Genomic DNA, 135,153 nt, shown 5'->3' on the forward strand with positions numbered 1-135,153 from the left:
GAGTAGAAATACAAGATCCAAGTCCAGCCAAATAGTAGTATGGAATTAAACCATCGGGGCTAGTAGCTCTAAGTCGTCGATACTACAGTCAGGTCCTACAAAAGGAGTCCGGGTCTTCCCTTTAGGTAATCGCTCTCTTTCAGGAGACAATAGTCAATATTCTCCAGAAAGGTCCAATCAAAAATTACGTTGAAACCACTGGCTGGATTGTTACCAGGATGCCTAGAAAGTATACCCGAGGAGGTTTCATTAATTGTATTTAAGGAAAACTTACATAGGCCTCGTTTGTAACAATGTGTGGTCTCAGTTAAGATCCTTTTGAAAATTCATCCAGGAATTTGTATATGTTGTTAGAAGCAGTTAAGTCTTTACCCACTGAACTGCCCAGCAATAAAATTCTTTGCGCACTTTGGTGTAATTTTTTTTTTTTAATTTTGTTTTATTACACGACGGGGAATGCATTACGCACGAACTGGGACGCACAAGGCACTCCAGGACAGTGTGGGGCTCGGTGAAGCCACTACCCACTAAACCCCTCCGTAGGCGCCGATATGTACCCATCTTAACTCCTAAAAGCCAAACTAGTTTTATACACATATGGTTATTTGAGTGGTGCAATTCCTATAAATATAGGCGATCATCTTAGAACATTGAAAGGCCTTTCAATGTTCTAAGGCGATCATGCGTCTTAAAATTTTTGCGGTCCAGCCCGCAAGCGATTTTGGGCAAAGCCAGGTTTTTCAGATTACCCAAAATGCATAATCGCCGCATATTTATAAGAGCCCTCCATATGTGTACATATTTTGGTTTTTGGAAAAATCGCGCTTTACTAATTAGGTGGAATATATAGTTTTGGAAGTTATAGTCGTTTATATTTTTCTACATCTAACACTTCAATAATTTTTTACCAAAAAACTTTCGTTTGTAGAGATTTGCAACCATGTAAAATCGATTTAAGTGTTTATTGCTAATTGCGTAAAAAAGTTTCATTCGAATCCTTTGGGAGTTTTGGGAGTTATAGTCGTTTATATTTTTCTACATCTAACACTTCAATAATTTTTTACCAAAAAACTATCGTTTGTAGAGATTTGCAACCATCCGAAAATGGTTTAGATATTTATTAGTAATTACATAAAAAAGTTTTATTCGAATCCTTTGGGAATTTTGGGAGTTAGAGCCTTTTTCATTTTTTTACCGTTTGACTTTTTAATTAATTTCACAACAAAACCTTAATTTGTAGAGGCTTGAGACCATCGTTAGTCGATTTAGGTATTCATTGTTAATATCTGGACAAAAAATTATTAAAATCCCTTGGGAATTTCAGGAGATACGGGCATTATATTGATTAAACAACAGGGAGCGCGGACTATAAATTGGTCGCTGGCAACCGGCATATGCTGCGTTCTCGATTTTGGTTGCTGGATATCGATTGGATGCTAGCTTCACACACATCTTAATGTGTCAGTTGTCATTGTCAATTATATTTAAAAAAAATAATAATAAACATTATTGAGCGGCTTTGTTTATTTACCTTCGTCCTACTATAAAATTCTTATTATTAGTATTTCACGGTATTAAAAGATCACGGCATCCAGTGAGTGAAAGAATGATATTTTTTAGGAAATTGGTATTGGAGCCATCATTGAAACTAACACGATTTATTAGATAAAACCAGTAAATCCACTTAGGTATTTCTAATCTTGATAAGTGATTAAATCATCCACATGCCTAATTATTTATCTGAGCAGTGAGTCATAGAAAAACAAAAAATGTCCACTGATATTGTAACCTCCAGTAATTTAAAAAATGAGCTAAGCAAGCCAGATTTTTACATAGGATTAGCTCTAGCAATTAGTTCCTCAATATTCATTGGCTCCAGTTTTATAATCAAGAAAATATCACTGAAAAGACTTGGTAAAGGGGGCCTCCGTGCTGGAGCAGGTGGATATGGTTACCTAAAAGACTGGACATGGTGGATTGGTTTTTTAACTAGTAAGTTTTTTTATAGTACAAAATTCTGTGAATGAAATATATTTTTTTTTAGTGGGTATTGGAGAACTAGCCAACTTTGGAGCTTATGCTTTTGCTCCTGCATCCCTTGTAACTCCTCTCGGAGCATTATCAGTTTTAGTTTCAGCCTTATTGGCTTCCAGGTTTCTAAATGAAACCTTAACTACTCATGGAAAGGTAAGTTTTTTCACAAAAACTTGATCTATAATGGATTCTTAAACCCATTCAGGAACCATGTCAAAATCAATAGTTACTTCCTCTGGCCAGGTGCGGGAATGAATCAGAATTCTTTTTAAGAATTGGTCATTTTAAGGGCGAGGATTGTAATATTGGTCATTGTTTTTATATATGCTTCAAAAATTTTCATATAAACAAAAAAGACTGCAAACTGGAAAATGATAAGAGTTCCTGTACAGTACACATCCTGAATGGGTTAAAAGACACAGGCATGTGGGGCAGTGGCGGCTCCTTCTTAGGGTCAATTGGTCAATGACCCCCCTTAAATAATCTCATAAAAATACCAATTTTATTATAAATATCTTTTATCTAAAACTTCATTGTGAATTATAAAATTCTCTAAGCAGTCTGCATTGGCAAAACAAATATATTATTAACGTCGCGCCTCGCGCGCATCACAACCCCGTGGCTGGGCCGTATTTTAAATTGTCCCTATACAGTTCTTACGGCCTGTGAAGAAATGCATGTAAAATAGAACAAAGAAGGCAAATTAGCATTTCGTGAGCGGGAGTGAGAGTCACCTTTCAGTCCTATATCGCCAACGTAGTCGACGGCCCGACTGGATGAATGTTTTCAGTTTTGTTTTAGATAGTTACTGTTTGCCCCCCGCACGAAATAATTGCCTTAAAATCTGCTGGTTATGATGTTCCAGCAGATTTTAATTTAAATAATTATGACGGCTTGAGAAAAAGGAAAGTGGTTGACCAAAACCAAATATGAATTTAAAACAAACAACAAAGGATAGGGGTAAAGATATTCAAAAATATTTTAAAGAATCAATGTACAATTTGTGTGATTGGATTTGTGGCTGCAGTGTGAGAAATGCTACTAATTTTTTTGCTACCCGTGTTTACTGTCTTCGAATGATGCTGTATGGGCGAAAAATGGAGTAATTGACATTAAGCATTTAAAAGTGAAAATTACAAAGCTTGCTTCTTCCACTACTCATATAAATTCATCAATGAGTTACGCAAGTTTAGGACGTGTTAACACAGTCTAACAGTTGAAAACTATATACTTTGGTGTTAACATATGACAGAAACTTGATAGTGTATATCGTAAATCTGTGCATGACTTTAATGAATCGGTTTCTAAAAATAGGTATATTTTAAACAAACTAATCGGCTGTGTAAAATTTTGCGGAGTTTTCGAAATTGCATTGCGCGGTCATGACGAAAGTATCAGCTCCAATAATCCTGGAATTTTTCTGGGCCTTATCGATTTTGTTTCTGAACTGGATTTAATGTTTAAAGAACATATTGAAAAAAGTACAGTATTTAAAGGCACATCAAAAACAATTCAAATCGATATTTTAGAATCAATGTTAGCCATTGTACATACTCATATAATTAAGGAGATTGGCCAGACAAATTTTGTGGCAATTCAAGTAGATGAGATCACAGACAGCTTCAATAAAACGCAGATGATTGTCATATTGCGATATGTATTAACTTATATTGTACATGAAAGATTTTGGAAATTTGTTAACCCTTCAGGTACCACAGCACAACATTTAACTAATGTAATATTGGAAGAACTTCAATTATTAAAAATTAATCAAGCACCTGAAAAATTAATTGCCCAAAGTTACGATGGTGCATCAGTCATGAGCGGTAAACTGGGAGGAGTACAAACAAAAATTAAAGAAATATACCCAAATGCACACTTTATTCACTGCTATGCCCATCAACTTAATCTTATCCTGCAAAAAGCGGCGAGTCAACATAAACCGATAAAAATATTTTTTGTAAATTTATACGCATTTTCGGCCGATCTCCAAAACGTACGATGGTTCTGGGTAGAGTGGTTTCGATAACCTGTTTATACCCTTTTTCTTATATTTTTATTTAAAATATTTACTCTAATAAAAAGGCAAAGTTAATTTTCAGAAAACGATTTAAGCATTTAAAGTTATTTTTACCCGCTTAATAGGGTAAATATCTCGGTAAATATTATTGAGTTTTATCTAAGTCTGTATTTTTTATCTAAAATATAAATGCTAAAAGATCTTTCAAATACTTTGAAAAATCAATAGTTTAATTTGTTTTTTTTCTATTAGAGTAAACTATACGTTTTCAAACCAAAATGACCCCCCTGAAGATTGACCCACGAGCCGCCACTGATGTGGGGTAAACTAAACATTTTATTAGAATTGAAGAAGTATTCCATACTTGCAGTGGAGTTAATATGTCAAAGGGTAACTAAAATTGTTAATCAATCAACGTCCAATTGTTTATTTGTTAATTAATTATGCCTTTTTATCATTATTGCAGATGCCGTTTTTATTTATTCAAATCAAATCATTTATTTCCATAGACAATTGTCAATAAAAAACTACAATGCTAATAAAAATAGTATAAAATTACAAAGATATGAAAGGAAACAAATTTAACTTAATTTAGTCAATAAATCTACAGGTAAAGAACTCTGTCAAAGAATAAAAAGGACAGGCAGCTAACATGGTCCTAAGAGCCCTCTTAAAAGTTGGAAAAGTCTTAGCTCTCCAGACCTCATGTAGTTTGAAAGATTTTTATGCACTTGACATGCACACTCCAAGAAATAGATGTTAATTATAGTTAGAATTTTTTCTTTGTTAAAAGTACCACGGCAGGTTTCTATGAAGGAAAGTCTAAACATCGTATGTACAATGCGCTTTTAATTTATTAGCACTCTCCCAATACCGGAGGAATTACCCCAAGCTAATACAACAAAACTGTTGAAAGGCACATTCATTCCCATAGGTGCCTGAAAATTATCTGGTCTTTTGCACTGATTGTACAAAAAAATTATTATATGTATTAGCAATATTGAGGTTGCCAGTAACTTTCTTTCCATTATCAGTAACCAAATTAGGAACACACTTTGTTCCGCGATTTGAGGAGTTCATGATTGAGTTAATAATTTCCCATGAGGCTCAAGTTATATTGTTAGAAGTAAGCAACTTTGTTGAATTATAGGCTTTTTTAGCATTTACGATATTTTCTCTATGTACCTTCAATCTCCTTCTATAGGATGTCAGTAAATCATGGTCATGAATGGTCTTTAGTTGAGTATGAAGTACGGAATTGCGGAAGTGGTGTTCAAGAATTCTATCTTGCTCTTTAATAAAATAATTCAACACCGGACGATTTGGAGATTGTGGAGCACCAATTAGAAGCAAATTAGTATGCTGGGATGCCCCAATGAGTTTTGTGATGGCGGGAGTATCAATTGGAGTTCCTCTTAAGGCATTTTCTTGTCCCACAAATAGAACTACACAGTCCTTTTTGTAGAGTTTGCTGCTATATTCCATAAATTCAGAAACCAAGTCCTTAAATGGTAGCCTATTACGCCATTGGCAGTTAACGCCGTACTTTTTTTTCATGGAACTTTTAAAAGTAAAATTCGTACCCCTTATAATATTATTACCAAGAAACCAATAGTTGAGGTTTGACGTTCAGTTTTTGTTTTAATTGAAGATTTTCAGAATCGTTTTTTAAAAGATTGCCGTCATTAATACATTTACATTTCTCCTTGTGTTTATCGGCTAGCTCTAGCTCCAATTTGTCAATAGTTTATTATATTATTTTCATTTCATTGAGATACATGTCGTTTGTCTTCTATTTGTTTATTTTTAACTTTTATTGTTGGTAATTTTAACCTTTGGCCTTGCCAGAAGCATTATAGCTTTTTATATGTTGTGACAAAAACCCTCATTGTTTGTAAGTTATTTTTAATACCTTTTTATTTCAACACTTTTAATCTTTAGCTTATAAGTTTTCTTGGATATATAGATCCCTGATGATGGACATCTTATATGTCTGAAACATGTAGGATAGATGATTTTTCAAATAAATTTAGTGGAGGATGACCGAAACAATTTTAGTTACCCTTTGATTTTATTAGAAGTTAGGGCATCAAATCATATTCTTTATTTATTTATTTTATTTATCGGTGGTCAGTGCAAATTACAAAATAAGTAAACCTAAAAATTAATGGAGAACCAACAAGGGTTTGTCACTGGCCAATCCATAGTCACAAATCTTGTTGCATATGAGACAGTTATGTTAAGTGCTTTTGAGGCTGGTCAACAACTTGATGCTATTTATACCAATTTCTTCAAGGCATTCAATAGGGTTGACTCTCTGAAACCTGTAAACATGGTTGTAACATATTCTGACTGGTAGGGTTAAAATTCAACAATTTTGTTGAAAAAATATAGAGGTATAGTCTGGAGTATCTTAGGGGGGTCATCAATGACCTTTTTATTAATAATGTAAGCAAAACTTTACTCTCTTGTAGTAGCATATTTATTTATTTGGAGAGATCAGTAAACCCTGACACCCTTTTTATAACTACAGTAGGCTCGCGTTAATGTGAACTCAAAAAATTTTGACTTAGTTTGCATTACTGAAATTTTTTTTTGAAACAATTTATTTAACCACAATAATACAATGTATAACGAGTTTTAACAATTTCTCCAATCAGTGTTTGAAAACACTGGCCCCGAGAATACCAAAACAGTAATTAATTATCTATAGTAAACAAATGTTGCAATGTTGCTTATAATTTTTTATACATAAATTAATTAACATTTTTTAAATCTTTTAATTTTTTAACAAAAAATCTATAGTTATTTATATCTTTTATACAATGAGGTAAACTATTAAATGTTTTAATTGCATCTGTAATTGGATTTCTTAAACCTATGTTAGTTCTTATAGAAACTTGATAAACATTATTTAGTGATCTTGTTTGATGATTATGTACATTATGGTAAAACATAATATTTATGTTACTTTTTTGTCTGTTGTTTATAATTTTATATACAAGTTTACATTGTTCTATCTCCAATATCACTTTTAATTTGTTTAAACTTAAATTTGAATAAATTGTATTAGAACTTGTAAGCCAATCAAAATTAAACAAAATTTTCAAAATTTTATTTTGCAAAATTTGAGCCTTATTAAAATTAACTTCACCGCACATACCCCATACTGGCAAGAGGTACCTAAAATGTGTGAGAAAGAAGGCATTGTAAATTTGAAATTTACTTTTTTCAGACAAATAATCTCTACTCCTATATAAGGCAGATAGCATTGGAACTGTTTTATCAAAAATTTTGTTTAAGTGTAGTGACCAATTTAAATTTTCATCTATTTGCAAACCTAAATATTTAATATTCGACACTTTTTCTAATATTACAGTATTAATATTAATATTTAGATTATTGCTGACTGACTTATTTTTTTGTTTGAATATCATGTATTTGGTTTTCTCAATGTTAATTTTTAATTTATTTGAAAACAGCCATTTAAGATAACATTTTAGGTTATTATTAATAAGTTGTGTTAAAGAAGTTTCATCTGTTCCAGCATATACCAGTACAGTGTCATCTGCAAAGGTAAAATATCTTGCTTTTAGCTTGGCTAACTTGAGATTCAGTACATAAAGAATATATAAGAGAGGTCCAAGAACGGATCCCTGTGGTACCCCGTAGGTGTTAGATAACCATTCACTAATAATATTGTCAAGCTTTACGTACTGTTTTCTGTCATACAAATATGTTTTAATTAAGCTGTACAATACATTTTTAAATCCCATTTTTAATTATTTGTCTAAAAGAATGTCTATGCTTACTACATCAAAGGCTTTTTTTAGGTCTATGAAGACAGCTATAACTATTTGTTGTTTATCTAATGCCATTGAAATACAGTCTACAAAATCCACAACCGCACCAAGTGTACTACTGTTCTTTATAAAGCCATATTGATATTTATCATTCAATAGATTGCAAGAGTTAATGAAAGATAACATTCTATTTTTTATTATTTTTTCAAGAATCTTGGAGAATACACTAACGACTAAAATGGGCCTGTAATTATTCATATATCTTTTATTACCTGACTTAAAAAGAGGTGTAATTTTACTTATTTTTAACTCTGATGGGAAAATCCCTTTTTGTATAGTTTTATTAATTAACGGTACCAAAACAGGTATTATGTATTCTCCAAGATTATGTATGTCCCTAACCGTAATATCGTCATATCCAGGTGCTGAGTTTATTTTTAGTTCTTTTAACATTTCTGATATTTCCTCTTTATTAGTTAATGTTATAGAAATAGAACTATCATTGTAGACTTCATCAATAGAAAAAATCTCGTTTGATAGTTGAATCTCCGTTTCCAAATCTTTAACTATTGATTCACCGACCTGAGAAAAATATGTATTTAAATTATTTGCAATGTTAAGCTGAGAATTAATAATGTTATTTTCAATTATTAATTCATTAATTATTACTTTAGATTTTTTATTTTTTATTAAGCTGTTGATAAATGCCCATTGCTTTTTAACATTATCTCCAGCTAAATTCCATTGGGTTTGAAAATACCTATTTTTAAAAGCACGTATTTTATTATTAATTTTATTTTTTATGTTTTTAAATTCAGAGATAATAGTTAGGTTTTCGGGTTGGTTAATTTTCTTTTTTTATATTTTATCTCTTTTTTGATAAGCTCAAGAAGTTCAATATTTATCCAGGTGTTATTTTTTCGTATTCTTAATTTTTTTGTATATTGAGATTTATTTTTACATTCATTAATTAAATTAATTAATTCTTGAAAAGTTGTTACGTTAATGCTTAATATTTTTTGTATAAATAAGTTTACAAATTTTTTATAATCTACAGATTTGACTTCATAATCTACTTTTGGTTTATAAAATTGCACAGGTGTTTTAATATCAAGCAATATAAGTTTGTGATCTGAAATTGCATTTTCTTTAACATTAACTTTACAACTTAAATTACTACTATAATCGCTAAGAACATGGTCTATAAGAGATTTTGATAAACTGGTAACTCTAGTAGCGCATTCCTCATTTATCGAGTTATTAATTTTAAAATTGTTTAATGCTATTAAATCTTTGTACTCTTTGGTTACTTGCGAAACATCAAGCAAATTAATATTCATATCTCCAACAACTAAATGATTTTTAGGGTGAGTACGCATAATAGATTCTAAATATGGGAAAAAATTACCACTATTAACAGTGGGTGGTTTATATATAACACTTATTTTTAAGTTTTGTTCCCCTAAGCTAATACATATCCAGTTTATTAACTCACCCTTCCTTGATTTCTCAATTTCACGAAACTTAATAGATTTTTTCACATAAATTGACACACCACCCCCCCTACCAGTTCTGCAGGCATGAACAGCATTAAAACCATCCAACTCAAACAGAAATGTTTCATTTTCTTCTAACCATGTTTCAGCTGCCAATAGTACATCCCAATTTTCACTCACAACCAAACACTGCACCAGATCCAGTTTATTTCTTATACTTTGTAAGTTCATGTAAGCAATTTTTAGTTGTTCACGAGGCCTCGCTAGTTTTCCAGCTGACTTTTATTATTGATAAGGAGAACTTTTGAACTTTCGTCTTTCCTCAAAAAGATATTACCATCGCCAATCCATAGGAACTTAAAATTTTGATCTTTCTTAAAAGCCTTAGCTGCCATGTATAAATCAAGATTAGTTTTTGTAAGTTTATGATTGAGAAAGATTTTATTATCCGTAGTATATCCCAAATCTGAACTTTTTAGGCCAAATTTCTTTTTTGATTTTAAAATTTTTGTTTTAGTTGATTCATCTTCAAAGATGACTTTAACAGGGTTATTTTTATTTTTATCCCTGCCCAATCTATAAACAGTAAATTTGTTTACGTTTGGGACATCAAGATAATTGGCAATTTTATTTACAATTTCAGGTAAGTTCTCGTTCTCTTTGTATGGGATTCCTTGCACCAACAAATTGTTTTTAAGTTCCTTTTGTTCATTTTTATTTAACTGTTGCTTAATTTGACCAAGTTCATCCTGTAATTCCTTATTTATTTTAAGTTGATCATCATATTTAGTTAATAAAGATCTGTACTCATTTTCCATCTTTTCCAATTTTGCCATAATATCGGCCAGAGTGTAATCCCTCTTTCCACGTAAAGCAGAACTAGGTCCATCTTTGGTGTTACATTTGCCACAGAGCCACTCGTCCTTGGATTTGCTTAATTTGACATAAGTTTTATTTGACATAGACAAGCATTCTCTATGCTTCCATATGTTGCATCTGTCACATAGTAGTGCTTTTATCATCATCAAGAACGTCCTTAAGACATATGTCGCAAATTTCAGTCTTGGTTTTTGGCATTTTAATACTGCTAAGATAATCCGTAAATCACGGCAACTCCGCTCGAGATTCCAAATACTATGTACCCGATATCGATGTGATCGACGTTTAAAAGCGCACGGGTCGAAGTTCACTTGGCAATAAACACCGTTTAAATTTTGGTGATTTGAAGGTAAAAAAGAAGTTCTTAGGCACTACAAAATCAGAGTTATTGTTCTATATACGCTAATGATCAGATCTATCGATAGTACAGTATTTAAATGATACTATTTGACACTAAATTTGAAAAATCTTTGTAGAACGATTTACATATAAACAGAACTTAACCGTTTATGGGCATTGTTCACATTATGGAGATTATATTAAAAATAGCTAAAATTAAAATAAAAGGTAACTACATTGTACTTTATTTATGTTTGTATTTATTTATAAATTTATTTATTACAGTTTTAAGCATTATACAAAAGTTTCATTTAAAAAAAGATGTAATTTTTGTTTGCACTTTTTTTTGCGACAGGTTTAAGGCTACAGCCTTTTCTTCTAAACCTTAAAGTGTAATAATGTCCTTTATGTCAACATAGTTTTGATTGGCCCATTGTGTGACAATTTTCAAGGCTGCAAGAGCCTCCAAATGAGTATCTTTTTTTTCTTTAAAAGTTAATATCTCGCAGTCACTATCTTCTGAATCATTGCTATCGAGATTTTCCTCCACTGCGTCTGTATTCCATTCCTCAATGTCTTTGGGATTATAATCAATCTAAAAACAATCATATCTCAATTAAATTCTAAAACTATTACGGACTTTCTTCTTTTAATTTCCAAAATTCGAAAATTAAAAGGAGTACCTAGCACTAAATAATACCTGTTCAATTGTTTGAAGCAATGTAATGGTTTCATTAACTGCAGCTGCTCTAACATCATTTTCCCACATCTCTTTTAGTCGAGCTAAAGGTAGGTCATCCTCCTCCAAATTTTTTCCCAAAATATTATTCCAACATTTTGAAATTATTGAAGGCTCTATTTTTTGCCAGGCCATATGCAATTGCATAATAGCATCTCTTAAAGTTATAACTTTTAGGGTCTCACCTACTCCTTGACCCTTTGATACAATTGAACTTAATAGGCTTTTTCTGTAAAATAGTTTGGTTATTCGCAAAACATTTTGGTCTAATGGTTGAATTAATGGTGTAACATTTGGGGGCATGTAGACAACAAAAATGTGTCCATCAGAAGTTTTTAATTCTTCTGCCGGTGGATGCGAAGGGGCATTGTCTAACAGGAGAACAGCTTCTAAAGGAAGGTTTTTGCTTTGTAAAAATGATTTAACCTAAAAACTCAATTTAGTCTTAAAAAAATTAAAAAGCAAACAAAACTTTCACTTACCTCTGGAACAAAATGCTTAAAAAACCAAGTTTAAAAAATTTCCTGCGTCATCCAGGCATTTTTAGTGCTTTTATAGATGACTGGATTATCAAATCCTTTAAAACATCTGGGTGATTTGCTTTGCGTAGTACTAACGGCATTAGTTTGTGTGATCCTGTAGCATTTGTGCACCCCAAAAGAGTTATTCTTTGTTTAGCTATTTTTAGACCAGGCGCCGTTTTTTTCAAAAATTGCAACATAGGTTTTATCTGGCAATAACTTCCAATATAAACCCGTCTCATCTGCATTATAAATTTGACCTTCACTAAGATTAAGCTGCTTCTTCTTTTTTCTTAAGCCATCAATAAAGGGATTTACAAGGTGAGGCTGCGAGGACAACTTTTCCTTATTAGGTCTTAAACAACTTTTAGAATTTTTTCTTCTTTATTTTTAATTGCACAAATAGTTGATTTTGCTATTTGATATTTCTTTGCTAGTGCAGTAACACTCATACCATTTTTGAGCTCTTTCAAAATTTTTGATTTCTCATAAAGAGTTAAACACTTCTTATTAATTTTAACCATTTTAAAAGGCCACTGCGCAAGATGCGACACTCTCTCTTATCTAATAAACATCAACTAAATGACCAAACAACGTTTCAAATGCGTAAACCCAATATCCACTAACAAGCCTAGACAAGGCTACACAAGATTACTAAAGATTTCTAAAAATTCACATTATCGAAATATGGGTTTGTTCACACTATAGAATTAACATAGAAAAATATTGGTGTTCACATTAATGAGTTGTTCATAAAATCGTAAGTTCACGTTACCGCGAGTATACTGTAATTTACTAGAAGCTGTGAATTTTTTGCCTGATCACTATTACAAATTCAAGTTGTTGTAATGCCTAGGTGTGAATTATACATCTGTGTGTGTTAGTTATCACTTATGATTCTTATTTGAAAGAAACAAATAAATTTAAAAACCTTAAATACTACAATACCTAATCTATTAACACTTAACAATCTATGAAAAAGGACTATATTATAATACCTACTTAAATTCCTAGAAAAATGAGGAGAAAATATTATATTTGTTGTGCACATACTTTGTACATTCTTTGCTAATTTTTGTTTGTTTTTTAGTCGCTTTGACTCAACTTTTGAACATTATACATTGGCGCAAGATAAACTAAAGATTTTAGGCAATACTTTTGAAATTATTTGGTATGATTAAGTTACCTCTAGCTGTTATCTAGCTATTATCCTTTATAAATCCTTAACTGACTGACTGAGTTAAGAATTTATAAAGGATAACAAGTTCTTTTGAATTTAAAAATGTTCTGATAATATAAACTTTGTAAATTAACTTTTTAAGTCTATTTGCCAGATATTCAGTATGTATATGCCATTTAAGATTTTGATCAATGAATATTCCAAAGTCTGTGAAACTTCCTTTTTTTCATAACTATTTTCAATTGAAAAACATGAATAATTCGGTTGGTTTACCCCAGTGAGAGAAAAAGCAATGTAATTTGTTTTGCTACATTTAGGCTCAATTTATAAGTTTTCAACCAGTTTTTTATTTTATTCAGGCCTTCTATAGCATACTGTTTTATTTGATCCCAGCTCAACCCGTTAAAAAGTAAGACAGTATCATCTGCATATGAAACAATGGTTCCATTTGTTAGTTTAATATCCAAGAAGAGAATTTAGGTAAATTATAAACAAAATGGACCAATTATAGTACCTTGTAGCACTCATATTTTTATAATTTCACTATTGGTTAATATATTATTGACCTTAACAAATTGTCATCTATTTTGTAAATAATTTTTCATTCCGGTATGTAGTCCCGTATCAAATCCATTTGCCAGATCAATAAAAACACCCAGACATTTTCTGTTACTGTTCAAATGGCTAGTGATATCAGAAGTAAGTTCGCGTAAAGCATTTGTAGTACTACGACCTGGTTAAAACCAAAGTCAAAAGCCAAAGTCAAAATATACTTTATTTGCTAAGTTTACAAACTTATGCTAAAAGCTTCCTAATCCTAAAATTTATAATACTAGTCATTATTTGGTTATACAGGATACAGGATAAAAACAGGATACAGAATCGATTTTGTTTGTACATAGAAGCATATTTTATATTATCAAAGAAAAAACTAAAAAAGGAGAAAAGAAAAGGCAAGAACCAACATAAAACAAGAATAATAAAAAAATCTGATCAACAGTTAATTTTAAATATTAAAATGAGTCGATAAAATACTCTTCAATGCTGTAGTAAGCTTTTGGTAAGATTAATTTCTTTAGTTCTCTCCTAAACTTTTTAAGGTCTGTAACAGTCCTAATCGAAACGGACTTAAAAAAAACGAAACTAACGGACTTATGTATGAGTGTTGCAGTCTCCAATATAAAGAGTGAGAAAACTGTTAAAATTCTTTCAGCTACAAAAATTCCCAACCCATATTGTTTATCTGATATAATTTCGATCTTTTAAACTCTTCTCAAAAATTTTAGCAAAACATGTAATTTGGCTAATTGGACGTTAATTACCTATAACATTTTTAGGTCCTGATTTGTGAATAGGGGTAACAACTGATATTTTGAAACTAGATGGTCTATTCCCTGTTTCATAAATTTTGTTTATTATTATTTGTAGTAGGGGTTTATTTCCTGGACAAGTTCTGTTTTTGAGATTTTGAATATGTTTGATTAGTTCGTTTTTAGTAACCGGAGATACAAACACAGACCGACTGCTGAAAGTTTTTTGAAGGCATAGGATATTGTTGAGTTTTGGAATTTTCTTTTCCATTTCAATACCAACATTTGTAAACTATTGGTTACAGAAGTTAGCCATTTGAAAGTCATTTTCAAAAGCTTTCCCGAAGTGCTCATCAACTTTAATATGACACTTATCCAAAGTTTTTTCATTAGTAGCATCTTTTATAATTTTATAAATTTTTTTTCATTTGTTTATTTTCATTATTTGTTTCATTTTCATCATTTGTTATCCAATTTTTATTTTTTTTGTGCTTGAACACATTATTTCCGGAACAGTTTATATGTTTAGTAAAAACTTCTGAGAAAGTTATCATTGCTGTTCCAAGGTTCTTAATGCTTTTAATCATTGTCCAATCTTGCTCTGCTAATAGTTTTTTTTGGTTTTTGATAATTAACAGATATTTTAATTATAATATTTTCTTCAGTATTACATTGTATGTGTGCGTTATTTCTGTGACTGCATTTTAAGCTAATATTTAACAGTGCCAGAAAATGATCTGTGACACAGCTGTCCAAAACAAATGGTTTTAGTTCCAAGTTATGATTATTTCTATATTTTTAAAATATGTGATCTGTATTGGTATATTGGTAAGTATCTGGTCTGGTAACTGCATTAATATAAGATAAATAGCCCATTTGAGAGATGATAGTAGAATACTTAATAACATCAACATCCAACAAGTCTATGTTAACATCTTCAATAAATATTTCTATTTGCTGATTAATTGTACCTAGAAAGCCAGGAATTTTAGAAAGCTATTCCTTTAAGTCCTGAATAAAAATGTCCTTTGAAATTGGAGGTGGCTTATACACTGCAGTTATACTGAAATGAATATCCCTTACCTGGCATAAAATTCTAGTTAAAGTTATCTGTGAATTTGGAAGTATTGTTGTTGAAAAGGTGGGTTCTAATTCTGATTTTACAAAAACAATAATACCATAATTTTTATTGTACTTGGCCTCATTGTAAAAAGTTACATAACCTTTGATGTTAAAATTGTCCATAGACAATAATTGAAAACATTTGCTTAATACTATAATATCAGTAAATTTCAAATTGAAATTTTCTAATAAAAGAATTACATTGTCGAAATTTTTCTTAGCACTTCTAATGTTCAGGTGTATTAAGTTAAAATATTATTTTTTACATTTATATTTTTATGTAATGTATTACAGTTCATGGTCTTAGTTACTATGTAATCTTTTTCCATATTGTTTAGAATATTATCATGATCAATATTAACTATTATTCACCGTAATTTATTTTTTCCTTAACAGTTTTAAAGAAATATTTGGCTGACGGACAGTTGGTATCTACGGCTGTATGCTCGACGTTATATTTTAAATTATATTTTTGATTCGCACGACTACAATTATAGCACTTTTTATGAACACTCTTACAAGTTTTAACAAATAGTTTTATTAATACAGGTGTTACTTTTGTGATTAAAACCCTGGCACTTATAACATTGAGAAAAGGGATATACTCATATACGGCGCAGCGGTTTCACCCTACACATATAATTCCAGAATTCTTCAGTTTCGAATATGTTTCGGGACTACACTCCAGAGAAATTGTCGAGTATTTTTTTTTTTTGAAGTTTTTTTAAGTAAGTCACTTAAAGTTCGTCTTGTTCTTCTCTTCTTCTCTTCTCGATTTTTGTTTCTATACTTTTCATCATCCCCTCTCCTATATATCCCACTACTTTTATGCGAGGCTTCTTCTTTTTTGGTATGTCAGCAAATAGAATAATTAGAATTTCCTAATGCGGTCTCTACCGCTTTTTGTAGTGTACTAATTTCCTTTTTTGAGGCACTTTTAATAATAACGTTTCCATTTTTTGTATTATTTATATTTTTAATTTCAATTTGTAAATCATTAGGGTTAATTTTTTGTTCCAATAATTGCAAGGTGTTCTTTGAATTTAAGCAATTTTTTTATTTCAATTTAAGCGTTGGTAGTTGAGAAGGTTTATTTTCTTTATTTTTGTCCTTTTTAACAATGTTACAATATGTAGCTTGTGTTCATTTACTTCAATTTTAAGTTTTGATACTTCTAACTAACAAGTAAAACTAACAAATACAAATCAGCTTTAACAGAAATACAATATAAACCTAAAGAACACAATACTCCTAAAAAGCCACAGTAAAGTGAAGAAATTCCTCAAATGAGTAAAAAGGGTCGGTAATTCTGAAATCTTTAACTTTATTTTTGAATATACAAAGTGGCAGAACCCTTACACATTTTACTCCGTAGTGTGAAATTCCACTTTTTGATCTGGAGAGTCAATGGAAAGGTGGAATTAAGGGAGTAATTATTTCTGGTAAAGTGGGTATCAGCATATGTTGCATAGTCAGTCACATTTTCCATAACATATAATAGGCACACTAGAATAAATGCACAGGGTAGAGTGAGAATTATCAATTTTCTGAAGTGGGATTTACAACACTCTCTGTAGCCCAAACCAGCAATCACCCTCAAACATCTCCTTTGCAATGCAAATATCTTAAACATGTGCACCGAGTGCACCCCGCTGATAAGACAGTATGTCATTATAGAATGAATATACTTTTTGCAGACCTAAGACTTTTGAAAATATAAAAATCAGATGTTACATCTTTATAGTCAAATCTTTTTAGAGTAGGCATACAATAACCATTTATCTCTGAATGTTAACAAATGTAACTTTATAAGCTTTTATATAGGGATTGAGCGTGTTGAATCTAGCTATTGTATAGACAGCATCCAGTTGTAATTTGACAGTTGTGAGGGATCTTGGGGTTTTTTGGGGACCTTTGACCAAAAACTTTCCTAAGACCAGTACTCAGTTATAACTTCCAAAGCTCTGCAGATGTTTGGTTTTATATTTAGATCATGTAAAGCTTTTTCCCCTAATTCAGTGATTCTGCTTTAGTATTCTATTTAATTATTACTAATTATTACTAATTATTGCTTTAGTATCCCCACTTGGAATATGCCTCAATGGTTTGGTGGGCATTTTGATGATGAAAAGTTGGCAGCTGTTCAAAATAGATTTGTGAAATATTTAACCAAGAGATTTGCTATTCATGTGAACTTACAACCATTTTACTTGAGGTATAATAGATTTTTTTAGTAGAACACTATACAAAAATAAAATTAAAACTATTAAAAATATACTTAACAAAAATTAATTCTTTAAATAAAAGACTTAAACAGATCTCCTTTAGCTAAATAATAAATTAAACGTATCATAAAAGTTTGTACTTACTGTTTGTAACCAATAGAGTTTCTGGTGAAGTGGAATTGGCACATTCAACAATTTATTCTTACAACTTGTTTAAAGTTAACCCTTTTAAATTCAAAACACAAAATAAAATCTATTGAGAGAGCCTTAAATCTTCATATAATTCAAACATATACAAACACATATTAATATAAATTATGGGTATTGATGGGTACAGAATGGAACAATTTATTAGTAACAACAGTAGAACAGGGGGAGTGATGGCATTGGTAAGATCTGATGTACGTTATAAAATTAAAAAAGTTTTGTTTGTTAATAGTTTTATCTGGTTAATGTCTTTGGAGTTTTCTGTGTGTGACGTAAAATATTTGTGTTCTGTGCTATATCATCCACCTAAAAAAGTAGAAACCAATTTTTTAGATTTTTTCTCTGATATTTGGATGAAGTTAGTAATTTTGGTGGAATTAATGTCATTGTTGGGGATTTTAACTTTGATCTTCTTAAAAATACGTTTTATAGCAACAAAATAAAAAATATAATTTACACAAATGGTTTTACACAAATTGTGGAAACACCTACCAGAATAGCTCCTACAAGCCAGACACTAATCGATTTTATAGTCACCAATGACAAACATCTGGCGCACAGGGTACATCTAACACCTAAAATTAGTGACCACTCAATTTTGTCTATATCTCTTAATCAGGAAAATAAGCCAACTATCAGGACCGTTAAACATCAGATCGTTTAGAAACTACGACTCGCATCTACTACAAGAAAAACTTCTTGCTATTGATTGGAACAAGAATAGCTCCGACATAAATCTACTAGCTGACTCACTGATCACTGATATTAAGATTATTGTATACCAAATGTGCCCCAAGGTTCAGATTATCCAGAATCAAAAATATGTGGATAAAAATGGATAATGTCTGACATTAAACAAATGATGCGAGAAAGTATCTCTTTCAAAGAGCCTGGGAAGAGTATAAAACTAAAAGAAATATTATTGAAAACAAAATTAGAGTAGAGAGGGAAAATTTTTATGCAGAATGCATAGACAAAAACAAAAACAATCCTAAAGAATTATGGAAAAATCTTAAAGCTCTACTACCAGGTAAAAAGCATGTTTTGACCAAACAAATCAATTTCAACGGGAAATTAGTCAGCGATGAAGCAAACATTGCACAAGAATTTAATAAATATTTTATAGAAAGTATACACATTATTGTCACCAACATTCCACAGTCACCAAATGTAATAAATAATGGTACCAGAGCCTCTGAACCTAGTAAACTATTTTCCAAGTTTGGTCAAGTATGAATGAAAAAAATTAAAGAAATTCTTAAATATTTAAAAAATGTTGGAGGTGGAGAAAATGGCATATCTAAGCAGTAGTCTTGTGTGATCTTATGCTGTCGGTGATCGTGTCTTGGATGTTATTAACACTTCTTGAAAAAATGGTCAAGAAAAAGTCTTCCCGGAATCATGGAAACTGTCTACTGTTGTTGCTGTTCCCAAAGTACCATACCATCAACAATGTTATATATATCATTACTCTTGGGATTAAGACCCATGTGTTTAAGTTATAGTTAGTAGGTATATTGCAGTTAATTTAATTTTGTTGAATATATGATTATCTTGTTAAACTTTTATAATTGGGTTTTTATATCATATTAATAGTTATTTGTTTTTACTTTTTTTCTTTTCTTTTCATTCTTTTAGGTTTGTTTTGTGTTTTTTTTCTTTAAACTATATTTTTCATTATTTTGCAACTGTTTCCTGTTATTGGAGTGCAAGTTGCCTGTTGGAAATAAAGGCTTATTATTATTGTTATTATTATATAAATTAAACTAATTAGGAATTAGAGGTGATGTCTTGAACTGGTTTGAATCTTATTTGCGTAATAGAGTCCAACGTGTGAAGTATGGGAATAGTCTCTCTCAGGTTCTTAATGTTGTATTTGGTATTTCCCAGGGAACAGTTTTGTTATTATATATAAATGATATGGTAAAAGTTATACAAAAATGTAAAACTCTGTTATTTGCAGATGACACAATGATTTATATAATAGAAAACGATATTGATCAGATGGTAACTGATATAAATAGTGACTTAATCAACATTTTCAGCTGGCTTTGTATCAATAAATTATGTTTAAATACAAGTAAACCTAAATTTTGCCTTTTTACAAAAAAATTCAAAAATAATCTAATAAATATTGACAATGTAAACATCAGTGTAGGTGGGGAGAGTATTTTTTATGAAAAAGAAATAAAGTATTTGGGTACAATTTTGGATGCAAATTTTAATTTTATCGCACATGCAGATTACGCCATGAGAATTTTTTTTAAGTTGGGTTTATTAATAGAGTTGGAAAAAAACTTATCAATGCATACAAAACTCCTGCTATATATTGCTGTTCCCCACTTGCAGTTTTGCTCCACATTATTGTTCAATCTACCTAAATACAACGTGAAACAGTTTAAAGTAATTCAAAATAGAGCAATGAGACTAATCCTAAAATGCAATCAATACATTCCTGTTATTATTATGTTAAGTGTGCTAGGTATGATGTCTGTCAGGCAAATGATTATCTTTAGTGTGTATGTATTTATTTTTAAATTAAAACAACGTCTACTACCCACATATATCTGTGATAAAATAAGAGTGTTCGGAGACGTACACAATAACTGCACTAGAAATAATACAGACTTTGTCCTTGATAGATGCAATACTAGTCAGATGTTAAATTCTGTACTCAGCAAGGGACTTATTGAATTTAATAAGTTGCCAACTGAAATCAAAATCTGTGATAATTTAAACCAGTTTAGGAGGCTATTGAGAAAATTTATCAGTGTGTGAATATCTTATTTTATTTTTATTTTTATACATGTTAACATTTTATTCTTAGTTTTCATTGTTTCATAGATTTCATTTCATTTTTAGATATTTTTAAACAGTAATTTTTAGTTATTTTTACGTTTTATTTATACATACTTTGTTTTATCATTCGTTTTACCTTCATAATTTATTTGCTTTAATATAATTATTTATTTTTTTATTTTTATTGATTTAAATTTTTAAGTTTTTTTTTTTAAATATGTATTATATTATCTATATTATGTATTACATTTTGTAGCTCAAGCTAAATAAATACATTATTCTTATTCTACATGTTTTTAGATGGGTTGTATTCTCTGCATTCTGGGATCGATTGTTATAGTGATCCATGCTCCACATAGTGAAGAATTTGAGTCGATCGATGAATTGTTTAAGAAGCTGATTGAAGCAGATTTTCTCTATTATGTATTTATAGTTGCTGTGATCATCATTTCAATAGTGTTCTACATAGGACCGAGATATGGAACAAGATATGTAGCTGTATATGTAGCGTTGTGCTCAGCTACAGGAAGTTTGACGGTCATGTCCTGTAAAGCTATGGGTTTGGCAATTAGGAGTGCTGTATCAGGTAAGAGAGATCGCTTTTTATACGGATTTGTAGGATTTGTAGTACAAAAGTAGCAATTTTTTATTTAAAAACAGATACAGACTATATCATCAAAAGAAATAAATTCCGTAATAAATAATGGGGAACGTGTTCGAAAAGTGATCGATAAATATTTTTGTATAAGAATTTTTTCTTATCAGAAACTTATACAGAGTATTTATGTCAGAATTGCCAATCTTAAGTTTCGGTATTTTTATTTGAAGGTTAAATCCAGGACCCTACATATTGTTCAATTTTTTAGTCAGAACTTTCTAAACATATCCTTCTTCTTATACTTATTTTCAACTTTTTTTGGAAAGTGAGGTAAGCTATATTTATTACAAAGAAGGAAGATACTTTCTTAGAAGGAAGTCTTCTCCACAATTTTATATGTATAAAATTAAATTTTAAAAAAGAAAAAGGGTATAGAATCCAGTCTAACTGCTTTACCATCTTTTATGTCCCTTAATGCAATTAATATATCATCCATCTTAACCTGATTAATTACCATTTCATGAGCATTAAAAATGTATGGGATATTGGCGTTGGATTGACGTTGCCAACCCAACGTCATTTGAGTAAAAACTATCAAAGTAACTGGCAAAAGCATGACAAATTTTATTTCTATTATTAAATACTTCATTAGAAAGATACTTGAGTTGGGGATATGAACCGAGCTTTTCTTTGAATTAAAAAAGGTTCAAAAAGATTTGGAATCAACACTTATGTTACGTTGAATTTAAATTTTGTACGCATTTTTAATTTACTTTTTACGTTTTCAATTTGTAAGTATATAGGGTGGGCCATCGAAAACGTACCTCAAGCCATTAAAGGGCGGGAAAAAACCTTTCGGCAAAATCCGAAAATACGTCAAGTATGTTTGTCAGGGGGACAACTTTTGACATAAAAACCATTTCAAAAAACTCAACCCTCTAAGCGGGGGTCACATCCTCTAATTTTTTTCAGATGGGACGGGGGGTCAAGTGGTACCTCTTTAAAAGAGCCTTGTCATTCCCTATAGAACGCTGCTTAGTTTTTAAAAATCGAGTCACTCGTTCAAGAAATATGGGCCCTTGAAAATTAAACAATGATGTGTGATGAAAAATGCAAAAAGCGATCTACGCTTACCATGTTAATCAAGTAAATAATAATAATAATAATAAACGACTTTTTATTAAACTCGGCGAAGGGCAGCCAAAGCTGTTTGCTTAACCGAGCATACAGAAATCAGCAATACATAATATTATAAATTACATGGTATAAACAGTCCTAATTAGTTACAATAATTATGATAATGAGAAATTTACAAAATTCAATCCAAATATATTTAAAAGTTCACAACCCTGGTATAGAACTATATTTACTCAGCATAAACCCTTTTACGTCCTTCTTAAAACTTGACAAACTACAATTTTGAAGTTTATTATGCAACAAATTGTTATATAATTTTGAAGCAAGAAACGAAAAGCTACGTCGAAACATAGCTGTGCGATGCTTTGGTATATTTAAAAGGGTATTTTGACGTGTGATACGATCATGAGTGGAGAATCTAAAAGTTAAACGATCTCTAAGATACTCAGGCGCTCCACTAGAGATGATTCTATGAAGAAAGCATGCGAAGTGTACCGTCTCTCGATCCTGCATATTTAACCACTTGAGTGCAGGTAACTTGTATCTGACGTGATCACGGGCCTTTAAATTGTAAATAAAACGTATACATGAATTCTGCAAGCGTTGTAATCTTTTTTTTGATGTTACATCTAGGGCTGGGCCATACACAAAATCACAATAAGCAGTATGAGAGAGAACCAATGTTTCGCATAAAACCTTTCTCAATGGCAGTTCGAGTATATCTTTACTTTTGTACGGATTCCGCAATGACATATACGACCTTTGAAGGACCCTTGCCAATTGGCTGCGAAATCGTAACTTAGAATCAATTATGATGCCGAGATTCTTACATTCTCTCACGATCGGGATTGGAGTTTGGGATACATGAATAGCCAAATTATTCGTTGCCCACTCATGATCAGGACCAATGTATATTACGACTGACTTCAACGGATTCAGTCGCAACCCAATATTTTTAGAATATTCAGCTACTGACTCTAAACACTCATTCAATCGAAGAACAGCTTCGTCCGCATTTGCCTTAGAAAAACTGGTATATATTTGGGTGTCATCCGCGTATCGTTGAATTATACAATTGTTGACAATAGAATCCACGTCACACGTATAAATAATAAACAGCAAGGGTCCCAAAATCGATCCCTGTGGCACGCCTTTAGTCAAAGGCCTCAAAGATGATTTCCCATCCTCAAAACGCACTGACTGAGTTCTACCTAATAGGTAGCTTTCAAAAAAACGAATGGACGAAAGAGAAAATCCCAAGGAACTCAACTTAGCGCACAGAAGCTTGTGATCTATCGTGTCAAAAGCCTTGCTGTAATCAAGCAGAACCAGTGCTGTAGTATTACCCTTATCAGCTGCTTCATATATGTCGTCTAGGACGCGCAATAAAATAGATGTTGTACTATAGCCTTTACGAAAGCCTGATTGATTACGGCTAAGGAGAGAATAGTGCTTTAGATAAGTAGTCACTTGGGCGTAAATTAGTTTTTCCAGGATCTTAGAGCACACACAAACTTATAGGTCGTAAGTCAGAAAACGTTACTAGTTTATTATTTTTGGGCAAAGGAAGAACCACAGATGATTTCCACAGATCAGGGAATTGGCCACACAGAAGGCATTCATTAACAAGATGTGTAAGAAAAGGGACTATAACCAGGCAGCAAAGTTTAATTATTTGGATCGTTATACTATCCGACACACAGGCATTTGATTTAATAGTAAAAATTGCATTCAATACATCAATTTCTAAACACGGTGTAAACTGAAAACTGCTTGTTGGATGTATCTGTTTATATTTATTTATAAAAACGTCAGTGATATCTATCGCTAAAGCATCAACTGATTCTATAAAAAAATTGTTTATATCTTCGGGATTCCTTACATGATTTGGTATTGTTATATTGTGTTTTTGTTTCCCAAGATTATCTAGAGCTTTCCATGTATCTTTACTACTATTATGTCGCGCTACAAATTGTAAATAGGCCTTTTTCTCTTTTCGAACAGCATTTGTAAAATAGTTCCTGATCTCTTTATAAGCTTGCCAATCCTCTAGTTTTTTTGTTGGCTTATATTTAGATAGTGTTTTATTTCGCTCCCTTTTCATAATTTTTAATACATCCTAAAATACTCTAAGTGCTGTCCGCTAACGTTTATACAGTGATACAAATTATCTTCAAACCGTTGCCGAACGTTTAGAATCATTTGCGGTGTCACTTCGCGACATACGTTATTAATTCTTCTTCGCAACTCCGTGTAAACTACGGATTTTATGTGTTTACCCACAAGAAAAAATCAAAAGGACTTAAGTCGGGTGACTGAGAACATCCGACGGCAGTATTAACGTCTTTACATATATCTAAAAAGCTTCAATAGGTTTGCCTAAAAATTTCATATAACAAGATATTTTCTGACAAAAGATGACATTAATGTATATTTTAGAGTTAAATAATAACTTTTCACACACTTTTTAACACTCTATAAATTGCCTGAAAATGCAATTAAAGTTCTTGGAGATGTTATAGATCTCTCTTTTGCATCAGGTGAGTTACCTAGTTATTTTAAGATTGCAAATATCCCCCTGAATAAGGGTTTAGCCAAAGTCAACTAGCGATTCTATATTTGATTTTTTCGAGAAACTCTACCTGGCACTTAACGATCGGCAGGCTGTGAAACTACCCGACAGCGGCGGTGTTCTGTGACCTAACAAAACCCGTCGACTGTGTGAATCACAGAATATTTCTGCATAAGCTTAGAATTTATGGTATTAGGGGGAGAGCACTATGCTGATTTGAATCTTATTTGCGTGTTATGGAATTCCCGAAAATTGCGTACCACAAAACCCAATGCGAGTTTAGAGACAGATTCCACCTGATCCACAAAAATTAAGTTAGGGTCAAAACTTCAAATCAAATCGTTTATTTCCATCGACATCATAACAATGTATTGTCAATAAAAAATTACAATGCTAATAAAAATAGTATAAAATTACAAAATATGAAAGGAAATAAATTTAAGTAAATTTAGTCAATAAATCTACAGTTAAAGAACTCTGTCAACGAGTAAAAAGGACAGTTATCTAACATGGACCTAAGAGCTTTCTTAAGAGATGATTAAAAATGTTGAGTGATGTAATTTCCGGATCATCCTGTACCTGCGACAACCGGGTAAAACGGATGTATAATTATTAATCTGCATTTCGAGTTTTATAAAAATTAAGATCTCCAGATCTCATGTGGTTACAAAGATTTTTATGTACTTGACATGCGGACTCCAAGATATATATGTTAATTATAGTTAGGATTTTTTTCTTTTTTAAAAGTACCACGGCAAGTTTCTCTGAAGGAAAGTCTAAACATCGTACGTAAAATGCGCTTTTGATTTATTAGCCCTGTCCCAATACTGGAGGAATTACCCCAAGCTAATAAGGTATAGGATAGAGTGGAATGCACTACGGCATAATAAAAGCTTTTAAGTGTATATGCATGCACATAGTCTCGAAGCTGCAAGATGGCATAATTGCTGCGGGACAATCTACTGCACACAGATTCCACCTGGGATCCCACCACAGATGTCTATCAGTTAAAATTTTCAGATTACTTTATGTGGCTCCACTCTGGTATCCAAACTATACTGTTCACATTGTTAGACTTGAATCTGTTCGGCGTAAATTTCTGAAACATATCGCGTTTAAAACTGATAAAATCTATCCCGAACAAGGATACAATCAGCCCTTCTTACTCATCAGATTCAATATGCTTTCCCTTCATCAGGAAACCATTTGTGCAGGTTTGCTTTTTCTGTTCAAATTATGTAATGGTCGTATTAAGTGCCCGGAATTGCTAGCAGCTCTACACTTTGTTGTGTCTTACATTAATACTAGAAAATAAAACATTTTTTACTTACAAACACATAGCACAAATTTAGCAAAGAAAGAGGCTTTATACAGAGCATGCTCTTGGTTTAACTTGGTCCATTTGAGTCTGGATGTCGATCTCTTTAATATGTCTTCTCGTCATTTAAAAAAATTATTGTTAAATAATATCGTAAACCTATTTAGTTAATATGCCTCTTATATATATTTTTTGTTCTTGAACATATTTTATGATTACCTATTAGTTATATTTTTATATATGATTATTATTATTTTTCATGATATATGAATTGTTATTACTTTTATTTTGATATATTGTCTTAGTGATTAAGATTAGATTCCTGTTAGACAATAAATATATTTGAATTTGAACTTGGCGGAGTGTTGTTGGATGATGCTACTTGATGACTCCTCTCTAAGAATTAAGCTCCGGTCCTGAATAGCTCGAATCGGAGTGAAAACAGTGAAATTGGTTTTTAAACTATTCAAACATAGACCATTTTTCTGGCACCACCCGGCAATATCAGCTATACACTTGATGGCTTTTGAGTGGATTGACTGATAGTCAGTACCTGAGACGACTGCTAATGTATCGTCGGAAAAAAGTGTTATGTAGCTGTCATTTAGCAGGGGAGGCAAGTCATTAATAAAAAGTAAAAACAAAATGGGCCCAAAAACACTAACCTGTGGAACCCCAGTGACGACAGTTGCCCAATCAGATATGGTCAGTGACCATATCTGATTGGGCAAATTGGCCATATTGACTGACCATATCTGATTGAACAGCCTGGGTTCTACCTGTCAAATATGGTTCATGCCATTTATAAGCCGGACCTCTTATACCATAATTGAAAGATCATTTAATATTAAAGCATGATTAATGGTATCAAATGCTTTAGTAAGATCAAAAAAGATACCAGCAGATTTTAACTTTAATTCAAAGTTATTCAATATATCTCTACAGGGTGAGTTTTTTAAAGTGTTACAATGCGATATGTCAAAAACGGCTGCAAATTTTTTTTTGACATTTTGGTGACATTTTAAGTATACCGGAGGGCACTTTTTGTGATATTTTTGACATTTGTCCCTTCACCCCCCTAAGAGGGGGGGAGGGTCACTTCCTTATTTTAAATGGAATGACTTGTTTTTTATTCTTAAATACGAATATACACAAAAAAATGAAGGATGTTTACAAAAAATTTTTAAAATTGCTCTGCTGGTTACGGAATTATGATCAAAAATGTTTTGATTAAATTTAAAAATAATTCGAATATTTTACCATAATAACAGCCGATTGCCATGGAAATCCTACTGTTTATTTTACTAGTATGGATGGAAATGAAAATCCTAGTAACAGTAGGATTTCCATGGCAACATAACAAGCAGTGTCACATAAAAATTTTGACGTGTTATTAACAAGTAAATTGTGTTTAAAAAGAAAAAAATGGAAGCGAATTTCAGTGTAGAAGTAGATATGTTGTTAATTTTGGGGGAGTGCAGAAAAAATTATAGGGAGGCTGCAGTAGTGTGGGCCGAGAGGTTTCCGGATATTCCAAAATCTCATATGGCCTTTAAGAGACTGGAGACCAGAAGTCGTATGACTGGTAGTCTAAAAAGTAAACGACGAAATCAGATTAAAACGCAAACAGATGAAAATAAGGCAGTTGCTGTATTAGGAGCAGTAGCTATTGATCCTCAAATCAGTACCAGGCGGCTTGCTTTAGATGCTGGAATTAGTCAATCATCAATTATAACAATTCTGCACCGGTACAAGTTTCATCCTTACCACATTACACTTCATCAAGAGCTTTACGGACATGATTTTGAGAATCGCATTAATTTTTGCAGTTGGATTTCAACAAAAATGCGTGAAAATAACCATTTTTTGAGAAACGTTATTTTTTCTGATGAGGCTTCTTTTAATAATTGCGGGCAGGTAAGATTTAACTTATTTAAATTAGAACATATTCAAGTTTTGGTTGTTTGTTTTTCTAAAAGGTAAACAGGCACAACATGCATTACTGGGCAGCAAATAATCCTCACTGGATAAGAACTGTACCAAATCAACATCCCTGGTCTGTGAACGTATGGTGTGGTATTTTCGAGGATAGAGTTATTGGTCCGCATTTTTTCCAAGGTCATTTAAATGGACAGGTCTACACAGATTTTTTAAGAAATCAGTTACCTCGTCTACTAAACCAAAATTTAAATCCTAACGTATGGTTTCAGCAGGACGGAGCTCCACCCCATTGTGCCATACAGGCCCGTACTTATTTAAATGAGATTTTTGAAAACAGGTGGATTGGTCGAGGTGGTCCTGTCAACTGGCCTGCTTGTTCGCCAGATTTGACCCCCCTTGACCTTTTTTTATGGGGATTTATAAAAGACAAAGTAATGGCTAGTGCACCTACAACTCCAGAGGACATGAAGAACAGGATTCGTTTTGCTTGTTCATTAGTGACACCAGCAATGTTACAGCGGGTACGAAACTCATGTCAAGAAAGGATAAGAAAGTGTTTGGAAGTCAAAGGCGGTCACTTCGAACAGCTCCTTAGGCATAATACATAGACGATAAATAGTTAAAAAGTAGGAAATAATTTGTTTTTATTGTAGTAGAATATTGGAATTATTTTTAAATTTAATCAAAACAGTTTTGATCATAATTCCGTAACCAGCAGAGCAATTTTAAAAATTTTTTGTAAACAGACTTCATATTTTATGTAGATTCGTATTTAAGAATAAAAAACACGTCATTCCATTTAAAATAAGAAAGTGACCGTCCCCCCCTCTTAGGGGGGTGAAGGAATAAATGTCAAAAATATCACAAAAAGTGCCCCCCGGTATACTTGAAATGTCACCAAAATGTAAAAAAAAAATTTGCAGCAGTTTTTGACATATCGCATTGTAACACTTTAAAAAAACTCACCCTGTATAAAGAGAGATTATAAATAAATAATAAATAAATAAATAAATATGCCTTTATATTACCGAAATAAAAAATTACAATAACAATTATAAATACGGTGAGATCTAGCCTATGGCTATTCTATCTAACCGCACACTTAAAAATAGTACTTCAAAATAATATATATGTAAGTTCAAACTATAAATTAGTAACTATAATTAAGCTTATAAAACAAAACGATCCTACACAGACATAATCATATCATACGTTTAATCATGTAATATAGTTAACTAAAAAGTGAAAAAAAGAAAAAACATGATTTTCGTAAAATACTAAACTATAAACTACTATTAAAATGGAGTTTGGCAGATTTTTTGAAGGAAGCGAGTAAGTGCTTACACTTCAGATCATGAGGCAACGCACTATAGATTTTAACACCGCATAATGACGCAAATCACATCCATGAATGCTACTGCAGTTTACCAGCTTCTCACACAAGTACCTGGGGACTCTACTGTGGACAGTTTTATAAATGAGACTAGCCATATAAACTTTGAATCGTTCTTCCAGCCTTAGCCATTGAGATTCGATAAATAATGGTGTTACATGGTCGTATTTTTGCTTACAATAACTAAATTTTAGGCAATCCTTACGTAATTTTTGCAAGCTATATTTATCTCTTTGAGCAAGGGCTGGCCAGAATAAAACGCTTCCATAGCTGATCACTGAGAGGACTAATGATTGAGTTAACTTTAACTTAATGTTAGTTGATAAAATATCTTTATACAAGTACTAGACTTTTAGTTTATAGTAAGCTTTTTGTAAAATATTAGAAACATGATATTCAAAATTAAGTTTAAAATCGATAAATATACCTACGTTTTTTTCGCAGCTAGTCGGCTATAGATTAACTCCTTGGATGGAGACATTCACGCCCAAATCATTCCACACAGGAATCTCAAAAACCAATAGTTTTGACTTAGCAACATTAAGAACCAGCTTATGGAAACTAGACACCTGCACAATAGCATCAAGATCAGAATTTATATTCCCTATGGCGGTATTAATTTGATTAATTGAAAATGAGTGATAAAGTTGAACATCATCCGCGTATTGATGCGACTTGCATGTTTTAAGAAACTCAAGAAAATCAGACGTGTAAATTTAAAACAAAAGTGGTCCCAAAATAATACCCTGCGGAACTCCCTGACCAATAACTACATATTGCGAAAATGCTGAGCCGAGACGTACTCTTTGCACTCTATTAGCCAAATAATCACAAAGAAGATACAAAGCTGAGTCGTGTAGGCCAAAATATTTTAATTTGGCAAGCAAAATAGAATGATCAAGAATATCAAATGCTTTACTATAGTCTTAGAGCACCATTGCAGTAGCTTTTTTATTATCCATAGCGCGAAGAATATCATTGCATACATGCAATAGTGCCGTTTCCGTACCATGCCGGGATCTGAACCCAGACTGGGTATCAGAAATAATTTTATTATTTATAAAAAACGTTTTTTTGCTGGTGCATGGCTTTTTCCAGTATTTTCGAAAGGGTAGGTAGGATGCTTATAGGACGGTAATGTGAGAGTTCAGCAGGGCTATTTACTTTGGGAATGGTAATAATTCCGCCTTTTTTTATTCGCTGGGAAATCTGGATAACGAAAGAGCCTTATTGATGATGTGTTATGTAAGGAGTAAGGTAAGGGACTAAAAAAGAAATCATCTTGATGCCAATAGCATCAGACCCATGGAGACAGACTTTATATTAGATATTATATTCTTAATATCACTCTCACTCATCTCCCTAAACTTAAACTTGTTCTCAACATTAGGGTGTACTTTATTAATATATTTAGTATTTATTTCATTATTAAGAGGTAATGAATTAGTTTTCGGAATACTATTAATAAAAAAAGAATTAAATTGTTCAGCATCGATAACAGTATTGGAGTGAGCTGGTAACTTTGAATTTTTAGGTGTTATATTAAGACACTTTAAAGTTTTTCAAAATGAGGCCGGATCCTCTCTAAATTTATAATTTAGAATTTTTTTTTTCATTTCGAACTGCGCTTGTTACCATATTTCTAATTTGCTTATATTCATTAAAAGAGTCTTCAGTTTTTAATTTTTTGTACTTTGTAAGCGCTTTTTGTCCCAATTTTATCATGAAACGTATATTATCAGTCATCCAAGGGGCTCTGGCCTTGGTGAATCTCGAAATTAAAGGGTGCATGAATATTAAACACATTAGTCAAATTTTGCTGAAAAAAGGATACCATTTCATCCACATCAGACAGATTAAATATATCTTGCCAATTTACACTAAAAATGTCATAAAGAAAGTCCACAAAAACGAAATTGGAATAATCTCGATAGGTATGAAAGGATGCGGGAGGCCGTGTTTTTTTCAACTTTAATCCGGTGGAAACCAAACAGTGATCAGAAATGTCGTCCATGTTGATTACTTGGACATCAGCCGACAGACCTGGATCTGAGGTAACAATAACATCAATCAATTTACGTGCAGTGGCAGAAAAACGAGTAGGAATTCGAACAAGTTGTGCTAAATTATATTTTTTGAAAAGTTTACTGAGAGCAGTACATCCAGGACTGTCGACTTGCAAAATATCCACATTCAAATCCCTACCAAATACCAAAAGATCAACCTCAGGCAAAAAACTAACAATAGCATTCTCCAAATCATCAACACACGAATTAAGGTTTAGGTTAGGTGGCCGGTACAGTGATCGTAGTACAAAACCAGTACGAAATAGTACAAAACCATAGCTGTTCCAATGCGCTACTCTGGGGAGGCGTGTTTAGAATTTGAAATGTTAATGAACTATTAATATAAAAAGCGACTCCGCCCCCATGACCATCTCTATCTTTACGTATAATATTATAATTAAAAATATCTATGTTGTTATTTTGTATTGAGTTACTTAACCAGGTTTTTGATAGCCCAATTACATCGTACTTTTCAACCCTTAAAAATTCGCTGCCAAATTGTGAAAAAAGTGATCGGACATGAGAAAAGCAAAAATTATTTTTGCTACTTGCAGCAGCTATAAGCTAATATGAAATAACAATACACACACAAAACGCTGTACGCCAATTGAGAAACAACTAAAAATCGAATAAGTCATAGCCAATAGCCAATATACCTTGTAAGCATCTATGCAAAAAGGAAAAAAAATCTTATATATTTCAACCTAAGAAGCGATTCAATAGTGAACCCAACGCAATACACATTTTTAAATTTAACAAAATAATATACATTCCCTAAAAAAAAATTTTTAAAATAACCGAAAAAATGTACCGAGCAATACATACATATGCGAAATCGTTATTTGGATCTTATAGCATTTGATGTAGAGAGTCCAAACTTGAATTCAAACTGATGACATGACAGTATAGCAAAAGAATCTAAAAACGCAATAAGTCTTCTTTTAAAAGATATTTCGAAGACCTGTGAGAATACAGACAGGAGAGCAATAGGCCTATAGTTACTCACTTCTGCTGCCTCCCCCTTTTTATATAGAGGTATGACAATAGCTGTTTTTGGGTCTTTAGGAAAATATCCAAACTGAAATGATAAATTCAGAAGATAGGTAAGTGGAGAGATAATATAATACAGCACATGCTAACAATAAGTAACCAGGTACCTCGTCTACACCGGATGACTTTTTCCTGGAGGAAGATTTTATAATCTCAAGTGTTTCACCCTCAGTGAGAGGGAATAGAAAAAGAGATTGGGATAAACTGTTAAAAGGCACATTCATAGGTGCCTGAAAATTATCTGTGATCTTTCGCACTGACTCTTCAAAAAAATTATTAAAGGTATTAGCAATATTAAGGTTGCCTGTAACTTTCTTTCCAATGTCAGTAACCAAATTAGGAACACACTTTGTTTTGCGACTTGAGAAGTTCGTGATTGAGTTAATAATTTCCCATGAGACTCGAGTTATATTGTTAGAAGTAAGCAACTTTGTTGAATTATAGGCTTTTTTAGCATTTACGATATTTTCTCTATGTACCTTCAATCTCCTTCTATAGGATGTCAGTAACTCATGATCGTGAACAGCCTTTAGTTGAGTATGAAGTAGTCTCAACTGTTTGCCCTCATTAATTATCAATGGGTGTTATCCACTGATAAGACTTTCTGTGAGATGGTTTCGATTTGTTTACATAAGGAAAGCTCATATTAAATAAACTGGAGAACGTGTCAAAGAAGTAAGAAAATTTGCTTAAATCGTGACTGATTGGATTTTCTAAGTCAAAACTCAGTATCTGAGCACAATGATCAGAAAACGCCACTTCATAGGTTTCAGTTGAAAACAGGTTCCCAGAGCATTGGCATTTTCCAAGGATATCTGAGAGTTTTGGAGTTGCGAAACTTTGTCATGAAGATATTTTAAAGTTAGTGAGTCGCAAACACTGCAGATAAAATCTAATGTTATGGTATTTTTGTTGTTGTATCACCTTTGTCGTTGCCTTATTCAATCCAGTGCAGGTCATACAAAAATTTCGACGGGATTCCCCACTGCAAGGAAGCTTATATTTGTCCTTTTCTGAAACAGTTTTTTTGGCAGGAATCGCATCTAAACTCAGCCATTATAAGGTAGACGGATGTTGGTATACGGGAACTGTTTATTAACTGAGAATTACATGCACAGCAAATAATGTTTAATACTAAAAGTTCAATAGAGTGCAGAGAAAAACACGCGGGTAACTTAAAATTTATAAACACAACAAAACAAATCAAAACAAATATTTAATACTAGCAGAGCCAACGAACGAAAAACACGACCGTCTCGTACGACTGCTAATTTAGGAATCAATATTCTTCTTGAATATCTTCAATATTATTATCTATTCTCTATATCTTTATAAGTACTGAAATCAGATCTGACAAATATTGCCACACCACCACCACCACATGAGTCCTTACAGTAGTATGACGCGACCTCATAGACAATTCAGTTTAAAACATGTGATCTCTATATCCTACAACTAAGTTTCTGCGATGCAGACAATCTCAGGATAGACATTTTAGTGTAAGAACAATTTCAAGTTAGCAAATTTAAGTCGAATGCTTCTTGCGTTTATATTAACTTATAACCATATCCAAAATAGGTTGACCGATTCACACTTTTTGAGAGAGTGTATTGAAATTTAATAGGATTTTTTGCAAAAGCAAACATCTTGCATTTCGAGATATTGAGATTTAATTTATTATCAGTGCACAAACCAACACATTCCAGATCACTCTGTAAAGAATGACAATGACTTATTTTTACGTTAGTAGCATAAATATTTAGATCATCAACAATTTTTTTTCGGATAAGGATAGTAATTAAGTTATTTATAAATAGCATAAAGAAGCAAGACTCTAGGTTAGAGCCCTGTGGTACCCCTGAAGAGGCAATAATGCGAAAAAAAGCTCTTGTAAAACACATACACTTCTGCCCTGCAGGTAGCTGCTAAACAAAGAGATAAGAGATATTTTCCTGATATTGTACTTCTGACTGAGCACTGGTTGAGGCCTAGTGAATGTTTTTTAATATCTGATTATGTTCCTATATCAAATTTTTGTCGTCAACAATCTATACATGGAGGAACCATGATCTTGGCTAGGCAAACAATTGAAACGATTTTTTGTAATATTGATAAGTATGATAATCTTCTGTTAGAGAATGTTTTTGAATTCTCTCTTTCTTTTTGTAAGCGTTTTAATTTATATATTCTTTGTGTTTATAGGCCACCTACAGGAGATATTGCTATGTTTTTGGACAAACTTGATTCTCTTTTATCCCAGCTGTCCCTACACTCTAATCTCTTGGCTGGTGACTTTAATATCAACTACACGGATGAAACCTTGCCACGTACTTCTCTTTTAAGTATTTTAAATTCTTACGACTTGAAAATACACGTTCTATCTCTCACACGAATAACTTCTTCATCTGCAACTACAATTGACTATTTCTGTACATATTTTGATGACGTTTTATGCACAGTACTCCCATCTGGTATTTCCGACCATGGAGCTATTCTTGCTAAAATGCCATATAATACTGTATTATCTTCATCTCATTATATGGGAAGAATTTTCAGCAGGAGAAATTTTAATGCTTTTTCTGCTGCTACAGCTTCGGTAAATTGGAATGCACTTGAAACAGCTTCTGACCCACTTACTTTATTTTTTCAAGTTCTGTGTGATAAGATCAATCAGTGCTTTCCTAAAATGAGGCTTAAAACTAATAAACGAAGACCGTGGTTTACAAGAGACCTTAGAATTTCAGCTAAAAACCTCCGTTTTTTGACTAAATTGTGCAAATATACCACAAATGAAAATATCCTTGTATATCATCAGAAATACCGTAGTCTGTACAGAAAGACAATTAAAGCAGCAAAATCTAATTATTATAGGGATCGCTTAAATATGTCATCAAATAGGCAAAGAGAGTGTTGGTCGATTATTAATGATTTTAGACATTGCCATAGAAAAGTATCTGAACCGGAGTTAAGACCTGACATTTTAAACGACTATTATTGTAATATACCTAATATTTTGCTTAAGGGCATTCGTAGTAACATTGATCCCTTACACTATTTTCAACAAATGTCGGTTGAGCATTCAGTTTTCGTTCATCCTGTCGATCTTACCGAAGTAAAAAAAGGAAATCAAACACCTAAAAAACCATAAATCATCTGGAGCTGATGGGATATCTTCGAGGTTGTTTCTCTTTTTGCCTGATTCAGCCTTAAATGCTTTAGTTTCTGCCACAAACAATTTTTTACATATTGGCATTTCTCTTTTATGTTTAAAAGAGGCAGTGGTTATCCCTCTTCATAAGGGTGGAGATTTGGATCAGCCTTGTAATTTCCGTCCTATTTCTATTTTGTCTACCCTCTTTAAGATAGTTGAAAAACTTGCAAAAAGCAGAATTTTGTCCTTTTTACATCATAATGGCATTTTGTCTGCAAATCAGTTTGGATTTCAAGCCGGTAAAGGGACTCATGATGCTATTTTTAGCTTTTTGGAGACCGTCTATGTGTCCTTGAATTCTGGAGAGTCATCGGCGGCAGTGTTTTGTGATCTATCCAAAGCATTTGACTGTGTGGATCATGGAATACTGTTATCTAAGCTCGATAAATATGGTTTTAGGGGCGTAGCGTTGCGATGGCTTGAGTCCTATCTATCAAATCGTACTCAGAAGGTTACAGTGTCAGAGCGTTTGTCTGCTTCTAGATTCCTAAAATGCGGCGTTCCCCAGAGTTCAGTGTTGGGACCACTGTTATTTTTACTGTATGTGGATGACTTGAGTTCATTGAAACTGCAGGGCAAGGTGGTTCAGTTTGCTGATGATACCACCATACTATCGAGCCATAAAAATTCTGATTATATTAAGACTTGTATCCTTGAAGACCTTCAGATTTTATCAGGGTGGTATGCTTCCAACAGGCTCGTGTTTAATGTAAGAAAGACGTCTATTATGGGGTTTAAGTACGATATTCAGGGTCTGATGTTTGACGAAAATTCCCTCTTGCAGAATAAAGAGTGCTGCAAGTTCCTAGGAATTACCATTGATGGTCGCCTTCGGGTTGAAGATCATATTTTACATTTAGCTAGGAAATTATCTTCTGGATGTTTTGCAGTAAGAATGGCAAAACAAGAGCTGGGAGGGGTGGTTGCACGTTCAGTGTACTTTTCACTTATTGAATCTCATATTCGGTATGGCTTGCCTTTTTGGGGTTTAACCAATAAGGGGTTACTTAACATTGTCTTTGTTATTCAAAAAAAAAACAGTTAGATACCTGTGCTCTGCTAAGTTAAGAGATTCTTGCAAGCCCCTCTTCATTTCTGAAAAAATCCTAACTCTTTTTTTACTCTTTATCTTAGAAACAGTTGCTCTTATTTACAAAATTCCCAAACTATCCTCTGACACTGGCCATTTGACTCGTCGTGTAAATGATGTTCCCCTTCCTATTCCTACGTCTTCCCTTACCAAAAACTCATTAATTTACATAAGTAAAAAAATTTACAATCATGTTCCTCTATGTGTTAGACATATATCGGATGTTAAGAAATTTAAAAGAGAATTAAAGACGCTTTTATTGGCTAAGGCATATTATAACCTGGATGACTTTTTTAATGATAGGTTTTAACCTTGGACATGTTGGAAAGTTTTTTTTTCTCTAGTTTTGTCAACAAGTTTACCTTTATTTAGTAATTGATTGTTTTATTTAGTTATCTTTAATTCAAGTATGTTCAGAAAGTTTTGTCTTCTTGTGTTTAATTTTGTTCATTGTTTTGTCAATTTTTGAAATTGTATTTTTGTTTTGTTTTTTTAGCTTGTAGGATGCTTGTACACAAGATTATTCTTACGTAATATAGCACATTTTCTTTCTTTCTTTCTTTCTTTCTTTCTTCTAAGATAGAACAGATATTTTAACAAAAATAAACTTTAACATTCAATGATATTGAGATAGCTATCTTCTAGTGATGTGATTTGAATATGAATGCTTTCAATAATGGAATTGTAAGTTTAATTATGACTCACATTCATAATAGTCCATAATTATGAATATGAGGGTGTATTTGTAACATCGAAAGCCATCGGAATTCTGGTCCTTCTTAACTCTTCGTAATTATAAATTATGCCTTTGAACATGCCATACAAAATTATTCAGGAAACATATTTTTTATATTACTGACGCGATTAGATATTACTTATTACAATCGACATTTATTTATTATTTTCTCTAAAACATTCACTATTTTGTAATGCTTAATATTATGCAATAGGAGATAATAAAAGGCATTATTAGAATAAAGTGATTTATTAACCGAACCGCATTAAAAGATTATGAAAAAATTAATATTATAATAAGCGATTTTAGGCGAATAACCAAAGCGTTTTGGTTTTTACCAATTCCTGATTGGTATTTACCAAAACGTTTAGGTGCTGTTGCTTTTTAAAAACTGACGTCATCAATCTACTGTCAAAGTTGTTACCAACATTACCGGTAAATACTCAACTGCCTAGTAGTTTTTCATTTTTGGTTAAATGGTTATTTGAAATGCCAAGACATCCTTAAAAAAATAATAAAAATAAAGTCTGAATTTATATACGTTGTACTCTATTAGCCGAAGTTCTGTTGAAGGCACTTTATTAGAAGGGATATATTTCTCCTTCAAAGCAATTATTTCTTGCGTTTCGGAATAAAGTGACTGCCGTAAATATTTTAAAACCAACACGAAGTTTTCATTGAAAAAATCAACAGCCAGTAAGCACATACGTCTTATTCTTGGATTAGGAATATCAGCATTACAAATAGTAATGTAACAAAAAATACTTCCAAAACAACAAAACATAGATCTCAAATAATATCCTGTAAGAAACACTTGGGTCCATAATTATTTATTTAATATAGCGGCCTTGTCGACCGAACCGAGATCTAGGAACCCAATATATTTGTTTTTGTTGCGATATCGTTTTTATTGATGTTTCAGTTTTTCAGTTTTTGGTTGTTGTGTTTAAAAAGAGTGGATTAGAGTCTTACGAATAAGCCATACGTTTAGCCATACGAATAAGTACCTTATATAACTTGATAATTATTGTATGCCATTAAATTAGTTTGTTTTGAGAAGTATCGCGTTTTATTTTGCTTACAAGTCAGAAGTGGGATAAGAATTTAAGCTAGTAATTAACCGACCTCCTGACAAAATGGGAAAAACTCATAAAAAGGGCGAAAAATCGAGACGTAGTCGCGACCGTGGGTCTCGCAGAAAACGTACCGGTGATTCGTCGTCGTCCAGTATTACGGACAGTGATACGTTAAAAAAATAATTGAAAGTGCTTAAAAAACAAATTATTGACGAACTTAAAAATACGTGCTCAAGGAGTGAAATCTGGTAAGGAAAAAGTAAAAGCAGTTCTGGATATGCTATTATTGTAGCACCACTTACAAGTTTGACAAGAAAACATGCCAGATGGATATGGCAAGTCCTCATAAGAATGCTTTTGAACAAATCAAAAGGGCACTAGCAAACGAGCCAATCCTTACTATATTTGATTAAAAGTTAAAGACCTAGTTACACACTGACGCATGTGCGATAGGTGTAGGAGCGATATTACTGCAGACTCGGAAGGAAAACAACACGTAATATCGTATTTCAGCAAGCAGACAACAAATGACAAAGACAATACCATGCATATGAACTGGAAACTATGTTAGTGGTAATTGGCCTTACGGTATTTTCGAGTATATCTATTGGGAATAGATTTCAAGGTCGCTTTCAAAGAAGGACCTTTTACCTAGAATTGGACGTTGGTGGCTAGAAATACAAGAATATTCATTCAGTATAGAATATCGCCCAGGCTCACGAATGACGCACGTTGATGCATTAAGCAGGAATCTAGTTTATGATTATGAAGTATTTACGATAGACATTACTGAAGATGAATGGATTATTGGAGCTCATCTTGTAACTGATGAACAGTTAAAAATAATTAGAAAGATACTTGTATCAGGGAATATTACATACGAGAGTAAGTAATATTTCAAGGAATACGAACTTAAAAATGATAAAGTATATCGCAAATTAGATAATGGTAATACAGCTTGGGTGGTTTCCAAGGTGGCCAAAATGTAAATATGTCGTCTTTGTGTCGTCATCTTGACATCTAAGTGCTCAAAAGACGTTACAACGAATCCAAAAAAATTATTGGTTTCCTAAGATGCGAAGGTTTCTTACGAAGTACGTAGGTGCTTGTTTAAATTGTGCTTATTATAAAAACAATACATTAAGTAGAAAACAGTACAAATTGAATCCCATCGAAAAGCAACCAATTCCTTTCCACACGATGAGAAACACTTGGGTTCATTATTATTTACTTAATATAGAGGCCTTGCCGACCGAGCCGAGATCCAGGAACCCATTATATTTGTTTATGTTACGTTATCGTTTTTATTAATGTTTCAATTTTAAGATTTGGGCATTTGGTTGTTGTGTTTAAAAAGAGTGTGTTTCGTTCTCTCTTCTTTTGTTACTTTTTGCTAATTTTACTTATTTTTAGTTAACATAAGTTTTCTTTAAAGTTTAATATATTTAACAATTAGTTCGGTAATACTTTGTTTATTTTGATTTATTTACATTGATTTTGCATATAAAAGTTCACCCGGTATAACACACGCGTTTCTTGGTAAATTGTTAATATTTAAACACGACCTATCTTACATTTCCTTACTCTCTTACTCCAATGTTCCTTCCATAAAGCCTTGCTCTTTTATCCTACTTTACCTTATGGATCCCTCGGGGCGAGAGGAGTAAGCTATTTGACCGAGGTCATACGCCAAAAACTTAAAATACGGAACAGGTGTGCGATACCGGAAAGCAGTAGTACTACGGCAATTATTGAATCGGTACCTAAATCTCATGCGAGATAATACCGAAGTGCATCACGTCTTTGTCGATTTAATGAAAGCTGATTGGGGTTCCTTATATCAACATCCTTTACTTCATTTATTACTAGGGTAAGTCGAGTCATTCTTTTTTCCTTTTACGTTAAATTGTGTTTTTTCTTATTTTGTTTCTATTTTATTTCGCTCATTACATAGTCACTAAGGGTGTGCGTCGAAAACAGAGAGATCACCTTATTTCAGTGTGACTGGAGCAGCGTCCCTATTTTTTTACAGTCTGGCCTTGATAACTTGATAAATAATTAAGATCGAAATAACCTTGATTTAAGTATTTAAACATATGTTATAAACAGGCCCGAAACAGAGTGGTTTAGAGTCTTACGAGTTTAGCCATACGAATAAGTACCTTATATAATTTGATAATTATTTTATGTCATTATATTAGTTTGTTTTGAGAAGTATCGCGTTTTATTTTGCTTACAATCCAAATGAACGAAATTAGAAATTATAGGAACTACAAACACAAGAAATAAATACAAGAGATTAGGAAATATGATTATTTATAAAGGAATATTATGTAAGAATGCAGTACACAAAATAAAGTTATTTTTGTTTATTATTTACTATTTATAATCAATAAACACTGGTTAAACCAAAACGTTTACACGAAAACAAGTTGTGATGTCAATGTAGTTGTTTAGCGTGTAAAAACCAAGGATAACCGCCTTAAGTACTAATAAATTGTGGTTATTCGCCTAAAATGGGTTAATGTGTACTCTACGTTATAAACTTAACAACTAAGAACCACAGAATCACACACACATAAAAACGCTTACACTTCACTTTAGGTAAAAGTCCCTTGAACCCATAACTGATATTTTTTATGTTTATTCTTTTGGACACCGCATAAAGATCCTTTAAGCAAGTAAAAAATTATTATTGTCGATTATTATATTCCAACATTGTATATATTAAATATTTGTTTCAGGTCAGCTACCAACCCAGGATCTCTGGATCGTCTTTCTTCTCCTTCTTGCAGTGATTGCCTTTATTTGCATGCAAATGAACTACTTAAATAAAGCTTTGGATATTTTTGACACTACTATAGTCACACCCATTTATTACGTCATGTTCACGACAATGGTGATAGTGGTGTCAGCAATTTTATTCAAAGAATGGTCAAGGATGAATGTACAGAGCATTTTCGGAGCCCTTTGTGGATTCGGAATCACCGTAGTGGCGATAGTGCTGCTTGGCAGTGGTCAGAAGGAGAAACACTCTTTTACTAGGGGTACTAGTGTTAGGGAATATGGAAGTCATCACGTTTATGTGTCTTAATTAGACATGCCTCATATTTCTTTCAATGTGATTTTACGAGACAAGTATTTAAAAATAATTAATTAAGGAAAAAATTAAAGGAGTTTTACCGAATTTGTTTTATTATTCAAATATTCGACAGGACTCCAAGTTGGCATAGGTTCTAAAGGTCAGTAAATTAAGTTAAGGAAACCCTTTTCAGGAATAATTAAAAATATAGACTGTAGTACTGTATATCGATTGACTATTATGCCCTCTGAATGTCGAGGAGCAGTATGGATCGGAAGCGAAAATGGGTTTGTGACGTCATAAAAGCGGGAAATTTAAAATTTGATTATGGCGCCAAATTTGAATTTCGCTGTACTATACCGTGCGGTCAAAATTAGTCCTCGATTTGTGACATTTTCTATTTGCGTACTATAATTTCTGAAAGACCTATTGCCTACTAGATCCATAGGTCTGGGTTTCAAAAATTAAATAAGAAATATTCACAAAATGTATTACTATAATTATAAGAAGAGATTATAGCAAAAAAATTCACAAGTTATACAATCAAAAATTAAAAGTATTAAAATTCTAAATTCCATAATGTATAAACTAAATTTAATTAAGAACTTTGTTGTATGAGGAACAAACTTATACACTGTGTTAGGGGCTCGATTTCCGATACTTTAACCACGTGTTGTTCGTCCAACTTCATCGACAAAAAACCATATACAGGGTGTCTAAAAGATCTGTACAAAATCCTAGGACATATTCCTGAAGTCAAAATAAGCCGATTTAAAGCAACTTACCTTAGTCCAAAGTTGCTTCGTCCTTAGTTGCAATTACTTGCAAGTGTGGTTTTTATTTTTTGTAAAGGAAACAATTTCCCTAACGCTTTTGAGTAAAAAAGGTACTCTTGTTACAACCCGCTAAAATTAACCGTTAGCAAGATATTTCGTGTTTTACTTTTTTGAAGCTGCACCGGAATAATAAACAATTGAATCGTTTATTGTTGAAATGAATTTTAAATTGACATCATACTTAAAGTGATGAAAGAGTGAAACTGAAAAATGTTGTTTTTCGTTTGGTGGTATGCCTCTTTTGCTTGTCTCTAGAGAAACAACGTTCTTTTTATAAAATTTGATCCCACCAGTTCTTAAAATCCAAAATGTCATTGCTATCTATTTCCGTTACAATGAATTTCCTACTCGCACTTGACATCAATTGAGTAAACTTGTGTACAAAAAAAATTCTGTCGAAGCACTTCAAAAGTTTTTTTACAGTGCCAAAATCTCTATCGCACGGCAAAAACGAGTGCCCTCTAATCGGATAGATCTATTCTACTTTTTTAAATCTTCCTTCTACCAATGTCATACACATTCTGATGACTGTATTGTTATTTTGCCCAGAGCAATTGTCACAAAATAAAAGCAGTTCCTCCACACTATCTGGAACATAGTTTTTTATGTAATGTAGCAAAAAAGAACATACCTCGTTCGGACCTTTACTTCCTTTGAAACTTTCACCGGTTTTAAAGTTGTGAATATTAAACACGTTAACAGTCAATTGTGTAAGGTAAAACAGATCTTGTACGGGAATTTCGGGAAGATGGAGGTTTTGCATATAATTAAACGATAAGACTAACACACTTTCATTAGTTTTGCTACGAGTTTCAGCTTCCTTGTGATATGTGTAAAATTTTTTGGCCCTTCGTTTGTGGACAATTAGCTCAACAGCAGCAGTCCGTTTGGCCGCATCACCAAGTAAAGGACTTTTAATCTTAACTCCCAAGTTCCTCACACTTGCAACATGTATCTACCTGAGGTCGACCAAAACGGTAGTTAAAGTGTTCCTTAAAATATTTCAAGTAATATCCATTATAGAGGAATCTGGGTGTTTTTTTTCTTTAAAAAGTTGATACATAAGCTTGACGTTTAATCTTGCATCAAGATATGAAATAGGTTTACCAGAATAATGTGTCTGTTTAAGAGGGAATGATTCAACATGTCTTATTAAAATATTGCTTTCTTCGGGAATTGCATGAACCTTTACAAGGTGTCCCCTTTTTTCACGTGGTGTTTGATTGTTTGACAACAACATTTTTATGCGTTCTATTTTCTTTTTAGAAAAACCGTTCAAGCTAAGAAATGCTTTTTGACAAACACGTACCCTAGTGTTACCAACAAGAACAAAATGGAAATAGGTACATGATTTTTTTCATTACTTCATTTTCAGTAATATTTTTTCGTCTTCTACTAACGCTGCGTTTTTGTATAAGCCCTAGTAGATATATATCCTGAATATCTTTTATTTTTAATCTATAAAATTTGTGGAATATTTCATCTCTGTCGTCCTCATTTATTTTAGTAAAACATTTTAAGAGACATCTAGAAAAACACAACGATGCAAATAGGAAGTTAAACTAATATAAAAAAATTAACTTACTTGCATCCTAATCCAATTTTCTTTTCCGGGACTCTTTTTCTTCTGTAACTAACATATGAAATACCTTTTATTCTGCTCTGCCTTATCATTTCGGGTATATTCGTCGTCATGTCTCACACCTCTCTTTCTTTTTTTAACTTCGGTTTGTTCACTATTCGAATGCTCTACCATTTTTAAGTCTTAAAAACAGCAACAGGTCTTATCAGGACAAAGTAAACAATGCAAATAGCAGCCTCAATTACGAAGCAAAAATCGTTAAGCCACGTGACGTTTACTTAGTAAGTTGTTGAAAGGGGGCAAGCGACGCCACTTACCTTCTTTCTACACTAAATGCAATTTCGAAGCATAAAGTATATACATGCAATGCATCAGCGCTTGTCTCATTTCAACACCAAATGACGCGAATATAGAAAGAGAGAAGGATTTTCACAATAACTCAAAACAGTAGAAAATGGCTCTTAACCCCTTTCAACAATAAAGGATTCAATTGGAATGAAATTTTTTGTGTTGTTACACTTAACGTAGTTTGCAGAAAGACTTTTTTTATTCAATGAGAAATAATAATTTATTTAAAGTAATTTTAATTATTATAGACTTATAACAATTTTTTCTAAACGACCTCCCTCAACATGAATACACATTTCAACACGGCGTAAAAAGTTAAAAAGTACTCTTTGCATCAACTCGGTGACTGCATTTTAAATCCTTGCTCATAACTCTTCTTTTGTATTAATTGCTCTAGAATACCCCATCGCTTTTAAAGATCCCCACAAAAATAATCTAATGGAGTACAGTCCGGTGAGCGTGGTGGCCAGTTTACAGGCGCGTCATCTCTTACAATCCATCTGTTTGGATATTATTGATGCAAATAATTTCGAACATTTAAAGTGAAATGTGGTGGAGCACCATCATTCATGAACCACATATCTTGCCGAAGTTGTAATGGCAATTCTTCTAATAAATCTGGCAGCGTATTTTGTAAATGTTCTGAATAGTTCACACCAGTTAGCCTTGGTGGTAAAATTACAGGATCGATTATAAAATTGTCAATGATTCCCATCCACACATTGACCTTAAACTCATGTTGAAAATGAGTTACTTTAGTGGCATTGGGATTCAGCGTAAACACGTTCACTATAAAAAATAGTTACACCACTTCTCGTAAAACATGCTTCATCTGTAAACAAAATTTGCTTAGCAAAATTTAAATTTTGTAGTCTGTTTTCATTAACAAATTGATAGAAGCCCAAACGTTGTTCAAAATCCGTAGGCAAAAGGTCTTGTACCTTTTGGATGTGGTATTGATAAAGCTGTTGTTCTTCCACATCCTTAGATGCTTGTACTTCTAAACCTCAGCGTCTGGTGGTTAATGTAGGATCTTCATGGATTCTTTCCAAAATTTGTTCTTTCATCTGCGGAGTCCTTATTATACGGTGCATAATTGACAGTTATAGGAGTAACACTAATGGTTACGCGAAGGCGTCTCTCAATAGCGGCAAATGTTTGATGATTTGGTATACGCCGATTTGGAAAGCTTTGCCCCCTAGCACTTTTGCGGCCATTTTTTTCACAATACCCAAAAACTAATAAAATATCCATTATTTCATACCTTTGTTTATATTATTTAATTTATCCGAGCACTCAGGTCAAGAATTATAGACCAATAAGTATCCTTGTCAAAGTTCTATGTCAAAACTTTTGAGAAGATTGTTTATGGTTTTTTTAATTTTTGACAGACAACGTATACGGACTTCAGTAAAGCTTTTGACCGCGTCAATTATGCAATTTTGAATCAAATGAAGTACAGACTCCATCTGGTGTTCCCCAAGGATCCCACTTGGGGCGTTGCTTTTTAACACCTTTATCAATGATATTGAAAATTGTTTCATGAATAGTTCTATCTGAAATTTGCGGATGACCTTAAGGTTTACCGTAGAGTCTCAAATTTGGATGTGTTACATGCAGATTTTGCCCTAAGCATGTAACATGGGATTTCATATACATTCGGGCAAAAGTTTATGGGTTTTGGTATCGGCTTGAAAGGGTTGTGTGATTTACAGTTTTATAAATGGAATTTGGGGTTTGATAGTAATGCAATTTATTTTTTTTAAGGCTTTTGGAGTTTGATTATTTTTAAGAATGTATTTACCTACTCTATCCTGTCAGCACACCTCTGTGGAGTTAGTCGTATTATGTTTCCTTAGTCCCTATTCATGTACCTGGTGTTGGGAACTTTTTGACCTTTGGTTTGTTTGGCAAGAGTTTCTATGAGGCCGGTATATGTCTGGGGTATGGAGGGACTCCTAGAGGGTGCTGTTGTGCCACAGATTGCGCTATGAGTGGAGTAAATAAGACCTATTAGATGGTGATCCGTTAGTGTAGGAAAACTTACAAATACTTTCTTCTATAGCGGAATCATGTTGGGCAAGGTATCCTAATTGATTTGAAATTGGCCTCCCCAGTTTTGCTTGCTATATTTCCCTTCAATTCTTCAAGTTAAGTTTTAGTAAATAAACGTGCCCTGACATCTGGTTTCTAGCCCTACTAGCCGATTGACAGTAATGACTATTGACACACTTGTTGTTGTGGAGGTTTGGCAGCGTTGCTGTTTCCCATTAAAGTTTGGTTTCCATTTGGCGGATGACGGAGCGTCATAAATCAGGCAGAGCGACGTAAGAGGAAAATTGGAATTTCGTAGCCCCGTTGGGAAAATTTTTTTAGTTTTCCATGTTTTAGTATCCGAGCAGTATCATTTTGCTGTGGTATTGCGGAATTTCTATTTTGATAGAGTGAGGCTCCGCGTAGTTTGCACCAAGAGGCAGGGTCAGATCGTGTCGAAGAGAGAGAGTGACAAGTTCACTGCTAGTGTCACCTGTCACTGTCTGGAGTTGTCAGTTCCTTGTCCAGTCGGTAGCCATCCCGTTATCAGAAAGAACAGTCGACATTTTGTGGTTTTAAGGAAAATTTGAGTTCATCTTGCCGGTAATTCGGTTGAATGGAAAAATATTCCTCCCAAGTTTTGGGGTTTAATTTGATGAACGTCTAGTGGGAAGTTCTAGCCGAGAGGATTTCGGATTGACCTGATATTTTTGGATTTAGTCGGCTGCTCCCACATCATTTATGGGATTTTGAAATTTTCTAACCACAAAACGAGACTCTAGGCCTCGCTCACCACCTTAGGTATGTAGCAACATGTTGGTAATTGCCATAGAATTGATTGTGTGCTTATTTTACTGATTTTTTTTGTCCTCTATTTTAGAGGCCTCTCCTTTTTCTCATTCTCTCCTCTATTCTCTGGTCTCTTCCTATTCTCTGGTTTCTTCTGGTCATCCCAACACTGTTGGCAACCGGCTTAAGGGAGCCTCAACACAGCCTGGACTGAGCATTGTACTGTGGCTCTGCGATTTTGGATTGGAACTTGCCCGAAATCGATTTGCCCATGTGGTCGCTACCCTGGTTGTAGCTGACTCGTTTCAGAGCTGGAGAGTTAAGCTACCTTAGCCAAAATGCACAAGAGATTAGAGGACACGCAAGTTTTTGCACATTTTATTTTATTTTTCTCTTATTGAACGGTTGAATTTTTTGGGTTTATTTTCTTTCATGTAAAACAAAAACGTTAAGGAGTCCTTGTCTATTCTATTAACATTAACCTGAGGGTTTCCATTTGCGTCAAGCATCGACATAATTGATTTTGACATTGAGCCTGGATCACCTTGTAAGGGATCGGCTATTTGCTACAAATTTCATATTTAGTCATAGTGTTGGTTGTTGGTTAATAGGTTTTATTGCACCAACATACCATTAGTAGGCTTTCAAATTCGAACCTTACTATTTAAAAGTTTTATTTAGATTAAAGTGACTTGACTAGAGTTTGTAAAAGGTATTTAGGGCCAGTAAGGTATTGTGAATTAGGCTCCAAACATATACTTCTTATAAACAACACGTGATTACGTTTTGGATTTTCCCCTTGAACAGTAGTTCAGTGCGGATTTGTTTTTTTTTCCTTACTAATTCCTCGCCTTAAGCATACCTCAAGTAACTCTTAATTCTTTTATCAATTTTTTTTATTTACTTAAAATTACTACAGTATTACATTTTGACTAATTATCTAAATTTAAATATCTCAGTGGAATTTAATTTTTTATATAAATGGAAGTGACTATGTAAATTCTTTGATGATTATATCAATCTGGTGGACCTATGGATTGTTATTAGAGTTTTTCCCAAATTATTTTCAGCTTTTAGGATCTAGGTACAAGCATAAATATTATAGGTCATCATTTTCTTAATTAAGGGGGGCTTATATTACCATCATAATATATCAGGGTTTGGTGTAAAATATTTAAATCAAGTGGCGCTCTTATTAAAATTTCTCGCACTACCTTCTCCACTGTCTAAAAGCTGGCGGCCACCAAATCTCTGAATCTTTTAAAACAAAATTTGCTTGTCTGGACTTAAGGAAGGTAATTTTTTTGTGGTTGGATAGTAGGTATGACTCACATGGGTTGGAAATAAATTGGTTTGAACCGAGTTACGCGCTACATTTTGGCGCCCAACGTGGGACCAATAAAATTAAAACGTCACTTTCTTTTTGGAAATCTTGGAAAAATTTTTGGCAACTTTTTTTTTAATTTTAGGAGAATTTTTCTAGCAATTGGTACGGTTCATGGTGTTTTTTTATACAATTGCTGGTAATTTGTGGTATTTTCAGTGTAATTAGGTTGCCAACCCCAACTTAACTTTTGTGTTTTTTTCTTTTCCTCATTTTTTTTTCTGAGGTTTATTAAAGGTTCATTATGCCTCGAAAAGTACATGTTAATAGATTGAACAAGGACGAGGTTATTTATGAGCTCGCCATTAGGGGCATTGCTGAGGGAAGCGTTGAGGAGATGCGTCCTAGGCTGCCTGTTGCTTTTCAGCTAGAAAGGAATGGTGATAGTGTAAGGTTGCCTGAGTATCCTTTTTCCTTCGAAGAGGATGCACTGGCTGTTTATAAGAAGACCAAAGAGGTGAGCCTGTTGGTTGGCAAATTCTCTAATGGTAGGAAGAGTGGAGAATTTATGAAACTGCAGACCAAACTAAGCCATATTTTGAACCGGTTAGATCATATGGATGCGGGAGATGACAAGGACAAGGGAAAATCTAAGTCAGAACTTGTAGGGATGGTGTTGACCTTGCTGGCTAAATTAGAGGATACTGCGACTAAGCATGAGAGGGAAGAAACCATTCCCCCTGGTCTGAATCTGCTTGAATCTCAGGCTGGAGGTTCTAGTACAAGCCATATCACTGTTGAGGGCTCGGATGATGATGAACAAGTTTTCAATGCGAACCTTGGTGGAGTTACAAACTCTTCGCCCATCCCTCGATCATCTTCTACCTCCTTTTCTCGCGTTGTGCTTCCAAGCAAATGGAATTTGCAGTTCTCCGGTGACAAGAAGGGTCTATCTCTTAGTGCATTCCTCGAGAAGGTTGAAGAACTGAGAATTGCTCGGCAGGTTCCTAAGGAAATTTTATTGGAGTCTGGGATTGACCTATTTACTGGAAAAGCATATCGATTCTATTTGGCATATAGGCGTGATGTGCCTACTTGGGATGAATTCATTTTTTTACTTCGTGAAGAATTTCAACCCTGTAACTACAATGAAAAGTTATTCGATGAAATCTGTAAGAGGACACAAGGGCAGGATGAAAGTATAGGTATATATTTAGCAGTCATGGCTGGGTATTTTAAGAGACTCACCTGTCCCATATCTGAAGAGGCTAAATTGAAGATTCTCCTTCGTAATCTAGCACCCTTTAATCAAAGTCAGATGGCTCTGATTGATGTAACATCGATTAGTCGGTTGCGTACTCTATGTCGACGCTTGGAGGAAAGAAGAGAAGCAGTGGAGAGTTATTCACAACCCTCTAGGCGTGGCAATCTTCTTGAACCTGATTTGGCTTATATTTATGAAGTCACTGAAATAGAGGCAGGCATTTCTACATTGAATGTTAATAATAACCCAATTCGGTCTGAAGGTTTAGAGAATCCCTGCAGTGAAATCATTTGCTTTAGGTGCAAGAAGCCAGGTCATCGTGCCATAGGATGTACTCTCCCAAGGCCTAAGTTCTGTTTCCGGTGTAAAAAGGATGGCGTCACAGTAAAAACTTTGTCCCAATTGTAGGTCGGGAAACGCCACAGGGCGCTCCTAAGTCGAGACCAAGACTTGGTGAGTGCCGGTGAAAATATTGATCCTATTCTTAGTTATGTCCTCGATAATGCCCAGAACGATGAGAGGCCTTATTTGCGTGTAAATATTTTAGATAAGGAAGTTTTAGGTCTTCTCGATTCCGGTGCATCACGTACTGTTATTGGTTGGAAGTTGATTAACGAATTGAGATTTAGATTAGATAAGAACCAAGCCCCATCATGCACTATTGCCAATGGACAAAGATGCCAGAGTATTGGAACCTGTGAAATACCTATGACGGTGAGAGATCGGACACGTCTCATCAGTGCGATTGTCATTCCAGATCTTCCACATGTGTTGATTTTGGGCACAGATTTTTGGAGAGCCATGGGTGTTGTACCAGACCTTCGATCTGGACAGTGGTGCTTTTCTGGTGGGCCTGAGATTGCTTCTTTGAAAGTAGCTAATGCAACTATTTTGACGGAGGTTGAGGAGCTTAGGTTAAAGGCGCTATTGGATAGAAATTTTAGTCTGATGGGTGATAAATTGGGCTGTACGGACCAGGTTGAGCATGTCATAGTCGCTAAGGCCAAACCGATTAAACAGCGTTGGTATCGGGTTTCTCCCATAATGCAACAACACATAGACAGAGAGCTGGACGAGATGCTAAAACTTGGGGTGGTGGAGCCTTCGAAGAGTCCTTGGGCGTCCCCTGTCGTCATGGTTAAGAAAAAGGACGGTTCATTCCGCTTGTGTGTCGATTATCGAAAGGTTAATGCCGTCTGTGAACCAGATAGTTATCCTCTCCCTCAAGTGACTGACACTCGATAAGTTAGCCCAGGCTAAATATTTTTCTTCTTTGGACATTAAGTCAGCTTATTGGCAGATCCCTATAGCCAATACATCTCGACCATACACAGCTTTTACGGTTCCTAACCGCGGATTTTTCCAGTTTAAATGGCTTCCATTTGGTTTGCATAATGCCCCTGCCACATGGCAAAGACTTATTGATAGTGTCCTTGGCCCTGATCTTGAGCCGTTTGTATATATCTATTTAGAAGATATTGCAGTTATAACGCCCGATTTTGATAAACATTTGGAAATTTTGGAGGAGGTATTCCGTAGATTGCGCGAGGCCAACTTAACTGTGGATCGAGAAAAGTGTCAGTTTTGTAAACCCAGTCTAAAGTACCTGGGATATGTTGTTGACAGGCAAGGCTTACATGTTGACCCCGATAAGGTAAAGGCCATGTTGGATGTTCCCGTTCCTAAAAGTGTGACAGAGGTCAGGAGGATTGTTGGCACGTTTTCGTGGTATAAGCCTTTTATTAAAGATTTTTCCTCTGTCATAACTCCCATTACAGGCCTGTTGCGTAAAGATCGCAAGTTCGAGTGGACACCAGCATGTGATGCGGCCTTCAGGAAAATCAAAGAATGTCTGATTAGTGCCCCGATCTTAGCTGCGCCCGATTATTCCCTTGATTTTGTAGTCCAGTGTGACAGTTCTGGATACGGTATTGGTGCTGTTTTGGTCCAGCCATATCCTGATGATACCGAGAGAGTAATTAGTTATATAAGTAGGAGTCTGACTAGGCAGGAGCGAAACTTTTCTACAACTGAGAGGGAGTGTCTCGCAGTTGTGTGGTCTTTACAAAAGTTTCGCCCTTAGTTGGATCACTGATCATTACTCTTTGGTGTGGCTACAAAATATGCAACAACCTACTGGTCGCTTGGCTAGGTGGCAGGTTTAACTTCAACAATATGACTTCACCTTGATTCACAGAAAAGGCAAGGAACACATCGTCCCAGATATGCTTTCTAGAGCTCTGCCAAAGTTGGATATCCTCGGGACGGAAACTGTATCTCCGGTGGGTGATAAGTGACATCTTGGTATGGTTGAAAAGGTTAAATCTCACCCTCCTAAGTTTTCTGGTTGGAGAGAAAATGGTGGTCAGTTGTGGAAATATGTCAAAGGTCCATATCCAGAGTTGAACCCAGAGAGCAAAAACTGGAAATTGGTTGTCCCAAAAGGAGAGAGAAGCAGAATTATTGCAAGTGTTCATGAGCCTGCTACCTGTGGTCATATGGGAGTATATAAGATATTTCAGAGAGCCGCTGAGAAATTCTATTGGCCTAAAATGCGTAGTGACATAGCTAAGTTTGTTAGACATTGTAGAGTCTGCCTGCAGCATAAATCTGACGTTGGTCTACCAAAGGCAAAAATGGTTAGTCATTTGAAACCTAAGAGACCGTGGGAAGTAGTGTCTACTGATTTAATTGGTCCTTTGCCTAGGTCCAAACATGGGAATACGTTTCTACTTGTTGTAACGGATTATTTGAGAAAGTTTGTGCTTCTTCACCCGCTTCGTAAGGCTACTTCGGAGGCTGTTGCTCGTTTCATGGAAAATAGTGTATTTTTAGTGTTTGGAGTGCCTTCAGCAATTCTGTGTGACAACGGTCCGCAATATCGTGGTTCTCCTTTTAAAAAGTTAGCCGACGGTTATAAAGTCCAACTGAAGTATAATGCCAAATACCACATATGTATATTTCTGACAATCATCGTGAATGGGACGTTAATCTGGCTAAGGTCGGTTGTGCAATCCGCACTTCCACCCATGACACTACCAAACTCAATCCCTATTTTGTAAACTTTGGTCGACGTATGGTCCTTCGTGGTGACGATTATAACAAGGATCTTCCTCAGGTGGATCCGGATTCAGTATGTAGTGTCCAGCGGCGTACGGAGCTTATGAATAAAATATTCGTCGATATAAGGCGTCGTTTGGAAGAAGCTGTAAAGAAGAGTGTCCACCGCTACAATCTTCGCTGTCGGCATGTGGAGTACTTACCCAATCAACTGGTCTATCGCAAGAACTACTCCTTGTCCGATGCTAGTAAGTTTTACTCTCGGAAATTGGCTCCTGAGTATCTTGGTCCCTTTAGTATCCACAAGCGAGTGTCCCCTTAGACTTAAACATAAAATCGGTTTATTTTGTTGCGTTAAATTAAAAATGATTTTTTCATATCACTTAAAAATAAATAAATAAATAAATAAATAAATAATGGCTTTATTTGTACTTTTCAATAGTGTACATAGGCGAAGTCTAGCCAAAGGCTAATCTACTTAACCTATTTAAAAAAAGTAAGCAAAATTATTTTAGATAGCACAACAGAAAGAAAAAAATTAACATTTGTAATGGTAACACTAATATTAATATAAAAATAAACAGATATACCATACCAGGACCATTGGTCGATAAAAATCAAAAAATTATAAAATAAGAAATACCTACTGACAACTGTTTTGTTAAAAAATGCAGCTTCAGTTTTTTCTTGAAACCCGCTACTGACATTTCTTTTATAGGATTCGGAACAAGGTCATTGTAAATTGCCACAGCATTATACAGAAAACTACGACGAAAGAAGGCTGTTTGATATCTAGGAATTGACAACTTATTTATAAATCTTAGATTTGCTTTATGTAAATTTTTCCGAAAAGTAAGTTTTTTGCGGAGTGTGTTTACTATCTCTGATGTTCTGATGAAATTGCAGATAATTTCTTTTTTCTCGCCTAATCATTCCCACCACAAGATTACGGACTAATTAAATCAATCATTTGCTTACCTTAGAAAAACTGCCAACATTTAGTATTATGTTTCGTCAAAGGAATGCGCATAAGATCGAATAGTTCATTAAATTTTTCTGAGGACATTCGATAGTACTTATAGGACTTCTGTTCATCTTGCTGGAGACGCCCGAAAAGTGTATGGAATTCCCTTCAATCAATTCAATCTTGCACGAAAATTCTGTGCTGCGCTGCACTGTGTATATACTGTCTCGTGCTGCTTAGGTGGAAATTGATGCAAGAAAACGTGCTGCGCTGCTCTGCTCTGCGCCGCGCTGCTTGATGCTGCTTAGATCGGAATCTTATTCTTTTCTGAGGTATGCGATATTGTACCTGGCCACACTTTATGAAACACCCTGTATTAATATAATGTTTTTCTTACAATAAATTAAATGTTTTTTTAAAAGCTAAAAAAATAATCCCTTTTATTTAAACTTTCTCGATCAAACTTTTCAGGTATTTTAAAGGCGCAGTTGCTTAACAATCTGAATTTAAAACGTGACCGTACCAGATTGCGAGACATGAATCATTCGGAGCTCTCAAAAACCTGCAGCCAATAAATGACAGTCAAATTAAATTAAAATCGATCGGAGACCTTACGAATTTGTCCAAAACTTATCACATATTAAATCAACATACACACTTGACAAAGTTATCCACGTGTTTGTTACCACGTGTACTCACTTTAAACCGCAAGCGTGTTCTAATAAACAATTTCAGGGATCTATTGGTGGAATTTAGGTACAATAAATCATATTGTTTTTTAGGCGGGCAAGCGTTGGCAACTGTTTCTTGCGATAGATATTAGGTTTTATAATTTGCTTATTTTTAAATAGGAAACTCGTTACAGGCATATTCTACAGGTTATTCAATAAGCTGAAGGCAAAAATTACGGAAAAATGCCTATATTTGCAGAAAAAAACGTTTGCTTCATCTAGATCATGCACCGTCTCATCCTTCTGATGTTATTATGGTAAAATTCGTCTAATTAGGATTTATCCTGCTTGATCATCATTCTTCTTCCAAGACACGTCCTTCCTTCTTTGGTCTAAAAATTAGGATCGAAAGATTTTCTTCAAATGAGAAGCCTTCAGCTGTGTAAATATATATTTGCTAGAGAAAAATGCATAATACGATTTGGACGGATTAAAGAGATGATAGCACCGTTTGGGGTAATCTATGTAAAAAAATAAAAATAATTTTAATGAAGAACTGTGTTGTATCTTTGTTGAGCTGGAATATGTATAACGAAAAATTGGAAAACACAATTAAAAACAAAAACTATACTAATTTATACGGGGGTCCCGGTAAATGTGGAAAATCTCTCGGGTAGAAAGTAAAAACATAATACGGAAATTTCCTATAAAAAAAATTTCTATAGGCCCTCCCTATAAAGATACCCCACCTTAAAGACGTCGCTGGAAATCGGTTTTTTCTTGAATAACTTTTGAAGAATATAATTATACTTGTAATAATTTAATAAATGTTTAACTTGATCAACACTACTATTCCTCATTCCTCTTAAAACGGAGTTCTTAAAACACATTTACCTTGTTTATTTTACCAGGAGCGGCTAGGTTGCACATTATAATGCTTAAATTTTTACATTCCTGTAGGATAAAAAGTCTGAAATAATAAATATGAATAGGATTAGCCTTAAACTAACGAAAAGGCACTCTTGTTCGTTATCGATAAAATGAACCATTTTGGGAAAAAAATAATTAAGGAATCTGCACTGTTTTATTTTAATTAAAATGAACTATGATATGTTCTTTTTGTCGGTAATTCGACAGCTATTTAAACAACAGAGAAGTTCCATTTTAAGTTGTGTAATCGATAAAATTACGGGAGAACTTCCCTACTTATCATTTGATTTCACAGATTTATAACTACCAGAAAACGTAATTTTAGCCGATCCACTATATCACATTCCCAGTGATATTGACGCTCTCGTAAGAGCAGACATCTTATATGAACTTTTATGCAATTATCAAATTCATTTAGGTAAAGATCAACCAATTTTATGTGAGACAAAATTGGGCTGCCTTATCGGGATCACTAAATAACATTTTTAATCATTCTAAAAATTCATTCTGTAATTTCACTTGTCTTAAGAAATTTGATGTAGTTCAATTAGAACGTTTTTGGCAGATGTAGGAATGTCGGAATGTAGGAATCGCCATCTAACATTTATTCTGAAGAAGAACAAAAGGTCTTGGCACTGTTGTTTTGTCCGGGCTAGCTACATGGCTCTTGCTGGTCTTCTGACTTTTTATTTGTCGAGACTTAGGCGCCTATCTTTTATTTATTTGGTCGCATCAGAGTGCTTTGATTTATAAGGCTCGGAACATGGGAATCGTCTGTCGGGACTCGGGAGGTGAAAAGGTGGATTATATTTATAAGATAGGATTGCTCTGGGATTGGTCGCTCGCCTGAGCGGAGGCCACGCCCCCCAAAGCGAAAGCTGATGATCCGTTACCTTGAAATAAGCAGCGGAGAAAACATAGCATTTAGCCGGTGTCGTCTATATTTGGACCGTCAAATGGCATTTTGGGTTTAAATTTGGGATTATTGAATGAGGTCGAGTCACAGATGTAAATAGCTCCGCACTGCTAGTTACAGAGCTATTTACATCTGTGGGTCGAGTATGCAAGAGCCTGAGAGAAGACAATTTGTGCTTGTTTGGGTATTGTTTTTGAGTGTTGTTTAAGAGAAAACGCTTCTCCATGGTCGATTTTCCCGCCATTTTAATATAGCGGAGTAAAAAAGACAATAAAAGTAGCTCCCTTCTTAAAAAAAATAAAATCGGCTTAGAACCAGATAAAACCTTTACCAAATCATTAATTAGGTTATTGTACATACGAAATGGGCATTTACGACTTTTTTTAGTGGTACCGAGTTTTATAAAATGGAGAATATTGCAAAAAGGCAGGAATTAAAAAAAAGTGCTTTTTAACCTTAACCTTTTAATACCTCTGGAACTTTTTAACATATTCAAAAGATCTTTTTTTTTGTTTTAATGAGAATACATAAGCGCTGCAAACTGCGATAAAATAAATCCAAAAAACGTTTCTTTTTATTAATATAACATTTAAAAATCATTAAAATTATATTTTCTGCAATGAATTTTTGAGCAAGCGAGAAACTTTTTTATTTGAAAACATTTTTCCATACAATCTGCGAATAAAAGGTAGACAAAACTGTTACGAAGTTTTTAAAAGTAACTGCAATCGGATATATTAGCTAGATTGCGAGAAATCCACCTGCAAAGTTGTGCCAGATTAACGAGTCAAACAACAGTCGCCGACGTTCGCGGGAGACGCGTGACTCATCATATCAGAGACAATCAAATTTGTTTTTCTCTGGTTGTCTCTTTAAAACTTCTTTTCTTTTAAAACGTCTTTATTTCTTTTTTGTCTCAAATCTTTAAATTTGGTTATCTCTGATCATATCATAACCACTAAAAAGCTGTGTCGTAACGCTCTTGATTTTTGTGCGTTAAAACACGTTTTTATTGCGTTGGTGTGTGTTTATGTTTTATGAGAGTTTTGTTGATGTGTTTGTTTCTGTTTCATATGAACAATAGCAACAATGAAGTGCCTCTTATGTGAACAATTATTGAACAATGATGATTGTATTGTAAAAAAACCAACACAAAAAGGTCTACGTATGATAATAAACTTTGCTCAGAAAAGAAATGACCCTATTAGCCGTAATATTTTGGAGAAAAAGGAGCAAATGTTAAACGGCACTTTGACAGTTGTGTACCATGTATCTTGCAGAAAATAATTTACAAGTAAACAATTTGACCAAACCGACGACACACAGCCAAGTACAAGCACGGCCACTCGCAGGGGTAGTACGTTTGATATACGAAGAATGTGTTTAAATTGTGGCAAATCAGGCACTAAAAATAAAGAAAAATTAACATCCGTACAAACAGGTTAGTATAAAATTTTAATTATACCTACGAAAAGTTTTTTATATTAAAAAGTTGAGAAAAATATACATAAAAGTAATTTTTTAAATTAACTCTTAGTGGGTGCAAAAGGTTAAAATTGGATAAATTTATAAATATTTTCCGCCGTACGCAACATCTTTTAACTAATAGCAGTGACAAGTTTGGTTTTTATTACATTGATTAAACGAATTTAAATTAACTTTTAACTGAATGTGGTGGGCGATGTAATACGACCACTAAAGTTTTCTGTAACTCTATCCATGGTATATCAATTAATTATCACATGGGATGTGACAAGTTTCACCATTTAGAGTTAGCTAGTGCAGTTTTTAAAATACTTCATACATTTATTAAAATCCTCCTTTTAGATGAGTTTTAGTAAATTACACGTGTAACTTTTTATTCTAGGAACAGGAAAAGGTACGCACGAAAAAAATATTAATGCAGCACAAAAACGGGAAGATATTTCTATGATTTCAAAGCTATGTGGATACGAGGATTTGTTTGCTTATGATGCCATATATCATAAACGATGCTATGGTCACTATATATCAAAAAAGAATATTTAGGCATTTAGAAACAAACAATTAAAATTAGGAAATAAAACTCTGTTATCACCAAAAAAATAATCCCCAACGAAACAAGATAATTCCGCGGAGACGTCAGATTCAACGAGTGAATCTGAATTAAATTATTTAGATCATGAGCCATATTTTCAAGAAAATGAAGTTCATATCTTACACAGAGCGGGTCGAATATTAAAGAATCAAATGCGCGAATTTCAATCCAAGCGGAAAGAATTTCCCATTCCTGAGGACATAAATGAGTATATGGACACATTACAATTTATTTCTTATTTTATGTGCATATATCAACTAAAAATTTGGTATAACAGTCACATACCATATATGAATTTTGAAGACCCAAGAAAATATTGTTGGACAAATGAGAGAGAGTCTAATATATGGACTCCAATATTTGCGACACAGGATCCCGTCCCAAAGGAACTACGGAAAATTTTAGTTCTTTGATGTTTCGATGGAAACTGCAACACTAGAAAGTGTATATGTGTATCCCAGGGCTTGGAGTGTTATAACGAATGTAACTGTATCTTAAGTTATTATTATTCACCAACTTCATTTATAAATTATTCGTAGATGGTTAATAAATGGCGGCAGTTGGAAGTACGTTCGGTCGGCAACGGTATAGAGCGCGGCAATTTCCGCCTACGCGTTACTTTAAAAATTCATATTTCAAAAACTATTTCGGATAGAAACCTGTGGCTTTTTTTAAAAACTTTCTTATGGTTTTTTCTACATTTCATTCGTAGCATGTATGGCAAAATTCATCATAATAAAAAAGTTTATAGCTTGCTGAAAAATTCAATACCAACAATATAAATTTTATAATTTTCATGTTTTTTATTAACAAGAATATAAGTTTTCTGCAATTAATTTACTGCAGTTGTTAGCGCTTATATATGCCCTTTAAGCAAAAAAAAAAGAAAATTTAGCTATATGAATTAGTTTCGGAGATATTGGCAGTTTAATGTATAATGGTAACATTTTTGAATTAAACCATTTTTTTTTAAATTCTGATTTTAAAAAACTCGGTACCATTAAAAAAAGTCGTAATTACCCATTTCGTATGTGCAATAACGAAACTAATGATTTGGTAAAGGTTTCATCTGGTTCTAAGCCGGAAAAAAAAATTGAAATATTTTAACCCGTTATTTACTCCGCTAATAAGAATTTTTTTAATTCCTCATTCTCGAGGCACCTTACACGTTCTTCAAATTTTATGTGTTTCATTTTTATAAATTCCTCTATGGTCTCGATGCGGCAGTCCTCTCTTATATCAATATATCTTGCGTATATAGGAGAGTTGGTGATTATTCTTAAAGTTTTGTTTTGGAAACGTTCTAGTTTAATGAGATTTGTTTTCGTAATAATGGTTAGCATGCATGAGCCATAGAGGAGTTTAATAATTTGTTTGTGCACAAGGAGTTTATTCTCAACAGACATCTTGCTTTTTCGGCCCAGAAAGGAGTAAAGTTTCTGGATCAGGCCATTGCACTGGTTAAGTTGACTTTTTATGTGATAGCTGAAGTTGTTTTAATATCAAAGAAAACCCCTAGGTAGCGGATCTCGCTCTTCCAGGGGACTTCCGTGCCCAATACCACCAAATTTGGAATATTGCGATCTTGCTTTTTTGTGATTAATATTGCTTTCGTCTTGTCTTCATTGATCTTTATCTTCCATTTTTTCGCCCATAAGCAAAGTTTTTCTATGTGGCTTTGTATGTAAGCATTTAACTGGTCCAAGTATTTGCAGCTAGCGAAAACGCAGGTGTCATCAGCGAATAACGCCAATTGTAAATAGTGTTCATTCTTCGGTATATCCGCCTGGTAAATGTTGAAAAGGGTTGGAGAGAGCGGGGAGCCCTGAGGCACTCCCGCTTTTACTTCCCTATATGGTAGAGTTTTGTTTTCAATTTTGGCCATAAACCTTCTTCCTCTTAAAAAATTCTGAATGAACTTTACCATGCCGGCGGATACACCGAATTTTACTATTTTATGTATCAATCCGCCATGCCACACCCGATCGAAAGCTTTTTCGATGTCGAGTATCTTGCGTTAAATGAATCGACCAAGCTTTGTTAAATTCTCGCCAGCTGCATTTCTGTTGAGTGACCCAGCACAAAACTATGTTGTTCTTTGGGGATTATCTTTAAATCTTCTGTTTCCTCTCTCAGCCTGTTGAGTACCGTTTTTTCAAAAATTTTCCCAATTGATCGTAGCAGGCTGATGGGTCGTTAGCTCTCCGGTTTTGCTAAGTTTTTCCCCTGTTTTGGTATCATTACCATTATTGCCCTTTTTCAAGCTTCAGGAAAATGGCACAGGTTAAGACATTGATTATATATTATTATTAGATCCATTAGTTTAATTATTTTAGGGCTTCTTATAGTTTATGGTAGTGTTTTCTCCATTATTTTATTTATTTATTTATACACGGGATCAACCCCATTACAAAAAATATATATATTCTTGAAAAAGAAATAAAAGCTATACTACCTAACCACTAATTACTAATTAACAATAATTATCAGACTTAATCTTAATACCAAGGATAATTAAACCGTTTTACAAGTAGTAACAATATTCTCTCAAAATCAGAACAATTAACAATGCAAAATTAGCTAAGAAAAAACAAAATATATTATTATCAATGACAATGATCAAATGTATTTCAAATCATTAATCATGGAGCAAAATTAATTCAAAAAACAAAATCCTACAAACTCTTAATAAGACTCCTAAAATGCAATAAGGAAATTCCTAAAACTTCAATTCCAGTAGAGTTTACCAGCCTCAAGGTCCTTTCGACAGGCGAGTGCATAGCATAGTTGGTACGATGATAAGGCAAAGAAAACAATCGATTTGCCCTCAGATTACGGTATGGAATATTAAATGAAATCCTATTAAGTAGTTCGGGACAAATCACAAGGCCATTCAAAAGTTTATAAATAAACACCAAATCATTCTCAGTGCGTCTCTTAAGTAAACTCCGCATATTCAGCAAGTTCATTGCTTCATCATAACAATGGTCATTAGGAACTGGAATGCGAAGTTTATAAAGGCAGAATCGTAGAAATTTATTTTGAACCCTCTCCAGTGCCATACAATTATTTATGTACAGAGGAGACCAAATTATTGATCCATACTCCAACAAAGAGACAACAAGTGATATGTACAACCTTTTGCAAGTTTCAACCGACAGATCCTTACAATTGCGCAGGACAAAATCAAGGACCTTAGATGCTTTAGTTATAATAGTATTTACATGGGTATTAAAATTCAATTGTTCATCAAAAAAGATACCAAGGTCCTTTACTACTTCAGTGTACCTAAGATTAACATTATCAATAGTATAGGAGGAAGTTACCCGTTTGTTTCTTTTGTAGAAACTAATGTAACTGCATTTATCCACATTCAGAGCCAAACTTTTACCAACACACCATTCACACAATCTATTCAGATCATGTTGCAAGAGAACCATGTCTTGTTCTGAACTGATCACCTTATAAAACTTTAAATCATCGGCAAATAACAAAAAATTACTATTTTTAAAGCAAACCAAAATATCATTAATGAAAATATTGAACAACAGGGGAGAACAATGACCACCCTGTGGAACCCCAGAGGTCACGCTGATAAGATGCGACCTAGCATCCCCAATTTGTACCTGCTGAAATCTGTCAGAAAGAAAACTCGCAAACCAGGCCACCAAACAATCTGAAAAACCAAAAAGTCTCAATTTTTCTAATAATAATTGAATAATAATAATAATCGCATTTTATATGTATTATTGATTTCTTCTTCTAGTATTGGATTTTCAGGTCCTTCGTTAATGTTGAATTGTTTTTCTAGTGATTTGTTGAATGCCTCGACTTTTTCTAAGTCCGAGTACACTAGGCTTCCATCTTCTATTTGTATGGGCGGAAAATCTGTTTTTCAAAAAAAGAACAAAAGGTAGCAAAAAAATCATTTTGTCAAAAATACTAGGTAGTAAAGGTCGATTTTTCGTAAAATTACCCGTGCTTGATAACCTTGTAGATCTGGGAAATTCTTAGAATATAGCAATAAAATGGTTCTATTCGCTAGAACGCAGGCTGAATAGGGTTTCGGAGTTAAAAAGCCTTTATTCTGAGTTAATGTCAAAGTACTTATATGAGTCACAAGTCATTAGCCCCAGCCTCAGAAATAAACATAAAGGAAATATCTTGATATTTGCCACACCACAGGGTATTAAAGCAAGCAAGCTCAACTACAAAATTACGCACAGCTTTTGGACGCTTGTGCAAAAAGTAGTTCCGGGCTATCTTTATTAAACGGTGTTTTTAGAGGTAGGGCCCATGATACAAGATGATCTATTTTCCATTTTGACACGTTTCAGGAAATATAAGTGGTATCAGCAGATATTGCAAAAATGTTTACGTGCGTATTAGTTGATAAAAGTCAAATATTTACAGCGTATTATTTGGCGCTCTGATCAGTGGCATCGCTACCTTTAATAGCACTTTTTTGCCAAAAATATTTTTTTTTATGTTTTTAGGTGTTGTGTAAAAAAAAGAAAAGAATATGAAGTTATCCATTTGTTATACAACAAGAACTTATTAAAGGATACAATAATTTTTATTCAGGATAATATATATATTTACATTAAAAGAGCCAGTATTACAAACAAAAAAAATAAACTGAACACTTTTATGCTAGAAAAATCTTCAATAACAGTATTAAAATTAATAGATTTGGCCAAGTCATTTTCAATACTAAGAATAGCTAGACTTGTCTGACTCATGGTTGAGCGCAGATAATTTTTTATAAGCTTCAGTTTAGAAAAAAATCTTTCGCATGATGCAATTGATACACAAATTGTCAAAAAGAATCTAAATGCTAATAAAAACTTTGGCAACGAATCGCAAAATTCATATTGTACAATAAATTGTAACAACTTCAAGGAAGGCCATTTTTGTGAAACCTTTGTAGGAATTTTAGTGGCTAATAAATATATTTTTGTTCGACCTATCTCAATTATAATTTGGTCTTTGGAAATTTCATCAAAAACTTCTACCAATTTTAAGGAAAGTTTGCAAATGTCCTCATTTGGAGCATGAAGTATGTTATTTGGTTGGATTACATCAAAAATATTTAATATTTTCAACTGCCATTGTACAAGTTTTAATTTCTTGATTAAATCTGTCAATACATTCCATGATGTTTCTTTGAGTTTCCTTAAGTAACGAAAGGCCGGCGTCTTTGCTGGTTTCTTCTGGAATTATTTTTCTACGTCTTATTCTGCCTTCCATGGAAATATGCAGTTCTTCACATAGATTTTTTGAATAGTCGATAGCTTTCTCGATTATTTCGTCTTTATTCTGATTTAAATTATATTTAAATCTCAGTATTTCATTGCACATTTTTATAAACTTAACCCCGCTGTTTGTAAATATTTTTGGGTATGCTGAAGTTCCTCTAAAAGTACTACCCGACTCTTTTCTCCAAAAGACTAAATGGCTGGGAGTAGCAACTGTGCAGATCTAGTGTCAACATTTTCCTGTGGACTACAAAGAGTTTTAATAGCTTCAAATATTTTTGAAAACGATTCAAAAACAGATTTGACAGCAGTATAATGAGCACTTTATATTCTTTCAGAAAGTTTTTTTACCGACTTTCTTACTTTTTGTACCAAAATGTTCCAAAGGTGAGTTGAAGCTGAAAAAAAGAATTTATAAATGTTCTCCATTGTCCCAAAAAAAGTAGTACAGGTAGCATTGACTGAAAATGAATGTACGCCACAAAGGTTTAAAGAGTGGTTTGAACAGGGAACGAATAAAGCTTTTCCATTTACTGCCTTAATTTTAGCTTGAACCCCAGCATGAACTCCTGATATTACCGATGCATTACCGTATCCCGGGCTTCTACACAAATTAATATCAAGCCCGTCTTCTTTTAAAGATTTAAAAATATGTTCTGTGATATTATCAGCCTTTTTTCCGTCGAGAGGAAAAAATTTCAAAAATGATTCCCTTACTTTCTCATTTTCAATATGGACGTACCTTATAACCTCACTCATTTGATCCTCATGAGAAACATCAGGTGTACTGTCATACATAACACCAAAATATTTAGTCTTTTTAATGTCTTTAATAATTCGATGTTTTACATTTTTTGCTAAAAGCGAAATAAACTCATTTTGGGTTTGAGGGCTTAAATATGATGCTCTAGCAGTCGAAGAAGATTGTTCAAGTCTTACTCTGACTACATGTTCTTTTAAAACTGAATCGTAGTTTGACAATAAATAAACAAGTTCCAAGAAATTTCCCCTATTATCTGACAGTAGGTTTTCCCTATGTCCCCGAAACGGCAAATTTTGCTTAGCAAGAAATAATGTTACGTCTAGTAAACGGTGCAAGATATCGTTCTATTTTTTCTTTTTCTATTACGATTGCTCTAGATGCATCTATTGTAGTACTTTTAATAGCCGAGCTCTTAATGCTTTCCATTTTTCAAGATTTGTTAAGTGATCTGAATAATTTTCATGTCCGTCTACTTTAGGATTTAACTTCCACCAATCGTTACAACCAGTAATCAACCTAGAAGTATTAGCTGTAGTTTCATTTAATTAAAATAACTTGCAACAGAAACAAAATATTTTTTCTTTTAGAGATGAATAGATCATCCATAATCTTAAAACCTTTTCAGAGTTATGCAGCTCTTTGTAAAACCAATCGCTAGTCAAATGACGGCTTTTTCCTTTTGCATTGTCTCCTTTTTTCTTCACTGAAGTAAACGGACCTTCTTTATTTTGAATTACTTCACTTGCCTGTTTAATTAAAATAATTTGTACTTGATCTGATACAGGTATTGGCCAATTTCCTATATCGGATAAAACAGTCAAATCTACTGCTTGCTTTTTGGTACCAATGTCCATGCTATCTCGAAATTCATCATAAGGTAAATTTGAAGTTGTCGGCGAAATTTAAATTGGTATTTGATCTTCTACTTGCATTGCAATTTCTTCTCTGGATGGACGTGATAACACTGAGTTTTCTCTATCCGAAAATTCTAAGGGGTCTTCTTCTGGGTCTAAACCATCTGCGTTAACAAGTTTCACAAATTTTAAAATGGATCCAGCTATCGACTGAGTTGTCCTTTCTCGTTCCTTTTTCACTTTTCTTTGTTGTGATCCACTTGGTCGGAACCGTTTCATTTTAAATAACTGTAAATAATAAAATATTTGTATGCAATAAATATACATTGCATCATTAAAGCTACATGATTCATTAATGCCGGATTTTATGAGCTCGAGTTACCCCTGTGCCGAGAGTTAACCCGTCGATAGATGCATAATGTGTTGCATCTAGCAAATTAACTCTCGGGGCAAAGATAACTCGAGCTTATAAAATCGGCCCTAAAGAAAAGCAAAATATTAAAGATCTTAGAATGTTATAGTATGTAAACATAAAAATAAAAAAATATGTAGGTTCTTTCACAAAAAAATCCAGCCCAACTTCTTTTAATAATATATATACAAATTTATAATATGCTCAATTTTAAACTTCTATATTTTAATTATGCGACAAGAATATAGGGTACTTTACGTTTAAGGAATGTGTAACTTAGAATTGCTAACTTTATAAGGCAAATTAAAATTAGTACCATTTTTCATGATTAATTTGAGTTTTCCATCGAGTTTGAGATTCCTAACATTCAAAAGATTACAAAGAGGACTATTTTGAGTATTATAAGTAGACTGTTCGATCCATTAGGACTAGCAGGTCCAGTTCTTGTTCAAGCAAAGTTACTATTGCAGGATTTTCACTGAAGTTATCACTTTCCTGGGACGAGGCTGTGCCTCTTACTATTCCTTTAATTTTGTGAAGATCTGATCGTTAAAATACCTTGACAAGCCATTTTAAAGAATACTATAGACATACAAATACATGGTTTTTATGATAGTAGTGAAAGGTCATATGGCGCATGCGTATTGCTTCGCTCGTTTGATTTCTTAAGAAAGGCTAGCGTTGCTGCGCTAAAAGCACAGACATTACCATGGCTCGAACTTGTGCAAGCTGTTTTTTTAAGTCACTTGGTCAATAAAGCTCTTAAAGCCTTAGAAATCGACATTTGTAAGTCTAATATGTTTTATTGGACGGATTCGGCTATTTTTTTAAGCTGGCTTTACTCTGAACCTTCTAGTTTGAAATATTTTATAGCAAATCGTGTTGCAGAGGTTCAGCAGTTGACAAACGTTGAACAGTGGCGTCAAGTCAGATCGCACGACAATCCTACTAATATTATTTCCAGAGGGACAACAGCAGGTGCCCTATTAGATAATAAGCTTTGTTGAGAGGGACCGCTTTGGCTAGTTTTAGAACATGATCTTTCCTAAACGTTGAGATTCTAATGAAATCAAACTCATTGATTTACCGGAAAAGAGAAGGGATTAAAATTCTTCACTTTTAACAACTTGTTTTTAAGATTTTGATCTTTTTAGCAAGTATTCGTCTTTTACCAAACTACAAATAATTTCTGCTTATTTAATGCGTCTCATTTACAATTTATGTTGTAAAGGACAACATGAAGAAAACGACATAAAAGCGCGTTATTAGGATTGACATTAATTGCTGAAGGTCAAATATTCAAGACTTGCAAAAAAATAAAAAAAATAAGTAAGGATAGTAGAATTTTAAGTTTAAATCCTTATTTGGATAAATTTGGTTTGTTGCGAGTAGGAGGAAGATTAAAATATTCAAATCACTTTTATTCAGTATAAACATATACGACATTTTCACGAGGGAGTTGAAGCAACCTTGTGCCCTATTAGGCAAAGGTTTTGGGTAATTAATGGCAGAAATGCAGTTCGAGCATTTTTACGAAGTTGTGTTGCTTGTTTCAAGACAAATCACGTATTTAAAGTAACAAATCAAAAAGGCCTACTTATGCGTTTTTATTTATTTCATTACAAGGGCGGTACATTTTGATGTGCAGATCTTACTAGTGAGACATTTCTTGCAGCCCTAAAAAAATTGTGTCGCGAAGGGCTATTTGTAAATCTTTGTTATCAGACAATTGTAGTAATTTCATTGGTACCCGTCGCGAGTTGCATGAAACCAATCAATCTTTGCAAAAAATGCATAAGGATGCAAGTATTTTACATTTTTTTAAGAGAGAATTATATCAATTGGGAACTAATTTCGCCAATAGCACCACATTTTGGTGGCGTCTGGGAGAGTGCGGTCAAATCTGCCAAATACCATTTCAAAATAGTTGTAGCAAATGTAAATTTAACTTTTGAATTATTTTATACCTTATAGTTACCGAAATAGAAGCCATTTTTAATTCCTTTGTCCTCTGACGTAAATGATCTCCAAGTCCTAATACCCGCCCATTTCTTTATTGAAGACTCGTTAAAGACTATTCCCGATCAAAACTATATTGAGACGTTTACGAATCGGTTAAGCCATTACCAGAGAGTTCAGAAGATCTATCAACATTTTTGGCGTCGTTGGAAGAATGAATACTTGACTAACCTTCAATAACGACCTAGGGAAAACAGGCAATGATAAGGCTTTGGTGGAGGGCACAATGGTTATAATAAAGGAGGACAACAAGCTGCCTATGCATTGGCAAAATCACAGAGCTATTCCAAGGCAGGGATGGCATTGTACGGGTTGTCAATGTCAAAACGAAGGGTGGAATTGTTCGATAGCCAACGGTAAAAATGTACTTTTTTTATCCTATACTTATCCAATGAAGATAAATTATAGAAGACATGGAAGTGTGATGGTTTTGAAAGTCTGGATCCTTTCAAGAGAGGCGGAATATGTTAAGGCCCAACTTTATTTAAAACTAAAAATCATTTTACCCCACGTTCCACTAATACCAGAAGATTATGCTCCTCAATTTCTAAGAACCAGTGGCGGTTGCTCCATAAGGCCACGTGGCCGCGCGCCCCTCCAAGACAATGTGCAACACCAATTTTTTTTTACATTTGACATTGTGTTACTAAGTAAAAATTTAAACTAAAAAAAATCGTATCTAACCATCACATTCGCTCTTATCTCTAACTCTTCGTCCTCGTTGGCACGTGAACACGTGGGAAGATTGAATCATATGGCTGGGCCGCGCGAAAACAGCGCCGCCCGCCTCGACATGTACCGATACTACCGATGTAGGATTTCGGCGGCGCGAGCATGCACGAGGCCCTGTAATATTCAGGTTGCATAAGGTCAATTAGGGCGCGGATTTTCTGCGGCCTGATTTTATTTTGCAAGGAAAGGCGCGTTTTAATCGGCAATTCGTTGTTAACGAGGTACTGTTTTGTCGATATTATCGATTTTTGTGTTGGTGGTATCGTTATACCTATTTGGCTTTGAGGATTTTTTTTACGTCTTATGATGAATACTGTAGATAATATTATTGAAATCAATTTTGATAGACTGCCGTTGGCCGATAAGGTCAAAATTAAAGAACTGGGAAGGCCCTTGTCAAATTTAAATTTAACGTAAACTAGTACGCGAAAAGCCGAGAACAGATCTTTTACCCGACCATTTTCAAAGGATATTTATGAAAAAAATAAGTGGATATGTGGGTGTGAAATAAGAAATTTGTTATTCTGTTTCCCGTGTCTGTTCTGGGCAAGGAAAGGAATCAGTGATTTACACCATCTTCCTGAGAAAATGAGAAAACATGAATCGTCTCGTGACCACATCAATTCTTGCACTGCTTTAGCTATACTCGGTAAGGTTAATAGTTCTAAGGTTAATAAGGTTAATAGCTCTGCTTACAGAGAAAGTATTATTTTACATAATAATAAGGTCGAGAAAAATCGCAAAAATCGTCATATTTTAAAAAGGATAATTAGTTGTGTAAAATTTTGTAGTGCTTTTGAACTAGCACTTAGAGGTCATGATGACAGAGAATCCTCAGAACATCAAGGAATATTTAAAGAGCTAATTAACTTTACTGCAGAGCTCAACAATACATTAAAAGAACACTTACGTACGGCTACTGTTTTTAAAGGGACCTCAAATATTATCCAAAATGAAATTCTCGATAGTATGTTACAAGTATGTAGAGAAGAAATTTGCATGTAAATTGAAAATTCTGACTATTTATCAATGCAAGACGACGAAACCACTGATGTCTCGAATTATTGTCAAATGGTGTTAATATTAAGGTATTTTTATGAAGGATCCATCCAGTGATCCAGTGAACATTTTTGGGGTTTTTTAAGGGTTACAGATAAAACAGCCACTGCATTAAAAACATGCATAGAAGATCAAATTGATCCCCTAGTTTTAAAAACTCCTCAAAAATTGATAGCACAAACTTATGACGGTGCAAATGTTATGAGCGGCTTGAATAACGGTGTTCAAGCTCAAATTAAAAAAAAAACCAATTCATTCATTGTTATGCCAATCAATTAAACCTAATAATGCAGAAATCGGCATCACAAAACGCTAAAGTTTGCGTGTTCTTTAGTAATCTCTCAGTAATACCCGTTTTTTTTTCAAACTCATCTCATCGGTGTGACGTTTTACAAGAAATCATAAATAAAAGATTACCAAGAGCGGTTGTTACTAGATGGAACTATAATATTCGCACAGTTAATTTTGTTTATGAAAATCGCGAAAAACTTATAGACGTGTTTGAAGAAATTGAAAGTAGGTGTGAAAAAGGCGTTACGTCAAATGAAGCTTTCGGTCTACGAAGAGCATTGGAAGATCCAGAGTTTGTATTTTGGTTAACACTTTTTCACAGAATTTTACCACACGTTGACATACTGTACAATCAGCTTCAATCTAAAAATAAAGACAGCGTTCAGTTGCAAAAAGAATTGTTAATTTTTGAGAAAAATATTTCTAATATCCGAAATGAAACTGATTCGATTCAAAAGATTGTCGAATCCGAATTTCCTACGCCTAAGAGAAGACGAACCGATGATAATTTTCGAAGTGTTATTGCCAAAGAAACTTGTGATACAATTACAACTCAAATGAAGAATCGTTTTTCCTATCGGGGTCATTTGCAAGCCGCTTACCTGTTTAATACAGAAAAATATTCAGAATTTTCAAAAAAGTTTCCTGTAGCAGTTTTGCATGATGTAGCTTCATTTTATCCAATGCTGACCAAATCAAGGCTAAGAACAGAATTAGAGGTAATCTATTCGAGAGATGACTTAAAAGAAATTGTTGGAGCAATGAATCTTCTTTCATTTATCATGGACAACACCCTTCATGAGACGTTTATGGAAACGTCAAAAATATTAAAAATTATCGTGACAACTCCAATGACCACGGCAGAAGCAGAACGTACTTTCTCTACGCTTAAACGCATAAAGACATTTTTGCGAAATACCATGCTTAATGATAGACTAAATGCTCTGACTATGATGTCCATTAATCGAAATTTGGTGCATGAAATAAATAATTTTGATGACAAAGTATTAGAAAAATTTATTTCCGTGAAGGACCGTAGAGCGGATTTCTGTTTTAAAAAATAGCTCCTCTCGCTTGTTTATAATGTGTAAATATGTTATTTTAATAAAATGATGTCGAAATTAGTATTCTAAAATATACCTAAACATAACAATAATCCATGTAAATAGTAAATACTTACCTTATTTTTATAGTTCCTTTTTCGTACAAGAAAATGCCTTTATTCTTAGTGAACTGACTTATATGATATTAAAAGACTACTCTGATATTGCAGTTTTTTTTTTCGTTGAGTTCAATCGATCCTGGATTCAATTTAGGTAAAAGAGATAGGTAAACTTTTATTCAAAACGTGCCATTGTTTTCGTTTTTTTTTGTTTCATATGATATCATTATTAAAAAAAAAAAGAAACCATTTTTTAACGAGTTTTAGGCGTGGCATTGCAAAAATTAATTTTTTTACTATGCCCCTCCTGGCACAAACCTCACGACACGCCACTGCTAAGAACACCGCAAAACAAACGACTTCCTTATATGGGGATATTAGGCCGATCTATACTCTTATTGGCGAATTAGAAATTGGGAGAGAAAAGCGCCGATATTAATATCAATGTCTTTTTGTGTCGACTGCCGTATAAAAAACACCATATGTCCGTATTATATTTTGTATTACGATTTCTTTAATCCTGTATTTTAAGTGTAAAATAAAATATTTGTCATTGAACCTGCAGTCTTTATTTTGTCACAGTAATATGATGGACGGGCCAAGTCATTAAGGCCCAAACAATCATATCAGATGAAAAAATGAGGTAACAGCCTAGGAAAAATGAATAAACTTCTTCCGTCAGTTCAGAAAAAGGAATAAAGATAAATCACGAGTAAAGGAAAAGGTCCGCGAGTAAAGGAATGAAGAAAGAGGATGAATCTTTAGATAAGGCACATTTTTAGTAAAACACATGTATGAAGCTTGTATGGTGAAAATCGGAATCGTATGTCGGCCATCTTGCTTGGCAAAATTGACTGATAGAACATCATTTGTCATTGTCATACCATTTGGGTTTGTGTCTCACACAAATAATGACATCTAATGAATACAATGCAAGCGTGGGTTGAGTTTGCTATTTGTTTTAAGGATGCTATTTTAAATTCATGACTTTTTTTTTAAAAAGTTCTCTTTCAATATTGGGAGTAATGTTTTAATTTACTTACAGCAAGCTATTCCAGGTTTCTGGTAAGAAAATCTGATTTTATTTATTACTATTATGTTTTTGTATTGTCAATCTTTAGTCTTTAATAAAATCAAATTCAGTTGATTTCAATGAAGAAGTTTCACTTTTCAAGTACTTAATTTTTAACTTGATTATTATAAATACATATTACAAAATGTCTGGCCTCTCATTTTGTATTCAACAATTAAAAATTGATTTAAAATTTTCCTGACAATTTCCTTGATGTAAGGGTATGTATATTTTAAATGGTTCTAAGAAACATAGTAATAAAAGATTTTTTTAATTTCCTTCAGTTCCCATTACAAGAAAAACATTTAGAGCGATATGCAATGTAAATTTTATTAAGACTTTGGGCTATAGAATTTCTTCTGATCAGTTCTCTCCACAAATTTTAATAATGCTGATACTGCTGGCTTTACACTACAATACATATTTATATAAACATTGATTTATTTTGTCTTTTTTTCACATGAATCATTTAGTAAATTGATTTGTAAGGTTTGCACCGCATATTTTTTAAATTTTATTTCATGATCATATCATACCACTTCCTGTGTTCACTGAGACGAGACATAGGTATAGAGACTAAGAGACCTGAGCACCTGGAATGGATCAGAATTAATGTTTTTCTTACAACTTGCGTTTTTTGAAAAGAGTTTCTTTCTATTTTATGTAAACATTTGACCTTGAATTAGGTTTTTATTAATAATATAGTTCCAAGATATGTTAGTATTATAAGAGACCAACAAATATACATATATAATACTACAGTGCATCCCAAAAGTTATGTCTAAATTCATTTAAAATTTAGGGGTGTGTTCGAAAAAAAACTCTCGGACCCGTCGATTTTTATTTCAAGTTGCGTAAAGTTTGTATATACAGGGATGCTCAAAAATAAATTACGACCATCAACTTAATTTTTTCAAATGAAAGCCCCTTTTTTATTTCATTTTTGAATTTCGTGTGGAATTCTACGTATGTTTCATGCATCATGTCCTATACCTAAAGTCAACAGTTATCGAAAAAAAGACGACCGAACATTATTATTGAAGTTCACCTTACGAGTCACCTTATCTCTGAGAATTTTTATACAGAGCAAAATTACAGGCTGGTGACCGTGTATTTTCCTAGAAACTGTATGACGGTTGTACCCCAAACAGATATTGTCAAGTGTGAAGTGTACGATCAAAGTTGCGGTTTTCATAATGGTAAAGTTAACGGAACGAGAAAAAATGGAAATTCTGTGCATGGTTGGGTTTGGTGATAGAACACGTACTCAAACAGAAGCTGCTCAATTATTCAATGAAATCCATCCTGATCGTCCTCCGATATGTCAAAAGGTGGTGAGTAGAATAGAGGCTAAATTTAGAGAATTCGGTCTTGTTAGAGATTTGCCGAAATCTGGTCGTTCTGCTCGAGATGAAAATGAACAACTTGACGTTTTGCTTTCATTGGAAGAAAATCCATGCACTCCTCTGTCGCAAATCGGGTTAAATTTACACATGGCAAAATCTATAGTTCACCGAATAGTTAAAAAGCACAAATATTACCCCTACAAAGTTATTCCTGTGCAAGAGTTATTTGATGACGATTTCGATAGACGAAATGAGTTTTGTGAACGCTTACAAAACATGTGCAATCTAAATAATAATTTAGTAACAAATACTATTTTTTCCGATGAAGCCACGTTCTGTTTGAATGGTAGCAGACAAAATTGTCGATATTGAGCAACAGAAAATCTGCATTGGATGATGGAGGTAAACACCCAGTACCTTCAAAAACTAAATGTTTGGTGTGGAATAGTGCGCGGAAGAGTAATAGGTCCCTTTTTCTTTGAACAGACTTTAACGGGACAAGTGTATCTCATGTCGCCTGACCTAACACCAATGGACTTTTTTTTGTGGGGATACCTCAAGTCGAAGGTATTTGTTAATAGGCCAAATAATCTAGACGACTTGAAAGAGAAAATTCGCAGAGAAGTGCGCGCCATAACTCCGGAAATTATTGAAAATGTGCAACGAGACTTTATTGATCGCCTTGGATATTATTAAGCCGTGAATGGCAACCATTTTGAACATTTAACTTAATTTTTGTTCTTTTTTTATTTGTTACATGAATTGTCTTTTTTTCGATAACTGTTGACTTTAGGTATAGGACATGATGCATGAAACATACATAGAATTCCTCGTGAAATTCAAAGATGAAATAAAAAAAGGTGCTTTCATTTGAAGAAAACCACCTACTTTTAAATTATATGCGTAGTATGTTATATTCGTTTGGATTTGGGATTCAGCATGTCGCGTCGTTTTTTGTCGAAAATCTTTTTAAATTTTTTTATTGCATAACGACAGCCCTATTCATGCGCCGAGGGTTGTTTGTGTTAGCATTTCTGGGCGTTGCTTTCCGGAGATTTTTTCGGTCGCGCGACTAGGGAACGGCAGAAAGTAAAAACCAGGCATCGAGGGTACTACTTTAAAAAAAAATTATTGATTTAATTTGTGTTGAAGTTGTTTTCTGAAGATTTTCTACAGGTTAGTAAATTTAAAACTTATTAGTTTATTTTTTTATTGCCAATGTGTAAATGCATTTTTATTAAGGTTTCTAAATTTAATATTTTACGTGAATAGGAGGAAATAACGTATGCATGTATTTATCTAAAATTGTTTCATGCGGAAGAGAAAATTAATATTTAAAGTGATCGACTGAGATAATTTATTTACTGAATTTCAGGTATATTTTCGAAATTAGTTTTTTTTTTAAATTGTTTGTGTGTTTCAAAAGTACGCTAGAGCCTTGTTGAATCTAACTAACATTTCGACCCTGACTGGGTGAATATTCAGACGTAAATTATACCACAGATAAATAAATATATGTTTCGCGAATTTGTCCGTCTATCTGTGATAATACCTAGAATATTGACTCAACTATTCAACTCATAGCTGGGTAGCCTCCCGTATGGGACCTCAGTACCTTCTAGTGATGGCTGGATAACTAACCCAACTCTCTTCAGTTTTAAATGGATAGTATGTATGAGAAATTAGAATGGAACAGTAAATAAATTATCTTTATTTTTTTTGTTGTAACCGAAGGAAGAACTTATTACTCAGCATGATTCGATTTTTAGGGAATTGAGATCGAGGGTTTCTCTGCCGTGCTCTTTCCCCTTGTGAATTCCAGGCTGAGTACGGCATTATTTTTTTTACATAAATAAAGTAGGTGTATTATCAAGACTGCATTTTCTTTAATACCATCCTAATAATTCAAGTTTCCCTAATTTTGTCTTGTCAAGCACATCCGAGGTAAGTAAAAGAGAGAGTGATTCTGTTACAAAACACAACGTAGGGAGGGTATTGATTTCTTATTTATTTATTTTTTCTCGTTCGATCTTTTTCTTATTTATTTAAAAAAAAACTTATCTCATCCATTCTTTATGGACGAACCTGGGTTTGTTATACTACACATTTGAAAAAAATAAGTTGATGGTCGTAATTTATTTTTGAGCAACCCTGTATATACAAACTTCACGTACAAAAATGCGCAACTTGAAATAAAAATCGACGGGTCCGAGTGTTTTTTTTCGAATACATCCCTAAATTTTAAATGCATTTAGACATAACTTTTGGGATGCACTGTATGTAAGTGACATATGTTTGTACTAAAAAGTTGTTTTTATTTTTAAAGAGTTTATTGTGTTTTGGATATATTGTTTCCTTAGATAAATAATAAATAAAATTCTAAGATAAACTCTGCTATAGAATTTTTAGTTAATTTTTAAAATCTGTTTAATTTTTCTTTAGGAAACCGATACAAGTATACAGGGTCCTGCAACAGTGCGTCGGTCTTCCATAAAGCCTAAAAAAATAAGGTTAAAAATTTCTAACCTCTTAAAAAAATGTTGGAACCTGATAGCGCATATCTGAAAAATATTTTGAAGTATACAGGGTGCTTCAAAAAAGTAGGGCGATATAAGCAGCATTTTTTTAAAATGGAATGCCATTCTTTTTATTTTATTTTTAATACCGCCTTAGGCTTCCTAGTATATGCGCTAAATATGGCTGCTTTGTCATGCGCAGTTTGACTGCAATAATTTTTTTTATAAAAAAAATCTAAAAATCATTACATCATTTAATTTCATCTTGATACTAGAAATGTTAATTCATTGTCAATATTAGACTTAATTGGGATTCTAGAAGAATGGAGAATTACTTTGACTTAAATTGTTTCCTTCTGTCATATACAGGGTGTTCGTAGTTAGCAATCATATTTTACGAATTTCAAAGCTCCATTTCTGTTTTTTTTTTAATGGAACACCCTGTATATTTTTTATTAATTTTATGAAGATTTAATACATGAACATTTTCTATTATGTAAATATATTAGCTATCTTTAGTAGTTTTTAAAATATTCACGATAATAATTAAACAAGCATATTAAAATATTTATCATTTTATTATTATTACATTAAGTGTTCAATATGTCCTCCGTTTTGTTCAAGACATAAATTAATACATTCCTGAAAACTTCTTTCTACTTGATGTAGCGTTTGTGGAGTTACTTGAGCAAACGCATCCCGTATTCTCTGCTCCATATTTACTGCCGTTGTAGGTGGATTTCTACTATAAACAATTTCTTTTACAAAACCCCATAAAAAAATCTAATTTTGTTAGGTCAGGTGATCTGGCTGGCCAATTAATAGGTCCATTCCTTCCAATCCATTTTTCTTCAAAGGTTACATTTAAATATTCAGTGACATTTCGAGAAAAATGTGGAGGAGTTCCGTCCTGTTGAAACCACATTCGGTAAGAACCACGTTGAAACCACCTTCTAGTAATTAATGGAACATTTGCAAGTAATCTAGGCAGTTAATTTTGTAAAAATTGAAGGTACATTTCTCTATTGAGATGACCATTAAAAAAATGGGACCGATAATGGTGCTTCCAATAATTCCACACCACACATTTAACGACCACCTATGCTGGTAGTCGATCTGCCGCATAAAATGGGGGTTTTCGGATGAATAATAATGAAAATTATGTCTATTTACTGATTCGTTTTTATAAAATGTTGCCTCATCCGTAAATAGGACATTATTAGAAAACGTGGGGTCGTTTTGTAATTAATTTCTGCTCCAAGTACAAAATTCAAGTCGGTTTTGTATATCACTATCAAAAAGTGCTTGATGTTCATGGATATGGTATGGATGAAAATGATTTTTTTTCTTAAATTCGTTGCACTGATCTTTTACTTATTCCAACTGCTGCTCCGATATTTGACTGACTTAAATGAGGATCTTCGATTACCGTTATCATCAACTCTTGCTCCTGATTAGTAACAGGCCTCATTCTATCTTGCTTGGGGTAACAAACACTCCCTGTGTCTTCCACAAATCTTGCTAGTAACCTTCTAAAAGATTTTTCTTCTGGACATCTTCTATCAGGATATAGCGCGCCCCATTCATTCGAGAGGCTAAGAGGCAATTCTTTTCAGATTCCCCCAACACAAATATCATGTCAACAAGTTCTTCTTTGCTAAAATGCATTTTATAAGTATGCAATTATCGTTCAGATTAGATTTCTGAAACAAAACTCCAAATTTCTTTTACAAACAAAGTTACGATAATTCAAATAACTGAATACTTAAGCTGATAATACACATACAAAAATGATATTCTCACCAAAATGTCAAAAATTTATTTAGAGAAACAGGTGAAATATTTTGCTTGGCAACAAAAAAGGTATTAAAATACCTATTTTGTTAAGAATGCGGATTTCCTGGTTCTTATTTAAACATTTTATTATCTAACCTTAACCTTATTTTTTTAGGCTTTATGGAAGACCGACGCACTGTTGCAGGACCCTGTATATTGAATAAGGATGCCTTTAGATGTATGATGAGAAAATAGCACAACAATTTTGATAACCTTTTCTAATCTGTTTAAAATTAGGGTAGTTTAGTGCTAACAAAATACTTTAAAACAATTTTTAGACTAATTTTAATTTATATAATGTCTGTTATAATAAATTATTTTATATTATGTATATTATTTTAAGTATTTTTTTTTTCAGGAAAATTAAATAATGAGTGTATTAAAGAAAAACATTGTTTTATTTTCATTTGTCCAATTGGTGATATGATACACTATTGTTAATTTATTACAGTAAATTAACTTATTTAGATATGTAAAATAAAGCTGAAAAATTTTATTTAAATTCAGATCAATATCTGATGCTAACACCTAATCAAAAAGGCTCTTTTCTCTATGAGTAACCTTTTCGATTAGGCGTTTGCTTTAGATATTACGATTAAATGATAAGATTGTCAGATTAAATGAAATTTGATTTCCCGCCTTAATTTGACCACGCCTTTCTACCATTTTGATTGGTACAATTAGGCACGTCAAACTGTCAAGTTAGTTACAACAGTTTCCGTTGCCAAGCGAGAGGAAGCTAGCTGACTTGTCAGAAGAATTTCGATCAGTTTGTATGCAACCACCACTTCTCTATATATTTGTGTTCTGTGCTGTAAAAGTTCTAAAAGAAGTGTCATCGCAAAAAAGTCTGTCTGTTCCCTCCAATGAATTTGATGTATTTGGACAACATGTTTCTTCTCAACTCAAGCTTCTTCCATTAAAAGATGCAATATTACTACAGGGTGATATTCAGAAATTAATAACCACTACTCGACTACGTCGTTTGCAAGAACAGAATTTAAGCAATACTGTATCTGGCAATGAAACAAATGTCACTTCTGGTTGCGAAACAGATCGAGAACCACGAACTTATAAATATACCTGGACTGCCAATTTAATGAAAAGTAAATGACCACTATTAGGGGCCCGCCATTTTGCGTGATTGTGTCCTTTCGCTATTGGTCACTCTGACAAATTACTTGTGCCAACTGTAAGGAAATAAAACAATTCAAGTTTCTGAGGGGTTATGTTTACAAAAATACCAAATAGAAAGTTACATATAGGTAAGAATTTAAGATAGTTAGCGTTAGAGCTGTGATTTTTCTGGTACTTCTTTAAGAATTTGGTTAAAATTTATGAAAGAAAGTAATCCTCACCTAAAATGAGACAAAGTTTCAATCAACTTGGAATAGAGAAAAAAATGAAAACTCCAAGTCTCAGTCTCAAAATGTCTTTTTAATTAATCAGGTGGTGACATGTGCCATTTTGCTTTCCTTAGATGTAAAGAACTTGTTCTCTAGCATACCCTCGTCAGATTGTTTAACATTGGTTGAGATCCTGCTAAACAATAATAGTACTTTGCCAAAACTGGTGGTAGATAATCTTATCCACCTTTTATCATTGGTTTTGGAACAAAATTTCTTCAAATTTAATGATCAATTCTTTAGGCAAAAAACTGGTCTCGCCATGGGTTCTTGTCTTTCACCATTTTTGAGCGAGGTCTTCATGAGTCACTTGGAGGAGAAAATCATGAAAAGTCGTTTTGCGGGCTTTTTGAGAGCTTATAAGAGGTACGTGGACGATGTGTGCGTGTTGTGGGTTGGTGACGAGAATGATTTATTAGATTTCTTGTCATTTATTAACTCCCTTCATAATCAAATCTCTTTTACGCTGGAAAGAGAGACAAACAGAAAATTACCCTTTTTAGATCTTCTCTTATACCGAAATAATAACAGTATCTCTTTTGAAGTATATCGCAAACCTTCTGCAACAGATAATATTATCCAATTTAATTCCAATTCCCCTTATCAACACAAATATGCAGCCTTTAATTCAATGTTCTACCGTTTATTTAAATTACCTCTGTCCAAAGACGCTTTTCAAAAAGTACATTATATTATAAAAACAATTGCTGTAAACAATAATTTCTCACTTTACAGCTTGAACAAATTATATTACAAATTTTATAATAAATATAAACTGTCCTATCACATCGTCCACCCACCGAACAACATCACCAACAATAATAATTTTAGATGCCTTAGTTATTTCGGCGGCATTTCTCAACAACTTGCTAAATTCTTTAAGCCTTTCAGCCTTTCCATAGCTTTCAAAACGACTAACTCGCTAAGAAAGAACCTAGTAAAGACGTTGGATAAAAGTGATCCTCTATCTAAATCGGGTGTATATTGTCTCAATTGTAAGGATTGCCCTGCCGTTTATGTGGGACAATCAGGAAGGAGAGTATCCACAAGGGTACAGGAACACCTAAGCCTCGTTAAAAAGTTCAGGGACACCAACACCACAGAAACTAAGTCAGCATTTGCTAACCATTTATTATCAACGGGTCATAGTTTTTCCGTCCCTGAAAATGTTTCCATTGTTTACGAGTGCCCTAAGAGTAGAAAGTTGGATCTCTTGGAGAAAATGGAAATCACCAAAGCCAAAAAGAGTCCAAATTTGACATGCGTTAATGATGTTTTCACCTTTGAACCAGGACTTATCTTTAATAATCTAATCTAACCTCTTGTTTCTGCTCACGATACGCATATATACCTTTGACTCTAATGTTCATAGGCAGGGCTGGCCGAGTGGTTAACGGTTTGGGGCCGTATTTTTGAAACCATTCGACGTTGATTCGCATACGAAATTAGAGGATTTCGCACGAAAAATCGATATTCGTATTTTCGACCGCTTCGTATGCGAACTTTTTTGCATGCGGTGTCTCGAATGGGTATATACCATTCGAATTTCAAAGTTCGTGTGCGATTCTGCCACTTGTCTTGTTTTGATTTTAAACTAGCTTTGTATTTTTTTTAAATTTGTGAGTTGGTTAAGTATTTTCGTAGTGTTTTTTTGTTATTTATTGAAAAAAAAAATATAATCAAATGGCAAGATTAAACAATCTTGTGCAAAGAAACGTCGCCGAAAGGAATAGGATGTACTCTTCATTTCTTGACCCATTTGAAATGTATTCAGGGGTCGTATTTTTGAAACCATTCGACTTTGATTCGCATACGAATTTAGAGGATTTCGCACGAAAAATCGATATTCGTATTTTTGACCGCTTCGTATGCGAACTTTTTCGCATACGGTGTGTCGAATGGGTATATACCATTCGAATTTCAAAGTTCGTGTGCGATTCTGCCACTCGTCTTGTTTTGATTTTAAACTAGCTTTGTTTTTTTTTAATTTGTGAGTTGGTTAAGTATTTTCGTAGTGTTTTTTTGTTGTTTATTGAAAAAAAAATAACAATAATCAAATGGCAAGATTAAACAATCTTGTGCAAAGAAACGTCGTCGATGCACTGGAAGAGACTAAAACTCTGGCAGATAGAAGGAATAGGATGTACTCTTCATTTCTTGACCCATTTGAAATGTATGCAGATGCTCAATTTAATAAATTATATAGATTAAGCAAGCCTATTACGATCGAATGATTAAGCTTATTACGATGATGTGCTCTTTATGTGCTCCAGAGACTGTATAATCTATCCGCTAGTTTTATCCACAAGGCTTGTGCAGTTTTAGCCGAAAAATGTTGGGTGAATTTGCCCGACTTTAATTCCGGGTGCTCTTCCATAAATGAAATTAGTTCTTTCTTTCGCTCGCTCGACACAAAACCGCAATATTTTTTATTTTTTTAATTCATAAAAAAAAAGTCAATTCGCAAAAACCCAAGAAACGCCATGAAAAAACCTCAAAATTCCCTGATGTTTTTAAACTTACATTTTAGGCAGTGTTGCCAGATGATTGGGTGAGAATTATGTTACATTCTGGCATAAATTATGGAATTTTGTACAAAATTATGGTACAATCATACAATTCTGTCAGTACACAACCTTTTCCTATGTATGATGTCACGTCACAGTCGCGCCGTCCACAAACTTAATAAAATGTGTTACATTTTGTTGATAATGGATTATGAATTTAATCAAATTTCCTATTCTAAACATTTCTTTTAATTAAAAGAACGATTTCTAGTAGAAATAAAATACTTTTTTAACAAAGATAGTAATTTATTGAAAAATGAACAAAACATTGCACTTAAAATCTAACTTAAAAATAGATAAACATTAACACAAATACATATACAAATTTGTATATTGTAATATTTGTATTAGCCAACCCTGAAGGCCTGAAACGACTTATCTAATTCCCAATCCTTTCGATACCTTTGGGGTCTATTTGCTCATCTATTTTTATTTCCAAACTTAACTTGTTTTAAGTTTTGTTCACTATTTTCATCTTCGGATTCAGAATCAGAAATATTTATATGTTTTCGTTTTAAGCCGGAGTTGGAGGTCATAATCTTATAATAATTATTGAAGCTTTATTCTTTAGTTCTATTTCACCCCCAACCCCCAACAGCCCAAAGCAAACAAAAATAATAACAAAACAACTTAACCTCAAATAATAAAAACAAATGACCGACTGTTGACGTTGACGTTTAGAAGGGTTGTGTCTTAATGTAGTTTTGTGTTTAATGGGATTTTTCATGTACATTTCGCATTTTACTGCGAAATTGTTCATATCATATTAATATAAAAAATAATCATAGAAAATTATAAAACCCAAAAAAAAACAAAATTATGGTACAACTATGGTACATTTCTGATTATGGTGCAAATTATGGAGCAAGCAAAAAATGTTGCAAAATTATGGTACAATTCCATAATTATGGTACATCTGGCAACGCTGATTTTAGGTTAGGTTAAAAAATCTTTATCGTCTTCATCCCGGTTGACACGGCCTCCAATAGCACTCGACTTTGCTACGTTGCCACTACATTTCATGTTCGCATGCGAATGAAATTTCGAATGCTGTTCAAAAATGCACTTTTTAATTCGTGTGCGAATTTTGCCGCTCGACTTTGTTCGCATTTGAAGATTCTCGCATGGTTTCGAAAATACGGCCCCAGATGCTCAATTTAATAAATTATATAGATTAAGCAAGACTATTACGATAGAATTGATGTGCTCTTAATGTGCTCCAGAGACTGTAATCTGTCCGCTACTTTTATCCACAAGGCTTGTGCAGTTTTAGCCAAAAAATTTTGGGTGAATTTGCCCGAGTTTAATTCCGGGTGCTCTTCCATAAATGAAAATAGTTCTTTCTTTTGCTCACTCGACACAAAACCGCATTTTTTATTATTTGAATTCATTTAAAAAAAAAAGTCAATTTGCAAAAACCCAAGAAACGCATGAAAAAACCTCAGAATTCCCTAATGTTTTTAGAGTTAAACTTTAGGTTAGGTTAAAAATCCATCCCGGTTGACACGGCCTCCAATAGCACTCGACTTTGCTACGTTGCCACTACATTTCATGTTCGCATGCGAATGAAATTTCGAATGCTGTTCAAAAATGCACTTTTTAATTCGTGTGCGAATTTTGCCGCTCGACTTTATTCAATAACACCTCTACAAAAGGACAAAGCGCTCCAAAAAATTTTGCTCGTGACGTCACGCATTTGGGCCATGCACTTCTGGTTGATTTTCAGGGGAGTTCGGCTGTTGACGCTGCCGTTGTTCGTCCGCGGAAGGCTGCCTGCAACGCTGCCAGACTTTGCAGATTGCCGTGAACATTAGGATGCTCTATTACTATCTTAAAATAATTAAATCTATATCTTTAACTGCTCTTACTTTACAATTTAGTTAAAAAAAAGAGTGCATCCTTATTTCTCTTTTCATAATTTAAACTTCTATTTTTTCAAATTTTATCATTTATCTAATACCTTGTTACTTGCCAATAGGAGTTCTTTCTATATAAATCTGACATCTACTAGTTTTGCCACCTGATGAAACGAGAGGTTAGGTTGTTTATATTTATGTTCTGCGGTTGCCGGTATTTATGACGAGATCCGCAGTAAACATTAGCTCATTTTTGTGTTTTTTTCTAAAATCGGAACTGTTTATTTCCGCGAAACGCGTATGTTATATTTATGTAAACTCTTCGCGTACTTTTAAATCGCAAAATCGTACTTTCGGACTAGAAAAATCCTCGGAAAAACCGGGTCTCCGGCGCGCCGGCCGGGCGGCGCCGCGGTTTTATTTGTTTATATCAGACTTTAATACTTCAGTTCGTGTTTAATTTAATATTTTTCTCCTAGTTCGGCTTGTAGTTAATATTAGAGTGTAAATATGCCTCAAAAGTGTTGTGTTCCGGGTTGTAACGGAAACTATAAAAACGGACCTAAAGTGCATGTCTTCGGTTTTCCTAAGGATATAAATCTAAGGCGAAAATGGGTAAAAGCCATACACAGGATGACTTTGAGCCCACAAACAACACCAAAGTGTGTGAAGCTCATTTTCCTGAAGGTAGTATAATAAAGAGTACTCAAGTTCAAGATTTCAACACAGGCAAAATTTTTACAATAGAATTACTAAAACCACGGCTAAAAGAAGACTGTACACCATCTATTTTTTTAAATTGCCCTAGTTATTTGTCAAAAATTATAAAAATACGGCCAAGTAAAGATGAAAGGTTTAAAAATATTGACGAGTTGAATTTAGCAAAAGCCCTTGAATTAAGCAAAATTGACTTGGCGAGCATGAGAAACAAAATAATTTTGACAGTTTTGAAGAGTTTATTGAAAAATTTTCTGCTTTTAAACTACCGAAAGATTGGTTTACTGCTCACAGTGAGTCTCAAGACAGCAAAAAGCTAACAATTTTTAAAACTGAATACACACCTGGTCCATGCATTAATTGGGCAATTGTTTTTAATTTTAATTTAAATGTTGAAACTTTTTTATATAGCGAGCCAGTTTGTGTTTTAACATCAAAATTTAAAACTCCATATACTTCCCATAGTTTAGATGATTTATATGCAATACTTGAAGCAATAGACCTTACTATTATTACCCTGCCTTTGGAGGAAAATGTTACCAATAATGACAACCCCGACTGTGACTTAAATCCAAATACTGCTACCAATACCCTTGGGAATACTATTCTCGATCATGTCAAACCATCAAAGGACATAAATAAAATGAAACGTGTGTTCGATTTTGTATCAAACATACTAGAAAGTTTCAAAAACATTGAAGACAACAAAATAGTACATTCTTTAGATTTTATTTGTGAACAATTAGCTTTGCTTACAACTGCAAAGGAAAGGTACAGATATTCAAGTAGTACAATAATTTTGACTTCTATAATCTATACTATTAGTCCTTATGCGTACAAGTATTTAAGAGATTATGGATCCCTAATTTTACCACATCCTCAAACTATAATGGGTATTTGTAACAAACACATGACCGATCCTCACATAGATGAAAAAAAAATGTTTTTAACTTATGCCCGAAATGTGTTTAGTTTACTAAAGGATAATGAGAGATTTTTGACACTACTTTTTGATGAAATTCATATTGACCCTTACATGGACTATAAAGGTGGTAATATCACTGGAACATCAGTCAATAATAAGTCTCTAGCTTCCTCGGCATTTACTTTTATGATTACAAGTGTGTGTTCCAGCTTTAAGGAAGTAGTTCACATAGCTCCCATCTCCAAAATTACATCAGACATACTTCATAATTTTATTAAGACAATTATTGAAAATTTAGAGGAGATTGGGTACATAGTTTTTTGTGTTATAAGTGATAATAATGCCATTAACGGGAAAGCCATGAGTCATTTTTCAACTACAGACCAACTTAGCATTGTTTATCCTCATCCCATAGATAATCAGAGACCATTATTTTACCTATTTGATACAGTTCACTTACTTAAATGTGTATTTAATAATTGGCTTAACTCTAAACCAGACCAAAAATTTTATTTTCCTGATTTTGACACTTCCAAGAAAAAATGTGCTTCTTTTTCTGCAATTAAAAAATTACATGAACTGGAGTATGATAAGCTTTTAAAGTTTGGCTATTCTTTAAACCAAAAAGCATTGTTTCCCTCATCTTTAGAAAGACAGAATGTTAAACTCTCTTTAAAAATTTTTAATTCTTTCGTAGTAGAAGCATTAAGGCATTTTGGTAGCCGTATACCATTTTCTGAAGATACTGCTGATTTTGTCCACATAATAACAACATGGTGTGTTTGAGCATAATTATTATTATTCAAGACGTTTTAAAGGGTATTTATGTAACAACCGACAACGCCGCTTTTGCCCCTCCATTTTTTGTACTAGCCACGCTGCGACGTGGAGAAAAAGAGATCTGTGTGGGTTCTAGAAGGGTCGTCCCGCTAGAATCCTTTTGTCGCGCTTTATTTGTAATTTTTGAAGTAAAAATTATAGTTTCTGTTAGTAAAGTGCAGCACAGTTTTCATTCATACAGTCCACTACTTTGAGCTAACATTTTTGGTCCAATCGAGACGGATGGGTCAGTATTTGAAGTGATTGCTCAGATAAAATATCCGCAGTCAGGCGGCCATGTTGGCCCGTGTAGCCGTCGCATCGTCATCGTACAGGCAGGTTGATGTGTATGGCCTACGTTAGAAGGTTCCAGTCCGAAGAAATTGGGTCGACGAGAGAGTAAGTCCGTTCCATGATAATAAATTTATGATTTTGGTCTTTCATTTGGTATTGTGTACTGTATTTAGGTTTTGGTAAGAACTAGAATCATTTGTGTGTTTATTTTATTATAATTTATTGGTAACATGGAGGATCTACGTAAATTAAAGATAAAAAGGGGAAATATCAAGGGATATTTAACCAGGACCAGGTCCTTTTTAGACTCTATTGATTTAGATTATTTGACCGAATTAAATTTGATACAAATTAAGACAAGATTAGATAACGTTGAACCTCTTTTGTGTCAGTTTAACGATGTTCAATCTGACATCGAATGTCAAATGACCTTGGAATCGCAAAGTGATGAGGATTCTAGTAAAATTTTTGAGGAAGAGTCTTTGAACAGAGAAGGTTTTGAGAATGAATATTTTTCACTAATTTGCAGTTTAAAATCAATTATTAAAGAAAAAGAGGAAATAAATTCGCAGACTTCGGTAGTCATTAATAATAACGCAGTTAGTACTCATGACGCGCAAAATGTGGTCTCATCTAAACCCTCAATAAAATTACCTGATCTGAAGTTGCCGGTTTTTAATGGGTCGTATGAAAAATGGCTCGAATTTAGAGATGCGTTTCAAGCCATTGTTCATAAAAATGTGCATCTATCGGACGTTGAAAAGTTCTTTTATTTAAAATCCTTTCTTGAAGGTGAACCTTTACAAGCCATTGCTAATTTGCAAGTTACGAATGACAACTATTCAAATGCTTGGTCAATATTGTCAGATAGGTACGAAAATAAGCGATTAATTGTATACAACTATGTTAAAAACTTATTTGATTGTCCTAAAGTCATAAAAGAGTCCCATTCAGAGCTGCGCAAAGTATACGATCTATTTAATAAAAATTTAAGATCATTAAAAAGTCTTGGGCAAGAAGTTGATCAGTGGGACACATTAATAGTGTTTATGCTGATAAATAAATTTGATTCTGTGACCCGTCGCGAATGGGAAAGTTTTCCCATAAAAGGTGAGTTGCCAGGATTGGAAGATGTTAATAAGTTTTTAAAAGCAAAGTGCGAACTACTTGAGAAGTTGGAGGCTTCAAAACAGGATGGTAAGTTGCCTATTAAATGTGAAAGGGTTAAATGTCACGCTGCAACAACAATACAATCGAAGTTTTCATGTTATTATTGCAAGAAAAATCATTCGATTTACAAATGTTTCGCATTTAAAAACCTTAATGTTAATTCTAGAATTGCGGCAGTAAATAAAATGAAACTGTGTAGTAATTGTTTTAGTCCTGATCATACCCAAAATAATTGTCCTAAATCTAATATTTGTCGTCAATGTGGAGAAAAACATAATTCATTATTGCATTTAAACATCCAGTCTCCGGTTGCGCCCGTGCATAGTAGGCCTTTCGTTTCGGACAACTCCCCTCCGCCAGTAACGAACGGGATCGAGAATTCGACTCATGAAAATGCCGTAGCTTTGAGCGCCACAATAGGGGAAGTCAACCACGTGGATTCGAATGTTAAGGCAACGTTGTCGCTTTTAGCAACAGCTAAAATACGGGTTTTCGATTCACGCGGAAATATTCTTATAATCAGAGCGTTGTTGGATCCAGGGTCGCAAAGTAACTTTATATCGGAGAGTTTGGTTAGTAAATTAGGTTTAAAGCGGCAAAATGTTGATTATGAGATTAGGGGTTTGGCTCAGGCATTGTCAGCTACATCGAGTTCTAGAGTAAACGTAACTATTATGTCGAATATTTGTGACGATTTTAAAGAAATAATTCCTTGTTTAGTAATTTCAAAAATTACGCAAGATTTGCCTTATATGTCTTTTAATATTTCTCAGTGGAAAATTCCAGGGAATATAAGCTTGGCTGATGATGCATTTAATGTACGGGGTAATATTGATATGTTGTTAGGTAATGATATATTTTATAGAATTCTACTTATGAATCAAATTTGTAGCCCGGGCATGCCTGTTCTTCAGAATAGTAGGTTGGGATGGATTGTTGCAGGTAACTTTAATCCAAAATGTATCCCTGTTTCTGAGAATAGAGTTTTGGCATGTCATTCTTTTGAGCAGAGTATTGATCAAAGCTTAACTAAATTTTGGGAACTGGAGGAATGCGAGTCAAATAGTAAAATTTTGTCGAAATCTGAACAAGATTGTGAAGAACATTTTGTGAGCAGCTTCGCGCGCAATTCCGAAGGTCGTTTCGTAGTTAAATACCCCTTTAAAGAGAATTTGCATCAGCTAGGTTTTTCAAAACAGATGGCGTATAAAAGATTAATTTATTTAGAAAAAAGATTACTTAAAGATGAAGTTTTAAAAGAGGATTATATAGCGTTTCTTAATGAATATAGGGATCTGGGACACATGACTAAAGTTAAAAACTTTTCTATCGACTCGAGTGATTCGAATAAATATTGCTATTTACCACATCATGCTGTGGTTAAAGAGGGTAACTTAACGACCAAAGTCAGGGTTGTTTTTGATGCTTCGGCTCAAACTGATACGGGACTCTCTTTAAACGATGTACAACATGTTGGTCCCACAATTCAAAATGATTTATTGGCTATTCTTTTAAACTTCCGAATTTATCCTTTCGTGATTAATGCAGATATCACAAAAATGTACCGACAGGTATTAATTGACCCTAGTCAACGTGGATATCAAAGAATATTATGGAAAAATATTGGCGATTTATCCGCAGAAATTGAATGTTTTGAGCTTAATACCGTCACTTACGGTTGTGCCTCCTCGCCATTCTTAGCGGTCCGTTGCTTATATCAGTTGGGTTTGGAGTATAAAGATAAATATCCCAAAGCAAGTCAAGCGATTATGAATTGCTTCTATTTAGATGATTTATTAGCTGGGGAGTTTTCGCAAGCTGCTCTATTGCAACTTCAGCATGAAATTTCTTTTATTCTCATTACCGCGGGTTTTAAGCTTCGGAAGTGGCTTTCAAATAAGTCTGAGCTGGTATCACAATTTGAAATTGATAAAAATGAGTTTTCCAGCATTTTACAATTAGGTGAAGGCCAACAAAATAAAACATTGGGTTTATTCTGGGATGCCGCGCAGGACTCTATTCATTATTCCATAATAAATGGTGATGTACCTAAAAGAATAACAAAAAGATTAATTCTGTCTATCACTAGTCAGATATTTGATCCACTTGGATTACTAGGTCCAATTATTGTAGTTGCAAAATTAATATTGCAAACTCTTTGGCAGAATCGCCTATCATGGGACGAGTCAGTTCCTCAAAGTCTAGCAGAAAGGTGGCTAGAGTTTTATAAAGATTTGCAATTTCTAAGTCAGGTAAATGTCCCTCGCTATGTTTTGGGTGATAATTGGAAGATTTTGCAAGTTCACGGTTTTGCAGATGCATCGGAAAAGGCTTACGGTGGTTGCGTATATTTGGTTTCATTTTCATCTACGGGCGAATATATTTCTTCGCATTTAATATTGGCTAAGTCTCGTGTGGCGCCATTAAAGAAAATTACCCTTCCGAGGTTGGAACTTTGTGCCGCGGTTGTCACGGTTAAGTTGGTTGAGAAGGTCAGAAATTCAATATGTGTGTCAATTGACCATTGTGTTTATTGGACTGATTCGTCAATCGCATTGTGCTGGATTCAAGCTTGCCCCAGTAGGTGGAAAACTTTCGTAGCAAACCGGGTAACTGAAGTTCAGAATTTATCTATCCCTGAAAATTGGCACCATATTAGATCAGAGATGAATCCAGCAGATTGCCTTTCTAGAGGAACTTCCGCTGCTTATTTGCTTTCCTTAGAGTTGTGGTGGAAAGGGCCTATTGACATATTTTCTAGTCCACCTCCCGATATGCAAAATCTAATAGAACCTAAATTTGATATACCAGAACAAAGGGTTTTGAGTCATTATGGAGGTGTAGAAGAGACATTTGAATTTGATTTTTTAAGATATTCATCTTTATTAAAGTTACAGCGAATTATTTCGTATTGTTTTCGGTTTTATCATCGTCTTAAGTCAAAGGTTAAGATAAATGGTCCCATTAGTAGTGACGAGTTGAATTGTGCTCTTATTTGCTTGTTAAGGATCTGTCAATTACAATCGTTTTCTAAAGAATATGTTGCTTTGAAAAGAAAGAGCCTGGTGTCAAATTCAAGTCGTATCTTATGTTTGAATCCTTTCTTGGACAATGAATGCTTGATAAGAGTTGGAGGACGCATTCAAAGGGCAAACATCTCTACGGAGCAGAAACATCCTATTATTTTGCATCCTAAGCATATGTTGACTTCTTTAATATTAAGGCAGGAACATGTAAAATTACTTCATTGCGGGCCTCAACAGCTCTTATATTCAATTCGACAACGTTTTTGGCCAATTTCTGGTCGAAGAATTTGCAGATCTATAGTAAGGAGTTGTGTTGTATGTTTCAAGGCAAAACCAATTTCTCAAAACTATTTGATGGGCAGCTTACCTGAAAGTCGATTAACCGCATTCCAACCAGTGTTTACACATACGGGCATTGATTATGCTGGTCCTATATCCATAAGAGATAGGAAAACCAGAAATCCGAAAATTTTAAAGGCCTATATATGTATTTTTGTGTGTATGAGTACCAAATGCGTTCACTTGGATGTGGTAACTGATTTAACTACTTCAGCTTTTATTGCGGTATTAAAGCGTTTTATTGCCAGACGTGGAAAACCTTTACATATCTATTCGGACAATGGTTCAAATTTTGTTGGAGCCAATTCAGTACTTTTTGATTTCCTAAGGTCAAATTCCGACAAAATAGGTTCAACTTTGTCCACGGAAAGTATCTCTTGGCATTTTAATCCGCCTAGAGCTCCCAACTTCGGTGGGTTGTGGGAAGCCGGCGTAAAAGGGTTTAAGTTTCACTTAAAGCGGATAATGGGTGATTCTAAATTATCTTATGAGGACCTGAGTACAGTGATAATCCAAATTGAAGGAGTGTTAAACTCCCGACCACTATCACCGTTATCTACGGACCCGCAAGACCCCACGCCACTCACTCCTGGACATTTTTTGGTGGGAAAACCTCTCACTGCTATTCCGGAGCCAGTTTATACCGAAGTTGCAGAGAATCGTCTCAATAAATACCAAAGTCTTCAAGCTATGATCCAGCACTTCTGGAAGAGATGGAGTTTGGAGTACATATCCGAGTTACAGTCACGTCTCAAATGGAAGAAGTCCTATGTAACTTTGTTAAAGGTCGGCAGCCTAGTGATCGTCAAAGAAGACAATGTTCCAGTCTGCAAATGGAAGGTTGGACGTGTCCTTGAACTTCATCCAGGTCCAGATAATATCACGCGTGTTGTGACTTTGAAATGTGCTGATGGTTCAGTGTATAAACGTGCAATCTCTAAAATTTGTGTATTGCCAGTAGAATAAGCTTTAAGAAATCTTAGAGTCAAGGTTTGTGTTCAAGTGTTTATTTTGAAGTCGTTTATTTTGTCAAGCCTACGGCAAGCTTTACATTTGTAATTTTATTTATTTGTTGTGTTGAAATTAAGTATTTCAAGGCGGGCGGCATGTTTGAGCATAATTATTATTATTCAAGACGTTTTAAAGGGTATTTATGTAACAACCGACAACGCCGCTTTTGCCCCTCCATTTTTTGTACTAGCCACGCTGCGACGTGGAGAAAAAGAGATCTGTGTGGGTTCTAGAAGGGTCGTCCCGCTAGAATCCTTTTGTCGCGCTTTATTTGTAATTTTTGAAGTAAAAATTATAGTTTCTGTTAGTAAAGTGCAGCACAGTTTTCATTCATACAGTCCACTACTTTGAGCTAACATGGTGGAAAATTGTGAATGTCAAAACCCCATTCAAAGGCAAACATAAACGAGACATATTTCAAGAACCAATTGTTAAAAAACCACTCACTGATATTGACATAGATCCCAAGATTGAATTCTTAGAAAAATTATTAAGCTGGCTTGATACTTGGCAACCTAGTAATTTTTCTAAAACTCTTACTCGACAAACAAGAACTACTTTCAGCCATACTGTTTATGGACTGCTCGAAATTACCAAATTCTGTTTTACGGAACTTAACATGAATTATGTTTTTTTAGGGAAATTCCAAACAGATCCTCTTGAAGATAGGTTTGGTAAATATAGACAAATGGCAGGCGGTCATTATCACATCTCTGTACGACAGTTATATGAGACAGAAAAGAGACTTAGAATTCAATCTATATTAACACTTCAGTCTCGCAGTTTTGGCCCTATTAATATTAATAAGTTCTATGAGCTTCCCGATTATGACCTAGATGATAATTGCTCTCCAGAAGACTTTTCCCAAATTCAAACCTTGTTGTCTCAAATTTCAGTAAATTATGATCATTTTCAGAGCATCGAGGACATATTGCCATTAATTACATATTTAGGTGGTTATTGTTGCTATGTTACAATCAAAAAGCTAAAATGTGACAGTTGTAAAGGAAAACTGGTATATAATGAGCAATTTATAGTTGAAGACAATTTTGACCTAATTAATAAATTAAATCGTGGAGGACTGCTATATCCCCAAGACCAAGTTGTAAATATTGTATCTTTGACTTACATAATTTTTAACAGATTAATAAATGAATTTGAGGATATATTTTTACAAACCTATAACAAAAGACAGTTCATGTGTCAGTTAATTTTGAAATATTCTATTGCACAAAAACATGTATTACATTTTGATGGATGCACTAGTCATAATGCAATAGATGTTTTAAAGATAATTATTAAAAGTATATCCAATACACTTAAAAAATTATTGCACTAAGAATAATGATCAATTAAAAAAAACAAGTAAAAAAAGAAAACTGGATACCCTAACGAAGTAGACTATATAATATACCAACCACTAACACTACTAATTAAAATATAATAGTTCTTAATCAAGTTTATCTTAACTTTAAATAGTCTACTTACAAAAAAACATATAAAATATATATTTGAATCTAAAGACTATGTAGGTCCTAGGTAATTAATTAAGTTATTTATCCAATTGATTTACTTTAAATGATTCTAATTAATATGACATTCCTGATTATGACAGTTTTTTCAAATTTTCTTAATTATGACAAGGTGTGGAATAGTTCAATATATGTATTTATGTGTATATAATAACATTTTTTACTACTTAATGGTATAAAAAAATTATTATAAATACCTAAATACATATGTTGAATTTTGGCGCAGATGTAGGAGAGTTGGGAGTCTGCATTTAATATTACACCATAATATTTAACCTGACATTCAACCAGAACTAAAACATACCTTTGAATGTTTCCTGAACTCTATTCTATTCCTAGCATTTTTTAAAATAAGCCAAATATTGAGATATTAGCATATGAAATCCCTTGGTTTTTAAAAATCGGTGGCCCACATCGATGACGTCACGCGCCAAGCACTAAGGCCTTGTCTTTGAGTGGGTGTTGCTTTATTCGCATTCGAAGATTCTCGCATGGTTTCAAAAATACGGCCTCTGGTGTTTCACCGAGATCGACTTTAGAGCGTGGGTTCAAATCCTACACCCGTCACGTTTTTTCCCCTTTTTATATTTTTTGTTGAATTTTTGTGCCGTGTTATTGTTTTTTATTACAAAATATTCTCATATTTAAATTATATTTGTCAGTACTTAGCAGGTCATCTAGCTATAAGGTAATTTTATCTAATTTTTAATATTTGATTTTGTTTTAGTGTAAGGTTTTATTGTAGTTACGTGTTTTTTTCTGTTTATTGTAGGTCTGATGATGCTGTATTAGCGAAACATGTCACCACCTGATTAATTAAAAAGACATTTTGAGACTGAGACTTGGAGTTTTCATTTTTTTCTCTAGTTACGTAGGTCTCTTTGAGATAATGGACGAGTTCTTTCAACTTGGAATAGATGCATGCACTTTAAAATATTTCTTTTATCATTCTGATAATCTTGAATCTTATAAATACTAATACCATGAAAATCATAATATTCATTTAAATTTTTGCTTGTATTTACTTAACAAATTCAGTTAAAAATACTTTTATTTTCTTTCTATTTTTACTATTACGAGTTTTACTTTCCTTCCATGTACCGTGTTTCCACATTAATAGGTACAACCATCTATAAGAATCAAAATATAGATGATTTTATGAGGGTTTGTAATTATAAAGGGTTTATATAGTAAAAATATATTATTCTGTTAACAATTCAATATATGATTCTATTATAAACAACACAGATGGACAATTCACAATAATTCGGTTTTGAGAAACTGAACCAAATTGGTGATACATTATTCACGTATTAAATAAGGAGAAAGATACATCGCCTGTTGCAGACGATACACCCAAGCCACAGAATAAACGATCCCATCTATTATCCCAGAATCCCATTATCCCAGAATAAACGATCCATTCCATGAGATCGTTTATTCTGTGCCCAAGCGTCAGGCTGTCCGCTATACTCCCACGTCAAACGTCAGCGTCGTCAACTATATTACCGTTATTTAATATATTTTTTGTTGGCAACACTAAAAATTTTCAGAGTGACCAACATCAAAAGGACACAACCTCTATAAAAATGGTGGCCAGCATGTAGTGGTCGTTTTTGGGTATCCTGGCCATATGCATTAGCAGTCCAGGTATATTTATAAGTTCGTGTCGAGAACACACTACAGAACGAAGATGGTTAAAAAATTTTAAACTGGAATAAATTAAGGAATTCTTTGTTAATGTTAAGTAAGGTATACGCAAGCGTTTAATATTGCAAGCGTTTGCAATATTGAAAACCATTTAACCAACATATAAATCTAACCGCTCGTTTTTGGAGAATAAAAAGCCTTTAAAAAGTAAGAATAATAGTATATAGATACTTAGTGAAATTTTCTTTGAATATTCTGTTGCTTCCATTAAATATCTTAATGTTTTGTGTAATTAAAGATATTCAAATTTATTGTACGTTAATGATGATGACATTCCATAACATAATCTTTCAGTACTTCGTATATGGCGTCAAAGACATCTGAGAAACTGGCTTATTTTATACATTAGCACTCGGTAAAGGAGCTGCAAAGATTCCAGTGAGTAGCCAGTAGCAAGATATCGACAAGCTATTTGAAGTTTTAGCTTTGCTGATAGAGGCATTCGCATAACTGTATTATTCTTTTGTATCTTACTGCTAACCTAAAAAAAAACCTTTTTTTTAAAAATAGAATTTACAATTATTATACCAGTTCAAAATTTACCTACCTGATTTGCTAACGTATTAAACATTTTATCATTTATGCGTAAAAAGATAAAAATAGCTTTTGGGATCTTCTACAGCAACTTTTAAAAGTGTTGCAGAAGCACCAAACATACTTCTGCTGCCTATCTATTTTCTCACCCATATCTTTTTAGCTTTTTGATTTTTTCTGCGTTTTTTTAAATTATTTCAACAACAGCAGCTACCGCAGTAATTAACTCTGAAGTAGTATTAAGATATTGAAAAAAATATTGCATTAAAAATTTTGTTTTCTGATTTTTAAATAGTAATATGACGTTTGACAAACCTAGCCTACTAACACAGCCTACTAACACGTATGATGTGTTAGTAATCCTGTAAAAGATTCAAGTTATAAATTATAGTGAATGTAATTTATCCGTGAATACTTGATTATCAATCAAAACTTTCAATGCATTCATTGCACCCTATATTGAAATTAAAAAAGTTTATTTTTTGTATGAGTATAAAACAAAAAGTAGCAAATGCGGTGCCATTATTCTCAGAATATTATTTTCTATCAAAATACATAACAATACACCAATTATCCCATTTAAAATAGAAAAGTTAGTGTCACGTCCTGTTAAACCGGAAGAGATGGAAAATAATAGAACATGTGAAAAGATGCTCTTATAACTATTTTGTCGATACCAAATTTCAGTGATTTATATTAAAAAGCAAGAAATTTATTAACTGGTCTCTTTTTTCTGTGCCACCGGGTATGTTTATTTTAAAATTATAATATCATCGAAATTCAAATTAGTCACTTCTGACAACTTCAGCTAAGATACCATTCTGTTCACTGCCTTGTCACTCCCTTAAAAATATAGTCAGAATGTTTTCTAACCCTGAATGCATTTTTACTTGTCAGTCTCTTCATTTTAACAAATCCCTTGTAAATTAAACATCGTGTCTAAGCCATGACTAAGTTTCGATCGGATTTGTTTTTGTACGAGTTATACTTGTATTTTTTTTGGTAGTAGTTATTTTTTTATTGAAGTCGTTATTGTTTCAACCAATATATTGTTTAACCAATCTCTCCCATTTTCGATGGAATATTTCGTAATAATTTTATAACATAATAGAAAAAATAATTAATTGTTATATAATAGAAAACCATATTTTTAAAAACATATTTCTTCATATTGTACCCACTTATATTTATAATGATTATTTTGTAGTGTTGTGTTTTCAAATTAATAACGAAATCAAGGCGCGTGTTTGAGAGGAATAGGTTTTTTTGAGATTAAGAAATAATGTCTAATTCAAAAACACTATTTTTAAATCCATTTTATCATCCATCAGCAAATATTGCTTAAATTATTAAACTATTCATTGTTTTTCTAAAAAGATAATATTCCTAAAAATGTTTTTTTCCTATATATAAAGCCTTACAACGAAACGTAGTGCATAACAATAATTCAACATGTTTAAGCTGTTCATAGTTACCGCTGCTTTAATTTGGGTAGCTTTGGCTTCCCCTTTGAAAGACACTTGTACTGTCACCAGTTACGATGCAGTTAGTGCCGCTGTATCTAGTTGCACCACCCTAGTCATTAAAGGTATTACAGTACCAGCTAATAAAACCTTGACTTTGGACCTAAAAACTGGTGCTACATTGACCTTTGAAGGAACTATTACTTTTACACACTCAAACTGGAAGGGTCCTTTAGTTGAAGTTTCAGGAAGTAAGGTCACTGTTAAAGGAGCTTCAGGATCAGTACTTGATGGTTTGGGTAAGTTAATTTTCCTAAACAATACAAGATATTTGATATATAGATTTTAAAACTTATATAGGAATTAAACTACTATCCAATTGATAATTACAATTGCGTGGGGTACAAGCTCGCCACCGACTGGAATGAGATTCATGCAGCTCAAAACAAGTATAAAATTAGAAGTAGGAAAAAAGTAAGGTTTAAAGTATATTTTCTGTGGCTGGCCTCTGCAAAGTACAAGGACCCTTGTGCTAAAATAGAATCGCTGTCAAATTAGCGTAGATCTCAGTTAGGGTACTGTTAGAATAGATTTAATCCAGCCGTAATACTTAGGTAGTGTTTGTTGTGAGTGGAGCACCTTGTGTCTCTCCACTGCTACCCTAAGTCTATTGTAGCTCACTCCTAGGTGTTTATACTTCCCCAATCAAGTCTGCCGATAATTTGAATGGGAGAAGAATTTTTTGGATAGCTTGTCAGCCGCCTCAATTTCTGTAAGCCCAGCATGTCCCGGAATCCAAGTTAAGGTAATTGTTTCATTCCCGAAGCAAAATGAGATTATTTTTGCAGCTCCATATTGCTCTAGATATGCAGGTACGGGATTCTAGCGCTTTCAGAGCATTTTCCGCCTGACTTTCATTGTAGATTTTTATGGTTCTGTTTTCAAGTTGTATTTGGTAGGATTTTTTCACAGATTTCAATAGCATGTACTTAATGCCTAAAATATTAATGCGTGTTTCCCAAAGCAGATAGATATTTCTGTCCTTCGGTTAGTGCAGTATATTCCAGCTCCTACTTCAAAATTGGTTTTGGAGCCGTCTGAATATACTCGGATGTCCGCTTTCTCTAGTACCTTCCGTTTCTGATCCCAGTCTGCTCGGTCTGGTATATTGAGTTGATGTATAATGAACTTGTGTTTTTCTTGGCATTAGGTCCGATGGCATACCAAATTTGCTGCGATTGCACACCTTCTAAACTAGTTCCACGTCACTACAGAGTCGCAAGATATCGTAGGTTTGATGATTTGTGTGTATAACCACTGCATCTGTTTTAAGTTGATTCATCAGATTTTGCCGCATATTCTGCGACAGTTGAATTATGGTCAACAGGTCATCAAACGAGTAGCTACCAGACGAGAGGAAATAGTTAGTACCCCTCCCTATGGCCGACCTCGTGCAGCTGAAATGCACTCTCGCCTTGTAAGGGGGTCGTTATTCTTCTAGCGCTTAGTATGGCTTTGATCCATTTGCAGATCGACTCCTCTTGCTGCAGTCGATTCATAGAGTTAGCGTGCCAGTGCGTTGTTGAAGGCCTCTTCTATGTCTAAGAAGGCTGCCACTGCCACTTCCTTTTGTTTTAGCGACTTACTGATACTCGTTACAAGAATGTTGAGACTAAGCCTGTTGATCTACCTGTTTGGTACCTGGCATATTGGTAGACATTAACAGGTCACTAATGACAATGACCGTTTCCAAGGTCTTCAACAGAAAGAGTGTCAGGCTTATTGGCTTGAGCGAAGATGCAACGGAAATTAGTTGCGCGGCTTTCCGTATGTACGCTCAGCAGTAATACTTGCGCCATCTGTTAGCTCATAATGAGTGTTTTATGTTAATATAGAGTATTAACTATAGCTGACGCCACTAGTAGCAAAGCTGTATTTTTTAATTTTATTTTTAAGATTTTTCTTATTGGAACTATGTTACCAGTTTTTGTGACTTTTTATCTATACTGTAACTTTTAAAGTCGGTTATATTCGTTTGTTAATCAGGTTTTACTTTTCTTTTTACATTAAATTTTATTAAACCGGTGTGAAATATTTATTTAATTCCAACAGGTACGAGTTAGGAAATTATGGTATGCACCAACTTCGCTCGTTTCAAATTATTATAAACCACCGCTCAGCTCTCCTTCTCCATCTCAGAAAACGAGACTACGAGAAAGATAATCACTTACGAGAGGATAAAATAAGCAATCAAGTCATTCTCCCATTTGAAGTTTTCGTTGGATTATATTTACGGCTTTTTCAATACGGGTTAATGCATACATACTTAACCGCCTAATGACACGCAGATCTAGGCTGACTGCTTGGTAGTCCTTGGTAGTCCTGCTGGTTTCTACTATAAGGGTTCTCATAATTTGATCCTGCCTATAGTGCACCATTGGTGCTTATTGTACCACAGAGGGGTTAAGGATTAATTCCAAAAAAGCAACTTTTTACTAGGGCAGGGAACTTTCGCACACTATCCATTGTGCCTCTGAGAGGCTTGCAGCAAACGTACTCTAGGACAGTTTTCTTTATAGAAATGAAATTGTTTTTCAAACTCTTTTGAATAGACCACATAGATATTAGGATAAAGAGGGTTGGATAAAGATCTTCGCTTCTTGGGCTTACAAGAGGTCTTTCAGAAGTACCTGAAGTCTGCTCCTTAAGATCCTTTAGTCAATCTACTCATCTATCGCTAAACCTCTTCTTATATGTGGTGCGAAGTTTTGGTGATCCTACACCGAGAAAGCTAAAATTTGAGTGCAGCTGGATAGAGTTTAACTCCTCGCCTAAGAGAGAAGACAAATGCAATTCAAAATTAGGTTTCTGCAACTAAGATCTCATAAAGGAGCATGGATGAAACACAAGTAAATACTAAATATTGTAGATACATTACTGGTGGTTGTTCTATATTATTACCAAATCCTATTTATTCAAACATAATGGAGTCAGAAAAATTATTCACCAAAATATTTAGGATAAATATATGGGCCTGTTTGCACAATAACATTTTTTGGCGAATCTGAGGTGAATATAAGTTTACGTCTACCTATCTACAGCCATAACATGCCGTACATTATACATATACGAGATACATTATACGTATATATCTCTATATATAAAAAGACTTGTTCTGACTGATAATCAACGTACAGCCCAAACAGTAAAACCTAGAAATATGAAATTTGGGGACAACATTCCTATGGTTATGTAGACGTCCACTAAGAAGGGATTTTTTGAAATTTCATCGGAAAGGGGTTGAAACCACCCCTTAAGTATCATAGCTTTAAAACTAAGTACTTTTTTAAAAAACGGTGAAACGCGTCATTTTTATTTTATTTTATTTCCCATTTTTTGTTTTTTATTTAAAGGGGTTAAAACCAACCATAAATTGATTGCTTTTCGGAAAAAAACTGCAAAACAGTTCAATTTAATTTCATTTTAATGAAAACAACATTGTCGAAAATTCCGCCCTGCTGAAGGGGGTGAAATGAGGTGAAAACTTCTTCTACGAAAATAATTTCTTTTTAAACTGTTTTAGAACATAAAATTGTCCATGCGTAAAGCAATCCTGTCTCAAATCAATACCTGCTACCTTTGAGCCTGGCCCTGCGACTTGTAATAAACAAACCAAAAAATTCTTCAAAGAAAAAATCTCTTCTTAGTGGACGTCGTCTACACAATCATAGGAATAGTGTCGTTTATATAATAAAATATATATAAAGTCGTTTTATATAATAAGAGATAAGAGATAGCACTCAGTTAAAATTTTGCACCTAATGAAATCCTTGAATTTTCCCTTTAATATAATAGAGCTTCTTATTTCTAGGTGCTAAATATTGGGATGGACAGGGAGATAATGGAGTAACTAAACCAAAATTCTTTAAAATTAAAACTACAGGAGGATCACTATTCGATAATATTAAATTGCTGAACTGCCCAGTCCAGTGCGTGTCGATTAACGGTGCAAGCAATACTGTCTTAAATAAGTGGACTATCGATATTTCTGCTGGAGATTCTGTAAGTATTTTCCAAATAAATGTTCTAGTTTACCACATTTTTATTTTTCAGGCTGGCGGTAAAAATACTGATGGATTTGATGTTTCAAGCTCTACAAGCATTACAGTTCAAAACAGCCAAATCCATAACCAAGATGATTGTGTAGCTGTAAACCAAGGATCACATATGATCTTTAAAAACTTAACATGTACTGGTGGTCATGGACTTAGTTTATCAGTAGGTCAAAGTTCCAGTAGTGGCAGTGCCAATACCGTCAATAATGTAACTTTCACGGACAGTAGCGTCTTGAACTCCAGAAATGGCATTCATGTTAAGACCCATAGTGATGCTGGCACTGGTTCTATTAATCTTGTCACCTATAAAAACATTCAATTATCAGGTTTGTGTAAAATATTAACTAGTTTACTTGTGTTTCTATGTAAGTGAGTTTTCAGGTATTACAACCTATGGAATTAATGTCCAACAAGACTACAAAGATGGAAAGTCAACGGGAAGTCCAACCAATAATATACCAATCACTAATTTAAATTTGCAAGGTGTTACTGGAAGCATGAGTGGCGGTTCCAGTAGCATGCCAGTTTTTATTTTGTGTGGAAGCAAAGGTTGTTCCAGCTGGACCTGGTCTACAGTATCTATAACTAATGGAAAGAAATCTAATAGCTGTAATTTTACGCCCTCTGGGTTTTCATGCTAGAGCGGTTATTTAAAGTTTTATTTTTAGCATTTAATTTTTATTTTTAAATGTATAAATAAAACAAAAATTTACTATTTTACTTTAAAATTTTATTTATTTAATACACGAAATAACCCCAGTAAATGTTAAATTACCTTTATTAAGAAAACTACAAAAACTTAAAATTATCAATATTACTTACAAATACATGATCAAGATAACGAAAAATAAATAAAAGTATAATACTCTAAAATGCAACGAAAACTAAAAATAACAAGAACAAACGAAAATAATAATAATCATATTTCAGCGTCCAAACCTCTATATCACTTACCAGGTAGTATTACATCATATATGCTATATCGCGCATAAGTTTAAATTTTTTCCCCTTCTCACTCCCCCGTCCTCCAATATCCATCCATCATACCCGCAAATATATAGAGAAGTGTAGGTAACTAATTTTGATATTTGTAACTCATAACTATTGGCGCAGCTGGCTTTACTCAAGCCGCGAAATGATAACATCGGCAACATGGCTTTCAGATCTATTTTCATTTCAGTTCTCATGGGACTGAATGGGGATCGTTTGAATTCCTCTTTTAAATTTGAGTTTTAATTTGAATTTGAGTGAAGTTTCGGAAATAAAAGTGAATGTGATAGTCTTAGACTTAATTAATTTAAAGGATCATGTTATAGGTATTATTTCAAATTTAATAAATAAAGTGTTTACTACTGACGTGTTTTCTCAAGAATTAAAAAAAAGTAAAATTATTCCAATTTTTAAATATGGAAAAAAGGAATAAATGAACAACTACCGACATATTACTATTATAAACACTTTAACTAAAGTCCTGGAAAAAGTTATTAAGAAAAGGTTAATGAATTTTGTTGATAAAAATTCACTGCTTGATCAGTATCAATATGGTTTTGTTAAAAATAGTAGCACCCTTGCTGCTACTGTTGATTTTATTAGTACCATTTCAAAGGCATTAGATCAGGGAAAAATTGTGTTGGTAATATTTATTGATTTGAAAAAGGCTTTTGACGTGGTTAGTCACGATTTGTTTATGAGAAAACTGCAGGATTTGCGTCTGGAGGCACTTTTCTTAAATCTTATGAATACTTATTTCGTGGATAGAAGGCAGTACAACTAACAACAAAAAGTAGAACAACTATGGTGTACCACAGGGGTCGGTACTCGGGCCGCTATTGTATGTATTATATGTTTTAAACCTAAAATCTGCAAAACTAAATGCACGATATTTTACATTTGTTGACGATACGGCTCAATTATACATAGGGGAGAATGAGCAAGAACTTGCAGAAATAATTAATAACGATTTAAGTTTGTATTATAAATGGTTAATTTCTAATAGGTTAAAAATAAACATCGATATGACACAGTTTATGTTGTTCAAGCAAAAAAATAAACATATAGGTAATATAAACATTAAAATAAATAGTTTTAATTTAGAAAAGACATCCTGTGTAAAATATCTTTTACCTCTATGGGGTACATGTTGTTAAACAAAATTTTAATTATGAGATAACTACATATACACAAACCCTGTATAGTGAACTAGGCATTTTTTATTTGGAAAAACTGTTGATTCTTGAACAATGTAAATTATTGTATAAAATCTTAAATAAACAATTAAAATGTAATTCCAGTATTACATTCTCCAGCGAAATTCATAGCTACAACACCAGATCTCAATCCAACTTATATGTAGTATATATAACAACTAATATAGGAATGAACAGCCCAATTGACCGCGCATCTAATAGATATAATGAATTGCCTAATAATTTAAAAAAAATAAAAATAAATAAATTATTTGTAAATAAATTAAAATATTTCCTTTCTACATAGTCTATTACAGCTTTATATATTTTATTAGAAATAGGATTAATATCGTATAATAATGGTAATAGTGATAGTGGTAGTAATGGTAATATAATGTACATTATTTTTCTTGGGAATAACACTAATTTTTGTTGAATATTCTACAGTTCTCGAGGCCAGAGCTATATGCACTGTTTAGAGTTGTTAAGTTTGTAAAATTGAATTGTACTTTATTTTCAGAAATATATGCTTGTTTTAAAAAAATGTAGTTATTATTAAGAACTTATACTAAGTCTAAGTAATATCTCCCAGCCAGTGTCGGTGTGTTATATACTTGTTATAAAGACAAACACCTAGTTTGTAAACAGAAACAGGTGGATCCGGCCGGCTTCTTAAGTGGGTCTTCTTAAGTGGCTTTTTAAGTGGGTCATAAGTGGTATTTATCGCTTTTCAAGTTTATTTTACATATCAGTATAGGTAAATCTATTAGCTTCATTTATATATAGGAATTCATTGAAGAATTTTTTTCCCTTTTATTTAAATCTAATTACAAAAGTAGTTTAAGAGCAGAAGATGCAAGTATTTCTGTTTTTGGCTTCCCCAAAGATAAATAACTTAAAATTAAATGGCTAAAAGCCATACCTAGAGATAATTGGGCTCCTACTCAATATTCTGAGGTTTGTGCCAAGCATTATGACCCGAATGATATTATCAGTGAAGATGATTATCTTTTACCTGATGGCACACTCACTAAGATTAGAGTTTAAGCGAGTTTAGTTTCTCTCAGCGGTGCCTCAATTTTTTTCAAATTTATCTGCATATTTAACAAAAACAGTGCCTCTTCCTAGAAAAAGTCCAGACGAAGGAAATAGTGAAGAACAAAAACATAAGGAACTTGCCAATAAAGCCTTTGAGCAACTTGATTTTATAACAAATTTTCAAGATCTTAAGAGTAATTACTCCAAAAAAATTTTAATATCTGACCTGTGGAATGTAAAATTTGTTGTGAATACAAAACTATATTTTTATACTTTAAACTTGAATGATGCTTGTATAAATATTATTAATCAAATATCAATAGATAGCGACCTACAACTCTTTTTAAAAAACAATGACCTAAAATGGATTTTACCTTTCAAATTGAAATTAAGTAGGTGGTCTCAACTCGAAAATCTATTAACTAGGTATAAGTCTTCTGAATATTGTGAGCTTAATAAACCATACTCTTCACCTCTAGAGAAGTTTCATGACTTCATTAACCAAAGTTCAGATTTCTTAAAACAGGCGTTAAATGTATTGGAAAGTTCTGATTCCCACAACTTAGAGGATAAAAAAGATAACGATGTTTGTAATCGAGTAATACTTTTAATAAACCAAATACCTTTACTTACTTATTTTAAAGCAAAAACTTTATTGCCCATCAACTATAGTTCCTTTATCAACCTTCCATACGTCTCGTATGGAAGGATTTCGATTCCGATTTATGGATGGATTTTTTTGATTACCTTTTTTGTTTTTAAATTAAAAATCAATATTTTAGATATTAAAAAAACTAGCACCTATCAACTCTTGAAAATAATATGAACATTTTATTAGTGAAAACCGCATTAAAAAATATTGTAAAATAAAAAAGTTATCTAGGAAACAGAAATTTAGGGGAAATTAAAGGATGCCGACGCAAGTGTTGGTAAATAAATTATATTTTTTTAAAATATGTCGGCTTTATTAAAAGATATATATAGTTAGTATCTACAGACATTGTAGTATTATGTCCTCCACAAAAAATGGGATATTATTTTAAAAAAATTACCTGCATTAAATCTAAAACCCCTAAGTGATACTAGATGGTCAAGTAGGGCATATGCTATAAAGCCATTAAAGTTTAATTTAACTAAAATTTGTGAGAGTCTTCTAGAAATAGCGGATAACGATACTTTTAACCTTCCAGTTTGAGTGTGTAAAAGTAATGGTTCCTTCAAAGGTCAATATAGCACCAGTTTTTTGGGTTCAAAGTTAAGGTCTTATTAGCTGGTACTGTAATACCTTTAATGTCTAGGGTGGTGCAACTAGATACAGCGGCACTAACTGCATCGTAAATGGTAACTGATGACAGTACAAGTGTCCTTTAAAGGGGAAGACAAAGCTACCCAAATTAGAGCGGCAGTAGATATGAAAAGCTTAAACATTTTTGATTAATATTATTTATTCCGTTTGGTTTTAAGGCTATATATATAAATATAAGTATATATATATATATATATATATATATATATATATATATATATATATACATATATACATGTATATATATATATATATACATACATACGATGCGGTTAGTGCAACACCCACACAAAGATCTCGTCAGAAATACCGGCAACCACAGAACATAAATATAAACAACCTAACCTCTCGTTTCATCAAGGTGGCACAACTAGTAGATGCGTCAGATTTATATAAAAAGAACTCCTATTGGCAAGTAACAAGGTATTAAGTAGATAAATGATAAAATTTGAAAAAATAGAAGTTTAAATTATAAAAAGAGAAATAAGGATGCACTCTTTTTTTTAACTAAGTTGTAAAGTAAGAGGAGTTATAGATATAGATTTAATTATTTTAAGATAGTAATAGAGCATCCTAACGTTCACGTCAATCTGCAAAGTCTGGCAGCGTTACAGGCAGCCTTCCGCGGACGAACAACGGCAGCGTCAATAGCTGAATTCACCCGAAAAGCAACCCGAAGTGCATGGCCCAAACGCGTGACGTCACGAGCAAAATTTTTTGGAGCGCTTTGTCCTTTTGTAGAGGTGTTATTGGTTAGTGCCGCTGTATCTAGTTGCACCACCCTAGACATTAAAGGTATTACAGTATCAGCTAATAAGACCTTGACTTTGAACCTAAAAACTGGTGCTACATTGACCTTTGAAGGAACCATTACTTTTAAACACTCAAACTGGAAGGTTAAAAGTATCGTTATTCGCTATTTCTAGAAGACTCTCACAAGTTTTAGTTAAATTAAATTTTAATGGCTTTATAGCATATGCCCTACTTGACCATCTAGTATCACTTAGGGGTTTTAGATTTAATGCAGGTAATTTTTTTTTTTAAATATCCCATATTTTTTTGGAGGAAGAGAGAAAAACGTAGAAACGTGGAAAACGTATATTAAAAAAGTTTACTGTTTCATTTGATATTTTAGCAGCATCAGTTACCGCTAAATTTTAACTATGTCCAGCGCATGGCACAAAAAAGCTCTAGGATTAAAGTCCAGTATACGTTTTTGTAAGACCGGCACCTCAGTAATGTTAGCAACGGAATACGAGCAACGCGGTTACCGGCCCACGAGGACGCGCGCGATTTCAAAACGGCGCTTATGAAAATTGATAGATCACTCAACACATGCAAAAATTTACGTTCATTATAACTTCCATTAGATGCATCTTAACACAAGAAATTCCTCTTTACTGATTTTGTTATGTCGGCACAATTAAAAAATTATGCAAAATTTAATCGGAAAAAAATAATTTTAAGATCGATATAAGACGTTCAATATTTAAAAAGCAAAAAAAAACACCATTGTTAGGGTCGAAATTTTAGGATTTTTTTAGGGATGATAACTTAATATCTCTATTAACTTACTGGGTATACCGTTTGAGAAAGCCGGTCAATTTTAAAACACTACAATTATTTTACTCTGATAAAAGTAAAGACTAAATTCGGTATGTTCAATAATTATGTAAAAAAACACTGTTATTAAACGTAAAAAATTAAGATTTCTTACGACATAATACTACAATGTCTGTAGATACTAACTATATATAGCTTTTAAAAAAACCGACGTATTTTAAAAAATTATAATTATTTTACCAACACTTGCGTCGGCATCCTTTAATTTCCCCTAAATTTCTGTTTCCTAGATAACTTTTTTATTTTACAATATTTTTTAATGCGGTTTTCACTAATAAAATTTTCATGTTATTTTCAACAGTTGATAGGTGCTAGTTTTTTTAATGTATAAAATATTAATTTTTAATTTAAAAACAAAAAAGATAAATAAAAAACTCCATCCATACGTCTCGTATGGAAGGATTTCGATACGAGACGTATGGAAGGTTGATAAAGGAACTATAGTTGATGGGCAATAAAGTTTTTGCTTTAAAATAACTAAGTAAAGGTATTTGGTCTATTAAAAGTATTACTCGATTACAAACATCATTATCTTTTTTATCCTCTAAGTTGTGGGAATCAAAACTTTCCAATAAATTTAACGCCTGTTTTAAGAAATCTGAACTTTGGTTAATGAAGTCATGAAACTTCTCTAGAGATGAAGAATATGGTTTATTAAGCTCACAATATTCAGAAGACTTATACCTAGTTAATAGATTTTCGAGTTGAGACCACCTACTTAATTTCAATTTTAAAGGTAAAATCCATTTTAGGTCATTTTGGGACAAGTCATTGTTTTTTAAAAAGAGTTGTAGGTCGCTATCTATTAATATTTGATTAATAATATTTATACAAGCATCATTCAAGTTTAAAGTATAGAAAAATAGTTTTGTATCCACAACAAATTTTACATTCCACAGGTCAGATATTAGAATTTTTTGGGAATAATTACTCATAAGATCTTAAAAATTTGTTATAAAATCAAGTTGCTCAAAGGCTTCATTGGCAAGTTCCTTATGTTTTTGTTGGTCACTATTTCCTTCGTCTGGATTTTTTTAAGGAAGAGGCACGGTTTTTGTTAAATATGCAGATAAATTTGAAAAAAATTGAGGCACCGCTGAGCAAACTAATCTTGCTTAAACTCTAATCTTAGTGAGTGTGCCATCAGGTAAAAGATAATCATCTTCACTGATAATATCATTTGGGTCATAATGCTTGGCAAAAACCTCAGAATATTGAGTAGGAGCCCAATTATTATCTCTAGGTATGGCTTTTAGCCATTTAATTTAAACTCGAAAAATACATCCATTATCCCAAAGATGCTGGTCATACACGCTGTTTATCGCCATTTCTTAGTGAAGTATTTCTTAGCAACTTAGAAACAAAAATAATAAGCAGTAATTTTTAAAATAACATCATCTTTTATAAACGGTATGTGGATGATATATATTTGATGTGGAATGGATATGAGGTAGAGCTTACAAATTTCCATAATTATGTCAACTCTCTTCACTCTAAAATTGAGTTCACAATCGAACGGGAACAGAACAACACCTTACCATTCTTAGATTTATTACTTAAGAGGGAAATAAACAAGATATCCTTTGAAATATTTCGTAAAAAAGCAACAACAATTCATAAACAAAATATAATTCAACATCACCGTCCTCACATAAATTTGCTGCTTTCCGATCTTTATGTTACAGACTTTTTACCATCCCACTTTCTCGTGAAGCTTTTAAAAAAGAATTCCTTACCATTAAACAACTAGCAGTCAGTAACTTTTTCCCTCTTAAACCTATATATAAAATGTATTTTCAGTATGTGAACAAGTATAAATTATCATTTAATTTTATCAGACAACAAACAAACTATATCAAAACTTTTAGATCGTTTACTTATTTTGAACCAATTTCGTCACAACTATCCCGCTTTTTTTCTCCCTTTGGCATAACCCCAGCTTTTAAAACCAATAATACCTTAAAAAGACATCTAATTAAAACTAAAGATAAACTACCCCCGCTATCTTCTCCAGGAGTTTATGAGATTAGGTGTAAAGAGTGCCCTGCAGTGTACGTCGGCCAGTCTGGTAGGAAGATTTCTACTAGGATTAGTGAACACAAGGCCCAATACAATAAGTTTAAAAATACCGAAATCACAGTGACCAGATCAGCTTTTGCTAATCACCTTCTTGACTCCAAACATGATTTTCCTGACAGCCAAAATATAAAAATTCTGCATCAATGCAACAAAAGTAAAAAACTAGACTTGTTGGAGACAATGGAGATTAGTAAAGCTTTTAAAAGCCCAGATCTGTCCTGTGTTAGTGAAAGGTTTGATTTTGATGGCCACCTAGTTTTCAATAACCTCAAGTAGTTTTAGACTCTTAAATGATGGTTAGATTTCTAAAATGTATAAAGTGATTTGATTGTTTAGTTGAGTTCTTTGTACATAGATAGTGCCACTTTATTGTAATCTTTATTTACTTATATGTCAGGTGTTTTGTGTATGTTATGGTAAGTTTTTGTTGAATTCTCCTTTTTTCGGGTTACATAATTTTAATTATTGTTTAGGTCTGATGATGCTCTAGTCGAGCGAAACATGTAACCTTCGTTATTTTATTAAATGTATTTGTGATGCTGTAGATTTCGTGTTTTTTATCTTTTATAAAAATTTAATTTTAAGTTGTTCATCTTTGGGGAAGCCAAAAACAGAAATACTTGCATCTTCTGCACTTAAACTACTTTTTTAATTAGATTTAAATAAAAGGGAAAAAAATCTTCAATGAATTCCTATATATAAATAAAGCTAATAGATTTACCTATACTGATATGTAAAATAAACTTGAAAATCGATAAATACCACAATGACCCACTTAAGAAGCCGGCCGGATCCACCTGTTTCTGTTTACAAACTAGGTGTTTGTCTTTATAACAAGTATATAACACTCCGACACTGGCTGGGAGATATTACTTAGACTTAGTATAAGTTCTTAATAATAACTACATTTTTTTTTTAAAACAAGCATATATTTCTGAAAATAAAGTACAATTCAATTTTACAAACTTAACAACTCTAAACAGCATATAGCTCTGACCTCGAGTCAGAGAGGAATTAAATTACTGGATAGTAATTTAATTCCTCTATATGTTTTAAAATCTATTTATCAAATATCTTGTATTGTTTAGAAAAATTAACTTACCCAAACCATCAAGTACTGATCCTGAGGCTCCTTTAACAGTGACCTTACTTCCTGAAACTTCAACTAAAGGACCCTTCCAGTTTGAGTGTGCAAAAGTAATAGTTCCTTGAAAGGTCAATGTAGCACCAGTTTTTAGGTTCAAAGTCAAGGTCTTATTAGCTGGTACTGTAATACCTTTAATGACTAGGGAAGTGCAACTAGATACAGCGGCACTAACTGCAGCGTAACTGGTGACAGTACAAGTGTCTTTTAAAGGGGAAGCCAAAGCTACCCAAATTAAAGCAGCGGTAACTATGAACAGCTTAAACATGTTTAATTATTGTTATTTACTACGTTTCGTTGTAGGGCTTTATATATAGGAAAAAACATTTTTAGGAATTTTATCTTTTCAGAAAAACAATAAATAGTTTAAGTAATATTTGCAGATGGATGATAAAATAGATTTAAAAATAGTGTTTTTAAATAAGACATTAAGGAATTTCTTAATCTTAAAAATTCTTTTTACACACGTGCCTTGATTACGTTATTTATTTAAAAACACAACACTACAAAATAATCTTTAAAAATATGGTATCCTATTAAATAACAATTAATAATTTTTTCTATTAAGCCATCACATGATGGAAATGCGCGCGATAAAAAATTATTACGAAATATTCCATCGAAAAAGGGAGAGATTGGTTGAACAATATAGTGGTTGAAAGAATAACGACTTCAATAAAACAATAACTACTACCAGAAATAAATACATACAAAGACATAACTCGTATAAAAACCAATCCGAGCGAAACTTAGTTATGGCTTCCAAATTAGAAAGCGTGTCTAGCTCCCTAATTTAGAAAAGAATTTGTTAAAATCAAGAGACTGACAAGTAAAAATGCGTTCAGGGTTCGAAAACATTCTGACTATATTTTTAACGAGACGACAAGGCTCAGGGCTAACAGAATGGTATCTTAGCTAAAGTTGTCAGAAGGGACCAATTTTAATTTCGATGATATTATAATTTTAAATGAAACATACCGGGTGATACAGAAAAAAGGGACCACTTAATAACTTTCTTACTTTTTAATACAAATAACTGAAATTTGGTATATCGACAGAATATTTATAAGAACATCTTTTTACATGTTCTATTATTTTCCATCACTTCCGGTTTAACAGGATATATACACTAACTTTTTTATTTTAAATGGGACTTTTAAATGGATATTCTCAGAATATTAACACCACATTCGCTATCCCGCACCACATTGATTCCAGTGTCGTGATCTATACGTTTATTTCCGCAAATGTTGTCTTGATCGTACATAGCGTGATTTCTGATCAAAATCGTAATCACTCTTAGTGATTAAACCCGAATTAGAAGACCCAAGAAGTCCAGAGCAGGCCTGCTGAAGCCGGATACAGAAATTTTAAGGTAAGGATCTTTAAAGGCCGGTTTTTCGACTTTTCCACATTTACTTTAAATCATCAATATACAGTCCACTTTAAATCTCTCACTGAATTATCTAAATCCACCTTGTGTCTAAATAAAAATATAAGTAACCATTAAAAAAAAAGAAAATGTTTTTTTTTACTAGACCAAACAATGTATGTTTATGTTTGATGGTTTTCGAGAAAATTGAAGGCAAAAAGTTTGCTCTGATGGGCTGCTAACTGGTTAAACAACATAAACTTATGAAAGTTATGGGGTTTCAAAAGTAAACAAGTAGTTATTAAATAATTAATTGAAAAATCTAAATTTCATGATTTTTAAAACATCCTATTGCTTTAAAAAAACGAAATAAACCAATTACCAAAATTCCTTACTTTTACTTTACACGTAAATTATTCCAAATTGTGACTTAATAGGTTTGAGAATATGTAGAGGTTTTAGTCCGCGTACTGAATATTTGGTACTCGCGGTGTAAACTAGGCTAATGAATCAAATAAGTATGCATTTAATAAGGAATTTTGGTAATTGGTTTATTTCGTTTTTTTAAAGCAATACGATGTTTTAAAAATCATGAAATTTAGATTTTTCAATTAATTATTTAATAACTACTTGTTTACTTTTGAAACCCCATAACTTTCATAAGTTTATGTTGTTTAACCAGTTAGCAGCCCATCAGAGCAAACTTTTTGCCTTCAATTTTCTCGAAAACCATCGTTCTGGGCGATGTGCAACAAGAGTACCTTTTTTGTAGGAAAAAGTATGTAGTTTTTAAAAAATGAACCCACGTTGCGAAGAAAATAACCTAAAAAAAGTTATTCACGAATTAACCCCCTACCCTTGCAAAAACTACCCTTTCCGATTTTCCAAATTATTTTTCAGTATCACCATTTGATTTTGGGTCAAAATCTATGGCAGAGGATTTTTTTTCGAAATTTTATCTCGTTTTTTAAGCCTACAATTTCAAAAAACCGTTTTTTAAATTTACCCTTTCAGTGCCCCTAACTCCCTTAATATGCATTTTCCGCCCTATAGTTATAGGAACTTTTTTTTAAATTTTTAGGAGTACTATCACCCCCCGAATTTTTTTACACCATTTCAATGACACCCTGTATATAGAATACGTGAAATCTTGTATTTTTATTTTCCAGATGATTAAATAATATATTTTTATGTATATTAAATCACACAGTTGTGCTTTACTTTTATGCCTGTAATTTAAATAGATATTATTACTTAAAAAATATAATTTTTTTATATATGACCTGAGGACATTTTTTGAAGTAGAATGTTTGCTAATTTAGTCTATATATTATAATGTAACGGCCTTATGCCTTAATCTTCATTGTACCATACTTGCTGCTTGTACTTATTGTCAAATAAAAACTATTTTTTAAAACGTGCTTCGATACGATAAGAAACATAACCGTTGCAGTCGGGTAGGATTGGAGCAGTTTGTGTGATCCAGTATTCACGTCATCGGGACGGCGTGGTCACTGCAATCGTGAGTTTCAATTCTTTATCTCTCTCAGCTCCAAACGAACGTCGAAGCTGTGAATCAATCCTGAAGTGGTCTACCACGGGAAGAAGAACAGTCAAGAAACCATTTGGCAATCAAAGCACAGAGAAGAGGTGGCTGACACGGAGATTCATCTTGAGTAGGAAAAGATTGACATCTCTCCGTCGAGGGGTAAGTGGCCAATCTTCTCAGATCCTTTCCCTTTCTTCAGTTGAGCAAGTCGAAAGTAGTTTTAAGTTTATTTTTGATTTATTTAATTGTCTTGAATACAAAGTGTATGACAATTTATGATTTTGAATTTGAAAGATTTAATATTCAATTAATAATATTATCAGATTTTATATATCTACTATCTAGTCTTTTGTTGATTTTAGTATAAAATACTTTTATTCAGTTAAAAGTACAAATGAATAACTAGCACAAATCAGGTTTAATGAGCGCGAAACTTTAAAATTGATGAGTGAACCACACATTATAGACGTATGATCGTCTATTAGGTTGGCTGAAACTTTAAATTTAGAAATTATCCAAGAAGAGTCAACACCAATAACGAATAATTCTAGCACAATGCCGGACATCGCTGTGAATTACAACCTTTTAAAAATGTATGTAGACACCACTCTTCCATACAATGGTGATATTAATACTTTAAACAGCTTTATTAGTGCAGCTGATTTTCTTTTTGAAACTTGCAATGATGATAGTGATCCTATTTTAATTATTGAGGACCATAAGAATAAAGCTCATAGATCGTGCTCAAATTTTAGTAGGTAGTTGCATGGAATTAACAGATTGGTTATCCATTAAAATGCAACTAGTTGCTTTAGCGATAAAAGAAATTCAGAATTCTTAGAACAAGATCTTTTTGTGGCTTCGCCCATACGAAGTGCATATCCACTTGAATTTGCTAAGATATTACAAGTTATAAGCAGTAATTTGCCTCAAGAAATTAATTCATTGAATCCCGCAAAATGGATGCAGCTACAAAATTAATACATTTACGTCAATATGATACCATTTGCTTAAGAACATTCATTAGGGGTTTAGCAAACCCTTTGCAAAGTATTATAAGACTGAAAAACTCTGACTGTATTGAAACAGCTATGACCATGTCACCGAAGAAGAAAACTTTCAACATACACATATTTTATATAAACCTTATTCACAGCAATTCTCACAAATACAAAAACAACTACAACATAAACATAATCAAAACCAAAATAATTCTAATCAAAGTCAATATAATCATTCAAATCAGTTTACAAATTACATAAACAACAGAACCATTCTTATAATTAATAACAATGGTATAGACAAAATAGCCCTCAAAATAATCAAAATTCAACCAAGATACATACTTTAAAGACCCCTTACAACAAACGAACAAGTATTCGGAAAACCCAAGAACGTGTTTAAACCAACAGGCCAAGTTCGAAAAAATTAACCTAAGCCCATGTCAACTCGTATAAGTTATACGATACCCAGAGATCCTTCTAATAGAAACTTTAGGTCTCAAGAAATCTTCCAAATAGATAACTCGAATCATGAAGACTTCCAAAATTATGAATATGATGATCCTCAATACGATCCACCAAGTGAAAATTAAAATTTTCATACAACCCCGATTTTAGACCCTCAAAAATGACCTATGAATGAAACACTCAAATGACCAATAATAGTTTACCTTATATAGAAATAAAAAATCCCCCTATGAAATAATTAATTGATACTGGATGTTATCCTTCCATTTTAAGACCCTGAATTGCTGAAAAATATTTCCCAGATAGAATTTATCAATTTCCCTCAAAATTAAAAACAAGTGTAGGAGAAAAAGAAACCCTATTCAAACCAGATATACCAGCATTTAATGAATTTAAAACAAATGAATCAATTTAATGAATATTAGGATTAAAAGAATTAACTCAATTTCATCTCAATATCGACCTGACTAATAAACAACTCATTAATCTAACTGGAAACCTTATATTACCCTTTAAATATCGCGAACCTAAGTCAAGTTTCAAGATAACGGTGAATGCACACGAAATCCTTAGTGCAAAAAATCCTGTTATATCACAAGAATTTGTCGATGTTGTTATGCCTGGAGGTACTCTAGATAATTTATACGTGCCCGAAACGATATGTACCGCAGAAAATGGTTTTGCCAGCATAGACATTTACAACAATACCGATAAAAACATATCCGTTGATTTAGACAAACTTTTTAATTGTTATCTTTTCCCCCAAATTTAAAAAAAAAATTATAACTTTTTACATGTAAACGTGTTTAAAATAATAAAGAAAAATCTCATTTTTCCAATAATTTTTATAAAAAGAATTTCAACAAAAAATCCCAAACAAGACACTCTCATCTAAATATGTAACAAACTACAGCCTGAAAAAGAAATCCATATGATTCAATAATTGGCAGCCCTGGAGATATTTCCAACAACATAGATGAATACTTCTCTACTGAAAATGTTACACTAGAAGAGTTACACCAACTAAATGAAGTATTTGATTCATCTTTAACACAAATTCATCATCCAGAAAAAGAAAGTAAAATCAAAATTTTATAAAACATTCAAATAAGACAATAGAAGACCCAATTCAAAATATACCTTTTACTATAAATTGCTTTTAAAAAAAACATCTACTCAAACCAAATATTAATAACTCATAGCTTCTAAAAAAATATCATGCTTTTAGAACCACTAATTTTGGATATAAAAATCGATACCATTTAACTTTAACTGAGAATTATAAAAATATAATAATTTATTTCTTTAAAAAACGACTTTGGGGTTTATGTACCCCAAAGTCGTACATTGTTCATTTATTAAACAAACTGAAATCAACAATCTAAAAAATATAAAAACTTCTATTTTATCGAACACATTCAGACATAGTTCTTATAAATTAGTGATATCGAATATCTTTTTAAATGATATAGTCGATACTCAACATCAAAGAAGCTTAATAGAAAACCACCATGAAAAATCATGTCATAAAGGTATTAATCAATGCCTAGTTACTCTAAAGAAAATGTATTACTGGCCTCTGGAAAATGTATTATCATGAAAAATGACCTAACTGAATATATTAATAATTGTGACATTTGTCAACAGGCAAAATACGATGGTCACCCCCAAAATTAAAGTTTTCATTAACCTCAACTCCAAAAGAACCTTTAGAATCAATCCACATAGATACTTTTCAGATATCTAATATTAAATTCTTAACAGTAATCGATGTATTTTCACGATATGCACAAGCATACCCACTAGAGCTTACCAATAATGCAATAACTGTTTTAGATAATCTATCGATATTTATTAGTCATCATAGAATACCTCAATTAATCATTATATAGAGTTAAACGTGGCTTAATTAACATATTGGGGAAAGCATCAAAATGGCTTTTTGGTACCTTAGATGCAGACGATGGAGAAAGATATGAGCAAGCAAGAAATGAGCTTAAACTTGCCCAAAATTCTTATAAGAAGGAACTTAACTTGTTAATATCATTAACAAAAAAGACTTAATTAATAATTACAATAGCACTATCACTATTCAAAGCAAAAATCAAAACTCTTTAAACAATTGCATTATTTGAAAAACGTATGAATAAAACTGTTAATGATCTCTGAATTTTATTAAAACCTCAAAATACCATAAATCAGTTAATAATAAATTGTCAAAGTTTCATAAAATTTTTATTAATAACTTTAATATATCACTGCTAACTTTAATATATCATTGCACATCTTTGCGCGTTAGTAAAGAAAGATGGCCTATGTGACATGCGCTATGCGCAAAAAACTTTGGATTGCAATAAGCGGCAGTATCTCTCTCGTTTTGTTTGTTGGAAGTACCACCATCTTTTCGGGTACCGCAAAAACCTTAATTCTACAAACTCAAAATTAGTGTAAACAGAGGCGCCTCAAATTCATGAGAACTATAAAGTGCACAAAGATCCTCACGGGTAAGTCGTTAAGTCCCCTTTGTTTCGCCGCTCAATGGTGACTAATATCAAAATTTTTCTTTTTATACAGTCCAAAGTTTTATCTCATTTATTAGTCGATTATTCACCAGTTTGAAACTAGTTTGATGTATATCGCAGTTGCGCATGACCAGACTGAAACCGCGTTGCAAACGGTTTCGGACTTATATGTGCTAGAACATTTTTTTAAGACATGACGTTGGCATATCGCAACTCAAAACCGTTAAGTAATGTTTGTTGATTAGGTTTTGTGTTAATTATTTTGAACATCTAAATATTTTTCAATAAAAGTGATTATTTTATTATAAGTGTAACAAAATATATTATTTTGTTAAATGCATACTATTAATGTTAATGATAATTTTACTATTATGCTGTAGGAACTTTCTCTAAATAGCCAATAATTTTATTTGTAGGTGTTTAAAATTTTTTTATTTCACCATCAACAACAGTTTCTAAGCAAGAAAATACTAAAACACCAATTCCTATACACCGGTACCAACAGTTTTCTTATTTTCTATTTCTTATAAACTTACAGCCAGAAACGTAAAGAAAAGTAAAAGCGACCTTCACTTAATAAAATATCTTCATTATATAATAAAGATGAGACAAACATTTTTCATGGGGTACTTATGACAAGTTTGCTGATTCACAACCCACATTCTTTTAATGCCAAGGCTGCCTTAAAACTTGTCTAGCAACAAAATTTCTGTGGCAGCTGCATCCCTGTTATCATTAATTAATCATAAATATCTTGATTATCGTCATCGTGTCCGGCATCGTTGGAAGTAAAGGTAGTTCTATGTTTATTTCAGCTTCGGCAATTAAATTTTTTCCCATAAGAGATAAATTGTGTAGTACACAGCAGGCCCGAATAAAGTGCACTATATTATCAATTGTGCTTAATTTGATATGGTACAGTTAGTTGTCATTTTTGCTTCAGAAAGCCTAAAGAATGATCAATGAAATATCGATTTGTTGATAGCTTTAAATTAAAGTTTTTCTCAATGGCTGTAAAGTTTCCTCTGTCTTTATATGGAGTTAAAAGATTTCTCAAACAGGGATAGCCACTGTCTCCTAGTAAATAAAAATCTTGACGCTTCTCTACCGATTCCGCACATAGAGGAGAATTTTTTAAAACTCATCATAAACAGAGCCAGGATATCCAACAAAAATATCCCTTATTAATAAATCATGATCATAAACCACTTCTGAAAATAATTTAAAGGTTTAGTGAACAAAATAGTTGTTTAGTCAAAAAATAGAATCTCCAGACTTAATATTCCAAAATTATATTAAGCAAAAAATGCTAGAGATTTAAGTGGTAAAACTCAGTAAAAACTTTAAATAGGTATTTCTTATTTAACTGACCTGGATAGAGTAAAAATTCTTTCTATTTAAATATGAGTCTCGATCATTCTTAGGCCTATCAATCTTTATATGAGTACTATCAGTAGCCCCAATGGCCCCTGGGAATCCATCTTCTCTGAAATATTGTTCAATAGTTGTCTTTTCAAGATCAGGTGGCCATTTGGTGACATTCTACTTAGGAAAGGTATGATCTTTTTAAGAACGTAAAAAAGGCAGCCAACATCTTTAAATAAAGAAGCTTCATGACCAGCATACCACAAAAAAAAATTGTTTATTCATAGGATGACAGTTTGCCATTTCCACCAGATTGTGGCTTAAAAACCTCACTTTCTTGAAATCTATGGTCAATATCTTTAGCCACTTATCTGTAACGTCTGCTAACGCTAGCCAAAATGCTCAACAAATTCCTGGTTATTGTACAGTAGTACAGTAACTTTGAGATAGCCTTCGTTTTTCGGTCTCCTGTGGCCTTGGAACAGGATATCTACTAGTTCGTCATCACTTGATACATTAGTATCAAATCCGTGATTTGAATCCGAACTTAAAGAGTCTGATGACATTCTGGATCCTCGGGAAAACCCGTAATAATAAAAATTTAGATATATTTATATACCCAATATATAATGTAAAATTACACAGAATTTTATTGAATTTTTTATATACCTACCTATAGATATTTGATAAATATAGCAGTAAATTAACTCTAAAACCAGCCCTAATACTTTGAAAGCAGCAAAAATCAGATTTCAATTATGCCACAATGTAACATGATCAAACCACTAGATCAAACTCCAAATCCGATATATATTTCTTATTGATTATCTAAATGACAAACAAAAAAGAAAACATAGTCTTGACATATACCTTGCGCATGTCCCAAACCGAAATCCTTAGGAAATTCTACAGACTACTTTCAGTGGTTTGAAACCAATTTCCAAACTGAACTTTGTCAAATCAGTTTGAAAATGTCAAATTGTCAAGAAAACTAGAAGATATAGTCATAAACTTATTGGTATCCCTTTATTTTGTAACTTTCTTTTTAAGAAAGTTAAACGGTATTGCTTGCACCGTTTATCGATACGCACTGGACTGGGCAGTTCAGCAAATTAATGTTTTCGAGTAGTGATCCTCCAGTAGTTTTAATTCTAAAGAATTTTGGTTTAGTTACTCCATTATCTCCCATTCCATCCCAATATTGCGTACCTACAAATAAGAAGTTATGATAAATGGTAGAAAAAATTCAAAGGTGCTTTTTGAGCGAATTTTATTATATTTAAATTAATGTCTGTAGATTTTGGTCATTTCATTTGATGCAAAACATTAATTGATTATTTAATGATATCTCTGTTTAATGTAAGGCATGTTGTGACCATATACAGGCAGGTATAAAATGATATTCACAGCAAATTCATCCAAAGTCGTTATTGCCGACTATGCTCTATTAATAGTAAGGGACAATTTTGGTTGGGCCTATATATTTATCTTGAATATTTTGGTGGACAATTTTTCCAATTCTGTTATCTTTGAATAAATAAGATTTTGGTGCTAATACAGATCAACCACGAATGGTGTGTTTTCTTTATTCATTATTTTAATTGCATATACATACATAGTTGCAAAAACCCGATTTTGAATTGCACAGATGAAGCCTTCTGTCTTCACAAAAAAAACCGGCAAAACAGGATAAACAGTGAATGGCATAATGTCGATAGGTTCATTCTCGAGAAGTTCAATTATAAATAATTTTTTGGTCTATATATTCCTGTTGTGTTCTGATATGATATCTTCGGTGAGTGGTGTTTGTGGGTTTTTGTGTAAATTTGTTTGTTAATGCTATTTCATAGTGTGCCCGAAATTTTTTTTTTACTACTTTTAAAATTTAGTTTAATTTTTAGAATGCTGTTGTTTTTCATATTTTTTTGTGTTCATTTCTTTAAAGCCTTATATTGAAAGTTAGTGGAATTACTCCATCTTATATACTTTGTATTGGATTAAATCTTGATTCTATTAGTAAGTTTTTTGTGCAATTGTCGAATCTTCTTTTATGGCGCTTCTTTACAATTGGGAGTGGTTTCATTACCATTCGGGTGTTAATTTCCTGTTAAGAGTTTAGATTGTAATGTAGTAATACCCAATCTAATTCTGCATAATTGAGAACGTGCTAATAGCATAATACTATATGGCAATTATAACAATTATACTTAGACTAAGCATTATTATGTAAACCATGTAACTGGGTCAAACCACGGGTACCATGAATTGAGTGTTGACAACACTATACATTCTACATATAAACCAAAAGATTATTTGATTTTACCCTGTAGTTGAGTAACAAAAACCAAATTATCACAAGGCGATCCAAAAGTCAGAGTTAAAGTTTTATGGTAAAAATACTTATTTATCCCAAATAGAGCAAATATAAATGAAATCAAAATTCAAAACTTGAGAATACTGAATCAAAGGAAAAGAAAATAGTTATTAACCATGCCTCAAATGGTCCATCAAATAGTAGCTTTTCTTTAGCAGAGTGCCTTTGGATAATACTTGTTGCAGCTGCCGTATTTGCCACCTATATACTTTTTAAGCGATGTCGTAAGGCACTTAAACAAGCGATTCAGAGAGAAATCCACCAAAACGAATTAATATGTTGAAAGAATTTGTTCTCTGGATTAATTTTTATTTTTTATAGTAGAAAGAACATCCACAGTTCTCTTAGATTTATATGTACAAAGAAAAACGGATTTGGAACATGAAGATTCTGTAAAAGTCTAGAGGATCCGTTGAAGGGATTTGTTTTTTGTTGAACAGCAGGTATGACTGATTGCAACAATTATGATGGATACCATTAGTGATTTTCCAACCCATTTTGTTCTGTTTGATGACTTAAAAGCAAAGAGAGTTGTAAAATTATTAATGATATTCGGCGTAATTGTAGCAACCAGTCATAACAACTGAAGCTGACCAAATTACACAAGAAATGATTGGAAACGTTATTGACAAATTTCATTTCAACCATGCGCATTATCAGGAAGTTCAAGGGATTCAAGCATTTTAAACATTTCATTGAATAGTTTTTCTTTGTACCAAAGTATCTATTGCAATACCTTTATTAAAAAAGTGCATTATTTGCTTGACATTTTGAAACTAGAATATTTCTTTATTTAGGCTTCAGTTAAATCTAAAGTTTATGTTAAGCAATAGCTTATGAAAAACTAAGATAGGAAGGTACAACCCGCATTTCTCCAAATTAAATCATTTAGATTGTACAGCCTCATGGTAGTATATATCAAGTTTCTTGTATTGTTAAAGAGATTAACTTACCCAAACCATATATATATATATATATATATATATATATATATATATATATATATATATATATATATATATATATATATAAATATATATATAAACCGCTTTTTACGAAGTTGTTAAAATTTTTTAGGTCCATTTCATCACCTTCTTAATCTATTGTACCACTCATTGTTCCTCCAAAAAGATAAAAATCTAGAAAGATAAATGAACAACTTCGTAAAAAGCGGTTATATATATATATATATATATATATATATATATATATATATATATATAAATATAAATATATATATAAACCGCTTTTTACGAAGTTGTTCATTTATCTTTCTAGATTTTTATCTTTTTGGAGGAACAATGAGTGGTACAATAGATTAAGAAGGTGATGAAATGGACCTAAAAAATTTTTCAATTAAATTTCTTAATCGTTTTTTCTCACACACGCGCCCTCTCAAAAATGTGCCAAAATCTTAGCCCGTAATTAAAAAACATGACACTACAAGATAATCATTATAAATATCTAAATAAGTTGACTATAAACAATTAAGCTTTCAAGAATATTATTTTGTATTAGGTAACAATTAATTATAACAATTAATTATTTCCTCTATTAAGTAATCATATTTCTAGTTATGAAAAAAATGCGTGCGATAAAAATTTATTTCCACATATTGCATTCAAAAAAAGAAACATTTCTTCAATATTATAGTGGATGAAATATATGATCGCTGTGCCAGAGACTGGCCAGTAAAAATGAATTCAGGGTCAGAAAATTTTCTGATTATATTTTTACGAGGACGACTGGGCTTAGAGTTAACAGAATAGTACGTCCTTTAACAGGGCTCCCTATCAATAGTATCAATGTTGACTTTGTTTGTTGGAGGCTTAGAACATTGAAAGGCTAGAAGTAGCATGCCGTGGAACTATGGGCAGGTTTGTTTGCTTGCAACATCTCTGATGCAATGATGCCAAATGCTTATAGAGAAATGGCAAGAATCACTTTATAATATCATAAAAATTTTCAGTTGTTTCCGAAGGCTCAAAACAATACTACTGCTCCCCTTTAATAAAATATCAAGCATTTTTTTAAAATAAATTTTGATAAGATACTCTATATCGAAGTCAATATACGTTAAATAAATGAAAATAAAGTACGAAGCAACGAGAAAACGGTAATGGCACCGCAACGCCGCTCGATCGCATTGTTGATGCCACTGATACAAGCACTCTCTGCCAGTGACGTCGTCAACAAATATTTACCTGATAAATTTTTATTAATTATTATAGAGTTTGAGTATAAGTAATATTACCATTTACGAGCTATTTATGTGTTTTTTTAATGGACTTTGTTAGAGGAAGATCCTAATAAAAGGCAGCATTTTTGTCAAAGCATTTTTATGGAAATTAAATATTTTATTAATATAATATTATAGATTTCTTAATAAATGATGTTTTAAGACACAATTTTGCATAACTTTATTGTTATTGTTATATTGGACAAAACTCAGTTTTACATCACATACTTTATATCACATAATATATACTTCTATGGTGCTGACTTTTTCAAAGGGACAGTATTGCTTCAGCGGAAACAGTTAAAACTACAAGGATGTTCAAATTGTGAAGGAGTTGCAGGTTTTTTATAGGTTATAAGATTTTTATTATGAGTATTTAGTCTGTACAATGGTTTTGAGACATTTAACACTGACCTATATAATACCTAATACCAATTATTATATCATATTAATTTATACTAAAAAACAGAGCTTACCTAAGAATAAAGACTATGTACAATAGATTAGATTAGATAGTTTATTAGTAGTAATATACAAACAAGTACTTTTACAAGTCAAATAAAATATGTAGTATGTTGGGCTTTTTCGAAAATCATGTTATTATTTCTTAAGTATTTTAATAATGACTTGAGAAATCTAATTCAATTTCTTTGGCGCAAATTTGTTTGTTGCAATCTTCGAATTAAAATTTTTTGTTCTTTTTTTTCCATAATTTGATGAATCATCAGTGCTTAGGTCCTCAGGATATCATTTTGATTTTACCCTAGAATAATATACATAAAAATATAGTATTACCAAAATTAAAAAGAAAAAATTAAAAAAATGTATTATGATAATCCAATTGATCAATAAAATGTATGTTATTATAAAGAATCTTTGTAATATCATACATTTGATTAATTGCATTTAATTAAACAAATATAACATAATAAAATACTATATCACTTGTAAATAAGATATATAGAATAGGATGATACATGGCATAAAACTAGTAGTCTATTTTGAGTGTATTTTTACCTTTTCCTTGGCAGAGTCAGGGAATGTGTAGCAGTTAAACAAAAACGGCTTGAATGAGAAATAGTAATTGTTGACCTAGACCCCACGGTAACTATTAATCTCAGATGCAGTTATTGTTGATGATGAATAATCAGATCTGTAATCATACAAAATTTGGAGTATCAAGAATATTAATCTATTTTAATTATCCATACTTGTCTATATTAGCTTCACTGTTTGTACTATATACCATTTTAGAAGCTAAAGAAGTTTTTGCACTCTTCAGGAAAACTATCCCTGCAGCTTTACCCTTCAAAGCTCACTTAAATTAACTGAATTATCGGCTGCTGTGTTTTTAACCAGTACATCAGAAATCCTAGTAAAAAAATAGTTTTACACACATACCTACCTAATTTAATAAGTATTAGGTATAAATAAAGCTTATATGAGTAACACTAATACTTTTTGTGGCGATTTTTTTATACTAGAAAAATATGTTTAAAAAAAATTACCTTTGAGGTAGAGCTGATTTTTTTAATAAAGTCTGGCTACTGATAATATTATCTTCCTTATGTAAGAAATCACTTCTAAGGATGTGATCTGAACAAACAAATATGTTCTTTTTAATTATGTTGATTTCCATTAATGAAATCCATTGTTCCCTTTAGGCATATATTAGGCAATCTATAATAAGTATTTGATATTTAATCAAAAAGCAAAAAAAAAATTATACTAATAAATTAATATGTGGTGCCAATTACTATATGTATTATTGTAAGTTGCAATATGGTAAAACAAACAAAAAATTATCGACCAAATTAACTTTATACATAGATATCAATATCTAAATAAATTTGAAAATTCTTTAAAGGCAATAAAAAATTAGTAATTTCATATATCTACCTAATGTATATATTAAAAAAACATAACTATATAGATAGGTACATTTAAAAATATAAATGTTTTGGTATTTTACGTACTTTCACATTCAAGTTTTTATTAGGTTTATATCTAAGATCCTATAAGATCCCCTATTCTACGTTTATGATGATGGTAACCCTATGATGTGATGTTATGAAAGTATCGGTACTTACTTGTGCAAAGATCGGCTTGAATCACCTTTTTATCATGATGCGGCACAAACGACACAAGTTTTTGCCATCCTAGCAATTTAAAAAAACACTAAAATGTGGCCTTTTTCGTTTTTAAACCAAAAATTAATGAAAATACACGAATCCCGAAAATAAACAAAGAGGCCGTTTGACAGATGACACTACTCGTATGGCTCAGGCGCTTAAGCTTCGGTGTTGTCGCTTCAAATTTTTTAGAAGCAGTTTTAGGGATAAGAATGTTAATAATTTTGTTTTTTTTTCTTAAGGATATTATATTTATTCTTAAAATAGGTTAATTGTAGTATTTATACTTTTTATTTTAAATTTTCCTATAAAATACAACACAAATAAGTTAAATTAACGTTATAATGGTTGTTAAAATATAGCTAAAATTTCCTCCGTTGGAAATTTGCGTCAACTTGACAACAGAGAATCAGCAAATATGTTTGTAAACAAAACACCCCTCTTGCCCCTGTGCACATGTTGGACTCAAACAAAGTTGTTGTTTACTAATTCTAGCATTTCAATGTTCTAAGGTTGGAGGTTGTTTTGGCATCCTATCAATGTTGCCTCGAGACTTTTTTTACACTTATTTTGATATTTTGCTTTTATAAATTTAACATTTATTTTCCAGTTATAAAATAAAACATATTTTTTTATTTTATAATAAAACAGACATTTTTTAAATTTTATTTTTATTCTAAATAATAACTAATAAGTTATATTTTAAATTCAAATTCAAATTTAAATAATATGTTTTGCCGAATAATAATTAATAAATTATTAATTAATAACAAAATAAAAACATATGTAATCCGTCACTTAAAACTAGAACTTTTATTAGGTTAAATGTTAAATTTATAGTGCAGTGAAATAGTATTTTTGGGGAGGAAAGTTTTGGGGTAGTTTTAATTTTCTTCATTCCTTATGTTTTTTGGGGTGCTGAATCCGATTCTGATGTTTGCCAACAAAATTTCGTGACGCATCATTGAAAAAAATGCAAAAAGGGTAAAAAACGGTAATTTTAGCAATCTTTGACTTATAACTCGAAAATACATAGATTTTTAGGTAACAACGACTCTATTCAAAAGTACATAAAATTTTCTTTAAATTTCATTGGTTTTTATTTTTTCTCGGACTCGGGCACCATCGCTAGTTGAAAAATAGCGTGTTTTATATATTTCAACAAAAACCCACTATGTATATGTAAAAATAATTTATTTTAAAATAACATGAATTTCATCACTTTATTACATTATCATATTATTTGAGCCGTTTTCCCTTAGAAGGTCCTGGTTGAGGCTCTGTGATGATGGAAGGTCCTGACTGAGGCTCCCCGATGGCAAAAACTCCTGGCAGAGGATCGGGTTCTTCCATAAACAGTATTGGAAATTGAGCTGGAACATAAGAAATATCGTGAAAAAACATTAACTTGTAATTTTGCGATTAGACATACCTTCCAAATCGTGTGAGCGTTCTTCTTCAGATAGTCCTTGGTCTCTTTCTTCAGCCATGTCTTTATCTATCTCAACGCTGTCCTCAGGGGGCTCGACGTTTTCACACAACCCGTTGCATGTTGAGCATATTAGAGAGCAATACGGGCCTGTTTTCCTACATCCACAATTCCGCTGGCAGCTTTTCTTGCATTTACAGGAAATGCGCTGAAGTATTAAATCTGCTGCTGGTTTGGACGTGGTTGCAACGGGCACAAGACCACTCTTTGTGCTTTTCCACCCCCAATCGTTCGGATCCAATTTTTGTTCTTTAAATATGCTTTGTCCACATAACCACTGCTGCACCTGAAAGTAAACTCTCAATGAATGTTCTCGTGCAGCAGCTTCAGTAGGAGGTAGTGCGGCAATGTTGGGTTTACTTTTGTAAGATGATGATATATAGTGCCTATATCTTAAATCGTTTAAACTAGTCTCTCGGCCTTTCCCATACAAAGCCATGAGAAACATCTTGCCTGCTTGGGCAATCTCGTCCTGATGAGCTCTAGGGTTTTTAAAAGCCTCAATAACCGGTACCAAGTTATGGTTTTTTTGGAGGACTTTAAGAAATTTTAATTTTCCCTGATTAAATAGAGCGGAAGTTGTGTCACAACCACTCATCGCTTGCAGGAACAATATATGGTCTGATATATTTTTGTTTGATAGGTGAGGATCGTAGATGGTTGGGGTCACCGTCCCTTTTCCTGGTTTCATGAGAGACACATTTTTTATATCAGGACTACACAGACCAATTAAAATCACCAAAAGGTCGATATCTTCCCCCACCACTGTCACGTTTTCATTTGAAGGAGCCAACTTAAGAGCTGTTGTGATTATTAGGATATCAGCATCCTCCACTGCTTGCTGTGATTCAATGTTTGATTCAGTCAACTTCTTCATAAGTATAAATATCAACCGGCTCTTGTTTGTGGAATTTGCAAGAAAACTTTCCTGCGAGACAGTAGGCACCATCGATTCAGTAAATGATATTTCCGCAGAATGTTTTGTTTGCGCTCTTCTTAATCGCTCTATTCGCTTGGTGCTTTCACGAGCTTCGTCGTAGTAGCCATCGAGAATGACCACAGCATTGCATTTGTAATTTGACCTTACATAGGAAACAACTATTGCAGATTTCTTCATATGTCTGGCCGTGGTGCCATTTGACCCGGTATAATAAAACCCCTTCGTCGATGACAAATTTTGTATTGTTTAAGTTCGCCTGTTCAGTCGGTACAAAAGCTTTGAACAAACTCGATTTGGTACCTTTTCTCATTCCATGCTCATCGAAAAGAGAGAGAGGGCAGGGGCTAAGTTGGAAACATAAAAATTCTCGTAGCTCTTTATCTGTATGTTTCACGATGGTCATTCGTTGAAAAAGTGTTATAAGATTGATGACTACAGTCCTATCTTCTATCTGAATAGAGCTGTTCATGATTGCAAGAGGCCGCACTCTTTCGCTGCGTTTCAGTTTTACAGTTTTGAAGTCGCCTCCAATAATGCGCTGTATACTTTGTATGCCAACCTCCTTGGACAAGTGGCAGTTGATTCTATCATCTGCGACAATACCTGTACTAAGTGACATTAAGTCAGTGGTCTCTGGAAAAGGAGGATGTTCGTGGAACCAATTCAGCAACTTATTTGCATCAATTATGTCTCGCTTTTGCATAGTATCTCTGCTGTCAACGTGTTGTTCTTAGGTCGCGTGTTCCACTCCAGTAAAGCGCTCAATCTCTTGGCAGACATTATGTAATGCTGTCATCTCTTCTGTCCATTTTGTTACAACGGTTTCAGTTACTCCACGACCATGAGTCAGATCCCCAGTTGTTTTTATTGACTTCATCAGAGTTTACTCGATCGCCAGGTGCCACACCACAGTTTATCGGTCCTTCGAATGATGAAACATCGTCCGGTAGTAAAACGCTCATAGTCAGCAGGTGGCATGATAGTTTTCAAGGCAAGCATGTCCTGGAGGTGAAAATGGCTACAATTAGCATACAGATTATCGCCACTTACGTGAAAGAAAGGAATCATTTTAAATATAGTTTAAAGGTGTAGTTCCCAGTCGCTACTTCTTTCTGCTTCAATGAACTGCTTCATCAAAGTCACCATTTCAAAATATACAATCCAGAGCTTCGCAGTGGAGCCACGATCTGCCAACTCTTGAAGCTTACTTTTAAATTCATCTTGTACACCTTTCACAAACTCTTTCACTTCATTAGAAAGAATCACTGTTCTGTCCATGTTAAATAAGATTTCCTCCAATTGATCTACCATCGCATCTGACAGGGACATTGACTGAAAAATGATTTTGGCCAAAGTTCTGTGGGCCAACATATGAGCTCGTACAGCCCTTGCGTAGGCGTGGCCAGTCATGATTTTTTCAGTTGAGTTTGATGCAAATATTGTATTGAAAAGTTCTGTCAATCCAATACCTTGCATAATGAAACCAATTGACCCCATAAACGACATCATTAAATGGAATACTCCTAGCCTTATTACAACATTTGAAAGGGCAGGATCATCCGGCTCAATAAAGAATTTCTCGTGCTTTGAAATAGAGGGGTTGGTCAAATGTCACTAGACAGGTAGTTTGGTTCAAGGATTTCGTCTTCTCTACTCCGGTCAATAATGCTGTGAATATTGTATCATATTCACTGGGTGGAGCGTTGATGAATGGCTGATAGCTAATAAACGTTACTTCATATGGCATGTCTCTTGTGATATCTTCCATAAATCCATTCCATCCAAGGAGGCCGGAAATGTCTTTACTTTTTCCATAGAGCCGCAAAAGATCAGGCACAGAAGGTATCGCAATTTCACTTAATGTAAACATTTCATTAAGATCATTTATCTTTTATTCAGCTAATCCTCCAGGTTTTGTTCTTTTAAAATGCTTCACTTGAATTGCTCCATAACTTTCGGAAACCTCATGCGGGTTTGTCTGTCCGATAATTTTCAGTCGAGGAATGAATTGATCGGGAGGTACGGCATGTTTTGGGGAAATACATGAAATACCATGGGGGTACTGTTCTGTGTCATAAGCCTGGCTTCGGATATCCTCGACAATAATTGCAACAGCTGCCTTTTCGGAGTTCGGAGTCTTTCCTCTTGTTCATCTTTCAGTGGCTGCTGGTACCAAGCATCATTCAAAATTTTATATCCTGTGTTTTTGAAACATTCTACCTGCGTCTTGTTGGGTAAAAAGTGATTAGTATTTCGCTTCCATATTTTTTAAGTAGATGTGCTTTGACTGTTTTTTTGTCAGGGCAATAATCGCCTTTGATTTGGTTCATCAACTCTTCGAACGAAAACTGGCACTCTCCACCATTATTCTCAAGATAACTGTACACATATTCCATGCTGCTTCAACATCATTGGCGAATGGACCTCTTGCTTTCTTGTCTTGAATTTTTGGGCGGTTGTACAGTTTTCTCATACATAAACTATGATACAGACAATCAGAGGCCACCAAGTCTGAGACGGGTAGAAGACGCTTGATTATGGCTTGCCCGTAGTCATCACCCAGTTTTTTAGCTCATTTTATAATAGTTTTCTTGGCATTTAAAGCTCGAACCTGATACACAATATTACGATTGGTTTTCTTTTTTCTTTGTTGTTCTATAAACTCGGGTGTTATGAGGAGACCACACATAAAGCAATGAGTTTTATAAGAGAAAACTTTTTCAGTTGAACGTGTTTTAACCGGCTCTTCACCTTGCTCGACCTTCTTTTAATGAGCGGTAATCAATCTTTCATTATTATAGTTCTTCCGACATCGCTCATGGACGGACGGACGAAATTCGGTTTTCGTCCGTTGAAATAAAAAACCTTTCAAGATCTATTTTTTCGCAAAATTTTCGGTAAAAGCTACGTAAAATATATATTATGTATATTGATACATAATATATATTTTATACATATTATGTAAAGAAGTAAATATTTTTATTTGCCATTTTCTCTTTTATCTGAAAAGTAAACAATAATAAATAATATAAATCTTAGGTATTAGATTAATTTAGTAATTTAGATAAAATGGCAAATAAAAATATTTACTTCTTTAAATATGTATGTATATATCATTATACATAATATATATTTTAGGTAGCTTTTACCGAAAATTTTGCTAAAAAATAGATCTTGAAAAGTGTTTTATTCCAACGGACGAAATTTAAAAATTTTGTATTTTGAAGTTGACAATATTTTTAAAATTTGGCAATAGTACTGTATGTGCAACAACACGTAAAAGTTAGTTGAAAGTGAAGTGGTATAGGTATAGTATTTTAAAATTGCAAAAAAATTCAATTTTTTCAAAAATAATTGGTGCAATTTATTAGAAGTTCAAACTAGCGGCTTATACAACGGGCAACAAAAGCCAGAGGCATCTAAAAGTAACAAATTTATAGCAGATAAAGATCTAACAGTTAAAAAAAAATCCATTTTATTCGTCGTAGCGTAAAGTAATATGTATTATAATCAAATTTACCACGTGTTTTACGTAGTAAATATCTAGATGCATATTAGGCACACTTTGAGTTATAAGAAAAAAAGTAGTACATTGCAACATTATTACGAATGCCTACTTATCCATAAAATATTTTATTTATTTACACATTTATTGCCCCAAAAACCTTACAATAAGTTTATAAAGGGACATAATGTCCAACTAAAATTATTATATGACTTAACACGTAATAAATAAATAGTAAATATAAATAAATTAGTAATATAATATAATATGTAGTATAAACTATAACAATGTACATGTATGTACATATTTATTTTTAATAATCTTATGACTAATAAGTTTAATCGTAATTTACCTTTTTTACGAATGATGCTTCATGACACAAATGTGTTTTAGACAAATAAAGATTTTTTATAAGTTGTTCGGTAACACTCCATTATTTTTCAAAAAAGCACAAAACACGAATAATTAGTCAAGAACGCTCGTAACTTAAACTCCGCCTCCGCCAATATAATAAAAAATATTTTCCTTGGTTGAGTTCGGTATTTCACAGAATTTTTGACGGTCTTTTTGTTGCTTGATGCCTAACATGCCGAAATATTTTGTCAGAATGCAGCGCCATCCGTATTTCGATTCGGGTGTGCATGCAGTTGCCTACAAAACTATTTCAAACCCTGTCATTTGAGTTTCCATTATATTCTTATGTGTTATGTGAAACTAATCTAGTTACATAACAGCGCTGCATGCAGATGGCCGCTGTGTGTTTTGTTAGTGGCGGGGCGGGGGTCTCGAGATCCGAGATTGGAGGAAGCATTTGTTACCGTATAACTGCCGTTGGGCTATCCACAGTGGCGGCTCGTGACAGTTCAGGGAGGTAGGGCCAAACCTTGATCTAATTTGGAAATAGATTTGCTTTTAAAAAACTAATTTTATTCATTATTTTTAATATTCAATAAAAATAAAAAACACCAACAAAGCCGAAAACGCCAGCCAAATAAAATAAAAGATCTCTACGGAACCGCGAACGCCCGATGAATAATCAAAACAAACAATATCACGCACGTTTTGCTAGAAAAGATTTTATTGGTTTGGAGCCTGGCCCAAAATTATTTAATTTGCCGTAGCTTTACCACATTGTTTCAAGGACATTTGCTGTGATTATTCGGTGTAACATGCATCGATACGGGAGTTTTGTGGTTGATCTTGAAGACTGGTTTCTTTTAAAAAAACAACTTTAATATACAGGACGACTTTTTAATGTACAAAGGTTGATACAAGAAAGAGAAGTGTCTACAAAATTAGTTTAAGGTATATTTATAAGTTTAAAAAGGCGTTGGCTACATAAGCATAAAAGTTACTAGCTAAGGTCCGGTTAACATGCTTGGTAAGGGCACAGTATAAAGAACAAGACAGTAGGTTCACTCTCTTGCGGCCGTTTGAAGTGGGGACTTCTAAACAGTGCCGACTTTTTTTACGCGGTCGTAAATCATTATTTAGTTTCGACGGCAATCCTTTACGATACGGGGGGTGTTTGAAACATTTTTAATAAGGAATATTTTCGTACATCGCGGCGGGCAGCGTGTAATATATGGAATTTTTTGAAATTAATGGCACTTTGTATTATTGTTAAAATGAAATTGAAAGAATATTATTAAGTATTTTTTTTTGAACAAATAACTTTAAGAAAAACACTTGGTAGATAGCTTTAAAATTAAGTTTATTAGAATGTACACAATTAAATCTTAGCTTTATGTTCCTTTCATGCTCTTTTCTCAACTGACCAAGAAACTACCTACCTAATATTACATACACTTAATTAATAATAACTTCGTTAATATAGCCATTTTTTAAATATTTAATTAAATTTACATAATAATGTGATAACAACACTCAGCATATGGAACTCGGAAACAGTGAAATATAAAAAGGTAGTTAAATAAAAAAAACTTATTAAATGCCTAATTATTTGCTTTTAAAATAGGGGATGAAAGAACAAACCACTAAAATTAAAATAAAACAAAAATAGGGGTTTTACAACCTAGAATTCATATAAATATGCAAAATAAATATAGTTTTACATTGGGGATTATAGTACCCATCAATATTTTGAAACCTAAACCCTTAAAAACCACCCTTAATGACAAAAAAATGCAGTTTTAGTATGGTTAGACGGTATAAGTGGCTAAAATTTATATCATTCAAATGATTGCAATGCAACTAATAATAAATCGGATAGCTTTCACTATTAAAAACCACCACTAATAACAGAATATTACCAAAAATTTTGCATTTTTTTAGATTAAAATCACGATTTAAAAAAAATATGTACTCTAAATCGCTGATACTTTTTGAACATATTATTGGTACCTATATATAGTCCATTGTAGAAATCTACGCTTTAATTTTTGAAATAAATACATAATTTTTTATGATAAATTTTTTTAAAACTGCAATTATTTTTATTTTATTCCTATAACTTTTTTAATTTTTATGCTAATGACTTACAATCAAGTTTATTTTTAAAGTTTTTGATAGTACATACTTGAAAAAACGTGCTAGATATTTGTCTAAGAAACGTGATTTTTTAAAATTATTTCAAGTTATTATTTTACGTCATTATATTTTGTTATCTAAAAAAAGGGGTTATGTTCACACAGTTGTATCTCGGCGTCTATAGAGCCATATTGGCTTTATAGAGCCTATAAAGCCAATCTTTTATTTTTAAACCAACTTTTGTTTATTAGATTTTTTTGTAAGATCTCAATTTTCCGAGATATTTAAGATATACTGAAGAAAAGCGTGTATTTTTTTCTGTGAACTAATCCATTTTTATTTTTAAAAAAATATATATCCCCTTTTACTTCTGCAGCCATCTACGCAACATATCGCCGGCATTTTTAAAGTACAAAATTTCCGCACAACGCTATTATAGTTCTAATATTGAAGACGCCCCTGTATAACGCAGTCGCCATCGGGCAGCAAAAAAGAGTAGCATCAGAAAGCGAGTGAGACAGGCAACATTTTGGGCGGCGCTTAGAGTGATCCTTCTATTCTAGTTTATGTTCGGTGGTAAGGGCTACTGGTCACGTAACTCGGGGCCTGGCGCGACAACTACGTCTTCGATTCCGCATTAGCGAAATTTGCGGAATCTTGCACTGGCTGCGTTCCAGTATTTTAATTTTATAATTGGTATTAAATATTAATATACAGATATTTTTTTGGACTGAAGTAAAATTTAAAAAATAAATAATTTTTTTTATTTTCAACGTTTATTAGGTAGA

General features: G+C 33.0%; 3 protein-coding genes and 4 long non-coding RNA genes across 8 annotated transcripts; 4 read left to right on the forward strand and 3 right to left on the reverse strand.

Annotated features, from left to right (window-relative positions):
• Positions 1-1,486: 1,486 nt before the first annotated feature.
• LOC126742036 (magnesium transporter NIPA2) lies at positions 1,487-42,049 on the forward strand. Its single transcript, XM_050448564.1, has 4 exons — positions 1,487-1,992; positions 2,045-2,187; positions 20,975-21,260; positions 41,607-42,049. The coding sequence occupies exons 1-4, from the start codon at positions 1,770-1,772 to the stop codon at positions 41,954-41,956; spliced, it is 1,002 nt and encodes a 333-aa protein (XP_050304521.1). The 5' UTR covers positions 1,487-1,769; the 3' UTR covers positions 41,957-42,049.
• LOC126742048 (uncharacterized) lies at positions 7,563-8,040 on the forward strand. The gene is made up of 2 exons (XR_007662472.1): positions 7,563-7,630; positions 7,888-8,040. It is a non-coding gene; the product is annotated as an uncharacterized LOC126742048 (long non-coding RNA).
• On the reverse strand, positions 25,867-46,611 carry LOC126742047 (uncharacterized). The gene is made up of 3 exons (XR_007662471.1): positions 46,515-46,611; positions 26,148-26,285; positions 25,867-26,080 (listed from the first exon to the last, which is right to left on the reverse strand). It is a non-coding gene; the product is annotated as an uncharacterized LOC126742047 (long non-coding RNA).
• On the forward strand, positions 45,188-50,715 carry LOC126742033 (uncharacterized). Its single transcript, XM_050448560.1, has 2 exons — positions 45,188-47,545; positions 47,625-50,715. Exon 2 carries the CDS (start codon positions 49,162-49,164, stop codon positions 50,527-50,529), a length of 1,368 nt encoding a protein of 455 aa, XP_050304517.1. The 5' UTR covers positions 45,188-47,545; positions 47,625-49,161; the 3' UTR covers positions 50,530-50,715.
• A 44,864-nt stretch (positions 50,716-95,579) lies between these two features.
• Positions 95,580-96,250, reverse strand: LOC126742043 (uncharacterized). The gene is made up of 2 exons (XR_007662467.1): positions 95,979-96,250; positions 95,580-95,912 (listed from the first exon to the last, which is right to left on the reverse strand). It is a non-coding gene; the product is annotated as an uncharacterized LOC126742043 (long non-coding RNA).
• A 1,123-nt stretch (positions 96,251-97,373) lies between these two features.
• LOC126742034 (polygalacturonase-like) lies at positions 97,374-102,184 on the forward strand. 2 transcript variants are annotated; one of them, XM_050448562.1, is made up of 4 exons: positions 97,374-97,727; positions 101,300-101,490; positions 101,542-101,869; positions 101,925-102,184. In XM_050448562.1, exons 1-4 carry the CDS (start codon positions 97,418-97,420, stop codon positions 102,182-102,184), a joined length of 1,089 nt encoding a protein of 362 aa, XP_050304519.1. In that variant the 5' UTR covers positions 97,374-97,417. The 2 variants fall into 2 exon arrangements, with proteins under 2 accessions (XP_050304519.1, XP_050304518.1); XM_050448561.1 differs by having other exon boundaries at positions 101,300-101,869.
• A 24,934-nt stretch (positions 102,185-127,118) lies between these two features.
• LOC126742046 (uncharacterized) lies at positions 127,119-127,516 on the reverse strand. The gene is made up of 2 exons (XR_007662470.1): positions 127,374-127,516; positions 127,119-127,314 (listed from the first exon to the last, which is right to left on the reverse strand). It is a non-coding gene; the product is annotated as an uncharacterized LOC126742046 (long non-coding RNA).
• Positions 127,517-135,153: the final 7,637 nt, after the last annotated feature.

Source organism: Anthonomus grandis, chromosome 11 (genome assembly GCF_022605725.1).
Source record: "Anthonomus grandis grandis chromosome 11, icAntGran1.3, whole genome shotgun sequence".
Taxonomy (NCBI): domain Eukaryota; kingdom Metazoa; phylum Arthropoda; class Insecta; order Coleoptera; family Curculionidae; genus Anthonomus; species Anthonomus grandis.

What these genes read in the sequence shown, in the direction of transcription:
- LOC126742036 (XM_050448564.1), top strand. Translation starts at nt 1,770, where the DNA reads ATGTCCACTGATATTGTAACCTCCAGTAATTTAAAAAATGAGCTAAGC. An exon ending in GTGGATTGGTTTTTTAACTA is followed by an intron (nt 1,993 to 2,044) that starts GTAAGTTTTTTT and finishes ATTTTTTTTTAG; the next exon opens with TGGGTATTGGAGAACTAGCC. An exon ending in AATTAGGAGTGCTGTATCAG is followed by an intron (nt 21,261 to 41,606) that starts GTAAGAGAGATC and finishes TATTTGTTTCAG; the next exon opens with GTCAGCTACCAACCCAGGAT.
- LOC126742033 (XM_050448560.1), top strand. Translation starts at nt 49,162, where the DNA reads ATGCCTCGAAAAGTACATGTTAATAGATTGAACAAGGACGAGGTTATT.
- LOC126742034 (XM_050448561.1), top strand. Translation starts at nt 97,418, where the DNA reads ATGTTTAAGCTGTTCATAGTTACCGCTGCTTTAATTTGGGTAGCTTTG. An exon ending in ATCAGTACTTGATGGTTTGG is followed by an intron (nt 97,728 to 101,299) that starts GTAAGTTAATTT and finishes TCTTATTTCTAG; the next exon opens with GTGCTAAATATTGGGATGGA. An exon ending in TAAAAACATTCAATTATCAG is followed by an intron (nt 101,870 to 101,924) that starts GTTTGTGTAAAA and finishes GTGAGTTTTCAG; the next exon opens with GTATTACAACCTATGGAATT.